Source organism: Cibotium barometz, chromosome 44 (genome assembly GCF_041138505.1).
Source record: "Cibotium barometz isolate CiBa-2024 chromosome 44, ASM4113850v1, whole genome shotgun sequence".
NCBI lineage: Eukaryota > Viridiplantae > Streptophyta > Polypodiopsida > Cyatheales > Cibotiaceae > Cibotium > Cibotium barometz.
The window spans coordinates 34,325,620-34,469,798 of NC_141089.1; positions in this window are offsets into that span (position 1 = coordinate 34,325,620).

Below are 144,179 nucleotides of genomic sequence, written 5' to 3' on the forward strand. Positions count from 1 at the left end.
CTATTATTAGTAGGAAAACTTGAGTAAAGCTGAGCGTTCATCCCACAGTTTGAGCATCATGGAAATGCTATCTCAAACTAAGTTTCCACCCACTTATTCACGCCCTCTGTTTGACCTTTGATCTCAGGATGGTAGCGATGCTTGGCGTCAACTTGGTTTGCATGATCTCAAACAAATTGTTTGCAAAATGAACTCATCATGCATTTGGCATTCTTGATCACTTACAATATGTTGTGGTACACCCTGTACCTTCAAGGTAGGATCCCGAAACTGCCTCGCAAAAACGATAGATGTCGTATCCTTGACCTTTGTAGAGATGAAATGTGCCACCCTTGTCAACCTATCCACCACAACATGTAAGCTATCGCAACCTTTCTTTGTGTGTGTGGAAGACCCATATAGTGAAATCCATAGAAATACGAATCCACTGCATACATACATCTTGTGGGACAGAAGCATGTAAGTTCCTCACGTTCCTCTCAATTAGAAGCTCTTATCTTATCAAAGGTGTTGAAATTCCCAACTGCCCCATCGTTGTGCTAAAGAATGCATTTCTCAGATCAGCCTTTGCTTGTAATTTTTGATGATGCCTATAGGCACCATGTAGACTCTATAGATCTTTGTAGCCAGAAGCGAGGCAACTCTTTTCTAAGAACCGTGTTGTAATTCCTGCACCATTCGTGTCACCTCCTTATTTAACGGATATTCCTCTTGAATTTCCAGAACTCAATCTTTGTGTACTTTGGAAATAGTCGATAGTGAACATTTAAGCATCGGCCCCACCACATTATTCTTGCTCTTTATATAGGCAATCTCAAAATCATAATTTTGCAAGGCTGCCACACCCACGTTCTTTGCTTAGGAGATAGACTCGGTTCGGAGAGGAATTACTTCAATGCACATGGATCACTTCTAAAATAAAATGACTACCATTAAGCTCTAATACATTGCAATGTAAGAAAGGGATCAATGGCTTTAAGTAGAGCTCTGATACCAACAATGCAAGAAAGGGATCTAGTGAGAGATCAAGAAAATGCACTCATTATACATGGAGTATACTTATCATAGAGAGTACTAGTAGTCCGCTCAAACATGGAAAGTCTGCCATGACACCGTAAGTAAGACTTCAACTTACAAATACCCTTTCTTCCAAGGGAAAAGGACAATGTCATGTAATCATTTGTACAACAATTTGATGGTGGAACCACATTCTTTGATTACCAAGTCTTTCCTTTTTTTATGCTCTTAAAATCCCACTGCCTTGCAGCCATATTGTCATATACTTGAACTTTCTAGAGATGAAATGTTCCACCCTTGTCAACCTATTCAGAGACACACATGCCCTTTCCTAATGTTTCTTTGTGTGTGGAAGACCCATAGTGAAATCCATAGAAATACAAATCCAATTCCCTTCGAGAGTAGGCAAGTTGAAGTAGCCCATCGGACTTATATGTATTGGGTTCTTATTAAGTTGAGAAGGCGTACATCTTGTGAGAAAAGCATGGAAGTCCTTCCACATCCCTTTCTAATAGAAGCCCTTTTCGTTATCCTATCAACGGTCTTGAATACTCTTGATTGCCACACCGTTGGTAAAGGCAACGGTCTTGATTATTCCTGACTGTCCCACACCATTGGTGAAGAATGTATTTGTTCGATCGGCCTTTGCTTGTAACTTTTGATGTAGGCACCATGTAGACTCTATCTTTGCAGTAAAAATGAGACCATTTCATAGCTAGAAAGAAGGCAACTCTTTATGAGAACCATATCATAATCTCAGCCAGAGGCCGCCACATTATCCTATTGTTGATTATACACGCGATCTCAAAATCATAATTTTGCAAGGTTGCCAACCACCTTCTTCGCTTAGGAGACGGATTCTGTCACAGGATAGAATTACTTCAATGCACGGTACGGTGATCACTTCTCACATAAAAATCATACAAATCTCCTTTTGTTGGTAGAATCTTCAGAATTTAAAGCATATGATGAAACTCATAGTTCAGCCATGTCCCTTCGCTTTGATTCTTAATTTCCTTCTTGGAGTTCCGAATTCTCCTATGGGCATCGGCATAATGCTTCATTGAGATTAGTTTCATGTTTGCCTTGCATTTTTGGAGAAGAGCATTCACGATCTCCACTTTCACTTTTGCATTTGGATTCACTCCCTTTTGCTCGACAGCTATCATGGGTACAGTTGCCTTCTAACCATACGCGATGCCTCAAAAGGTGGCATTCACCATCTAAGCATACACAGTGCCTCAAAAGGTGGCGCGACGGCATGCATTCACCTTTTCTAACTATACACAATGCCTTAGAAAGCGGCATGCCAATACTCTCACGAGATGAGGTACTATTGTAGGAAAAATGGGCTAAAGCCGACCATTCGTCCCACACACTTTTTAAGTGTAAACTTATTCGTCGTGATCTCTATTTGACCTTAAATCTCGGGAAGGTAGTGATGCTTGGCAGTCGCTTGGTTTGCATGATATCAAATAAAGTAATCTAAAATTAACTCATGAATTTATCTAAAATGAACTCATGAATTTGACATCCTGGTCACTCTCAATACGTTGTAGTACACCATGTAACCTGAATACATGGACCACCAATTGTCTTGCAACCACGGATGTCGTATACTTGACCTTTGTAGAGATGAAATGTGCCACCACAAGCCACATATAAGCTATCTCAACCTCTCATTGTGTGTGGAAGACCCATAGTGAGACCCATAGAAATATGGATCCACTTCCCCATCGAAAATTGATAGGCAAGTTGAAGAAACCCACCGGGCTTACCTTATCAGGTTGAAAAGGGATACATCTTGTGTGACAAGAGCATGTAAGTCCTTCCACATCCCTTTCCTCTAGAAGCTCTTTCTTATCTTATCAAAGGACTTGAATATTCCCAATTGCCCCACCATTGATGAAGAATGCATTTTTTATGTAGGTACCACATGTAGACTCTATCTCTGTAGTAAAAAATGAGACCATTATGGGAACCATGTTGTAATTTTCGACATAGGCACCATGTAGACTCTATCTTTGTAGTAAAAATGAGACCATTACGTAGCCAAAAAACGAGGCAACTCTTTATGAGAACCAGGTGGCAATTTTAGCACCATTTCTGATGCCCCCTTATTTAAGAGATCTTCCTTTTGAAATTCCATGACCCAATGTTTGTATACTTTAGGTATAACTGATAGAGTATCAACCAATACATTATCCTTGCCCTTTTATATAGCTCATCTCAAAATCATAATTTTGTGAGGTTTCTTCTTTACGTAGGAGATAGATTCGGTTGGGAGAGGAATTACTTCAACACACAATGATCACTTCTCACATTAAAATGACTACCATAAAGGTAATGATGCCACTTCTTGACGGCACGAAAGATAGCACTCATGTCTTGATCATACACATGCATATACATCTCTTTTTGTTGGTAGATTCTTTGGAATTTAAAACATATCATGAAACTCATCCAATAGTTCAGCCATGCCCTCATGCATTTGTTTCTTATTCTCAACCATATCATACCATCCTCTCTGCTAGGCTATAAAACACATACACAGCCCATTTGCTTTGGCTCCCTCGAGTATTTGTAGCTCCTAATAAACATTTAATCTCCTTCTTGAAGCTCCAAAAGGTGGAGTCCTATGGGCTTCGACATAATTCTTGATTCTTACTTGAGCTCGCTTTCATGTTTGCCTTACATTGTTGGAGAAGAGCATGCACTACCTCACTTCCTCTTTCTCATTTGGATTCACTCCTTCTTACTTGACAACTATCATAGGTGCGCACTATTCACTTTCTAACCATACACGATGCCTCAGAAAGGTGGCGTGCCAATACTCTCATGATGATGAGAGCAGTACTATTAATAGTAGGAAAACTTGAGTAAAGCTGAGCGTTCATCCCACACACTTTGAGCATCATGGAAATGCTATCTCAAACACTTCTGACATAAAATGACTACCATAAAGCTCTAATACATTGCAATGTAAGAAAGGGATCAATGGCTTTAAGTAGAGCTCTGATACCAACAATGCAAGAAAGGGATCTAGTGAGAGATCAAGAAAATGCACTCATTATACATGGAGTATACTTATCATAGAGAGTACTAGTAGTCCACCCAAACATGGAAAGTCTGCCATGACACCGTAAGTAAGACTTCAACTTACAAATACCCTTTCTTCCAAGGGAAAAGGACAACATCATGTAATCATTTGTACAACAATTTGATGGTGGAACCACATTCTTTAATTACCAAGTCTTTCCTTTTTTTATGCTCTTAAAATCCCACTGCCTTGCAGCCATAGTGTCATATACTCGAACTATCTAGAGATGAAATGTTCCACCCTTGTCAACCTATTCAGAGACACACATGCCCTATCCCAATGTTTCTTTGTGTGTGGAAGACCCATAGTGAAATCCATAGAAATACGAATCCAATTCCCTTCGCGAGAGTAGGGAAGTTGAAGTAGCCCATCGAACTTATATGTATTGGATTCTTATTAAGTTGAGAAGGCGTACATCTTGTGAGAAAAGCATGGAAGTCCTTCCACATCCCTTTCTAATAGAAGCCCTTTTCCTTATCCTATCAACGGTCCTGAATACTCTTGATTGCCACACCGTTGGTGAAGGCAACGGTCTTGAATATTCCTGACTGCCCCACACCATTGTTGGTGAAGAATGTATTTGTTCGATCGGCCTTTGCTTGTAACTTTTGATGTAGGCACCATGTAAACTCTATCTTTGCAGTAAAAATGAGACCATTTCATAGCTAGAAAGAAGGCAACTCTTTATGAGAACCATATCATAATCTCATCCGGGTCGCCTTATTATCCTGTTGTTGATTATACACGCGATCTCAAAATCATAATTTTGCAAGGTTGCCAAACAACCACCTTCTTCGCTTAGGAGACGGATTCGGCCACAGGAGAGAATTACTTCAATGCACGATACGGTGATCACTTCTCAGATAAAAATCACTCATATCGTAAAGGTAATGATGCCACCTCTTGATGGCATAATGCAAAATAGCCATCATCTCTTGATCATACAAATCTCCTTTTGTTGGTAGAATCTTCATAATTTAAAGCATATGATGAAACTCATAGTTCAGCCATGCCCTCATGCATTTGTTTTTGTTCTCAACCACCATATCATCCTCTTTGCAATGCTATAAAACAATCACACAGTCCATTAGCTTTGATTCCCAATCTCCTTCTTGGAGTTCCGAATTCTCCTATGGGCATCGGCATAATGCTTCATTGAGATTACTTTCATGTTTGCCTCGCATTTTTGGGGAGAAGAGCATTCACTATCTCCACTTTCTCTTTTGCATTTGGATTCACTCCCTTTTGCTCGACAGCTATCATGGGTGCAGTTGCCTTCTAACCATACGCGATGCCTCAAAAGGTGGCATTCACCATCTAAGCATACACAGTGCCTCAAAAGGTGGCGCGACGGCATGCATTCACCTTTTCTAACTATACACAATGCCTTAGAAAGCGGCATGCCAATACTCTCACGAGATGAGGTACTATTGTAGGAAAAATGGGCTAAAGCCGACCATTCGTCCCACACACTTTTTAAGTGTAAACTTATTCGTCGTGATCTCTATTTGACCTTAAATCTCGGGAAAGTAGCGATGCTTGGCAGTCGCTTGGTTTGCATGATATCAAATAAAGTAATCTGAAATGAACTCATGAATTTATCTAAAATGTACTCATGAATTTGACATCCTGGTCACTCTCAATACGTTGTAGTACACCATGTAACCTGAATACATGGACCACCAATTGCCTTGCAACCACGGATGTCGTATACTTGACCTTTGTAGAGATGAAATGTGCCACCACAAGCCACATATAAGCTATCTCAACCTTTCTTTGTGTATGGAAGACCCATAGTGAGATCCATAGAAATATGGATCCACTTTCCCATCGAAAATTGATAGGCAAGTTGAAGAAACCCACTGGGCTTACCTTATCAGGTTGAAAAGGCATACATCTTGTGTGACAAGAGCATGTAAGTCCTTCCACATCCCTTTCCTCTAGAAGCTCTTTCTTATCTTATCAAAGGACTTGAATATTCCCGATTGCCCCACCATTGATGAAGAATGCATTTTTTATGTAGGTACCACATGTAGACTCTATCTTTGTAGTAAAAAATGAGACCATTATGGGAACTATGTTGTAATTTTTAACATAGACACCATGTAGACTCTATCTTTGTTAGTAAAAATGAGACCATTATGTAGCCAAAAACGAGGCAACTCTTTATGAGAACCAGGTCGTAATTTTAGCACCATTTGTGACACCCCCTTGTTTAAGAGATCTTCCTTTTGAAATTCCATGACCCAATGTTTGTATACTTTAGGTATAGCTGATAGAGCATCAGCCACTACATTATCCTTAGCGCTCATCTCTTGACCATACACATGCATATACATCTCTTTTTGTTGGTAGATTCTTTGGAATTTAAAACATATCATGAAACTCATCCAATAGTTCAACCATGCCCTCTGCATTTGTTTCTTGTTCTCAACCATATCATACCATCCTCTCTGCTAGGCTATAAAACAAATACACAGCCCATTTGCTTCGGTTCCCTTGAGTATTTGTAGCTTCTAAAAAACATTTAATCTCCTTCTTGAAGCTCCCCAGAGGCGGTCCTATGGGCTTCGATATAATTCTTGATTCTCACTTGAGCTCGCTTTCATGTTTGCCTTGCATTGTTGGAGAAGAGCATGCACTACCTCACTTCCTCTTTCTCATTTGGATTCACTCCTTCTTACTTGAAAACTATCATAGTAGGTGCGCACCATTCACTTTCTAACCATACACGATGCCTCAGAAAGGTGGCGTGCCAATACTCTCATGATGATGAGCAGTACTATTATTAGTAGGAAAACTTGAGTAAAGCTGAGCGTTCATCCCACAGTTTGAGCATCATGGAAATGCTATCTCAAACTAAGTTTCCACCCACTTATTCACGCCCTCTGTTTGACCTTTGATCTCAGGATGGTAGCGATGCTTGGCGTCAACTTGGTTTTCATGATCTCAAACAAATTGTTTGCAAAATGAACTCATCATGCATTTGGCATTCTTGATCACTTACAATATGTTGTGGTACACCCTGTACCTTCAAGGTAGGATCCCGAAACTGCCTCGCAAAAACGATAGATGTCGTATCCTTGACCTTTGTAGAGATGAAATGTGCCACCCTTGTCAACCTATCCACCACAACATGTAAGCTATCGCAACCTTTCTTTGTGTGTGTGGAAGACCCATATAGTGAAATCCATAGAAATACGAATCCACTGCATACATACATCTTGTGGGACAGAAGCATGTAAGTTCCTCACGTTCCTCTCAATTAGAAGCTCTTATCTTATCAAAGGTGTTGAAATTCCCAACTGCCCCATCGTTGTGCTAAAGAATGCATTTCTCAGATCAGCCTTTGCTTGTAATTTTTGATGATGCCTATAGGCACCATGTAGACTCTATAGATCTTTGTAGCCAGAAGCGAGGCAACTCTTTTCTAAGAACCGTGTTGTAATTCCTGCACCATTCGTGTCACCTCCTTATTTAACGGATATTCCTCTTGAATTTCCAGAACTCAATCTTTGTGTACTTTGGAAATAGTCGATAGTGAACATTTAAGCATCGGCCCCACCACATTATTCTTGCTCTTTATATAGGCAATCTCAAAATCATAATTTTGCAAGGCTGCCACACCCACGTTCTTTGCTTAGGAGATAGACTCGGTTCGGAGAGGAATTACTTCAATGCACATGGATCACTTCTAAAATAAAATGACTACCATTAAGCTCTAATACATTGCAATGTAAGAAAGGGATCAATGGCTTTAAGTAGAGCTCTGATACCAACAATGCAAGAAAGGGATCTAGTGAGAGATCAAGAAAATGCACTCATTATACATGGAGTATACTTATCATAGAGAGTACTAGTAGTCCGCTCAAACATGGAAAGTCTGCCATGACACCGTAAGTAAGACTTCAACTTACAAATACCCTTTCTTCCAAGGGAAAAGGACAATGTCATGTAATCATTTGTACAACAATTTGATGGTGGAACCACATTCTTTGATTACCAAGTCTTTCCTTTTTTTATGCTCTTAAAATCCCACTGCCTTGCAGCCATATTGTCATATACTTGAACTTTCTAGAGATGAAATGTTCCACCCTTGTCAACCTATTCAGAGACACACATGCCCTTTCCTAATGTTTCTTTGTGTGTGGAAGACCCATAGTGAAATCCATAGAAATACAAATCCAATTCCCTTCGAGAATAGGCAAGTTGAAGTAGCCCATCGGACTTATATGTATTGGGTTCTTATTAAGTTGAGAAGGCGTACATCTTGTGAGAAAAGCATGGAAGTCCTTCCACATCCCTTTCTAATAGAAGCCCTTTTCGTTATCCTATCAACGGTCTTGAATACTCTTGATTGCCACACCGTTGGTAAAGGCAACGGTCTTGATTATTCCTGACTGTCCCACACCATTGGTGAAGAATGTATTTGTTCGATCGGCCTTTGCTTGTAACTTTTGATGTAGGCACCATGTAGACTCTATCTTTGCAGTAAAAATGAGACCATTTCATAGCTAGAAAGAAGGCAACTCTTTATGAGAACCATATCATAATCTCAGCCAGAGGCCGCCACATTATCCTATTGTTGATTATACACGCGATCTCAAAATCATAATTTTGCAAGGTTGCCAACCACCTTCTTCGCTTAGGAGACGGATTCTGTCACAGGATAGAATTACTTCAATGCACGGTACGGTGATCACTTCTCACATAAAAATCATACAAATCTCCTTTTGTTGGTAGAATCTTCAGAATTTAAAGCATATGATGAAACTCATAGTTCAGCCATGTCCCTTAGCTTTGATTCTTAATTTCCTTCTTGGAGTTCCGAATTCTCCTATGGGCATCGGCATAATGCTTCATTGAGATTAGTTTCATGTTTGCCTTGCATTTTTGGAGAAGAGCATTCACGATCTCCACTTTCACTTTTGCATTTGGATTCACTCCCTTTTGCTCGACAGCTATCATGGGTACAGTTGCCTTCTAACCATACGCGATGCCTCAAAAGGTGGCATTCACCATCTAAGCATACACAGTGCCTCAAAAGGTGGCGCGACGGCATGCATTCACCTTTTCTAACTATACACAATGCCTTAGAAAGCGGCATGCCAATACTCTCACGAGATGAGGTACTATTGTAGGAAAAATGGGCTAAAGCCGACCATTCGTCCCACACACTTTTTAAGTGTAAACTTATTCGTCGTGATCTCTATTTGACCTTAAATCTCGGGAAGGTAGTGATGCTTGGCAGTCGCTTGGTTTGCATGATATCAAATAAAGTAATCTAAAATTAACTCATGAATTTATCTAAAATGAACTCATGAATTTGACATCCTGGTCACTCTCAATACGTTGTAGTACACCATGTAACCTGAATACATGGACCACCAATTGTCTTGCAACCACGGATGTCGTATACTTGACCTTTGTAGAGATGAAATGTGCCACCACAAGCCACATATAAGCTATCTCAACCTCTCATTGTGTGTGGAAGACCCATAGTGAGACCCATAGAAATATGGATCCACTTCCCCATCGAAAATTGATAGGCAAGTTGAAGAAACCCACCGGGCTTACCTTATCAGGTTGAAAAGGGATACATCTTGTGTGACAAGGGCATGTAAGTCCTTCCACATCCCTTTCCTCTAGAAGCTCTTTCTTATCTTATCAAAGGACTTGAATATTCCCAATTGCCCCACCATTGATGAAGAATGCATTTTTTATGTAGGTACCACATGTAGACTCTATCTCTGTAGTAAAAAATGAGACCATTATGGGAACCATGTTGTAATTTTCGACATAGGCACCATGTAGACTCTATCTTTGTAGTAAAAATGAGACCATTACGTAGCCAAAAAACGAGGCAACTCTTTATGAGAACCAGGTTGCAATTTTAGCACCATTTCTGATGCCCCCTTATTTAAGAGATCTTCCTTTTGAAATTCCATGACCCAATGTTTGTATACTTTAGGTATAACTGATAGAGTATCAACCAATACATTATCCTTGCCCTTTTATATAGCTCATCTCAAAATCATAATTTTGTGAGGTTTCTTCTTTACGTAGGAGATAGATTCGGTTGGGAGAGGAATTACTTCAACACACAATGATCACTTCTCACATTAAAATGACTACCATAAAGGTAATGATGCCACTTCTTGACGGCACGAAAGATAGCACTCATGTCTTGATCATACACATGCATATACATCTCTTTTTGTTGGTAGATTCTTTGGAATTTAAAACATATCATGAAACTCATCCAATAGTTCAGCCATGCCCTCATGCATTTGTTTCTTATTCTCAACCATATCATACCATCCTCTCTGCTAGGCTATAAAACAAATACACAGCCCATTTGCTTTGGCTCCCTCGAGTATTTGTAGCTCCTAATAAACATTTAATCTCCTTCTTGAAGCTCCAAAAGGTGGAGTCCTATGGGCTTCGACATAATTCTTGATTCTTACTTGAGCTCGCTTTCATGTTTGCCTTACATTGTTGGAGAAGAGCATGCACTACCTCACTTCCTCTTTCTCATTTGGATTCACTCCTTCTTACTTGACAACTATCATAGGTGCGCACTATTCACTTTCTAACCATACACGATGCCTCAGAAAGGTGGCGTGCCAATACTCTCATGATGATGAGAGCAGTACTATTAATAGTAGGAAAACTTGAGTAAAGCTGAGCGTTCATCCCACACACTTTGAGCATCATGGAAATGCTATCTCAAACACTTCTGACATAAAATGACTACCATAAAGCTCTAATACATTGCAATGTAAGAAAGGGATCAATGGCTTTAAGTAGAGCTCTGATACCAACAATGCAAGAAAGGGATCTAGTGAGAGATCAAGAAAATGCACTCATTATACATGGAGTATACTTATCATAGAGAGTACTAGTAGTCCACCCAAACATGGAAAGTCTGCCATGACACCGTAAGTAAGACTTCAACTTACAAATACCCTTTCTTCCAAGGGAAAAGGACAACATCATGTAATCATTTGTACAACAATTTGATGGTGGAACCACATTCTTTAATTACCAAGTCTTTCCTTTTTTTATGCTCTTAAAATCCCACTGCCTTGCAGCCATAGTGTCATATACTCGAACTATCTAGAGATGAAATGTTCCACCCTTGTCAACCTATTCAGAGACACACATGCCCTATCCCAATGTTTCTTTGTGTGTGGAAGACCCATAGTGAAATCCATAGAAATACGAATCCAATTCCCTTCGCGAGAGTAGGGAAGTTGAAGTAGCCCATCGAACTTATATGTATTGGATTCTTATTAAGTTGAGAAGGCGTACATCTTGTGAGAAAAGCATGGAAGTCCTTCCACATCCCTTTCTAATAGAAGCCCTTTTCCTTATCCTATCAACGGTCCTGAATACTCTTGATTGCCACACCGTTGGTGAAGGCAACGGTCTTGAATATTCCTGACTGCCCCACACCATTGTTGGTGAAGAATGTATTTGTTTGATCGGCCTTTGCTTGTAACTTTTGATGTAGGCACCATGTAAACTCTATCTTTGCAGTAAAAATGAGACCATTTCATAGCTAGAAAGAAGGCAACTCTTTATGAGAACCATATCATAATCTCAGCCGGGCCGCCTTATTATCCTGTTGTTGATTATACACGCGATCTCAAAATCATAATTTTGCAAGGTTGCCAAACAACCACCTTCTTCGCTTAGGAGACGGATTCGGCCACAGGAGAGAATTACTTCAATGCACGATACGGTGATCACTTCTCAGATAAAAATCACTCATGTCGTAAAGGTAATGATGCCACCTCTTGATGGCATAATGCAAAATAGCCATCATCTCTTGATCATACAAATCTCCTTTTGTTGGTAGAATCTTCATAATTTAAAGCATATGATGAAACTCATAGTTCAGCCATGCCCTCATGCATTTGTTTTTGTTCTCAACCACCATATCATCCTCTTTGCAATGCTATAAAACAATCACACAGTCCATTAGCTTTGATTCCCAATCTCCTTCTTGGAGTTCCGAATTCTCCTATGGGCATCGGCATAATGCTTCATTGAGATTACTTTCATGTTTGCCTCGCATTTTTGGGGAGAAGAGCATTCACTATCTCCACTTTCTCTTTTCCATTTGGATTCACTCCCTTTTGCTCGACAGCTATCATGGGTGCAGTTGCCTTCTAACCATACGCGATGCCTCAAAAGGTGGCATTCACCATCTAAGCATACACAGTGCCTCAAAAGGTGGCGCGACGGCATGCATTCACCTTTTCTAACTATACACAATGCCTTAGAAAGCGGCATGCCAATACTCTCACGAGATGAGGTACTATTGTAGGAAAAATGGGCTAAAGCCGACCATTCGTCCCACACACTTTTTAAGTGTAAACTTATTCGTCGTGATCTCTATTTGACCTTAAATCTCGGGAAAGTAGCGATGCTTGGCAGTCGCTTGGTTTGCATGATATCAAATAAAGTAATCTGAAATGAACTCATGAATTTATCTAAAATGTACTCATGAATTTGACATCCTGGTCACTCTCAATACGTTGTAGTACACCATGTAACCTGAATACATGGACCACCAATTGCCTTGCAACCACGGATGTCGTATACTTGACCTTTGTAGAGATGAAATGTGCCACCACAAGCCACATATAAGCTATCTCAACCTTTCTTTGTGTATGGAAGACCCATAGTGAGATCCATAGAAATATGGATCCACTTTCCCATCGAAAATTGATAGGCAAGTTGAAGAAACCCACTGGGCTTACCTTATCAGGTTGAAAAGGCATACATCTTGTGTGACAAGAGCATGTAAGTCCTTCCACATCCCTTTCCTCTAGAAGCTCTTTCTTATCTTATCAAAGGACTTGAATATTCCCGATTGCCCCACCATTGATGAAGAATGCATTTTTTATGTAGGTACCACATGTAGACTCTATCTTTGTAGTAAAAAATGAGACCATTATGGGAACTATGTTGTAATTTTTAACATAGACACCATGTAGACTCTATCTTTGTTAGTAAAAATGAGACCATTATGTAGCCAAAAACGAGGCAACTCTTTATGAGAACCAGGTCGTAATTTTAGCACCATTTGTGACACCCCCTTGTTTAAGAGATCTTCCTTTTGAAATTCCATGACCCAATGTTTGTATACTTTAGGTATAGCTGATAGAGCATCAGCCACTACATTATCCTTAGCGCTCATCTCTTGACCATACACATGCATATACATCTCTTTTTGTTGGTAGATTCTTTGGAATTTAAAACATATCATGAAACTCATCCAATAGTTCAACCATGCCCTCTGCATTTGTTTCTTGTTCTCAACCATATCATACCATCCTCTCTGCTAGGCTATAAAACAAATACACAGCCCATTTGCTTCGGTTCCCTTGAGTATTTGTAGCTTCTAAAAAACATTTAATCTCCTTCTTGAAGCTCCCCAGAGGCGGTCCTATGGGCTTCGATATAATTCTTGATTCTCACTTGAGCTCGCTTTCATGTTTGCCTTGCATTGTTGGAGAAGAGCATGCACTACCTCACTTCCTCTTTCTCATTTGGATTCACTCCTTCTTACTTGAAAACTATCATAGTAGGTGCGCACCATTCACTTTCTAACCATACACGATGCCTCAGAAAGGTGGCGTGCCAATACTCTCATGATGATGAGCAGTACTATTATTAGTAGGAAAACTTGAGTAAAGCTGAGCGTTCATCCCACAGTTTGAGCATCATGGAAATGCTATCTCAAACTAAGTTTCCACCCACTTATTCACGCCCTCTGTTTGACCTTTGATCTCAGGATGGTAGCGATGCTTGGCGTCAACTTGGTTTGCATGATCTCAAACAAATTGTTTGCAAAATGAACTCATCATGCATTTGGCATTCTTGATCACTTACAATATGTTGTGGTACACCCTGTACCTTCAAGGTAGGATCCCGAAACTGCCTCGCAAAAACGATAGATGTCGTATCCTTGACCTTTGTAGAGATGAAATGTGCCACCCTTGTCAACCTATCCACCACAACATGTAAGCTATCGCAACCTTTCTTTGTGTGTGTGGAAGACCCATATAGTGAAATCCATAGAAATACGAATCCACTGCATACATACATCTTGTGGGACAGAAGCATGTAAGTTCCTCACGTTCCTCTCAATTAGAAGCTCTTATCTTATCAAAGGTGTTGAAATTCCCAACTGCCCCATCGTTGTGCTAAAGAATGCATTTCTCAGATCAGCCTTTGCTTGTAATTTTTGATGATGCCTATAGGCACCATGTAGACTCTATAGATCTTTGTAGCCAGAAGCGAGGCAACTCTTTTCTAAGAACCGTGTTGTAATTCCTGCACCATTCGTGTCACCTCCTTATTTAACGGATATTCCTCTTGAATTTCCAGAACTCAATCTTTGTGTACTTTGGAAATAGTCGATAGTGAACATTTAAGCATCGGCCCCACCACATTATTCTTGCTCTTTATATAGGCAATCTCAAAATCATAATTTTGCAAGGCTGCCACACCCACGTTCTTTGCTTAGGAGATAGACTCGGTTCGGAGAGGAATTACTTCAATGCACATGGATCACTTCTAAAATAAAATGACTACCATTAAGCTCTAATACATTGCAATGTAAGAAAGGGATCAATGGCTTTAAGTAGAGCTCTGATACCAACAATGCAAGAAAGGGATCTAGTGAGAGATCAAGAAAATGCACTCATTATACATGGAGTATACTTATCATAGAGAGTACTAGTAGTCCGCTCAAACATGGAAAGTCTGCCATGACACCGTAAGTAAGACTTCAACTTACAAATACCCTTTCTTCCAAGGGAAAAGGACAATGTCATGTAATCATTTGTACAACAATTTGATGGTGGAACCACATTCTTTGATTACCAAGTCTTTCCTTTTTTTATGCTCTTAAAATCCCACTGCCTTGCAGCCATATTGTCATATACTTGAACTTTCTAGAGATGAAATGTTCCACCCTTGTCAACCTATTCAGAGACACACATGCCCTTTCCTAATGTTTCTTTGTGTGTGGAAGACCCATAGTGAAATCCATAGAAATACAAATCCAATTCCCTTCGAGAATAGGCAAGTTGAAGTAGCCCATCGGACTTATATGTATTGGGTTCTTATTAAGTTGAGAAGGCGTACATCTTGTGAGAAAAGCATGGAAGTCCTTCCACATCCCTTTCTAATAGAAGCCCTTTTCGTTATCCTATCAACGGTCTTGAATACTCTTGATTGCCACACCGTTGGTAAAGGCAATGGTCTTGATTATTCCTGACTGTCCCACACCATTGGTGAAGAATGTATTTGTTCGATCGGCCTTTGCTTGTAACTTTTGATGTAGGCACCATGTAGACTCTATCTTTGCAGTAAAAATGAGACCATTTCATAGCTAGAAAGAAGGCAACTCTTTATGAGAACCATATCATAATCTCAGCCAGAGGCCGCCACATTATCCTATTGTTGATTATACACGCGATCTCAAAATCATAATTTTGCAAGGTTGCCAACCACCTTCTTCGCTTAGGAGACGGATTCGGTCACAGGAGAGAATTACTTCAATGCACGGTACGGTGATCACTTCTCACATAAAAATCATACAAATCTCCTTTTGTTGGTAGAATCTTCAGAATTTAAAGCATATGATGAAACTCATAGTTCAGCCATGTCCCTTCGCTTTGATTCTTAATTTCCTTCTTGGAGTTCCGAATTCTCCTATGGGCATCGGCATAATGCTTCATTGAGATTAGTTTCATGTTTGCCTTGCATTTTTGGAGAAGAGCATTCACGATCTCCACTTTCACTTTTGCATTTGGATTCACTCCCTTTTGCTCGACAGCTATCATGGGTACAGTTGCCTTCTAACCATACGCGATGCCTCAAAAGGTGGCATTCACCATCTAAGCATACACAGTGCCTCAAAAGGTGGCGCGACGGCATGCATTCACCTTTTCTAACTATACACAATGCCTTAGAAAGCGGCATGCCAATACTCTCACGAGATGAGGTACTATTGTAGGAAAAATGGGCTAAAGCCGACCATTCGTCCCACACACTTTTTAAGTGTAAACTTATTCGTCGTGATCTCTATTTGACCTTAAATCTCGGGAAGGTAGTGATGCTTGGCAGTCGCTTGGTTTGCATGATATCAAATAAAGTAATCTAAAATTAACTCATGAATTTATCTAAAATGAACTCATGAATTTGACATCCTGGTCACTCTCAATACGTTGTAGTACACCATGTAACCTGAATACATGGACCACCAATTGTCTTGCAACCACGGATGTCGTATACTTGACCTTTGTAGAGATGAAATGTGCCACCACAAGCCACATATAAGCTATCTCAACCTCTCATTGTGTGTGGAAGACCCATAGTGAGACCCATAGAAATATGGATCCACTTCCCCATCGAAAATTGATAGGCAAGTTGAAGAAACCCACTGGGCTTACCTTATCAGGTTGAAAAGGGATACATCTTGTGTGACAAGAGCATGTAAGTCCTTCCACATCCCTTTCCTCTAGAAGCTCTTTCTTATCTTATCAAAGGACTTGAATATTCCCAATTGCCCCACCATTGATGAAGAATGCATTTTTTATGTAGGTACCACATGTAGACTCTATCTCTGTAGTAAAAAATGAGACCATTATGGGAACCATGTTGTAATTTTCGACATAGGCACCATGTAGACTCTATCTTTGTAGTAAAAATGAGACCATTACGTAGCCAAAAAACGAGGCAACTCTTTATGAGAACCAGGTCGCAATTTTAGCACCATTTCTGATGCCCCCTTATTTAAGAGATCTTCCTTTTGAAATTCCATGACCCAATGTTTGTATACTTTAGGTATAACTGATAGAGTATCAACCAATACATTATCCTTGCCCTTTTATATAGCTCATCTCAAAATCATAATTTTGTGAGGTTTCTTCTTTACGTAGGAGATAGATTCGGTTGGGAGAGGAATTACTTCAACACACAATGATCACTTCTCACATTAAAATGACTACCATAAAGGTAATGATGCCACTTCTTGACGGCACGAAAGATAGCACTCATGTCTTGATCATACACATGCATATACATCTCTTTTTGTTGGTAGATTCTTTGGAATTTAAAACATATCATGAAACTCATCCAATAGTTCAGCCATGCCCTCATGCATTTGTTTCTTATTCTCAACCATATCATACCATCCTCTCTGCTAGGCTATAAAACAAATACACAGCCCATTTGCTTTGGCTCCCTCGAGTATTTGTAGCTCCTAATAAACATTTAATCTCCTTCTTGAAGCTCCAAAAGGTGGAGTCCTATGGGCTTCGACATAATTCTTGATTCTTACTTGAGCTCGCTTTCATGTTTGCCTTACATTGTTGGAGAAGAGCATGCACTACCTCACTTCCTCTTTCTCATTTGGATTCACTCCTTCTTACTTGACAACTATCATAGGTGCGCACTATTCACTTTCTAACCATACACGATGCCTCAGAAAGGTGGCGTGCCAATACTCTCATGATGATGAGAGCAGTACTATTAATAGTAGGAAAACTTGAGTAAAGCTGAGCGTTCATCCCACACACTTTGAGCATCATGGAAATGCTATCTCAAACACTTCTGACATAAAATGACTACCATAAAGCTCTAATACATTGCAATGTAAGAAAGGGATCAATGGCTTTAAGTAGAGCTCTGATACCAACAATGCAAGAAAGGGATCTAGTGAGAGATCAAGAAAATGCACTCATTATACATGGAGTATACTTATCATAGAGAGTACTAGTAGTCCACCCAAACATGGAAAGTCTGCCATGACACCGTAAGTAAGACTTCAACTTACAAATACCCTTTCTTCCAAGGAAAAAGGACAACATCATGTAATCATTTGTACAACAATTTGATGGTGGAACCACATTCTTTAATTACCAAGTCTTTCCTTTTTTTATGCTCTTAAAATCCCACTGCCTTGCAGCCATAGTGTCATATACTCGAACTATCTAGAGATGAAATGTTCCACCCTTGTCAACCTATTCAGAGACACACATGCCCTATCCCAATGTTTCTTTGTGTGTGGAAGACCCATAGTGAAATCCATAGAAATACGAATCCAATTCCCTTCGCGAGAGTAGGGAAGTTGAAGTAGCCCATCGAACTTATATGTATTGGATTCTTATTAAGTTGAGAAGGCGTACATCTTGTGAGAAAAGCATGGAAGTCCTTCCACATCCCTTTCTAATAGAAGCCCTTTTCCTTATCCTATCAACGGTCCTGAATACTCTTGATTGCCACACCGTTGGTGAAGGCAACGGTCTTGAATATTCCTGACTGCCCCACACCATTGTTGGTGAAGAATGTATTTGTTCGATCGGCCTTTGCTTGTAACTTTTGATGTAGGCACCATGTAAACTCTATCTTTGCAGTAAAAATGAGACCATTTCATAGCTAGAAAGAAGGCAACTCTTTATGAGAACCATATCATAATCTCAGCCGGGCCGCCTTATTATCCTGTTGTTGATTATACACGCGATCTCAAAATCATAATTTTGCAAGGTTGCCAAACAACCACCTTCTTCGCTTAGGAGACGGATTCGGCCACAGGAGAGAATTACTTCAATGCACGATACGGTGATCACTTCTCAGATAAAAATCACTCATATCGTAAAGGTAATGATGCCACCTCTTGCTGGCATAATGCAAAATAGCCATCATCTCTTGATCATACAAATCTCCTTTTGTTGGTAGAATCTTCATAATTTAAAGCATATGATGAAACTCATAGTTCAGCCATGCCCTCATGCATTTGTTTTTGTTCTCAACCACCATATCATCCTCTTTGCAATGCTATAAAACAATCACACAGTCCATTAGCTTTGATTCCCAATCTCCTTCTTGGAGTTCCGAATTCTCCTATGGGCATCGGCATAATGCTTCATTGAGATTACTTTCATGTTTGCCTCGCATTTTTGGGGAGAAGAGCATTCACTATCTCCACTTTCTCTTTTGCATTTGGATTCACTCCCTTTTGCTCGACAGCTATCATGGGTGCAGTTGCCTTCTAACCATACGCGATGCCTCAAAAGGTGGCATTCACCATCTAAGCATACACAGTGCCTCAAAAGGTGGCGCGACGGCATGCATTCACCTTTTCTAACTATACACAATGCCTTAGAAAGCGGCATGCCAATACTCTCACGAGATGAGGTACTATTGTAGGAAAAATGGGCTAAAGCCGACCATTCGTCCCACACACTTTTTAAGTGTAAACTTATTCGTCGTGATCTCTATTTGACCTTAAATCTCGGGAAAGTAGCGATGCTTGGCAGTCGCTTGGTTTGCATGATATCAAATAAAGTAATCTGAAATGAACTCATGAATTTATCTAAAATGTACTCATGAATTTGACATCCTGGTCACTCTCAATACGTTGTAGTACACCATGTAACCTGAATACATGGACCACCAATTGCCTTGCAACCACGGATGTCGTATACTTGACCTTTGTAGAGATGAAATGTGCCACCACAAGCCACATATAAGCTATCTCAACCTTTCTTTGTGTATGGAAGACCCATAGTGAGATCCATAGAAATATGGATCCACTTTTCCATCGAAAATTGATAGGCAAGTTGAAGAAACCCACTGGGCTTACCTTATCAGGTTGAAAAGGCATACATCTTGTGTGACAAGAGCATGTAAGTCCTTCCACATCCCTTTCCTCTAGAAGCTCTTTCTTATCTTATCAAAGGACTTGAATATTCCCGATTGCCCCACCATTGATGAAAAATGCATTTTTTATGTAGGTACCACATGTAGACTCTATCTTTGTAGTAAAAAATGAGACCATTATGGGAACTATGTTGTAATTTTTAACATAGACACCATGTAGACTCTATCTTTGTTAGTAAAAATGAGACCATTATGTAGCCAAAAACGAGGCAACTCTTTATGAGAACCAGGTCGTAATTTTAGCACCATTTGTGACACCCCCTTGTTTAAGAGATCTTCCTTTTGAAATTCCATGACCCAATGTTTGTATACTTTAGGTATAGCTGATAGAGCATCAGCCACTACATTATCCTTAGCGCTCATCTCTTGACCATACACATGCATATACATCTCTTTTTGTTGGTAGATTCTTTGGAATTTAAAACATATCATGAAACTCATCCAATAGTTCAACCATGCCCTCTGCATTTGTTTCTTGTTCTCAACCATATCATACCATCCTCTCTGCTAGGCTATAAAACAAATACACAGCCCATTTGCTTCGGTTCCCTTGAGTATTTGTAGCTTCTAAAAAACATTTAATCTCCTTCTTGAAGCTCCCCAGAGGCGGTCCTATGGGCTTCGATATAATTCTTGATTCTCACTTGAGCTCGCTTTCATGTTTGCCTTGCATTGTTGGAGAAGAGCATGCACTACCTCACTTCCTCTTTCTCATTTGGATTCACTCCTTCTTACTTGAAAACTATCATAGTAGGTGCGCACCATTCACTTTCTAACCATACACGATGCCTCAGAAAGGTGGCGTGCCAATACTCTCATGATGATGAGCAGTACTATTATTAGTAGGAAAACTTGAGTAAAGCTGAGCGTTCATCCCACAGTTTGAGCATCATGGAAATGCTATCTCAAACTAAGTTTCCACCCACTTATTCACGCCCTCTGTTTGACCTTTGATCTCAGGATGGTAGCGATGCTTGGCGTCAACTTGGTTTGCATGATCTCAAACAAATTGTTTGCAAAATGAACTCATCATGCATTTGGCATTCTTGATCACTTACAATATGTTGTGGTACACCCTGTACCTTCAAGGTAGGATCCCGAAACTGCCTCGCAAAAACGATAGATGTCGTATCCTTGACCTTTGTAGAGATGAAATGTGCCACCCTTGTCAACCTATCCACCACAACATGTAAGCTATCGCAACCTTTCTTTGTGTGTGTGGAAGACCCATATAGTGAAATCCATAGAAATACGAATCCACTGCATACATACATCTTGTGGGACAGAAGCATGTAAGTTCCTCACGTTCCTCTCAATTAGAAGCTCTTATCTTATCAAAGGTGTTGAAATTCCCAACTGCCCCATCGTTGTGCTAAAGAATGCATTTCTCAGATCAGCCTTTGCTTGTAATTTTTGATGATGCCTATAGGCACCATGTAGACTCTATAGATCTTTGTAGCCAGAAGCGAGGCAACTCTTTTCTAAGAACCGTGTTGTAATTCCTGCACCATTCGTGTCACCTCCTTATTTAACGGATATTCCTCTTGAATTTCCAGAACTCAATCTTTGTGTACTTTGGAAATAGTCGATAGTGAACATTTAAGCATCGGCCCCACCACATTATTCTTGCTCTTTATATAGGCAATCTCAAAATCATAATTTTGCAAGGCTGCCACACCCACGTTCTTTGCTTAGGAGATAGACTCGGTTCGGAGAGGAATTACTTCAATGCACATGGATCACTTCTAAAATAAAATGACTACCATTAAGCTCTAATACATTGCAATGTAAGAAAGGGATCAATGGCTTTAAGTAGAGCTCTGATACCAACAATGCAAGAAAGGGATCTAGTGAGAGATCAAGAAAATGCACTCATTATACATGGAGTATACTTATCATAGAGAGTACTAGTAGTCCGCTCAAACATGGAAAGTCTGCCATGACACCGTAAGTAAGACTTCAACTTACAAATACCCTTTCTTCCAAGGGAAAAGGACAATGTCATGTAATCATTTGTACAACAATTTGATGGTGGAACCACATTCTTTGATTACCAAGTCTTTCCTTTTTTTATGCTCTTAAAATCCCACTGCCTTGCAGCCATATTGTCATATACTTGAACTTTCTAGAGATGAAATGTTCCACCCTTGTCAACCTATTCAGAGACACACATGCCCTTTCCTAATGTTTCTTTGTGTGTGGAAGACCCATAGTGAAATCCATAGAAATACAAATCCAATTCCCTTCGAGAATAGGCAAGTTGAAGTAGCCCATCGGACTTATATGTATTGGGTTCTTATTAAGTTGAGAAGGCGTACATCTTGTGAGAAAAGCATGGAAGTCCTTCCACATCCCTTTCTAATAGAAGCCCTTTTCGTTATCCTATCAACGGTCTTGAATACTCTTGATTGCCACACCGTTGGTAAAGGCAACGGTCTTGATTATTCCTGACTGTCCCACACCATTGGTGAAGAATGTATTTGTTCGATCGGCCTTTGCTTGTAACTTTTGATGTAGGCACCATGTAGACTCTATCTTTGCAGTAAAAATGAGACCATTTCATAGCTAGAAAGAAGGCAACTCTTTATGAGAACCATATCATAATCTCAGCCAGAGGCCGCCACATTATCCTATTGTTGATTATACACGCGATCTCAAAATCATAATTTTGCAAGGTTGCCAACCACCTTCTTCGCTTAGGAGACGGATTCTGTCACAGGATAGAATTACTTCAATGCACGGTACGGTGATCACTTCTCACATAAAAATCATACAAATCTCCTTTTGTTGGTAGAATCTTCAGAATTTAAAGCATATGATGAAACTCATAGTTCAGCCATGTCCCTTAGCTTTGATTCTTAATTTCCTTCTTGGAGTTCCGAATTCTCCTATGGGCATCGGCATAATGCTTCATTGAGATTAGTTTCATGTTTGCCTTGCATTTTTGGAGAAGAGCATTCACGATCTCCACTTTCACTTTTGCATTTGGATTCACTCCCTTTTGCTCGACAGCTATCATGGGTACAGTTGCCTTCTAACCATACGCGATGCCTCAAAAGGTGGCATTCACCATCTAAGCATACACAGTGCCTCAAAAGGTGGCGCGACGGCATGCATTCACCTTTTCTAACTATACACAATGCCTTAGAAAGCGGCATGCCAATACTCTCACGAGATGAGGTACTATTGTAGGAAAAATGGGCTAAAGCCGACCATTCGTCCCACACACTTTTTAAGTGTAAACTTATTCGTCGTGATCTCTATTTGACCTTAAATCTCGGGAAGGTATTGATGCTTGGCAGTCGCTTGGTTTGCATGATATCAAATAAAGTAATCTAAAATTAACTCATGAATTTATCTAAAATGAACTCATGAATTTGACATCCTGGTCACTCTCAATACGTTGTAGTACACCATGTAACCTGAATACATGGACCACCAATTGTCTTGCAACCACGGATGTCGTATACTTGACCTTTGTAGAGATGAAATGTGCCACCACAAGCCACATATAAGCTATCTCAACCTCTCATTGTGTGTGGAAGACCCATAGTGAGACCCATAGAAATATGGATCCACTTCCCCATCGAAAATTGATAGGCAAGTTGAAGAAACCCACCGGGCTTACCTTATCAGGTTGAAAAGGGATACATCTTGTGTGACAAGAGCATGTAAGTCCTTCCACATCCCTTTCCTCTAGAAGCTCTTTCTTATCTTATCAAAGGACTTGAATATTCCCAATTGCCCCACCATTGATGAAGAATGCATTTTTTATGTAGGTACCACATGTAGACTCTATCTCTGTAGTAAAAAATGAGACCATTATGGGAACCATGTTGTAATTTTCGACATAGGCACCATGTAGACTCTATCTTTGTAGTAAAAATGAGACCATTACGTAGCCAAAAAACGAGGCAACTCTTTATGAGAACCAGGTCGCAATTTTAGCACCATTTCTGATGCCCCCTTATTTAAGAGATCTTCCTTTTGAAATTCCATGACCCAATGTTTGTATACTTTAGGTATAACTGATAGAGTATCAACCAATACATTATCCTTGCCCTTTTATATAGCTCATCTCAAAATCATAATTTTGTGAGGTTTCTTCTTTACGTAGGAGATAGATTCGGTTGGGAGAGGAATTACTTCAACACACAATGATCACTTCTCACATTAAAATGACTACCATAAAGGTAATGATGCCACTTCTTGACGGCACGAAAGATAGCACTCATGTCTTGATCATACACATGCATATACATCTCTTTTTGTTGGTAGATTCTTTGGAATTTAAAACATATCATGAAACTCATCCAATAGTTCAGCCATGCCCTCATGCATTTGTTTCTTATTCTCAACCATATCATACCATCCTCTCTGCTAGGCTATAAAACAAATACACAGCCCATTTGCTTTGGCTCCCTCGAGTATTTGTAGCTCCTAATAAACATTTAATCTCCTTCTTGAAGCTCCAAAAGGTGGAGTCCTATGGGCTTCGACATAATTCTTGATTCTTACTTGAGCTCGCTTTCATGTTTGCCTTACATTGTTGGAGAAGAGCATGCACTACCTCACTTCCTCTTTCTCATTTGGATTCACTCCTTCTTACTTGACAACTATCATAGGTGTGCACTATTCACTTTCTAACCATACACGATGCCTCAGAAAGGTGGCGTGCCAATACTCTCATGATGATGAGAGCAGTACTATTAATAGTAGGAAAACTTGAGTAAAGCTGAGCGTTCATCCCACACACTTTGAGCATCATGGAAATGCTATCTCAAACACTTCTGACATAAAATGACTACCATAAAGCTCTAATACATTGCAATGTAAGAAAGGGATCAATGGCTTTAAGTAGAGCTCTGATACCAACAATGCAAGAAAGGGATCTAGTGAGAGATCAAGAAAATGCACTCATTATACATGGAGTATACTTATCATAGAGAGTACTAGTAGTCCACCCAAACATGGAAAGTCTGCCATGACACCGTAAGTAAGACTTCAACTTACAAATACCCTTTCTTCCAAGGGAAAAGGACAACATCATGTAATCATTTGTACAACAATTTGATGGTGGAACCACATTCTTTAATTACCAAGTCTTTCCTTTTTTTATGCTCTTAAAATCCCACTGCCTTGCAGCCATAGTGTCATATACTCGAACTATCTAGAGATGAAATGTTCCACCCTTGTCAACCTATTCAGAGACACACATGCCCTATCCCAATGTTTCTTTGTGTGTGGAAGACCCATAGTGAAATCCATAGAAATACGAATCCAATTCCCTTCGCGAGAGTAGGGAAGTTGAAGTAGCCCATCGAACTTATATGTATTGGATTCTTATTAAGTTGAGAAGGCGTACATCTTGTGAGAAAAGCATGGAAGTCCTTCCACATCCCTTTCTAATAGAAGCCCTTTTCCTTATCCTATCAACGGTCCTGAATACTCTTGATTGCCACACCGTTGGTGAAGGCAACGGTCTTGAATATTCCTGACTGCCCCACACCATTGTTGGTGAAGAATGTATTTGTTCGATCGGCCTTTGCTTGTAACTTTTGATGTAGGCACCATGTAAACTCTATCTTTGCAGTAAAAATGAGACCATTTCATAGCTAGAAAGAAGGCAACTCTTTATGAGAACCATATCATAATCTCAGCCGGGCCGCCTTATTATCCTGTTGTTGATTATACACGCGATCTCAAAATCATAATTTTGCAAGGTTGCCAAACAACCACCTTCTTCGCTTAGGAGACGGATTCGGCCACAGGAGAGAATTACTTCAATGCACGATACGGTGATCACTTCTCAGATAAAAATCACTCATATCGTAAAGGTAATGATGCCACCTCTTGATGGCATAATGCAAAATAGCCATCATCTCTTGATCATACAAATCTCCTTTTGTTGGTAGAATCTTCATAATTTAAAGCATATGATGAAACTCATAGTTCAGCCATGCCCTCATGCATTTGTTTTTGTTCTCAACCACCATATCATCCTCTTTGCAATGCTATAAAACAATCACACAGTCCATTAGCTTTGATTCCCAATCTCCTTCTTGGAGTTCCGAATTCTCCTATGGGCATCGGCATAATGCTTCATTGAGATTACTTTCATGTTTGCCTCGCATTTTTGGGGAGAAGAGCATTCACTATCTCCACTTTCTCTTTTGCATTTGGATTCACTCCCTTTTGCTCGACAGCTATCATGGGTGCAGTTGCCTTCTAACCATACGCGATGCCTCAAAAGGTGGCATTCACCATCTAAGCATACACAGTGCCTCAAAAGGTGGCGCGACGGCATGCATTCACCTTTTCTAACTATACACAATGCCTTAGAAAGCGGCATGCCAATACTCTCACGAGATGAGGTACTATTGTAGGAAAAATGGGCTAAAGCCGACCATTCGTCCCACACACTTTTTAAGTGTAAACTTATTCGTCGTGATCTCTATTTGACCTTAAATCTCGGGAAAGTAGCGATGCTTGGCAGTCGCTTGGTTTGCATGATATCAAATAAAGTAATCTGAAATGAACTCATGAATTTATCTAAAATGTACTCATGAATTTGACATCCTGGTCACTCTCAATACGTTGTAGTACACCATGTAACCTGAATACATGGACCACCAATTGCCTTGCAACCACGGATGTCGTATACGTGACCTTTGTAGAGATGAAATGTGCCACCACAAGCCACATATAAGCTATCTCAACCTTTCTTTGTGTATGGAAGACCCATAGTGAGATCCATAGAAATATGGATCCACTTTCCCATCGAAAATTGATAGGCAAGTTGAAGAAACCCACTGGGCTTACCTTATCAGGTTGAAAAGGCATACATCTTGTGTGACAAGAGCATGTAAGTCCTTCCACATCCCTTTCCTCTAGAAGCTCTTTCTTATCTTATCAAAGGACTTGAATATTCCCGATTGCCCCACCATTGATGAAGAATGCATTTTTTATGTAGGTACCACATGTAGACTCTATCTTTGTAGTAAAAAATGAGACCATTATGGGAACTATGTTGTAATTTTTAACATAGACACCATGTAGACTCTATCTTTGTTAGTAAAAATGAGACCATTATGTAGCCAAAAACGAGGCAACTCTTTATGAGAACCAGGTCGTAATTTTAGCACCATTTGTGACACCCCCTTGTTTAAGAGATCTTCCTTTTGAAATTCCATGACCCAATGTTTGTATACTTTAGGTATAGCTGATAGAGCATCAGCCACTACATTATCCTTAGCGCTCATCTCTTGACCATACACATGCATATACATCTCTTTTTGTTGGTAGATTCTTTGGAATTTAAAACATATCATGAAACTCATCCAATAGTTCAACCATGCCCTCTGCATTTGTTTCTTGTTCTCAACCATATCATACCATCCTCTCTGCTAGGCTATAAAACAAATACACAGCCCATTTGCTTCGGTTCCCTTGAGTATTTGTAGCTTCTAAAAAACATTTAATCTCCTTCTTGAAGCTCCCCAGAGGCGGTCCTATGGGCTTCGATATAATTCTTGATTCTCACTTGAGCTCGCTTTCATGTTTGCCTTGCATTGTTGGAGAAGAGCATGCACTACCTCACTTCCTCTTTCTCATTTGGATTCACTCCTTCTTACTTGAAAACTATCATAGTAGGTGCGCACCATTCACTTTCTAACCATACACGATGCCTCAGAAAGGTGGCGTGCCAATACTCTCATGATGATGAGCAGTACTATTATTAGTAGGAAAACTTGAGTAAAGCTGAGCGTTCATCCCACAGTTTGAGCATCATGGAAATGCTATCTCAAACTAAGTTTCCACCCACTTATTCACGCCCTCTGTTTGACCTTTGATCTCAGGATGGTAGCGATGCTTGGCGTCAACTTGGTTTGCATGATCTCAAACAAATTGTTTGCAAAATGAACTCATCATGCATTTGGCATTCTTGATCACTTACAATATGTTGTGGTACACCCTGTACCTTCAAGGTAGGATCCCGAAACTGCCTCGCAAAAACGATAGATGTCGTATCCTTGACCTTTGTAGAGATGAAATGTGCCACCCTTGTCAACCTATCCACCACAACATGTAAGCTATCGCAACCTTTCTTTGTGTGTGTGGAAGACCCATATAGTGAAATCCATAGAAATACGAATCCACTGCATACATACATCTTGTGGGACAGAAGCATGTAAGTTCCTCACGTTCCTCTCAATTAGAAGCTCTTATCTTATCAAAGGTGTTGAAATTCCCAACTGCCCCATCGTTGATGAAGAATGTAAGTCCTTCCACATCCCTTTCCTCTAGAAGCTCTTTCTTATCTTATCAAAGGACTTGAATATTCCCAATTGCCCCACCATTGATGAAGAATGCATTTTTTATGTAGGTACCACATGTAGACTCTATCTCTGTAGTAAAAAATGAGACCATTATGGGAACCATGTTGTAATTTTCGACGTAGGCACCATGTAGACTCTATCTTTGTAGTAAAAATGAGACCATTACGTAGCCAAAAAACGAGGCAACTCTTTATGAGAACCAGGTCGCAATTTTAGCACCATTTCTGATGCCCCCTTATTTAAGAGATCTTCCTTTTGAAATTCCATGACCCAATGTTTGTGTTAAAGAATGCATTTCTCAGATCAGCCTATCAACGGTCTTGAATACTCTTGATTGCCACACCGTTGGTAAAGGCAACGGTCTTGATTATTCCTGACTGTCCCACACCATTGGTGAAGAATGTATTTGTTCGATCGGCCTTTGCTTGTAACTTTTGATGTAGGCACCATGTAGACTCTATCTTTGCAGTAAAAATGAGACCATTTCATAGCTAGAAAGAAGGCAACTCTTTATGAGAACCATATCATAATCTCAGCCAGAGGCCGCCACATTATCCTATTGTTGATTATACACGCGATCTCAAAATCATAATTTTGCAAGGTTGCCAACCACCTTCTTCGCTTAGGAGACGGATTCTGTCACAGGATAGAATTACTTCAATGCACGGTACGGTGATCACTTCTCACATAAAAATCATACAAATCTCCTTTTGTTGGTAGAATCTTCAGAATTTAAAGCATATGATGAAACTCATAGTTCAGCCATGTCCCTTAGCTTTGATTCTTAATTTCCTTCTTGGAGTTCCGAATTCTCCTATGGGCATCGGCATAATGCTTCATTGAGATTAGTTTCATGTTTGCCTTGCATTTTTGGAGAAGAGCATTCACGATCTCCACTTTCACTTTTGCATTTGGATTCACTCCCTTTTGCTCGACAGCTATCATGGGTACAGTTGCCTTCTAACCATACGCGATGCCTCAAAAGGTGGCATTCACCATCTAAGCATACACAGTGCCTCAAAAGGTGTCGCGACGGCATGCATTCACCTTTTCTAACTATACACAATGCCTTAGAAAGCGGCATGCCAATACTCTCACGAGATGAGGTACTATTGTAGGAAAAATGGGCTAAAGCCGACCATTCGTCCCACACACTTTTTAAGTGTAAACTTATTCGTCGTGATCTCTATTTGACCTTAAATCTCGGGAAGGTAGTGATGCTTGGCAGTTGCTTGGTTTGCATGATATCAAATAAAGTAATCTAAAATTAACTCATGAATTTATCTAAAATGAACTCATGAATTTGACATCCTGGTCAATACGTTGTAGTACACCATGTAACCTGAATACATGGACCACCAATTGTCTTGCAACCACGGATGTCGTATACTTGACCTTTGTAGAGATGAAATGTGCCACCACAAGCCACATATAAGCTATCTCAACCTCTCATTGTGTGTGGAAGAACCATAGTGAGACCCATAGAAATATGGATCCACTTCCCCATCGAAAATTGATAGGCAAGTTGAAGAAACCCACCGGGCTTACCTTATCAGGTTGAAAAGGGATACATCTTGTGTGACAAGAGCATGTAAGTCCTTCCACATCCCTTTCCTCTAGAAGCTCTTTCTTATCTTATCAAAGGACTTGAATATTCCCAATTGCCCCACCATTGATGAAGAATGCATTTTTTATGTAGGTACCACATGTAGACTCTATCTCTGTAGTAAAAAATGAGACCATTATGGGAACCATGTTGTAATTTTCGACGTAGGCACCATGTAGACTCTATCTTTGTAGTAAAAATGAGACCATTACGTAGCCAAAAAACGAGGCAACTCTTTATGAGAACCAGGTCGCAATTTTAGCACCATTTCTGATGCCCCCTTATTTAAGAGATCTTCCTTTTGAAATTCCATGACCCAATGTTTGTGCTAAAGAATGCATTTCTCAGATCAGCCTTTGCTTGTAATTTTTGATGATGCCTATAGGCACCATGTAGACTCTATAGATCTTTGTAGCCAGAAGCGAGGCAACTCTTTTCTAAGAACCGTGTTGTAATTCCTGCACCATTCGTGTCACCTCCTTATTTAACGGATATTCCTCTTGAATTTCCAGAACTCAATCTTTGTGTACTTTGGAAATAGTCGATAGTGAACATTTAAGCATCGGCCCCACCACATTATTCTTGCTCTTTATATAGGCAATCTCAAAATCATAATTTTGCAAGGCTGCCACACCCACGTTCTTTGCTTAGGAGATAGACTCGGTTCGGAGAGGAATTACTTCAATGCACATGGATCACTTCTAAAATAAAATGACTACCATTAAGCTCTAATACATTGCAATGTAAGAAAGGGATCAATGGCTTTAAGTAGAGCTCTGATACCAACAATGCAAGAAAGGGATCTAGTGAGAGATCAAGAAAATGCACTCATTATACATGGAGTATACTTATCATAGAGAGTACTAGTAGTCCGCTCAAACATGGAAAGTCTGCCATGACACCGTAAGTAAGACTTCAACTTACAAATACCCTTTCTTCCAAGGGAAAAGGACAATGTCATGTAATCATTTGTACAACAATTTGATGGTGGAACCACATTCTTTGATTACCAAGTCTTTCCTTTTTTTATGCTCTTAAAATCCCACTGCCTTGCAGCCTTATTGTCATATACTTGAACTTTCTAGAGATGAAATGTTCCACCCTTGTCAACCTATTCAGAGACACACATGCCCTTTCCTAATGTTTCTTTGTGTGTGGAAGACCCATAGTGAAATCCATAGAAATACAAATCCAATTCCCTTCGAGAGTAGGCAAGTTGAAGTAGCCCATCGGACTTATATGTATTGGGTTCTTATTAAGTTGAGAAGGCGTACATCTTGTGAGAAAAGCATGGAAGTCCTTCCACATCCCTTTCTAATAGAAGCCCTTTTCGTTATCCTATCAACGGTCCTGAATACTCTTGATTGCCACACCGTTGGTAAAGGCAACGGTCTTGATTATTCCTGACTGTCCCACACCATTGGTGAAGAATGTATTTGTTCGATCGGCCTTTGCTTGTAACTTTTGATGTAGGCACCATGTAGACTCTATCTTTGCAGTAAAAATGAGACCATTTCATAGCTAGAAAGAAGGCAACTCTTTATGAGAACCATATCATAATCTCAGCCAGAGGCCGCCACATTATCCTATTGTTGATTATACACGCGATCTCAAAATCATAATTTTGCAAGGTTGCCAACCACCTTCTTCGCTTAGGAGACGGATTCTGTCACAGGATAGAATTACTTCAATGCACGGTACGGTGATCACTTCTCACATAAAAATCATACAAATCTCCTTTTGTTGGTAGAATCTTCAGAATTTAAAGCATATGATGAAACTCATAGTTCAGCCATGTCCATTAGCTTTGATTCTTAATTTCCTTCTTGGAGTTCCGAATTCTCCTATGGGCATCGGCATAATGCTTCATTGAGATTAGTTTCATGTTTGCCTTGCATTTTTGGAGAAGAGCATTCACGATCTCCACTTTCACTTTTGCATTTGGATTCACTCCCTTTTGCTCGACAGCTATCATGGGTACAGTTGCCTTCTAACCATACGCGATGCCTCAAAAGGTGGCATTCACCATCTAAGCATACACAGTGCCTCAAAAGGTGTCGCGACGGCATGCATTCACCTTTTCTAACTATACACAATGCCTTAGAAAGCGGCATGCCAATACTCTCACGAGATGAGGTACTATTGTAGGAAAAATGGGCTAAAGCCGACCATTCGTCCCACACACTTTTTAAGTGTAAACTTATTCGTCGTGATCTCTATTTGACCTTAAATCTCGGGAAGGTAGTGATGCTTGGCAGTCGCTTGGTTTGCATGATATCAAATAAAGTAATCTAAAATTAACTCATGAATTTATCTAAAATGAACTCATGAATTTGACATCCTGGTCACTCTCAATACGTTGTTGTACACCATGTAACCTGAATACATGGACCACCAATTGTCTTGCAACCACGGATGTCGTATACTTGACCTTTGTAGAGATGAAATGTGCCACCACAAGCCACATATAAGCTATCTCAACCTCTCATTGTGTGTGGAAGACCCATAGTGAGACCCATAGAAATATGGATCCACTTCCCCATCGAAAATTGATAGGCAAGTTGAAGAAACCCACCGGGCTTACCTTATCAGGTTGAAAAGGGATACATCTTGTGTGACAAGAGCATGTAAGTCCTTCCACATCCCTTTCCTCTAGAAGCTCTTTCTTATCTTATCAAAGGACTTGAATATTCCCAATTGCCCCACCATTGATGAAGAATGCATTTTTTATGTAGGTACCACATGTAGACTCTATCTCTGTAGTAAAAAATGAGACCATTATGGGAACCATGTTGTAATTTTCGACATAGGCACCATGTAGACTCTATCTTTGTAGTAAAAATGAGACTATTACGTAGCCAAAAAACGAGGCAACTCTTTATGAGAACCAGGTTGCAATTTTAGCACCATTTCTGATGCCCCCTTATTTAAGAGATCTTCCTTTTGAAATTCCATGACCCAATGTTTGTATACTTTAGGTATAAGTGATAGAGTATCAACCAATACATTATCCTTGCCCTTTTATATAGCTCATCTCAAAATCATAATTTTGCGAGGTTTCTTCTTTGCGTAGGAGATAGATTCGGTTGGGAGAGGAATTACTTCAACACACAATGATCACTTCTCACATTAAAATGACTACCATAAAGGTAATGATGCCACTTCTTGACGGCACGAAAGATAGCACTCATGTCTTGATCATACACATGCATATACATCTCTTTTTGTTGGTAGATTCTTTGGAATTTAAAACATATCATGAAACTCATCCAATAGTTCAGCCATGCCCTCATGCATTTGTTTCTTATTCTCAACCATATCATACCATCCTCTCTGCTAGGCTATAAAACAAATACACAGCCCATTTGCTTTGGCTCCCTCGAGTATTTGTAGCTCCTAATAAACATTTAATCTCCTTCTTGAAGCTCCAAAAGGTGGAGTCCTATGGGCTTCGACATAATTCTTGATTCTTACTTGAGCTCGCTTTCATGTTTGCCTTACATTGTTGGAGAAGAGCATGCACTACCTCACTTCCTCTTTCTCATTTGGATTCACTCCTTCTTACTTGACAACTATCATAGGTGCGCACTATTCACTTTCTAACCATACACGATGCCTCAGAAAGGTGGCGTGCCAATACTCTCATGATGATGAGAGCAGTACTATTAATAGTAGGAAAACTTGAGTAAAGCTGAGCGTTCATCCCACACACTTTGAGCATCATGGAAATGCTATCTCAAACACTTCTGACATAAAATGACTACCATAAAGCTCTAATACATTGCAATGTAAGAAAGGGATCAATGGCTTTAAGTAGAGCTCTGATACCAACAATGCAAGAAAGGGATCTAGTGAGAGATCAAGAAAATGCACTCATTATACATGGAGTATACTTATCATAGAGAGTACTAGTAGTCCACCCAAACATGGAAAGTCTGCCATGACACCGTAAGTAAGACTTCAACTTACAAATACCCTTTCTTCCAAGGGAAAAGGACAACATCATGTAATCATTTGTACAACAATTTGATGGTGGAACCACATTCTTTAATTACCAAGTCTTTCCTTTTTTTATGCTCTTAAAATCCCACTGCCTTGCAGCCATAGTGTCATATACTCGAACTATCTAGAGATGAAATGTTCCACCCTTGTCAACCTATTCAGAGACACACATGCCCTATCCCAATGTTTCTTTGTGTGTGGAAGACCCATAGTGAAATCCATAGAAATACGAATCCAATTCCCTTCGCGAGAGTAGGGAAGTTGAAGTAGCCCATCGAACTTATATGTATTGGATTCTTATTAAGTTGAGAAGGCGTACATCTTGTGAGAAAAGCATGGAAGTCCTTCCACATCCCTTTCTAATAGAAGCCCTTTTCCTTATCCTATCAACGGTCCTGAATACTCTTGATTGCCACACCGTTGGTGAAGGCAACGGTCTTGAATATTCCTGACTGCCCCACACCATTGTTGGTGAAGAATGTATTTGTTCGATCGGCCTTTGCTTGTAACTTTTGATGTAGGCACCATGTAAACTCTATCTTTGCAGTAAAAATGAGACCATTTCATAGCTAGAAAGAAGGCAACTCTTTATGAGAACCATATCATAATCTCAGCCAGGCCGCCTTATTATCCTGTTGTTGATTATACACGCGATCTCAAAATCATAATTTTGCAAGGTTGCCAAACAACCACCTTCTTTGCTTAGGAGACGGATTCGGCCACAGGAGAGAATTACTTCAATGCACGATACGGTGATCACTTCTCAGATAAAAATCACTCATATCGTAAAGGTAATGATGCCACCTCTTGCTGGCATAATGCAAAATAGCCATCATCTCTTGATCATACAAATCTCCTTTTGTTGGTAGAATCTTCATAATTTAAAGCATATGATGAAACTCATAGTTCAGCCATGCCCTCATGCATTTGTTTTTGTTCTCAACCACCATATCATCCTCTTTGCAATGCTATAAAACAATCACACAGTCCATTAGCTTTGATTCCCAATCTCCTTCTTGGAGTTCCGAATTCTCCTATGGGCATCGGCATAATGCTTCATTGAGATTACTTTCATGTTTGCCTCGCATTTTTGGGGAGAAGAGCATTCACTATCTCCACTTTCTCTTTTGCATTTGGATTCACTCCCTTTTGCTCGACAGCTATCATGGGTGCAGTTGCCTTCTAACCATACGCGATGCCTCAAAAGGTGGCATTCACCATCTAAGCATACACAGTGCCTCAAAAGGTGGCGCGACGGCATGCATTCACCTTTTCTAACTATACACAATGCCTTAGAAAGCGGCATGCCAATACTCTCACGAGATGAGGTACTGTTGTAGGAAAAATGGGCTAAAGCCGACCATTCGTCCCACACACTTTTTAAGTGTAAACTTATTCGTCGTGATCTCTATTTGACCTTAAATCTCGGGAAAGTAGCGATGCTTGGCAGTCGCTTGGTTTGCATGATATCAAATAAAGTAATCTGAAATGAACTCATGAATTTATCTAAAATGTACTCATGAATTTGACATCCTGGTCACTCTCAATACGTTGTAGTACACCATGTAACCTGAATACATGGACCACCAATTGCCTTGCAACCACGGATGTCGTATACTTGACCTTTGTAGAGATGAAATGTGCCACCACAAGCCACATATAAGCTATCTCAACCTTTCTTTGTGTATGGAAGACCCATAGTGAGATCCATAGAAATATGGATCCACTTTCCCATCGAAAATTGATAGGCAAGTTGAAGAAACCCACTGGGCTTACCTTATCAGGTTGAAAAGGCATACATCTTGTGTGACAAGAGCATGTAAGTCCTTCCACATCCCTTTCCTCTAGAAGCTCTTTCTTATCTTATCAAAGGACTTGAATATTCCCGATTGCCCCACCATTGATGAAGAATGCATTTTTTATGTAGGTACCACATGTAGACTCTATCTTTGTAGTAAAAAATGAGACCATTATGGGAACTATGTTGTAATTTTTAACATAGACACCATGTAGACTCTATCTTTGTTAGTAAAAATGAGACCATTATGTAGCCAAAAACGAGGCAACTCTTTATGAGAACCAGGTCGTAATTTTAGCACCATTTGTGACACCCCCTTGTTTAAGAGATCTTCCTTTTGAAATTCCATGACCCAATGTTTGTATACTTTAGGTATAGCTGATAGAGCATCAGCCACTACATTATCCTTAGCGCTCATCTCTTGACCATACACATGCATATACATCTCTTTTTGTTGGTAGATTCTTTGGAATTTAAAACATATCATGAAACTCATCCAATAGTTCAACCATGCCCTCTGCATTTGTTTCTTGTTCTCAACCATATCATACCATCCTCTCTGCTAGGCTATAAAACAAATACACAGCCCATTTGCTTCGGTTCCCTTGAGTATTTGTAGCTTCTAAAAAACATTTAATCTCCTTCTTGAAGCTCCCCAGAGGCGGTCCTATGGGCTTCGATATAATTCTTGATTCTCACTTGAGCTCGCTTTCATGTTTGCCTTGCATTGTTGGAGAAGAGCATGCACTACCTCACTTCCTCTTTCTCATTTGGATTCACTCCTTCTTACTTGAAAACTATCATAGTAGGTGCGCACCATTCACTTTCTAACCATACACGATGCCTCAGAAAGGTGGCGTGCCAATACTCTCATGATGATGAGCAGTACTATTATTAGTAGGAAAACTTGAGTAAAGCTGAGCGTTCATCCCACAGTTTGAGCATCATGGAAATGCTATCTCAAACTAAGTTTCCACCCACTTATTCACGCCCTCTGTTTGACCTTTGATCTCAGGATGGTAGCGATGCTTGGCGTCAACTTGGTTTGCATGATCTCAAACAAATTGTTTGCAAAATGAACTCATCATGCATTTGGCATTCTTGATCACTTACAATATGTTGTGGTACACCCTGTACCTTCAAGGTAGGATCCCGAAACTGCCTCGCAAAAACGATAGATGTCGTATCCTTGACCTTTGTAGAGATGAAATGTGCCACCCTTGTCAACCTATCCACCACAACATGTAAGCTATCGCAACCTTTCTTTGTGTGTGTGGAAGACCCATATAGTGAAATCCATAGAAATACGAATCCACTGCATACATACATCTTGTGGGACAGAAGCATGTAAGTTCCTCACGTTCCTCTCAATTAGAAGCTCTTATCTTATCAAAGGTGTTGAAATTCCCAACTGCCCCATCGTTGTGCTAAAGAATGCATTTCTCAGATCAGCCTTTGCTTGTAATTTTTGATGATGCCTATAGGCACCATGTAGACTCTATAGATCTTTGTAGCCAGAAGCGAGGCAACTCTTTTCTAAGAACCGTCTTGTAATTCCTGCACCATTCGTGTCACCTCCTTATTTAACGGATATTCCTCTTGAATTTCCAGAACTCAATCTTTGTGTACTTTGGAAATAGTCGATAGTGAACATTTAAGCATCGGCCCCACCACATTATTCTTGCTCTTTATATAGGCAATCTCAAAATCATAATTTTGCAAGGCTGCCACACCCACGTTCTTTGCTTAGGAGATAGACTCGGTTCGGAGAGGAATTACTTCAATGCACATGGATCACTTCTAAAATAAAATGACTACCATTAAGCTCTAATACATTGCAATGTAAGAAAGGGATCAATGGCTTTAAGTAGAGCTCTGATACCAACAATGCAAGAAAGGGATCTAGTGAGAGATCAAGAAAATGCACTCATTATACATGGAGTATACTTATCATAGAGAGTACTAGTAGTCCGCTCAAACATGGAAAGTCTGCCATGACACCGTAAGTAAGACTTCAACTTACAAATACCCTTTCTTCCAAGGGAAAAGGACAATGTCATGTAATCATTTGTACAACAATTTGATGGTGGAACCACATTCTTTGATTACCAAGTCTTTCCTTTTTTTATGCTCTTAAAATCCCACTGCCTTGCAGCCATATTGTCATATACTTGAACTTTCTAGAGATGAAATGTTCCACCCTTGTCAACCTATTCAGAGACACACATGCCCTTTCCTAATGTTTCTTTGTGTGTGGAAGACCCATAGTGAAATCCATAGAAATACAAATCCAATTCCCTTCGAGAGTAGGCAAGTTGAAGTAGCCCATCGGACTTATATGTATTGGGTTCTTATTAAGTTGAGAAGGCGTACATCTTGTGAGAAAAGCATGGAAGTCCTTCCACATCCCTTTCTAATAGAAGCCCTTTTCGTTATCCTATCAACGGTCCTGAATACTCTTGATTGCCACACCGTTGGTAAAGGCAACGGTCTTGATTATTCCTGACTGTCCCACACCATTGGTGAAGAATGTATTTGTTCGATCGGCCTTTGCTTGTAACTTTTGATGTAGGCACCATGTAGACTCTATCTTTGCAGTAAAAATGAGACCATTTCATAGCTAGAAAGAAGGCAACTCTTTATGAGAACCATATCATAATCTCAGCCAGAGGCCGCCACATTATCCTATTGTTGATTATACACGCGATCTCAAAATCATAATTTTGCAAGGTTGCCAACCACCTTCTTCGCTTAGGAGACGGATTCGGTCACAGGAGAGAATTACTTCAATGCACGGTACGGTGATCACTTCTCACATAAAAATCATACAAATCTCCTTTTGTTGGTAGAATCTTCAGAATTTAAAGCATATGATGAAACTCATAGTTCAGCCATGTCCATTAGCTTTGATTCTTAATTTCCTTCTTGGAGTTCTGAATTCTCCTATGGGCATCGGCATAATGCTTCATTGAGATTAGTTTCATGTTTGCCTTGCATTTTTGGAGAAGAGCATTCACGATCTCCACTTTCACTTTTGCATTTGGATTCACTCCCTTTTGCTCGACAGCTATCATGGGTACAGTTGCCTTCTAACCATATGCGATGCCTCAAAAGGTGGCATTCACCATCTAAGCATACACAGTGCCTCAAAAGGTGTCGCGACGGCATGCATTCACCTTTTCTAACTATACACAATGCCTTAGAAAGCGGCATGCCAATACTCTCACGAGATGAGGTACTATTGTAGGAAAAATGGGCTAAAGCCGACCATTCGTCCCACACACTTTTTAAGTGTAAACTTATTCGTCGTGATCTCTATTTGACCTTAAATCTCGGGAAGGTAGTGATGCTTGGCAGTCGCTTGGTTTGCATGATATCAAATAAAGTAATCTAAAATTAACTCATGAATTTATCTAAAATGAACTCATGAATTTGACATCCTGGTCACTCTCAATACGTTGTTGTACACCATGTAACCTGAATACATGGACCACCAATTGTCTTGCAACCACGGATGTCGTATACTTGACCTTTGTAGAGATGAAATGTGCCACCACAAGCCACATATAAGCTATCTCAACCTCTCATTGTGTGTGGAAGACCCATAGTGAGACCCATAGAAATATGGATCCACTTCCCCATCGAAAATTGATAGGCAAGTTGAAGAAACCCACCGGGCTTAACTTATCAGGTTGAAAAGGGATACATCTTGTGTGACAAGAGCATGTAAGTCCTTCCACATCCCTTTCCTCTAGAAGCTCTTTCTTATCTTATCAAAGGACTTGAATATTCCCAATTGCCCCACCATTGATGAAGAATGCATTTTTTATGTAGGTACCATATGTAGACTCTATCTCTGTAGTAAAAAATGAGACCATTATGGGAACCATGTTGTAATTTTCGACATAGGCACCATGTAGACTCTATCTTTGTAGTAAAAATGAGACCATTACGTAGCCAAAAAACGAGGCAACTCTTTATGAGAACCAGGTTGCAATTTTAGCACCATTTCTGATGCCCCCTTATTTAAGAGATCTTCCTTTTGAAATTCCATGACCCAATGTTTGTATACTTTAGGTATAACTGATAGAGTATCAACCAATACATTATCCTTGCCCTTTTATATAGCTCATCTCAAAATCATAATTTTGTGAGGTTTCTTCTTTACGTAGGAGATAGATTCGGTTGGGAGAGGAATTACTTCAACACACAATGATCACTTCTCACATTAAAATGACTACCATAAAGGTAATGATGCCACTTCTTGACGGCACGAAAGATAGCACTCATGTCTTGATCATACACATGCATATACATCTCTTTTTGTTGGTAGATTCTTTGGAATTTAAAACATATCATGAAACTCATCCAATAGTTCAGCCATGCCCTCATGCATTTGTTTCTTATTCTCAACCATATCATACCATCCTCTCTGCTAGGCTATAAAACAAATACACAGCCCATTTGCTTTGGCTCCCTCGAGTATTTGTAGCTCCTAATAAACATTTAATCTCCTTCTTGAAGCTCCAAAAGGTGGAGTCCTATGGGCTTCGACATAATTCTTGATTCTTACTTGAGCTCGCTTTCATGTTTGCCTTACATTGTTGGAGAAGAGCATGCACTACCTCACTTCCTCTTTCTCATTTGGATTCACTCCTTCTTACTTGACAACTATCATAGGTGCGCACTATTCACTTTCTAACCATACACGATGCCTCAGAAAGGTGGCGTGCCAATACTCTCATGATGATGAGAGCAGTACTATTAATAGTAGGAAAACTTGAGTAAAGCTGAGCGTTCATCCCACACACTTTGAGCATCATGGAAATGCTATCTCAAACACTTCTGACATAAAATGACTACCATAAAGCTCTAATACATTGCAATGTAAGAAAGGGATCAATGGCTTTAAGTAGAGCTCTGATACCAACAATGCAAGAAAGGGATCTAGTGAGAGATCAAGAAAATGCACTCATTATACATGGAGTATACTTATCCTAGAGAGTACTAGTAGTCCACCCGAACATGGAAAGTCTGCCATGACACCGTAAGTAAGACTTCAACTTACAAATACCCTTTCTTCCAAGGGAAAAGGACAACATCATGTAATCATTTGTACAACAATTTGATGGTGGAACCACATTCTTTAATTACCAAGTCTTTCCTTTTTTTATGCTCTTAAAATCCCACTGCCTTGCAGCCATAGTGTCATATACTCGAACTATCTAGAGATGAAATGTTCCACCCTTGTCAACCTATTCAGAGACACACATGCCCTATCCCAATGTTTCTTTGTGTGTGGAAGACCCATAGTGAAATCCATAGAAATACGAATCCAATTCCCTTCGCGAGAGTAGGGAAGTTGAAGTAGCCCATCGAACTTATATGTATTGGATTCTTATTAAGTTGAGAAGGCGTACATCTTGTGAGAAAAGCATGGAAGTCCTTCCACATCCCTTTCTAATAGAAGCCCTTTTCCTTATCCTATCAACGGTCCTGAATACTCTTGATTGCCACACCGTTGGTGAAGGCAACAGTCTTGAATATTCCTGACTGCCCCACACCATTGTTGGTGAAGAATGTATTTGTTCGATCGGCCTTTGCTTGTAACTTTTGATGTAGGCACCATGTAAACTCTATCTTTGCAGTAAAAATGAGACCATTTCATAGCTAGAAAGAAGGCAACTCTTTATGAGAACCATATCATAATCTCAGCCAGGCCGCCACATTATCCTATTGTTGATTATACACGCGATCTCAAAATCATAATTTTGCAAGGTTGCCAAACAACCACCTTCTTCGCTTAGGAGACGGATTCGGCCACAGGAGAGAATTACTTCAATGCACGATACGGTGATCACTTCTCAGATAAGAATCACTCATATCGTAAAGGTAATGATGCCATCTCTTGATGGCATAATGCAAAATAGCCATCATCTCTTGATCATACAAATCTCCTTTTGTTGGTAGAATCTTCATAATTTAGCATATAATAAAACTCATAGTTCAGCCATGCCCTCATGCATTTGTTTCTTGTTCTTAACCACCATATCATCCTCTTTTGCAATGCTATAAAACAATCACACAGTCCATTAGCTTTGATTCTTAATCTCCTTCTTGGAGTTCCGAATTCTCCTATGGGCATCGGCATAATGCTTCATTGAGATTACTTTCATGTTTGCCTTGCATTTTTGGAGAAGAGCATTCACTATCTCCACTTTCTCTTTTGCATTTGGATTCGCTTCCTTTTGCTCGACAGCTATCATGGGTACAGTTGCCTTCTAACCATACGCGATGCCTCAAAAGGTGGCATTCACCATCTAAGCATACACAGTGCCTCAAAAGGTGGCGCGGCAGCATGCATTTACCTTTTCTAACTATACACAATACCTTAGAAAGTGCCATGCCAATACTCTCACGAGATGAGGTACTATTGTAAGAAAAATGGGCTAAAGCCGACCATTCGTCCCACACACTTTTCAAGTGTAAACTTATTCATCGCGTGATCTCTATTTGACCTTAAATCTTGGGAAGGTAGCGATGCTTGGCAGTTGCTTGGTTTGCATGATATCAAATAAAGTTATCTAAAATGAACTCATGAATTTACCTAAAATGTACTCATGAATTTGACATCCTGGTCACTCTCAATACGTTGTAGTACACCATGTAACCTGAATACATGGACCACTAATTGCCTTGCAACCACGGATGTCGTATACTTGACCTTTGTAGAGATGAAATGTGCCACCACAAGCCACATATAAGCTATCTCAACCTTTCTTTGTGTGTGGAAGACCCATAGTGAGATCCATAGAAATATGGATCCACTTCCCCATCGAAAATTGATAGGCAAGTTGAAGAAACCCACCGGGCTTACCTTATCAGGTTGAAAAGGGATACATCTTGTGTGACAAGAGCATGTAAGTCCTTCCACATCCCTTTCCTCTAGAAGCTCTTTCTTATCTTATCAAAGGACTTGAATATTCCCAATTGCCCCACCATTGATGAAGAATGCATTTTTTATGTAGGTACCACATGTAGACTCTATCTCTGTAGTAAAAAATGAGACCATTATGGGAACCATGTTGTAATTTTGACTTAGGCACCATGTAGACTCTATCTTTGTTAGTAAAAATGAGACCATTATGTAGCCAAAAAATGAGGCAACTCTTTATGAGAACGAGGTTGCCACACCCACCTTCTTTGCTTAGGAGATAGACTCGGTTCGGAGAGGAATTACTTCAATGCACATGGATCACTTCTGACATAAAATGACTACCATAAAGGCTCTAATACATTGCAATGTAAGAAAGGGATCAATGGCTTTAAGTAGAGCTCTGATACCAACAATGCAAGAAAGGGATCTAGTGAGAGATCAAGAAAATGCACTCATTATACATGGAGTATACTTTTCATAGAGAGTACTAGTAGTCCACCCAAACATGGAAAGTCTGCCATGACACCGTAAGTAAGACTTCAACTTACAAATACCCTTTCTTCCAAGGGAAAAGGACAATATCATGTAATCATTTGTACAACAGTTTGATGGTGGAACCACATTCTTTGATTACCAAGTCTTTCCTCTTTTTATGCTCTTAAAATCCCATTGCCTTGCAGCCATAGTGTCATATACTCCAACTTTCTAGAGATGAAATGTTCCACCCTTGTCAACCTATTCAGAGACACACATGCCCTATCCCAATGTTTCTTTGTGTGTGGAAGACCCATAGTGAAATCCATAGAAATACGAATCCACTTCCCTTCGAGAGTAGGCAAGTTGAAGTAGCCCATTGGACTTATATGTATTGGGTTCTTATTAAGTTGAGAAGGCGTACATCTTATGTGAGTAGAGCATGGAAGTCCTTCCACATCCGTTTCTAATAGAAGCCCTTTTCCTTATCCTATCAACGATCCTGAATACTCTTGATTGCCACACCGTTGGTGAAGGCAACGGTCTTGAATATTCCTGACTGCCCCACACCCTTGGTGAAGAATGTATTTGTTCGATCGGCCTTTGCTTGTAACTTTTGATGTAGGCACCATGTAGACTCTAGCTTTGTAGTAAAAATGAGACCATTTCATAGCTAGAAAGAAGGCAGCTCTTTATGAGAACCATATCATAATCTCATCCGGGTCGCCTTATTATCCTGTTGTTGATTATACACGCGATCTCAAAATCATAATTTTGCAAGGTTGCCAAACAACCACCTTCTTCGCTTAGGAGACGGATTCGGCCACAGGAGAGAATTACTTCAATGCACGATACGGTGATCACTTCTCAGATAAAAATCACTCATATCGTAAAGGTAATGATGCCACCTCTTGATGGCATAATGCAAAATAGCCATCATCTCTTGATCATACAAATCTCCTTTTGTTGGTAGAATCTTCATAATTTAAAGCATATGATGAAACTCATAGTTCAGCCATGCCCTCATGCATTTGTTTTTGTTCTCAACCACCATATCATCCTCTTTGCAATGCTATAAAACAATCACACAGTCCATTAGCTTTGATTCCCAATCTCCTTCTTGGAGTTCCGAATTCTCCTATGGGCATCGGCATAATGCTTCATTGAGATTACTTTCATGTTTGCCTCGCATTTTTGGGGAGAAGAGCATTCACTATCTCCACTTTCTCTTTTGCATTTGGATTCACTCCCTTTTGCTCGACAGCTATCATGGGTGCAGTTGCCTTCTAACCATACGCGATGCCTCAAAAGGTGGCATTCACCATCTAAGCATACACAGTGCCTCAAAAGGTGGCGCGACGGCATGCATTCACCTTTTCTAACTATACACAATGCCTTAGAAAGCGGCATGCCAATACTCTCACGAGATAAGGTACTATTGTAGGAAAAATGGGCTAAAACCGACCATTCGTCCCACACACTTTTTAAGTGTAAACTTATTCGTCGTGATCTCTATTTGACCTTAAATCTCGGGAAAGTAGCGATGCTTGGCAGTCGCTTGGTTTGCATGATATCAAATAAAGTAATCTGAAATGAACTCATGAATTTATCTAAAATGTACTCATGAATTTGACATCCTGGTCACTCTCAATACGTTGTAGTACACCATGTAACCTGAATACATGGACCACCAATTGCCTTGCAACCATGGATGTCGTATACTTGACCTTTGTAGAGATGAAATGTGCCACCACAAGCCACATATAAGCTATCTCAACCTTTCTTTGTGTATGGAAGACCCATAGTGAGATCCATAGAAATATGGATCCACTTTCCCATCGAAAATTGATAGGCAAGTTGAAGAAACCCACTGGGCTTACCTTATCAGGTTGAAAAGGCATACATCTTGTGTGACAAGAGCATGTAAGTCCTTCCACATCCCTTTCCTCTAGAAGCTCTTTCTTATCTTATCAAAGGACTTGAATATTCCCAATTGCCCCACCATTGATGAAGAATGCATTTTTTATGTAGGTACCACATGTAGACTCTATCTTTGTAGTAAAAAATGAGACCATTATGGGAACTATGTTGTAATTTTTAACATAGACACCATGTAGACTCTATCTTTGTTAGTAAAAATGAGACCATTATGTAGCCAAAAACGAGGCAACTCTTTATGAGAACCAGGTCGTAATTTTAGCACCATTTGTGACACCCCCTTGTTTAAGAGATCTTCCTTTTGAAATTCCATGACCCAATGTTTGTATACTTTAGGTATAGCTGATAGAGCATCAGCCACTACATTATCCTTAGCGCTCATCTCTTGATCATACACATGCATATACATCTCTTTTTGTTGGTAGATTCTTTGGAATTTAAAACATATCATGAAACTCATCCAATAGTTCAGCCATGCCCTCTGCATTTGTTTCTTGTTCTCAACCATATCATACCATCCTCTCTGCTAGGCTATAAAACAAATACACAGCCCATTTGCTTCGGTTCCCTTGAGTATTTGTAGCTTCTAAAAAACATTTAATCTCCTTCTTGAAGCTCCCCAGAGGTGGTCCTATGGGCTTCGATATAATTCTTGATTCTCACTTGAGCTTGCTTTCATGTTTGCCTTGCATTGTTGGAGAAGAGCATGCACTACCTCACTTCCTCTTTCTCATTTGGATTCACTCCTTCTTACTTGAAAACTATCATAGTAGGTGCGCACCATTCACTTTCTAACCATACACGATGCCTCAGAAAGGTGGCGTGCCAATACTCTCATGATGATGAGCAGTACTATTAATAGTAGGAAAACTTGAGTAAAGCTGAGCGTTCATCCCACAGTTTGAGCATCATGGAAATGCTATCTCAAAATAAGTTTCCACCCACTTATTCACGCCCTCTGTTTGACCTTTGATCTCAGGATGGTAGCGATGCTTGGCATCAACTTGGTTTGCATGATCTCAAACAAATTGTTTGCAAAATGAACTCATCATGCATTTGGCATTCTTGATCACTTACAATATGTTGTGGTACACCCTGTACCTTCAAGGTAGGATCCTGAAATTGCCTCGCAAAAACGATAGATGTCGTATCCTTGACCTTTGTAGAGATGAAATGTGCCACCCTTGTCAACCTATCCACCACCACATGTAAGCTATCGCAACCTTTCTTTGTGTGTGTGGAAGACCCATATAGTGAAATCCATAGAAATACGAATCCACTGCATACATACATCTTGTGGGACAGAAGCATGTAAGTTCCTCACGTTCCTCTCAATTAGAAGCTCTTATCTTTTCAAAGGTGTTGAAATTCCCAACTGCCCCATTGTTGTGCTAAAGAATGCATTTCTCAGATCAGCCTTTGCTTGTAATTTTTTATGATGCCTATAGGCACCATGTAGACTCTATAGATCTTTGTAGCCAGAAGCGAGGCAACTCTTTTCTAAGAACCGTGTTGTAATTCCTGCACCATTCGTGTCACCTCCTTATTTAACGGATATTCCTCTTGAATTTCCAGAACTCAATCTTTGTGTACTTTGGAAATAGTCGATAGTGAACATTTAAGCATCGGCCCCACCACATTATTCTTGCTCTTTATATAGGCAATCTCAAAATCATAATTTTGCAAGGCTGCCACACCCACGTTCTTTGCTTAGGAGATAGACTCGGTTCGGAGAGGAATTACTTCAATGCACATGGATCACTTCTAAAATAAAATGACTACCATTAAGCTCTAATACATTGCAATGTAAGAAAGGGATCAATGGCTTTAAGTAGAGCTCTGATACCAACAATGCAAGAAAGGGATCTAGTGAGAGATCAAGAAAATGCACTCATTATACATGGAGTATACTTATCATAGAGAGTACTAGTAGTCCGCTCAAACATGGAAAGTCTGCCATGACACCGTAAGTAAGACTTCAACTTACAAATACCCTTTCTTCCAAGGAAAAAGGACAATGTCATGTAATCATTTGTACAACAATTTGATGGTGGAACCACATTCTTTGATTACCAAGTCTTTCCTTTTTTTATGCTCTTAAAATCCCACTGCCTTGCAGCCATATTGTCATATACTTGAACTTTCTAGAGATGAAATGTTCCACCCTTGTCAACCTATTCAGAGACACACATGCCCTTTCCTAATGTTTCTTTGTGTGTGGAAGACCCATAGTGAAATCCATAGAAATACAAATCCAATTCCCTTCGAGAGTAGGCAAGTTGAAGTAGCCCATCGGACTTATATGTATTGGGTTCTTATTAAGTTGAGAAGGCGTACATCTTGTGAGAAAAGCATGGAAGTCCTTCCACATCCCTTTCTAATAGAAGCCCTTTTCCTTATCCTATCAACGGTCCTGAATACTCTTGATTGCCACACCGTTGGTAAAGGCAACGGTCTTGATTATTCCTGACTGTCCCACACCATTGGTGATGAATGTATTTGTTCGATCGGCCTTTGCTTGTAACTTTTGATGTAGGCACCATGTAGACTCTATCTTTGCAGTAAAAATGAGACCATTTCATAGCTAGAAAGAAGGCAACTCTTTATGAGAACCATATCATAATCTCAGCCAGAGGCCGCCACATTATCCTATTGTTGATTATACACGCGATCTCAAAATCATAATTTTGCAAGGTTGCCAACCACCTTCTTCGCTTAGGAGACGGATTCGGTCACAGGAGAGAATTACTTCAATGCACGGTACGGTGATCACTTCTCACATAAAAATCATACAAATCTCCTTTTGTTGGTAGAATCTTCAGAATTTAAAGCATATGATGAAACTCATAGTTCAGCCATGTCCATTAGCTTTGATTCTTAATTTCCTTCTTGGAGTTCCGAATTCTCCTATGGGCATCGGCATAATGCTTCATTGAGATTAGTTTCATGTTTGCCTTGCATTTTTGGAGAAGAGCATTCACTATCTCCACTTTCACTTTTGCATTTGGATTCACTCCCTTTTGCTCGACAGCTATCATGGGTACAGTTGCCTTCTAACCATACGCGATGCCTCAAAAGGTGGCATTCACCATCTAAGCATACACAATGCGTCAAAAGGTGTCGCGACGGCATGCATTCACCTTTTCTAACTATACACTGCCTTAGAAAGCGGCATGCCAATACTCTCACGAGATGAGGTACTATTGTAGGAAAAATGGGCTAAAGCCGACCATTCGTCCCACACACTTTTTAAGTGTAAACTTATTCGTCGTGATCTCTATTTGACCTTAAATCTCGGGAAGGTAGTGATGCTTGGCAGTCGCTTGGTTTGCATGATATCAAATAAAGTAATCTAAAATTAACTCATGAATTTATCTAAAATGAACTCATGAATTTGACATCCTGGTCACTCTCAATACGTTGTTGTACACCATGTAACCTGAATACATGGACCACCAATTGTCTTGCAACCACGGATGTCGTATACTTGACCTTTGTAGAGATGAAATGTGCCACCACAAGCCACATATAAGCTATCTCAACCTCTCATTGTGTGTGGAAGACCCATAGTGAGACCCATAGAAATATGGATCCACTTCCCCATCGAAAATTGATAGGCAAGTTGAAGAAACCCACCGGGCTTACCTTATCAGGTTGAAAAGGGATACATCTTGTGTGACAAGAGCATGTAAGTCCTTCCACATCCCTTTCCTCTAGAAGCTCTTTCTTATCTTATCAAAGGACTTGAATATTCCCAATTGTCCCACCATTGATGAAGAATGCATTTTTTATGTAGGTACCACATGTAGACTCTATCTCTGTAGTAAAAAATGAGACCATTATGGGAACCATGTTGTAATTTTCGACATAGGCACCATGTAGACTCTATCTTTGTAGTAAAAATGAGACCATTACGTAGCCAAAAAATGAGGCAACTCTTTATGAGAACCAGGTTGCAATTTTAGCACCATTTCTGATGCCCCCTTATTTAAGAGATCTTCCTTTTGAAATTCCATGACCCAATGTTTGTATACTTTAGGTATAACTGATAGAGTATCAACCAATACATTATCCTTGCCCTTTTATATAGCTCATCTCAAAATCATAATTTTGCGAGGTTTCTTCTTTGCGTAGGAGATAGATTCGGTTGGGAGAGGAATTACTTCAACACACAATGATCACTTCTCACATTAAAATGACTACCATAAAGGTAATGATGCCACTTCTTGACGGCACGAAAGATAGCACTCATGTCTTGATCATACACATGCATATACATCTCTTTTTGTTGGTAGATTCTTTGGAATTTAAAACATATCATGAAACTCATCCAATAGTTCAGCCATGCCCTCATGCATTTGTTTCTTATTCTCAACCATATCATACCATCCTCTCTGCTAGGCTATAAAACAAATACACAGCCCATTTGCTTTGGCTCCCTCGAGTATTTGTAGCTCCTAATAAACATTTAATCTCCTTCTTGAAGCTCCAAAAGGTGGAGTCCTATGGGCTTCGACATAATTCTTGATTCTTACTTGAGCTCGCTTTCATGTTTGCCTTACATTGTTGGAGAAGAGCATGCACTACCTCACTTCCTCTTTCTCATTTGGATTCACTCCTTCTTACTTGACAACTATCATAGGTGCGCACTATTCACTTTCTAACCATACACGATGCCTCAGAAAGGTGGCGTGCCAATACTCTCATGATGATGAGAGCAGTACTATTAATAGTAGGAAAACTTGAGTAAAGCTGAGCGTTCATCCCACACACTTTGAGCATCATGGAAATGCTATCTCAAACACTTCTGACATAAAATGACTACCATAAAGCTCTAATACATTGCAATGTAAGAAAGGGATCAATGGCTTTAAGTAGAGCTCTGATACCAACAATGCAAGAAAGGGATCTAGTGAGAGATCAAGAAAATGCACTCATTATACATGGAGTATACTTATCCTAGAGAGTACTAGTAGTCCACCCAAACATGGAAAGTCTGCCATGACACCGTAAGTAAGACTTCAACTTACAAATACCCTTTCTTCCAAGGGAAAAGGACAACATCATGTAATCATTTGTACAACAATTTGATGGTGGAACCACATTCTTTAATTACCAAGTCTTTCCTTTTTTTATGCTCTTAAAATCCCACTGCCTTGCAGCCATAGTGTCATATACTCGAACTATCTAGAGATGAAATGTTCCACCCTTGTCAACCTATTCAGAGACACACATGCCCTATCCCAATGTTTCTTTGTGTGTGGAAGACCCATAGTGAAATCCATAGAAATACGAATCCAATTCCCTTCGCGAGAGTAGGGAAGTTGAAGTAGCCCATCGAACTTATATGTATTGGATTCTTATTAAGTTGAGAAGGCGTACATCTTGTGAGAAAAGCATGGAAGTCCTTCCACATCCCTTTCTAATAGAAGCCCTTTTCCTTATCCTATCAACGGTCCTGAATACTCTTGATTGCCACACCGTTGGTGAAGGCAACGGTCTTGAATATTTCTGACTGCCCCACACCATTGTTGGTGAAGAATGTATTTGTTCGATCGGCCTTTGCTTGTAACTTTTGATGTAGGCACCATGTAAACTCTATCTTTGCAGTAAAAATGAGACCATTTCATAGCTAGAAAGAAGGCAACTCTTTATGAGAACCATATCATAATCTCAGCCAGGCCGCCTTATTATCCTGTTGTTGATTATACACGCGATCTCAAAATCATAATTTTGCAAGGTTGCCAAACAACCACCTTCTTCGCTTAGGAGACGGATTCGGCCACAGGAGAGAATTACTTCAATGCACGATACGGTGATCACTTCTCAGATAAAAATCACTCATATCGTAAAGGTAATGATGCCACCTCTTGATGGCATAATGCAAAATAGCCATCATCTCTTGATCATACAAATCTCCTTTTGTTGGTAGAATCTTCATAATTTAAAGCATATGATGAAACTCATAGTTCAGCCATGCCCTCATGCATTTGTTTTTGTTCTCAACCACCATATCATCGTCTTTGCAATGCTATAAAACAATCACACAGTCCATTAGCTTTGATTCCCAATCTCCTTCTTGGAGTTCCGAATTCTCCTATGGGCATCGGCATAATGCTTCATTGAGATTACTTTCATGTTTGCCTCGCATTTTTGGGGAGAAGAGCATTCACTATCTCCACTTTCTCTTTTGCATTTGGATTCACTCCCTTTTGCTCGACAGCTATCATGGGTGCAGTTGCCTTCTAACCATACGCGATGCCTCAAAAGGTGGCATTCACCATCTAAGCATACACAGTGCCTCAAAAGGTGGCGCGACGGCATGCATTCACCTTTTCTAACTATACACAATGCCTTAGAAAGCGGCATGCCAATACTCTCACGAGATGAGGTACTATTGTAGGAAAAATGGGCTAAAGCCGACCATTCGTCCCACACACTTTTTAAGTGTAAACTTATTCGTCGTGATCTCTATTTGACCTTAAATCTCGGGAAAGTAGCGATGCTTGGCAGTCGCTTGGTTTGCATGATATCAAATAAAGTAATCTGAAATGAACTCATGAATTTATCTAAAATGTACTCATGAATTTGACATCCTGGTCACTCTCAATACGTTGTAGTACACCATGTAACCTGAATACATGGACCACCAATTGCCTTGCAACCACGGATGTCGTATACTTGACCTTTGTAGAGATGAAATGTGCCACCACAAGCCACATATAAGCTATCTCAACCTTTCTTTGTGTATGGAAGACCCATAGTGAGATCCATAGAAATATGGATCCACTTTCCCATCGAAAATTGATAGGCAAGTTGAAGAAACCCACTGGGCTTACCTTATCAGGTTGAAAAGGCATACATCTTGTGTGACAAGAGCATGTAAGTCCTTCCACATCCCTTTCCTCTAGAAGCTCTTTCTTATCTTATCAAAGGACTTGAATATTCCCGATTGCCCCACCATTGATGAAGAATGCATTTTTTATGTAGGTACCACATGTAGACTCTATCTTTGTAGTAAAAAATGAGACCATTATGGGAACTATGTTGTAATTTTTAACATAGACACCATGTAGACTCTATCTTTGTTAGTAAAAATGAGACCATTATGTAGCCAAAAACGAGGCAACTCTTTATGAGAACCAGGTCGTAATTTTAGCACCATTTGTGGCACCCCCTTGTTTAAGAGATCTTCCTTTTGAAATTCCATGACCCAATGTTTGTATACTTTAGGTATAGCTGATAGAGCATCAGCCACTACATTATCCTTAGCGCTCATCTCTTGATCATACACATGCATATACATCTCTTTTTGTTGGTAGATTCTTTGGAATTTAAAACATATCATGAAACTCATCCAATAGTTCAACCATGCCCTCTGCATTTGTTTCTTGTTCTCAACCATATCATACCATCCTCTCTGCTAGGCTATAAAACAAATACACAGCCCATTTGCTTCGGTTCCCTTGAGTATTTGTAGCTTCTAAAAAACATTTAATCTCCTTCTTGAAGCTCCCCAGAGGCGGTCCTATGGGCTTCGATATAATTCTTGATTCTCACTTGAGCTCGCTTTCATGTTTGCCTTGCATTGTTGGAGAAGAGCATGCACTACCTCACTTCCTCTTTCTCATTTGGATTCACTCCTTCTTACTTGAAAACTATCATAGTAGGTGCGCACCATTCACTTTCTAACCATACACGATGCCTCAGAAAGGTGGCGTGCCAATACTCTCATGATGATGAGCAGTACTATTATTAGTAGGAAAACTTGAGTAAAGCTGAGCGTTCATCCCACAGTTTGAGCATCATGGAAATGCTATCTCAAACTAAGTTTCCACCCACTTATTCACGCCCTCTGTTTGACCTTTGATCTCAGGATGGTAGCGATGCTTGGCGTCAACTTGGTTTGCATGATCTCAAACAAATTGTTTGCAAAATGAACTCATCATGCATTTGGCATTCTTGATCACTTACAATATGTTGTGGTACACCCTGTACCTTCAAGGTAGGATCCCGAAACTGCCTCGCAAAAACGATAGATGTCGTATCCTTGACCTTTGTAGAGATGAAATGTGCCACCCTTGTCAACCTATCCACCACAACATGTAAGCTATCGCAACCTTTCTTTGTGTGTGTGGAAGACCCATATAGTGAAATCCATAGAAATACGAATCCACTGCATACATACATCTTGTGGGACAGAAGCATGTAAGTTCCTCACGTTCCTCTCAATTAGAAGCTCTTATCTTATCAAAGGTGTTGAAATTCCCAACTGCCCCATCGTTGTGCTAAAGAATGCATTTCTCAGATCAGCCTTTGCTTGTAATTTTTGATGATGCCTATAGGCACCATGTAGACTCTATAGATCTTTGTAGCCAGAAGCGAGGCAACTCTTTTCTAAGAACCGTGTTGTAATTCTTGCACCATTCGTGTCACCTCCTTATTTAACGGATATTCCTCTTGAATTTCCAGAACTCAATCTTTGTGTACTTTGGAAATAGTCGATAGTGAACATTTAAGCATCGGCCCCACCACATTATTCTTGCTCTTTATATAGGCAATCTCAAAATCATAATTTTGCAAGGCTGCCACACCCACGTTCTTTGCTTAGGAGATAGACTCGGTTCGGAGAGGAATTACTTCAATGCACATGGATCACTTCTAAAATAAAATGACTACCATTAAGCTCTAATACATTGCAATGTAAGAAAGGGATCAATGGCTTTAAGTAGAGCTCTGATACCAACAATGCAAGAAAGGGATCTAGTGAGAGATCAAGAAAATGCACTCATTATACATGGAGTATACTTATCATAGAGAGTACTAGTAGTCCGCTCAAACATGGAAAGTCTTCCATGACACCGTAAGTAAGACTTCAACTTACAAATACCCTTTCTTCCAAGGGAAAAGGACAATGTCATGTAATCATTTGTACAACAATTTGATGGTGGAACCACATTCTTTGATTACCAAGTCTTTCCTTTTTTTATGCTCTTAAAATCCCACTGCCTTGCAGCCATATTGTCATATACTTGAACTTTCTAGAGATGAAATGTTCCACCCTTGTCAACCTATTCAGAGACACACATGCCCTTTCCTAATGTTTCTTTGTGTGTGGAAGACCCATAGTGAAATCCATAGAAATACAAATCCAATTCCCTTCGAGAGTAGGCAAGTTGAAGTAGCCCATCGGACTTATATGTATTGGGTTCTTATTAAGTTGAGAAGGCGTACATCTTGTGAGAAAAGCATGGAAGTCCTTCCACATCCCTTTCTAATAGAAGCCCTTTTCCTTATCCTATCAACGGTCTTGAATACTCTTGATTGCCACACCGTTGGTAAAGGCAACGGTCTTGATTATTCCTGACTGTCCCACACCATTGGTGAAGAATGTATTTGTTCGATCGGCCTTTGCTTGTAACTTTTGATGTAGGCACCATGTAGACTCTATCTTTGCAGTAAAAATGAGACCATTTCATAGCTAGAAAGAAGGCAACTCTTTATGAGAACCATATCATAATCTCAGCCAGAGGCCGCCACATTATCCTATTGTTGATTATACACGCGATCTCAAAATCATAATTTTGCAAGGTTGCCAACCACCTTCTTCGCTTAGGAGACGGATTCGGTCACAGGAGAGAATTACTTCAATGCACGGTACGGTGATCACTTCTCACATAAAAATCATACAAATCTCCTTTTGTTGGTAGAATCTTCAGAATTTAAAGCATATAATGAAACTCATAGTTCAGCCATGTCCATTAGCTTTGATTCTTAATTTCCTTCTTGGAGTTTCGAATTCTCCTATGGGCATCGGCATAATGCTTCATTGAGATTAGTTTCATGTTTGCCTTGCATTTTTGGAGAAGAGCATTCACGATCTCCACTTTCACTTTTGCATTTGGATTCACTCCCTTTTGCTCGACAGCTATCATGGGTACAGTTGCCTTCTAACCATACGCGATGCCTCAAAAGGTGGCATTCACCATCTAAGCATACACAGTGCCTCAAGAGGTGTCGCGACGGCATGCATTCACCTTTTCTAACTATACACAATTCCTTAGAAAGCGGCATGCCAATACTCTCACGAGATGAGGTACTATTGTAGGAAAAATGGGCTAAAGCCGACCATTCGTCCCACACACTTTTTAAGTGTAAACTTATTCATCGTGATCTCTATTTGACCTTAAATCTCGGGAAGGTAGTGATGTTTGGCAGTCGCTTGGTTTCCATGACATCAAATAAAGTAATCTAAAATTAACTCATGAATTTATCTAAAATGAACTCATGAATTTGACATCCTGGTCACTCTCAATACGTTGTTGTACACCATGTAACCTGAATACATGGACCACCAATTGTCTTGCAACCACGGATGTCGTATACTTGACCTTTGTAGAGATGAAATGTGCCACCACAAGCCACATATAAGCTATCTCAACCTCTCATTGTGTGTGGAAGACCCATAGTGAGACCCATAGAAATATGGATCCACTTCCCCATCGAAAATTGATAGGCAAGTTGAAGAAACCCACCGGGCTTACCTTATCAGGTTGAAAAGGGATACATCTTGTGTGACAAGAGCATGTAAGTCCTTCCACATCCCTTTCCTCTAGAAGCTCTTTCTTATCTTATCAAAGGACTTGAATATTCCCAATTGCCCCACCATTGATGAAGAATGCATTTTTTATGTAGGTACCACATGTAGACTCTATCTCTGTAGTAAAAAATGAGACCATTATGGGAACCATGTTGTAATTTTCGACATAGGCACCATGTAGACTCTATCTTTGTAGTAAAAATGAGACCATTACGTAGCCAAAAAATGAGGCAACTCTTTATGAGAACCAGGTTGCAATTTTAGCACCATTTCTGATGCCCCCTTATTTAAGAGATCTTCCTTTTGAAATTCCATGACCCAATGTTTGTATACTTTAGGTATAACTGATAGAGTATCAACCAATACATTATCCTTGCCCTTTTATATAGCTCATCTCAAAATCATAATTTTGCGAGGTTTCTTCTTTGCGTAGGAGATAGATTCGGTTGGGAGAGGAATTACTTCAACACACAATGATCACTTCTCACATTAAAATGACTACCATAAAGGTAATGATGCCACTTCTTGACGGCACGAAAGATAGCACTCATGTCTTGATCATACACATGCATATACATCTCTTTTTGTTGGTAGATTCTTTGGAATTTAAAACATATCATGAAACTCATCCAATAGTTCAGCCATGCCCTCATGCATTTGTTTCTTATTCTCAACCATATCATACCATCCTCTCTGCTAGGCTATAAAACAAATACACAGCCCATTTGCTTTGGCTCCCTCGAGTATTTGTAGCTCCTAATAAACATTTAATCTCCTTCTTGAAGCTCCAAAAGGTGGAGTCCTATGGGCTTCGACATAATTCTTGATTCTTACTTGAGCTCGCTTTCATGTTTGCCTTACATTGTTGGAAAAGAGCATGCACTACCTCACTTCCTCTTTCTCATTTGGATTCACTCCTTCTTACTTGACAACTATCATAGGTGCGCACTATTCACTTTCTAACCATACACGATGCCTCAGAAAGGTGGCGTGCCAATACTCTCATGATGATGAGAGCAGTACTATTAATAGTAGGAAAACTTGAGTAAAGCTGAGCGTTCATCCCACACACTTTGAGCATCATGGAAATGCTATCTCAAACACTTCTGACATAAAATGACTACCATAAAGCTCTAATACATTGCAATGTAAGAAAGGGATCAATGGCTTTAAGTAGAGCTCTGATACCAACAATGCAAGAAAGGGATCTAGTGAGAGATCAAGAAAATGCACTCATTATACATGGAGTATACTTATCCTAGAGAGTACTAGTAGTCCACCCAAACATGGAAAGTCTGCCATGACACCGTAAGTAAGACTTCAACTTACAAATACCCTTTCTTCCAAGGGAAAAGGACAACATCATGTAATCATTTGTACAACAATTTGATGGTGGAACCACATTCTTTAATTACCAAGTCTTTCCTTTTTTTATGCTCTTAAAATCCCACTGCCTTGCAGCCATAGTGTCATATACTCGAACTATCTAGAGATGAAATGTTCCACCCTTGTCAACCTATTCAGAGACACACATGCCCTATCCCAATGTTTCTTTGTGTGTGGAAGACCCATAGTGAAATCCATAGAAATACGAATCCAATTCCCTTCGCGAGAGTAGGGAAGTTGAAGTAGCCCATCGAACTTATATGTATTGGATTCTTATTAAGTTGAGAAGGCGTACATCTTGTGAGAAAAGCATGGAAGTCCTTCCACATCCCTTTCTAATAGAAGCCCTTTTCCTTATCCTATCAACGGTCCTGAATACTCTTGATTGCCACACCGTTGGTGAAGGCAACGGTCTTGAATATTCCTGACTGCCCCACACCATTGTTGGTGAAGAATGTATTTGTTCGATCGGCCTTTGCTTGTAACTTTTGATGTAGGCACCATGTAAACTCTATCTTTGCAGTAAAAATGAGACCATTTCATAGCTAGAAAGAAGGCAACTCTTTATGAGAACCATATCATAATCTCAGCCAGGCCGCCACATTATCCTATTGTTGATTATACACGCGATCTCAAAATCATAATTTTGCAAGGTTGCCAAACAACCACCTTCTTCGCTTAGGAGACGGATTCGGCCACAGGAGAGAATTACTTCAATGCACGATACGGTGATCACTTCTCAGATAAAAATCACTCATATCGTAAAGGTAATGATGCCACCTCTTGATGGCATAATGCAAAATAGCCATCATCTCTTGATCATACAAATCTCCTTTTGTTGGTAGAATCTTCATAATTTAGCATATAATAAAACTCATAGTTCAGCCATGCCCTCATGCATTTGTTTCTTGTTCTTAACCACCATATCATCCTCTTTTGCAATGCTATAAAACAATCACACAGTCCATTAGCTTTGATTCTTAATCTCCCTCTTGGAGTTCCGAATTCTCCTATGGGCATCGGCATAATGCTTCATTGAGATTACTTTCATGTTTGCCTTGCATTTTTGGAGAAGAGCATTCACTATCTCCACTTTCTCTTTTGCATTTGGATTCGCTTCCTTTTGCTCGACAGCTATCATGGGTACAGTTGCCTTCTAACCATACGCGATGCCTCAAAAGGTGGCATTCACCATCTAAGCATACACAGTGCCTCAAAAGGTGGCGCGACAGCATGCATTTACCTTTTCTAACTATACACAATACCTTAGAAAGCGCCATGCCAATACTCTCACGAGATGAGGTACTATTGTAAGAAAAATGGGCTAAAGCCGACCATTCGTCCCACACACTTTTCAAGTGTAAACTTATTCATCGCGTGATCTCTATTTGACCTTAAATCTTGGGAAGGTAGCGATGCTTGGCAGTTGCTTGGTTTGCATGATATCAAATAAAGTTATCTAAAATGAACTCATGAATTTACCTAAAATGTACTCATGAATTTGACATCCTGGTCACTCTCAATACGTTGTAGTACACCATGTAACCTGAATACATGGACCACTAATTGCCTTGCAACCACGGATGTCGTATACTTGACCTTTGTAGAGATGAAATGTGCCACCACAAGCCACATATAAGCTATCTCAACCTTTCTTTGTGTGTGGAAGACCCATAGTGAGATCCATAGAAATATGGATCCACTTCCCCATCGAAAATTGATAGGCAAGTTGAAGAAACCCACCGGGCTTACCTTATCAGGTTGAAAAGGGATACATCTTGTGTGACAAGAGCATGTAAGTCCTTCCACATCCCTTTCCTCTAGAAGCTCTTTCTTATCTTATCAAAGGACTTGAATATTCCCAATTGCCCCACCATTGATGAAGAATGTATTTTTTATGTAGGTACCACATGTAGACTCTATCTCTGTAGTAAAAAATGAGACCATTATGGGAACCATGTTGTAATTTTGACTTAGGCACCATGTAGACTCTATCTTTGTTAGTAAAAATGAGACCATTATGTAGCCAAAAAATGAGGCAACTCTTTATGAGAACGAGGTTGCCACACCCACCTTCTTTGCTTAGGAGATAGACTCGGTTCGGAGAGGAATTACTTCAATGCACATGGATCACTTCTGACATAAAATGACTACCATAAAGGCTCTAATACATTGCAATGTAAGAAAGGGATCAATGGCTTTAAGTAGAGCTCTGATACCAACAATGCAAGAAAGGGATCTAGTGAGAGATCAAGAAAATGCACTCATTATACATGGAGTATACTTATCATAGAGAGTACTAGTAGTCCACCCAAACATGGAAAGTCTGCCATGACACCGTAAGTAAGACTTCAACTTACAAATACCCTTTCTTCCAAGGGAAAAGGACAATGTCATGTAATCATTTGTACAACAGTTTGATGGTGGAACCACATTCTTTGATTACCAAGTCTTTCCTTTTTTTATGCTCTTAAAATCCCATTGCCTTGCAGCCATAGTGTCATATACTCCAACTTTCTAGAGATAAAATGTTCCACCCTTGTCAACCTATTCAGAGACACACATGCCCTATCCCAATGTTTCTTTGTGTGTGGAAGACCCATAGTGAAATCCATAGAAATACGAATCCACTTCCCTTCGAGAGTAGGCAAGTTGAAGTAGCCCATTGGACTTATATGTATTGGGTTCTTATTAAGTTGAGAAGGCGTACATCTTATGTGAGAAAAGCATGGAAGTCCTTTCACATCCGTTTCTAATAGAAGCCCTTTTCCTTATCCTATCAACGATCCTGAATACTCTTGATTGCCACACCGTTGGTGAAGGCAACGGTCTTGAATATTCCTGACTGCCCCACACCCTTGGTGAAGAATGTATTTGTTCGATCGGCCTTTGCTTGTAACTTTTGATGTAGGCACCATGTAGACTCTAGCTTTGTAGTAAAAATGAGACCATTTCATAGCTAGAAAGAAGGCAGCTCTTTATGAGAACCATATCATAATCTCATCCGGGTCGCCTTATTATCCTGTTGTTGATTATACACGCGATCTCAAAATCATAATTTTGCAAGGTTGCCAAACAACCACCTTCTTCGCTTAGGAGACGGATTCGGCCACAGGAGAGAATTACTTCAATGCACGATACGGTGATCACTTCTCAGATAAAAATCACTCATATCGTAAAGGTAATGATGCCACCTCTTGATGGCATAATGAAAAATAGCCATCATCTCTTGATCATACAAATCTCCTTTTGTTGGTAGAATCTTCATAATTTAAAGCATATGATGAAACTCATAGTTCAGCCATGCCCTCATGCATTTGTTTTTGTTCTCAACCACCATATCATCCTCTTTGCAATGCTATAAAACAATCACACAGTCCATTAGCTTTGATTCCCAATCTCCTTCTTGGAGTTCCGAATTCTCCTATGGGCATCGGCATAATGCTTCATTGAGATTACTTTCATGTTTGCCTCGCATTTTTGGGGAGAAGAGCATTCACTATCTCCACTTTCTCTTTTGCATTTGGATTCACTCCCTTTTGCTCGACAGCTATCATGGGTGCAGTTGCCTTCTAACCATACGCGATGCCTCAAAAGGTGGCATTCACCATCTAAGCATACACAGTGCCTCAAAAGGTGGCGCGACGGCATGCATTCACCTTTTCTAACTATACACAATGCCTTAGAAAGCGGCATGCCAATACTCTCACGAGATGAGGTACTATTGTAGGAAAAATGGGCTAAAGCCGACCATTCATCCCACACACTTTTTAAGTGTAAACTTATTCGTCGTGATCTCTATTTGACCTTAAATCTCGGGAAAGTAGCGATGCTTGGCAGTCGCTTGGTTTGCATGATATCAAATAAAGTAATCTGAAATGAACTCATGAATTTATCTAAAATGTACTCATGAATTTGACATCCTGGTCACTCTCACAATACGTTGTAGTACACCATGTAACCTGAATACATGGACCACCAATTGCCTTGCAACCATGGATGTCGTATACTTGACCTTTGTAGAGATGAAATGTGCCACCACAAGCCACATATAAGCTATCTCAACCTTTCTTTGTGTATGGAAGACCCATAGTGAGATCCATAGAAATATGGATCCACTTTCCCATCGAAAATTGATAGGCAAGTTGAAGAAACCCACTGGGCTTACCTTATCAGGTTGAAAAGGCATACATCTTGTGTGACAAGAGCATGTAAGTCCTTCCACATCCCTTTCCTCTAGAAGCTCTTTCTTATCTTATCAAAGGACTTGAATATTCCCAATTGCCCCACCATTGATGAAGAATGCATTTTTTATGTAGGTACCACATGTAGACTCTATCTTTGTAGTAAAAAATGAGACCATTATGGGAACTATGTTGTAATTTTTAACATAGACACCATGTAGACTCTATCTTTGTTAGTAAAAATGAGACCATTATGTAGCCAAAAACGAGGCAACTCTTTATGAGAACCAGGTCGTAATTTTAGCACCATTTGTGACACCCCCTTGTTTAAGAGATCTTCCTTTTGAAATTCCATGACCCAATGTTTGTATACTTTAGGTATAGCTGATAGAGCATCAGCCACTACATTATCCTTAGCGCTCATCTCTTGATCATACACATGCATATACATCTCTTTTTGTTGGTAGATTCTTTGGAATTTAAAACATATCATGAAACTCATCCAATAGTTCAGCCATGCCCTCTGCATTTGTTTCTTGTTCTCAACCATATCATACCATCCTCTCTGCTAGGCTATAAAACAAATACACAGCCCATTTGCTTCGGTTCCCTTGAGTATTTGTAGCTTCTAAAAAACATTTAATCTCCTTCTTGAAGCTCCCCAGAGGTGGTCCTATGGGCTTCGATATAATTCTTGATTCTCACTTGAGCTTGCTTTCATGTTTGCCTTGCATTGTTGGAGAAGAGCATGCACTACCTCACTTCCTCTTTCTCATTTGGATTCACTCCTTCTTACTTGAAAACTATCATAGTAGGTGCGCACCATTCACTTTCTAACCATACACGATGCCTCAGAAAGGTGGCGTGCCAATACTCTCATGATGATGAGCAGTACTATTAATAGTAGGAAAACTTGAGTAAAGCTGAGCGTTCATCCCACAGTTTGAGCATCATGGAAATGCTATCTCAAACTAAGTTTCCACCCACTTATTCACGCCCTCTGTTTGACCTTTGATCTCAGGATGGTAGCGATGCTTGGCGTCAACTTGGTTTACATGATCTCAAACAAATTGTTTGCAAAATGAACTCATCATGCATTTGGCATTCTTGATCACTTACAATATGTTGTGGTACACCCTGTACCTTCAAGGTAGGATCCCGAAATTGCCTCGCAAAAACGATAGATGTCGTATCCTTGACCTTTGTAGAGATGAAATGTGCCACCCTTGTCAACCTATCCACCACCACATGTAAGCTATCGCAACCTTTCTTTGTGTGTGTGGAAGACCCATATAGTGAAATCCATAGAAATACGAATCCACTGCATACATACATCTTGTGGGACAGAAGCATGTAAGTTCCTCACGTTCCTCTCAATTAGAAGCTCTTATCTTATCAAAGGTGTTGAAATTCCCAACTGCCCCATTGTTGTGCTAAAGAATGCATTTCTCAGATCAGCCTTTGCTTGTAATTTTTTATGATGCCTATAGGCACCATGTAGACTCTATAGATCTTTGTAGCCAGAAGCGAGGCAACTCTTTTCTAAGAACCGTGTTGTAATTCCTGCACCATTCGTGTCACCTCCTTATTTAACGGATATTCCTCTTGAATTTCCAGAACTCAATCTTTGTGTACTTTGGAAATAGTCGATAGTGAACATTTAAGCATCGGCCCCACCACATTATTCTTGCTCTTTATATAGGCAATCTCAAAATCATAATTTTGCAAGGCTGCCACACCCACGTTCTTTGCTTAGGAGATAGACTCGGTTCGGAGAGGAATTACTTCAATGCACATGGATCACTTCTAAAATAAAATGACTACCATTAAGCTCTAATACATTGCAATGTAAGAAAGGGATCAATGGCTTTAAGTAGAGCTCTGATACCAACAATGCAAGAAAGGGATCTAGTGAGAGATCAAGAAAATGCACTCATTATACATGGAGTATACTTATCATAGAGAGTACTAGTAGTCCGCTCAAACATGGAAAGTCTGCCATGACACCGTAAGTAAGACTTCAACTTACAAATACCCTTTCTTCCAAGGAAAAAGGACAATGTCATGTAATCATTTGTACAACAATTTGATGGTGGAACCACATTCTTTGATTACCAAGTCTTTCCTTTTTTTATGCTCTTAAAATCCCACTGCCTTGCAGCCATATTGTCATATACTTGAACTTTCTAGAGATGAAATGTTCCACCCTTGTCAACCTATTCAGAGACACACATGCCCTTTCCTAATGTTTCTTTGTGTGTGGAAGACCCATAGTGAAATCCATAGAAATACAAATCCAATTCCCTTCGAGAGTAGGCAAGTTGAAGTAGCCCATCGGACTTATATGTATTGGGTTCTTATTAAGTTGAGAAGGCGTACATCTTGTGAGAAAAGCATGGAAGTCCTTCCACATCCCTTTCTAATAGAAGCCCTTTTCCTTATCCTATCAACGGTCCTGAATACTCTTGATTGCCACACCGTTGGTAAAGGCAACGGTCTTGATTATTCCTGACTGTCCCACACCATTGGTGAAGAATGTATTTGTTCGATCGGCCTTTGCTTGTAACTTTTGATGTAGGCACCATGTAGACTCTATCTTTGCAGTAAAAATGAGACCATTTCATAGCTAGAAAGAAGGCAACTCTTTATGAGAACCATATCATAATCTCAGCCAGAGGCCGCCACATTATCCTATTGTTGATTATACACGCGATCTCAAAATCATAATTTTGCAAGGTTGCCAACCACCTTCTTCGCTTAGGAGACGGATTCGGTCACAGGAGAGAATTACTTCAATGCACGGTACGGTGATCACTTCTCACATAAAAATCATACAAATCTCCTTTTGTTGGTAGAATCTTCAGAATTTAAAGCATATGATGAAACTCATAGTTCAGCCATGTCCATTAGCTTTGATTCTTAATTTCCTTCTTGGAGTTCCGAATTCTCCTATGGGCATCGGCATAATGCTTCATTGAGATTAGTTTCATGTTTGCCTTGCATTTTTGGAGAAGAGCATTCACTATCTCCACTTTCACTTTTGCATTTGGATTCACTCCCTTTTGCTCGACAGCTATCATGGGTACAGTTGCCTTCTAACCATACGCGATGCCTCAAAAGGTGGCATTCACCATCTAAGCATACACAGTGCCTCAAAAGGTGTCGCGACGGCATGCATTCACCTTTTCTAACTATACACAATGCCTTAGAAAGCGGCATGCCAATACTCTCACGAGATGAGGTACTATTGTAGGAAAAATGGGCTAAAGCCGACCATTCGTCCCACACACTTTTTAAGTGTAAACTTATTCGTCGTCATCTCTATTTGATGCTTGGTAGTCGCTTGGTTTGCATGATATCAAATAAAGTAATCTAAAATTAACTCATGAATTTATCTAAAATGAACTCATGAATTTGACATCCTGGTCACTCTCAATACGTTGTAGTACACCATGTAACCTGAATACATGGACCACCAATTGTCTTGCAACCACGGATGTCGTATACTTGACCTTTGTAGAGATGAAATGTGCCACCACAAGCCACATATAAGCTATCTCAACCTCTCATTGTGTGTGGAAGACCCATAGTGAGACCCATAGAAATATGGATCCACTTCCCCATCGAAAATTGATAGGCAAGTTGAAGAAACCCACCGGGCTTACCTTATTAGGTTGAAAAGGGATACATCTTGTGTGACAAGAGCATGTAAGTCCTTCCACATCCCTTTCCTCTAGAAGCTCTTTCTTATCTTATCAAAGGACTTGAATATTCCCAATTGCCCCACCATTGATGAAGAATGCATTTTTTATGTAGGTACCACATGTAGACTCTATCTCTGTAGTAAAAAATGAGACCATTATGGGAACCATGTTGTAATTTTCGACATAGGCACCATGTAGACTCTATCTTTGTAGTAAAAATGAGACCATTACGTAGCCAAAAAATGAGGCAACTCTTTATGAGAACCAGGTTGTAATTTTAGCACCATTTCTGACGCCCCCTTATTTAAGAGATCTTCCTTTTGAAATTCCATGACCCAATGTTTGTATACTTTAGGTATAACTGATAGAGTATCAGCCACTACATTATCCTTGCGCTTTTATATAGCTCATCTCAAAATCATAATTTTGCGAGGTTTCTTCTTTGCGTAGGAGATAGATTCGGTTGGGAGAGGAATTACTTCAACACACAATGATCACTTCTCACATTAAAATGACTACCATAAAGGTAATGATGCCACTTCTTGACGGCACGAAAGATAGCACTCATGTCTTGATCATACACATGCATATACATCTCTTTTTGTTGGTAGATTCTTTGGAATTTAAAACATATCATGAAACTCATCCAATAGTTCAGCCATGCCCTCATGCATTTGTTTCTTATTCTCAACCATATCATACCATCCTCTCTGCTAGGCTATAAAACAAATACACAGCCCATTTGCTTTGGCTCCCCCTAGTATTTGTAGCTCCTAATAAACATTTAATCTCCTTCTTGAAGCTCCAAAAGGTGGAGTCCTATGGGCTTCGACATAATTCTTGATTCTTACTTGAGCTCGCTTTCATGTTTGCCTTACATTGTTGGAGAAGAGCATGCACTACCTCACTTCCTCTTTCTCATTTGGATTCACTCCTTCTTACTTGACAACTATCATAGGTGCGCACTATTCACTTTCTAACCATACACGATGCCTCAGAAAGGTGGCGTGCCAATACTCTCATGATGATGAGAGCAGTACTATTAATAGTAGGAAAACTTGAGTAAAGCTGAGCGTTCATCCCACACACTTTGAGCATCATGGAAATATCTCAAACACTTCTGACATAAAATGACTACCATAAAGCTCTAATACATTGCAATGTAAGAAAGGGATCAATGGCTTTAAGTAGAGCTCTGATACCAACAATGCAAGAAAGGGATCTAGTGAGAGATCAAGAAAATGCACTCATTATACATGGAGTATACTTATCATAGAGGGTACTAGTAGTCCACCCAAACATGGAAAGTCTGCCATGACACCGTAAGTAAGACTTCAACTTACAAATATCCTTTCTTCCAAGGAAAAAGGACAACATCATGTAATCATTTGTACAACAATTTGATGGTGGAACCACATTCTTTAATTACCAAGTCTTTCCTTTTTTTATGCTCTTAAAATCCCACTGCCTTGCAGCCATAGTGTCATATACTCGAACTATCTAGAGATGAAATGTTCCACCCTTGTCAACCTATTCAGAGACACACATGCCCTATCCCAATGTTTCTTTGTGTGTGGAAGACCCATAGTGAAATCCATAGAAATACGAATCCAATTCCCTTCGCGAGAGTAGGGAAGTTGAAGTAGCCCATCGAACTTATATGTATTGGATTCTTATTAAGTTGAGAAGGCGTACATCTTGTGAGAAAGGCATGGAAGTCCTTCCACATCCCTTTCTAATAGAAGCCCTTTTCCTTATCCTATCAACGGTCCTGAATACTCTTGATTGCCACACCGTTGGTGAAGGCAACGGTCTTGAATATTCCTGACTGCCCCACACCATTGGTGAAGAATGTATTTGTTCGATCGGCCTTTGCTTGTAACTTTTGATGTAGGCACCATGTAAACTCTATCTTTGCAGTAAAAATGAGACCATTTCATAGCTAGAAAGAAGGCAACTCTTTATGAGAACCATATCATAATCTCAGCCAGGCCGCCACATTATCCTATTGTTGATTATACACGCGATCTCATAATCATAATTTTGCAAGGTTGCCGACCACCTTCTTCGCTTAGGAGACGGATTCGGTCATAGGAGAGAATTACTTCAATGCACGGTACGATGATCACTTCTGACATAAAAATCACTCATATTGTAAAGGCAATGATGCCACTTCTTGATGGCATGCAAAATAGCCATCATCTCTTGATCATACAAATCTCCTTTTGTTGGTAGAATCTTCATAATTTAGCATATAATAAAACTCATAGTTCAGCCATGCCCTCATGCATTTGTTTCTTGTTCTTAACCACCATATCATCCTCTTTTGCAATGCTATAAAACAATCACACAGTCCATTAGCTTTGATTCTTAATCTCCTTCTTGGAGTTCCGAATTCTCCTATGGGCATCGGCATAATGCTTCATTGAGATTACTTTCATGTTTGCCTTGCATTTTTGGAGAAGAGCATTCACTATCTCCACTTTCTCTTTTGCATTTGGATTCGCTTCCTTTTGCTCGACAGCTATCATGGGTACAGTTGCCTTCTAACCATACGCGATGCCTCAAAAGGTGGCATTCACCATCTAAGCATACACAGTGCCTCAAAAGGTGGCGCGGCAGCATGCATTTACCTTTTCTAACTATACACAATACCTTAGAAAGCGCCATGCCAATACTCTCACGAGATGAGGTACTATTGTAGGAAAAATGGGCTAAAGCCGACCATTCGTCCCACACACTTTTCAAGTGTAAACTTATTCATCGCGTGATCTCTATTTGACCTTAAATCTTGGGAAGGTAGCGATGCTTGGCAGTCGCTTGGTTTGCATGATATCAAATAAAGTTATCTAAAATGAACTCATGAATTTATCTAAAATGTACTCATGAATTTGACATCCTGGTCACTCTCAATACGTTGTAGTACACCATGTAACCTGAATACATGGACCACTAATTGCCTTGCAACCACGGATGTCGTATACTTGACCTTTGTAGAGATGAAATGTGCCACCACAAGCCACATATAAGCTATCTCAACCTTTCTTTGTGTGTGGAAGACCCATAGTGAGATCCATAGAAATATGGATCCCACTTCCCCATCGACGAAAATTGATAGGCAAGTTGAAGAAACCCACCGGGCTTACCTTATCAGGTTAAAAAGGCATACATCTTGTGTGATAAGAGCATGTAAGTCCTTCCACATCCCTTTCCTCTAAAAGATCTTTCTTGTCTTATCAAAGGACTTGAATATTCCCAGTTGCCCCACTATTGATGAAGAATGCATTTTTTATGTAGGTACCACATGTAGACTCTATCTCTGTAGTAAAAAATGAGACCATTATGGGAACCATGTTGTAATTTTGACTTAGGCACCATGTAGACTCTATCTTTGTTAGTAAAAATGAGACCATTATGTAGCCAAAAAATGGGGCAACTCTTTATGAGAACGAGGTTGCCACACCCACCTTCTTTGCTTAGGAGATAGACTCGGTTCGGAGAGGAATTACTTCAATGCACATGGATCACTTCTGACATAAAATGACTACCATAAAGGCTCTAATACATTGCAATGTAAGAAAGGGATCAATGGCTTTAAGTAGAGCTCTGATACCAACAATGCAAGAAAGGGATCTAGAACATATCATGAAACTCATCCAATAGTTCAGCCATGCCCTCATGCATTTGTTTCTTATTCTCAACCATATTATACCATCCTCTCTGCTAGGCTATACAACAAATACACAGCCCATTTGCTTTGGCTCCCTCTAGTATTTGTAGCTCCTAATAAACATTTAATCTCCTTCTTGAAGCTCCAAAAGGTGGAGTCCTATGGGCTTCGACATAATTCTTGATTCTTACTTGAGCTCGCTTTCATGTTTGCCTTACATTGTTGGAGAAGAGCATGCACTACCTCACTTCCTCTTTCTCATTTGGATTCACTCCTTCTTACTTGACAACTATCATAGGTGCGCACTATTCACTTTCTAACCATACACGATGCCTCAGAAAGGTGGCGTGCCAATACTCTCATGATGATGAGAGCAGTACTATTAATAGTAGGAAAACTTGAGTAAAGCTGAGCGTTCATCCCACACACTTTGAGCATCATGGAAATGCTATCTCAAACACTTCTGACATAAAATGACTACCATAAAGCTCTAATACATTGCAATGTAAGAAAGGGATCAATGGCTTTAAGTAGAGCTCTGATACCAACAATGCAAGAAAGGGATCTAGTGAGAGATCAAGAAAATGCACTCATTATACATGGAGTATACTTATCATAGAGAGTACTAGTAGTCCACCCAAACATGGAAAGTCTGCCATGACACCGTAAGTAAGACTTCAACTTACAAATACCCTTTCTTCCAAGGGAAAAGGGCAATGTCATGTAATCATTTGTACAACAATTTGATGGTGGAACCACATTCTTTGATTACCAAGTCTTTCCTTTTTTTATGCTCTTAAAATCCCATTGCCTTGCAGCCATAGTGTCATATACTCCAACTTTCTAGAGATGAAATGTTCCACCCTTGTCAACCTATTCAGAGACACACATGCCCTATCCCAATGTTTCTTTGTGTGTGGAAGACCCATAGTGAAATCCATAGAAATACGAATCCACTTCCCTTCGAGAGTAGGCAAGTTGAAGTAGCCCATTGGACTTATATGTATTGGGTTCTTATTAAGTTGAGAAGGCGTACATCTTATGTGAGAAAAGCATGGAAGTCCTTCCACATCCGTTTCTAATAGAAGCCCTTTTCCTTATCCTATCAACGATCCTGAATACTCTTGATTGCCACACCGTTGGTGAAGGCAACGGTCTTGAATATTCCTGACTGCCCCACACCCTTGGTGAAGAATGTATTTGTTCGATTGGCCTTTGCTTGTAACTTTTGATGTAGGCACCATGTAGACTCTAGCTTTGTAGTAAAAATGAGACCATTTCATAGCTAGAAAGAAGGCAGCTCTTTATGAGAACCATATCATAATCTCATCCGGGTCGCCTTATTATCCTGTTGTTGATTATACACGCGATCTCAAAATCATAATTTTGCAAGGTTGCCAAACAACCACCTTCTTCGCTTAGGAGACGGATTCGGCCACAGGAGAGAATTACTTCAATGCACGATACGGTGATCACTTCTCAGATAAAAATCACTCATATCGTAAAGGTAATGATGCCACCTCTTGATGGCATAATGCAAAATAGCCATCATCTCTTGATCATACAAATCTCCTTTTGTTGGTAGAATCTTCATAATTTAAAGCATATGATGAAACTCATAGTTCAGCCATGCCCTCATGCATTTGTTTTTGTTCTCAACCACCATATCATCCTCTTTGCAATGCTATAAAACAATCACACAGTCCATTAGCTTTGATTCCCAATCTCCTTCTTGGAGTTCCGAATTCTCCTATGGGCATCGGCATAATGCTTCATCGGCATAATTCTCCTATGGGCATCGGCATAATGCTTCTTGGAGTTCCGAATTCTCCTATGGGCATCGGCATTCACCATCTAAGCATACACAGTGCCTCAAAAGGTGGCGCGACGGCATGCATTCACCTTTTCTAACTATACACAATGCCTTAGAAAGCGGCATGCCAATACTCTCACGAGATGAGGTACTATTGTAGGAAAAATGGGCTAAAGCCGACCATTCATCCCACACACTTTTTAAGTGTAAACTTATTCGTCGTGATCTCTATTTGACCTTAAATCTCGGGAAAGTAGCGATGCTTGGCAGTCGCTTGGTTTGCATGATATCAAATAAAGTAATCTGAAATGAACTCATGAATTTATCTAAAATGTACTCATGAATTTGACATCCTGGTCACTCTCACAATACGTTGTAGTACACCATGTAACCTGAATACATGGACCACCAATTGCCTTGCAACCATGGATGTCGTATACTTGACCTTTGTAGAGATGAAATGTGCCACCACAAGCCACATATAAGCTATCTCAACCTTTCTTTGTGTATGGAAGACCCATAGTGAGATCCATAGAAATATGGATCCACTTTCCCATCGAAAATTGATAGGCAAGTTGAAGAAACCCACTGGGCTTACCTTATCAGGTTGAAAAGGCATACATCTTGTGTGACAAGAGCATGTAAGTCCTTCCACATCCCTTTCCTCTAGAAGCTCTTTCTTATCTTATCAAAGGACTTGAATATTCCCAATTGCCCCACCATTGATGAAGAATGCATTTTTTATGTAGGTACCACATGTAGACTCTATCTTTGTAGTAAAAAATGAGACCATTATGGGAACTATGTTGTAATTTTTAACATAGACACCATGTAGACTCTATCTTTGTTAGTAAAAATGAGACCATTATGTAGCCAAAAACGAGGCAACTCTTTATGAGAACCAGGTCGTAATTTTAGCACCATTTGTGACACCCCCTTGTTTAAGAGATCTTCCTTTTGAAATTCCATGACCCAATGTTTGTATACTTTAGGTATAGCTGATAGAGCATCAGCCACTACATTATCCTTAGCGCTCATCTCTTGATCATACACATGCATATACATCTCTTTTTGTTGGTAGATTCTTTGGAATTTAAAACATATCATGAAACTCATCCAATAGTTCAGCCATGCCCTCTGCATTTGTTTCTTGTTCTCAACCATATCATACCATCCTCTCTGCTAGGCTATAAAACAAATACACAGCCCATTTGCTTCGGTTCCCTTGAGTATTTGTAGCTTCTAAAAAACATTTAATCTCCTTCTTGAAGCTCCCCAGAGGTGGTCCTATGGGCTTCGATATAATTCTTGATTCTCACTTGAGCTTGCTTTCATGTTTGCCTTGCATTGTTGGAGAAGAGCATGCACTACCTCACTTCCTCTTTCTCATTTGGATTCACTCCTTCTTACTTGAAAACTATCATAGTAGGTGCGCACCATTCACTTTCTAACCATACACGATGCCTCAGAAAGGTGGCGTGCCAATACTCTCATGATGATGAGCAGTACTATTAATAGTAGGAAAACTTGAGTAAAGCTGAGCGTTCATCCCACAGTTTGAGCATCATGGAAATGCTATCTCAAACTAAGTTTCCACCCACTTATTCACGCCCTCTGTTTGACCTTTGATCTCAGGATGGTAGCGATGCTTGGCGTCAACTTGGTTTGCATGATCTCAAACAAATTGTTTGCAAAATGAACTCATCATGCATTTGGCATTCTTGATCACTTACAATATGTTGTGGTACACCCTGTACCTTCAAGGTAGGATCCCGAAATTGCCTCGCAAAAACGATAGATGTCGTATCCTTGACCTTTGTAGAGATGAAATGTGCCACCCTTGTCAACCTATCCACCACCACATGTAAGCTATCGCAACCTTTCTTTGTGTGTGTGGAAGACCCATATAGTGAAATCCATAGAAATACGAATCCACTGCATACATACATCTTGTGGGACAGAAGCATGTAAGTTCCTCACGTTCCTCTCAATTAGAAGCTCTTATCTTATCAAAGGTGTTGAAATTCCCAACTGCCCCATTGTTGTGCTAAAGAATGCATTTCTCAGATCAGCCTTTGCTTGTAATTTTTTATGATGCCTATAGGCACCATGTAGACTCTATAGATCTTTGTAGCCAGAAGCGAGGCAACTCTTTTCTAAGAACCGTGTTGTAATTCCTGCACCATTCGTGTCACCTCCTTATTTAACGGATATTCCTCTTGAATTTCCAGAACTCAATCTTTGTGTACTTTGGAAATAGTCGATAGTGAACATTTAAGCATCGGCCCCACCACATTATTCTTGCTCTTTATATAGGCAATCTCAAAATCATAATTTTGCAAGGCTGCCACACCCACGTTCTTTGCTTAGGAGATAGACTCGGTTCGGAGAGGAATTACTTCAATGCACATGGATCACTTCTAAAATAAAATGACTACCATTAAGCTCTAATACATTGCAATGTAAGAAAGGGATCAATGGCTTTAAGTAGAGCTCTGATACCAACAATGCAAGAAAGGGATCTAGTGAGAGATCAAGAAAATGCACTCATTATACATGGAGTATACTTATCATAGAGAGTACTAGTAGTCCGCTCAAACATGGAAAGTCTGCCATGACACCGTAAGTAAGACTTCAACTTACAAATACCCTTTCTTCCAAGGAAAAAGGACAATGTCATGTAATCATTTGTACAACAATTTGATGGTGGAACCACATTCTTTGATTACCAAGTCTTTCCTTTTTTTATGCTCTTAAAATCCCACTGCCTTGCAGCCATATTGTCATATACTTGAACTTTCTAGAGATGAAATGTTCCACCCTTGTCAACCTATTCAGAGACACACATGCCCTTTCCTAATGTTTCTTTGTGTGTGGAAGACCCATAGTGAAATCCATAGAAATACAAATCCAATTCCCTTCGAGAGTAGGCAAGTTGAAGTAGCCCATCGGACTTATATGTATTGGGTTCTTATTAAGTTGAGAAGGCGTACATCTTGTGAGAAAAGCATGGAAGTCCTTCCACATCCCTTTCTAATAGAAGCCCTTTTCCTTATCCTATCAACGGTCCTGAATACTCTTGATTGCCACACCGTTGGTAAAGGCAACGGTCTTGATTATTCCTGACTGTCCCACACCATTGGTGAAGAATGTATTTGTTCGATCGGCCTTTGCTTGTAACTTTTGATGTAGGCACCATGTAGACTCTATCTTTGCAGTAAAAATGAGACCATTTCATAGCTAGAAAGAAGGCAACTCTTTATGAGAACCATATCATAATCTCAGCCAGAGGCCGCCACATTATCCTATTGTTGATTATACACGCGATCTCAAAATCATAATTTTGCAAGGTTGCCAACCACCTTCTTCGCTTAGGAGACGGATTCGGTCACAGGAGAGAATTACTTCAATGCACGGTACGGTGATCACTTCTCACATAAAAATCATACAAATCTCCTTTTGTTGGTAGAATCTTCAGAATTTAAAGCATATGATGAAACTCATAGTTCAGCCATGTCCATTAGCTTTGATTCTTAATTTCCTTCTTGGAGTTCCGAATTCTCCTATGGGCATCGGCATAATGCTTCATTGAGATTAGTTTCATGTTTGCCTTGCATTTTTGGAGAAGAGCATTCACTATCTCCACTTTCACTTTTGCATTTGGATTCACTCCCTTTTGCTCGACAGCTATCATGGGTACAGTTGCCTTCTAACCATACGCGATGCCTCAAAAGGTGGCATTCACCATCTAAGCATACACAGTGCCTCAAAAGGTGTCGCGACGGCATGCATTCACCTTTTCTAACTATACACAATGCCTTAGAAAGCGGCATGCCAATACTCTCACGAGATGAGGTACTATTGTAGGAAAAATGGGCTAAAGCCGACCATTCGTCCCACACACTTTTTAAGTGTAAACTTATTCGTCGTCATCTCTATTTGATGCTTGGTAGTCGCTTGGTTTGCATGATATCAAATAAAGTAATCTAAAATTAACTCATGAATTTATCTAAAATGAACTCATGAATTTGACATCCTGGTCACTCTCAATACGTTGTAGTACACCATGTAACCTGAATACATGGACCACCAATTGTCTTGCAACCACGGATGTCGTATACTTGACCTTTGTAGAGATGAAATGTGCCACCACAAGCCACATATAAGCTATCTCAACCTCTCATTGTGTGTGGAAGACCCATAGTGAGACCCATAGAAATATGGATCCACTTCCCCATCGAAAATTGATAGGCAAGTTGAAGAAACCCACCGGGCTTACCTTATTAGGTTGAAAAGGGATACATCTTGTGTGACAAGAGCATGTAAGTCCTTCCACATCCCTTTCCTCTAGAAGCTCTTTCTTATCTTATCAAAGGACTTGAATATTCCCAATTGCCCCACCATTGATGAAGAATGCATTTTTTATGTAGGTACCACATGTAGACTCTATCTCTGTAGTAAAAAATGAGACCATTATGGGAACCATGTTGTAATTTTCGACATAGGCACCATGTAGACTCTATCTTTGTAGTAAAAATGAGACCATTACGTAGCCAAAAAATGAGGCAACTCTTTATGAGAACTAGGTTGTAATTTTAGCACCATTTCTGACGCCCCCTTATTTAAGAGATCTTCCTTTTGAAATTCCATGACCCAATGTTTGTATACTTTAGGTATAACTGATAGAGTATCAGCCACTACATTATCCTTGCGCTTTTATATAGCTCATCTCAAAATCATAATTTTGCGAGGTTTCTTCTTTGCGTAGGAGATAGATTCGGTTGGGAGAGGAATTACTTCAACACACAATGATCACTTCTCACATTAAAATGACTACCATAAAGGTAATGATGCCACTTCTTGACGGCACGAAAGATAGCACTCATGTCTTGATCATACACATGCATATACATCTCTTTTTGTTGGTAGATTCTTTGGAATTTAAAACATATCATGAAACTCATCCAATAGTTCAGCCATGCCCTCATGCATTTGTTTCTTATTCTCAACCATATCATACCATCCTCTCTGCTAGGCTATAAAACAAATACACAGCCCATTTGCTTTGGCTCCCCCTAGTATTTGCTCCTAATAAACATTTAATCTCCTTCTTGAAGCTCCAAAAGGTGGAGTCCTATGGGCTTCGACATAATTCTTGATTCTTACTTGAGCTCGCTTTCATGTTTGCCTTACATTGTTGGAGAAGAGCATGCACTACCTCACTTCCTCTTTCTCATTTGGATTCACTCCTTCTTACTTGACAACTATCATAGGTGCGCACTATTCACTTTCTAACCATACACGATGCCTCAGAAAGGTGGCGTGCCAATACTCTCATGATGATGAGAGCAGTACTATTAATAGTAGGAAAACTTGAGTAAAGCTGAGCGTTCATCCCACACACTTTGAGCATCATGGAAATGCTATCTCAAACACTTCTGACATAAAATGACTACCATAAAGCTCTAATACATTGCAATGTAAGAAAGGGATCAATGGCTTTAAGTAGAGCTCTGATACCAACAATGCAAGAAAGGGATCTAGTGAGAGATCAAGAAAATGCACTCATTATACATGGAGTATACTTATCATAGAGGGTACTAGTAGTCCACCCAAACATGGAAAGTCTGCCATGACACCGTAAGTAAGACTTCAACTTACAAATACCCTTTCTTCCAAGGAAAAAGGACAACATCATGTAATCATTTGTACAACAATTTGATGGTGGAACCACATTCTTTAATTACCAAGTCTGTAAGGTTCCCCCCTTCCACAAATGGGGGAAATGCTTAAGATAGTCCGCTAAGTCTTATCTTAGAGAAAATTTCCTACTCATCGACACCTTGACCATACAGAGATTCAAGGATATGATTCATAGGTAAGACCTAGTTCTATCCCGCAGGGGGAGCGTGGTCTTCTAAAATCAAATCACCCATAGGGTAATTGATCACATAAATTGGGTAACTACTAGTCTTGATTCCTAGAGACAACGCTTTTTTCCTCATCCATGCAAGGCACAGCCGTTGGCCTAGTCTTCTAGAATAGAATTGCTCGAGAACCTATTTATCTAACGTAGGGCTTTCACTTAGTATGTTGGAAAGCTACCCGACTAATCGGGTCCACCCGTCCGTAGGATGGTGCCGTCGGGGCATTCCATCCTCCCACTTTCCACCCTACTCACGCGTCAATTTGTTTTCTAATTAATCCTACCACACTGTTTGACATAAACAAACATGTTCCTTAATTAAGGCCCTTTCACAAGGTTTATTAAAACAGCCTTTGCCTTTTTCCACAATACAATAATGCCAAAGATAAGATTTATAAAAACAAAGTTTAAACATGAATCAATTTCATACAAGCCAAACTGGCTCTCTTATTCTTTTCCTTTATACCGCCGATGATCTAGAATTCGGCCTTCCAGCCTCCACATGCTGGGCAAAACCCTACGGGACCATACACCTCATCGTCGGCCGCTGGCGAGGACTCAAGCCGGCCTGTCGCCCTCTCAGGCTCCATCGCTCGATCCTCCCGCCCCTCAGAGGGATGTCTGCGCACTAGGGTGGGCTAATTCACCGCACTAGCCTGGGCCCTCAGAACTAGGCAGCATCATCACAATCACTTGCCTCAATCGGCAAACCTCATTCTCCCAATGGTATGAGGGATACCATGGGCCAACTCCGGGCCTTAGTAACGTCTCCGCCGTCCGGCTACACAAGCACAAGAACGGGGCAGCGTCAAGGCAGGGAGAAGTTGTACCTGTACCTTAATTTAACCAAGATAACAATCTATTTACTCACTAAACCAGATGACTAGGATCCATGTTACCTTTTTTAAGAAAACAATCTTTTTCACAAAGATTTTAGCATTTCAACTTAAGATTGCGATAAGACATTCTTTATTAAGGCATATGCTATTGCTTAAAACTTTAAATGGTAAATCAATCAAATAGATCACTGTAACAATCAATAGAGAAGCCGGGGCCATACCTCAACCCCTAAGAATGATATATAATTGAAAAACAAAATATGTGTATACCTTATAGAAATTTGTCGTTTATCGTTGCCTTTGCTTGTTAACAAGAGCTTTAGAACTTGACATATGAGAATAGAGTCTTCTAATACCTTGTCTTATGATTGAAATCATCCAATCATCTCCAAGCTTTATCTCCTCTTACTCATACTGTGACTCTTCTCTCTTTCTAAGATCTTGAGACTACTTGCTGTCTTCTCACAGTTTTCTCTATGTAGAGACCCTGACAGAAACAGCAAACTGTTTCGGCCATAACTCTCTGATAAAAACTCAGAATATGGTCATGTAGCCAGTCAAAAGAACGGGAAGGCATGTGGTCTACAAGCTAGCGCGGGCAGAATAGGCAAAAACGTCTGTATATAGCCGCAAACGCACCATCTTTAGAAACGCGTTGTTTTTCCACATTTTTAGTATGCATGGACTCTAAATGTATAAAAGTACTCTAAATATGACCTCTTATCATCTAAAATCGAAATTCTATTTTTGGGGATACTTATCTCTTAATAGAACTATTCTTATGTTCTTATTTCTTTTAGGATTTTTGGAGCTAATATTTTTATTCTAATACTTTTCTAATGTTTCTAGCCTTATTGTCTCACTCTTTCTAATTACACTCTCTTTTTTTATTGAAATCTATATTAAAAGAGACACATACATACATGGCTTGGGAGGGACATTACAATCTCCCCCACTTAAAAGATTCGAGATGTCCTCATCTCGCGATCTAGGGTAGTATCTAAGTAAATCCTCCTGTCTCTTTCAAATTGGTGTCCCCACCACTAGGTAAAAATCTTCTTTTATCTAAACATTGTTCTTAAAGAGTCTTTTATTTCATGTGTTTGTCTTGTTTTGTTGTGCCTCCAAAATGTCTGTCATTCTAAAGTTAATAGGCCTTATTATCCTAAATTCATGCATCCATATACCTCTCATATGATATGAACCTTCGAAATCCTTATTCTATACCTCCATGTAATATGGTACTTAATAAATTGTCATGGAAAAATATAAGAGAATCAATCCTTTACGTAATCTAATCTATGATAGCAATCTCATAATCTTAGTATCGTCTTGTAGAATACCTCTATTCATCATGCACATTACTTCACATGAATCTTGCACCAATCCTCTTCTATTTACTCACAGAAATACTTGTTGAATTCGGTTAACTTTAACCCTACTATCCCTATTTCTTGACCTAATTTTTGCTCTAGCTCATGATTCCTTGTAGCCAAGGGTGGGCTTGACGTTCCTCTTGAATTAGGGGACCTCTTCTTTATTAACATGGAAGGACTCATGTCCTTCTTGACACTTTCTATATATATAAAAAAACTTTATCACAGTCTCTGGCTATAATTATGGCTTCTGAAATAGAGGATGGTTTTACATTCTTGATGAGGTTATTCAAAGGTAGATTAAGCTTCCAAATGAATCGATGGAGAAGAGTTACCTCATCCATCTCTAGAGCAATTCGGAGAAGTTTAACAAAAGTTTGGTGATATTCTTTTAGGGTCTTCCCTTCTTGGGTTAGCTCCAAAAATTCATTAAGTTTTATCCTCTTGAATTCCTGGAGGACAAAATCTTTCACGAAGGTGTACTTTCATGGCATCTCATAATTGATTCTAGCTCCAGTGGTTAGATTGATAACAATGCTTCTAACTTTTTAGCTCCAATGGTGGGATTGACAACAATGCTTCCAACTAATTTGGCATTTCTTATGATTTTCAGACACGAGCAAGGGTGAGCTTGCTTCTTTCATTGTATCCATTAAAAGTTCAAAACTATCAAATACTTATCATAGCACCACATTTGAAGGCAGTCAGGATTAATACATTTGAGATCTTCATTTTTTTGAGAATTACACATCTGGTATCTTGGGATTAACACATCTAAGAGCATGATCCTTTGGGAATTACACATCCAAGACCCATGTTTGTCTGAGATGGTTTAAAGACCTTGGATGATCGTCCTAGTGTACAGTATCGAATGGATGGCATTCACACGTCAACTATTCAAATCTTAATGGAGTTACAATCTTAATAATTTATAATATGCAAGTTAATGAGATATATCCTGAAAATTTCTCTAAACAAGTTTCGGTCTATCCTTCAAGTCTCTCACTAGTTTCTTAATTTGATCACCCTATGTTTTTTCCTCACAAAAGGTTTTCTCCCCAGTCTAATTTCTCAAATTTATTGTACACATATCTTGCGTGTGCACCCCCAAGATACAAGCACAATTTCATAAGATGATTGTCTCAACATGTGAGGATATTCAAATCACTTCTATGGCCAGTAGAGATGATTGATTCGTCCTCATATGATAACCAATCACTTGTTTTAATCCCTTGACCTTTGAAAAACAAATCCTAGGAACTAAGATCGGCTCTGATACCACTTGTAAGGTTCCCCCCTTCCACAAATGGGGGAAATGCTTAAGATAGTCCGCTAAGTCTTATCTTAGAGAAAATTTCCTACTCATCGACACCTTGACCATACAGAGATTCAAGGATATGATTCATAGGTAAGACCTAGTTCTATCCCGCAGGGGGAGCGTGGTCTTCTAAAATCAAATCACCCATAGGGTAATTGATCACATAAATTGGGTAACTACTAGTCTTGATTCCTAGAGACAACGCTTTTTTCCTCATCCATGCAAGGCACAGCCGTTGGCCTAGTCTTCTAGAATAGAATTGCTCGAGAACCTATTTATCTAACGTAGGGCTTTCACTTAGTATGTTGGAAAGCTACCCGACTAATCGGGTCCACCCGTCCGTAGGATGGTGCCGTCGGGGCATTCCATCCTCCCACTTTCCACCCTACTCACGCGTCAATTTGTTTTCTAATTAATCCTACCACACTGTTTGACATAAACAAACATGTTCCTTAATTAAGGCCCTTTCACAAGGTTTATTAAAACAGCCTTTGCCTTTTTCCACAATACAATAATGCCAAAGATAAGATTTATAAAAACAAAGTTTAAACATGAATCAATTTCATACAAGCCAAACTGGCTCTCTTATTCTTTTCCTTTATACCGCCGATGATCTAGAATTCGGCCTTCCAGCCTCCACATGCTGGGCAAAACCCTACGGGACCATACACCTCATCGTCGGCCGCTGGCGAGGACTCAAGCCGGCCTGTCGCCCTCTCAGGCTCCATCGCTCGATCCTCCCGCCCCTCAGAGGGATGTCTGCGCACTAGGGTGGGCTAATTCACCGCACTAGCCTGGGCCCTCAGAACTAGGCAGCATCATCACAATCACTTGCCTCAATCGGCAAACCTCATTCTCCCAATGGTATGAGGGATACCATGGGCCAACTCCGGGCCTTACTAACGTCTCCGCCGTCCGGCTACACAAGCACAAGAACGGGGCAGCGTCAAGGCAGGGAGAAGTTGTACCTGTACCTTAATTTAACCAAGATAACAATCTATTTACTCACTAAACCAGATGACTAGGATCCATGTTACCTTTTTTAAGAAAACAATCTTTTTCACAAAGATTTTAGCATTTCAACTTAAGATTGCGATAAGACATTCTTTATTAAGGCATATGCTATTGCTTAAAACTTTAAATGGTAAATCAATCAAATAGATCACTGTAACAATCAATAGAGAAGCCGGGGCCATACCTCAACCCCTAAGAATGATATATAATTGAAAAACAAAATATGTGTATACCTTATAGAAATTTGTCGTTTATCGTTGCCTTTGCTTGTTAACAAGAGCTTTAGAACTTGACATATGAGAATAGAGTCTTCTAATACCTTGTCTTATGATTGAAATCATCCAATCATCTCCAAGCTTTATCTCCTCTTACTCATACTGTGACTCTTCTCTCTTTCTAAGATCTTGAGACTACTTGCTGTCTTCTCACAGTTTTCTCTATGTAGAGACCCTGACAGAAACAGCAAACTGTTTCGGCCATAACTCTCTGATAAAAACTCAGAATATGGTCATGTAGCCAGTCAAAAGAACGGGAAGGCATGTGGTCTACAAGCTAACGCGGGCAGAATAGGCAAAAACGTCTGTATATAGCCGCAAACGCACCATCTTTAGAAACGCGTTGTTTTTCCACATTTTTAGTATGCATGGACTCTAAATGTATAAAAGTACTCTAAATATGACCTCTTATCATCTAAAATCGAAATTCTATTTTTGGGGATACTTATCTCTTAATAGAACTATTCTTATGTTCTTATTTCTTTTAGGATTTTTGGAGCTAATATTTTTATTCTAATACTTTTCTAATGTTTCTAGCCTTATTGTCTCACTCTTTCTAATTACACTCTCTTTTTTTATTGAAATCTATATTAAAAGAGACACATACATACATGGCTTGGGAGGGACATTACAAAGTCTTTCCTTTTTTTATGCTCTTAAAATCCCACTGCCTTGCAGCCATAGTGTCATATACTCGAACTATCTAGAGATGAAATGTTCCACCCTTGTCAACCTATTCAGAGACACACATGCCCTATCCCAATGTTTCTTTGTGTGTGGAAGACCCATAGTGAAATCCATAGAAATACGAATCCAATTCCCTTCGCGAGAGTAGGGAAGTTGAAGTAGCCCATCGAACTTATATGTATTGGATTCTTATTAAGTTGAGAAGGCGTACATCTTGTGAGAAAGGCATGGAAGTCCTTCCACATCCCTTTCTAATAGAAGCCCTTTTCCTTATCCTATCAACGGTCCTGAATACTCTTGATTGCCACACCGTTGGTGAAGGCAACGGTCTTGAATATTCCTGACTGCCCCACACCATTGGTGAAGAATGTATTTGTTCGATCGGCCTTTGCTTGTAACTTTTGATGTAGGCACCATGTAAACTCTATCTTTGCAGTAAAAATGAGACCATTTCATAGCTAGAAAGAAGGCAACTCTTTATGAGAACCATATCATAATCTCAGCCAGGCCGCCACATTATCCTATTGTTGATTATACACGCGATCTCATAATCATAATTTTGCAAGGTTGCCGACCACCTTCTTCGCTTAGGAGACGGATTCGGTCACAGGAGAGAATTACTTCAATGCACGGTACGGTGATCACTTCTGACATAAAAATCACTCATATTGTAAAGGCAATGATGCCACTTCTTGATGGCATGCAAAATAGCCATCATCTCTTGATCATACAAATCTCCTTTTGTTGGTAGAATCTTCATAATTTAGCATATAATAAAACTCATAGTTCAGCCATGCCCTCATGCATTTGTTTCTTGTTCTTAACCACCATATCATCCTCTTTTGCAATGCTATAAAACAATCACACAGTCCATTAGCTTTGATTCTTAATCTCCTTCTTGGAGTTCCGAATTCTCCTATGGGCATCGGCATAATGCTTCATTGAGATTACTTTCATGTTTGCCTTGCATTTTTGGAGAAGAGCATTCACTATCTCCACTTTCTCTTTTGCATTTGGATTCGCTTCCTTTTGCTCGACAGCTATCATGGGTACAGTTGCCTTCTAACCATACGCGATGCCTCAAAAGGTGGCATTCACCATCTAAGCATACACAGTGCCTCAAAAGGTGGCGCGGCAGCATGCATTTACCTTTTCTAACTATACACAATACCTTAGAAAGCGCCATGCCAATACTCTCACGAGATGAGGTACTATTGTAGGAAAAATGGGCTAAAGCCGACCATTCGTCCCACACACTTTTCAAGTGTAAACTTATTCATCGCGTGATCTCTATTTGACCTTAAATCTTGGGAAGGTAGCGATGCTTGGCAGTCGCTTGGTTTGCATGATATCAAATAAAGTTATCTAAAATGAACTCATGAATTTATCTAAAATGTACTCATGAATTTGACATCCTGGTCACTCTCAATACGTTGTAGTACACCATGTAACCTGAATACATGGACCACTAATTGCCTTGCAACCACGGATGTCGTATACTTGACCTTTGTAGAGATGAAATGTGCCACCACAAGCCACATATAAGCTATCTCAACCTTTCTTTGTGTGTGGAAGACCCATAGTGAGATCCATAGAAATATGGATCCCACTTCCCCATCGACGAAAATTGATAGGCAAGTTGAAGAGACCCACCGGGCTTACCTTATCAGGTTAAAAAGGCATACATCTTGTGTGATAAGAGCATGTAAGTCCTTCCACATCCCTTTCCTCTAAAAGATCTTTCTTGTCTTATCAAAGGACTTGAATATTCCCAGTTGCCCCACTATTGATGAAGAATGCATTTTTTATGTAGGTACCACATGTAGACTCTATCTCTGTAGTAAAAAATGAGACCATTATGGGAACCATGTTGTAATTTTGACTTAGGCACCATGTAGACTCTATCTTTGTTAGTAAAAATGAGACCATTATGTAGCCAAAAAATGGGGCAACTCTTTATGAGAACGAGGTTGCCACACCCACCTTCTTTGCTTAGGAGATAGACTCGGTTCGGAGAGGAATTACTTCAATGCACATGGATCACTTCTGACATAAAATGACTACCATAAAGGCTCTAATACATTGCAATGTAAGAAAGGGATCAATGGCTTTAAGTAGAGCTCTGATACCAACAATGCAAGAAAGGGATCTAGAACATATCATGAAACTCATCCAATAGTTCAGCCATGCCCTCATGCATTTGTTTCTTATTCTCAACCATATCATACCATCCTCTCTGCTAGGCTATACAACAAATACACAGCCCATTTGCTTTGGCTCCCTCTAGTATTTGTAGCTCCTAATAAACATTTAATCTCCTTCTTGAAGCTCCAAAAGGTGGAGTCCTATGGGCTTCGACATAATTCTTGATTCTTACTTGAGCTCGCTTTCATGTTTGCCTTACATTGTTGGAGAAGAGAATGCACTACCTCACTTCCTCTTTCTCATTTGGATTCACTCCTTCTTACTTGACAACTATCATAGGTGCGCACTATTCACTTTCTAACCATACACGATGCCTCAGAAAGGTGGCGTGCCAATACTCTCATGATGATGAGAGCAGTACTATTAATAGTAGGAAAACTTGAGTAAAGCTGAGCGTTCATCCCACACACTTTGAGCATCATGGAAATGCTATCTCAAACACTTCTGACATAAAATGACTACCATAAAGCTCTAATACATTGCAATGTAAGAAAGGGATCAATGGCTTTAAGTAGAGCTCTGATACCAACAATGCAAGAAAGGGATCTAGTGAGAGATCAAGAAAATGCACTCATTATACATGGAGTATACTTATCATAGAGAGTACTAGTAGTCCACCCAAACATGGAAAGTCTGCCATGACACCGTAAGTAAGACTTCAACTTACAAATACCCTTTCTTCCAAGGGAAAAGGGCAATGTCATGTAATCATTTGTACAACAATTTGATGGTGGAACCACATTCTTTGATTACCAAGTCTTTCCTTTTTTTATGCTCTTAAAATCCCATTGCCTTGCAGCCATAGTGTCATATACTCCAACTTTCTAGAGATGAAATGTTCCACCCTTGTCAACCTATTCAGAGACACACATGCCCTATCCCAATGTTTCTTTGTGTGTGGAAGACCCATAGTGAAATCCATAGAAATACGAATCCACTTCCCTTCGAGAGTAGGCAAGTTGAAGTAGCCCATTGGACTTATATGTATTGGGTTCTTATTAAGTTGAGAAGGCGTACATCTTATGTGAGAAAAGCATGGAAGTCCTTCCACATCCGTTTCTAATAGAAGCCCTTTTCCTTATCCTATCAACGATCCTGAATACTCTTGATTGCCACACCGTTGGTGAAGGCAACGGTCTTGAATATTCCTGACTGCCCCACACCCTTGGTGAAGAATGTATTTGTTCGATCGGCCTTTGCTTGTAACTTTTGATGTAGGCACCATGTAGACTCTAGCTTTGTAGTAAAAATGAGACCATTTCATAGCTAGAAAGAAGGCAGCTCTTTATGAGAACCATATCATAATCTCATCCGGGTCGCCTTATTATCCTGTTGTTGATTATACACGCGATCTCAAAATCATAATTTTGCAAGGTTGCCAAACAACCACCTTCTTCGCTTAGGAGACGGATTCGGCCACAGGAGAGAATTACTTCAATGCACGATACGGTGATCACTTCTCAGATAAAAATCACTCATATCGTAAAGGTAATGATGCCACCTCTTGATGGCATAATGCAAAATAGCCATCATCTCTTGATCATACAAATCTCCTTTTGTTGGTAGAATCTTCATAATTTAAAGCATATGATGAAACTCATAGTTCAGCCATGCCCTCATGCATTTGTTTTTGTTCTCAACCACCATATCATCCTCTTTGCAATGCTATAAAACAATCACACAGTCCATTAGCTTTGATTCCCAATCTCCTTCTTGGAGTTCCGAATTCTCCTATGGGCATCGGCATAATGCTTCATTGAGATTACTTTCATGTTTGCCTCGCATTTTTGGGGAGAAGAGCATTCACTATCTCCACTTTCTCTTTTGCATTTGGATTCACTCCCTTTTGCTCGACAGCTATCATGGGTGCAGTTGCCTTCTAACCATACGTGATGCCTCAAAAGGTGGCATTCACCATCTAAGCATACACAGTGCCTCAAAAGGTGGCGCGACGGCATGCATTCACCTTTTCTAACTATACACAATGCCTTAGAAAGCGGCATGCCAATACTCTCACGAGATGAGGTACTATTGTAGGAAAAATGGGCTAAAGCCGACCATTCATCCCACACACTTTTTAAGTGTAAACTTATTCGTCGTGATCTCTATTTGACCTTAAATCTCGGGAAAGTAGCGATGCTTGGCAGTCGCTTGGTTTGCATGATATCAAATAAAGTAATCTGAAATGAACTCATGAATTTATCTAAAATGTACTCATGAATTTGACATCCTGGTCACTCTCACAATACGTTGTAGTACACCATGTAACCTGAATACATGGACCACCAATTGCCTTGCAACCATGGATGTCGTATACTTGACCTTTGTAGAGATGAAATGTGCCACCACAAGCCACATATAAGCTATCTCAACCTTTCTTTGTGTATGGAAGACCCATAGTGAGATCCATAGAAATATGGATCCACTTTCCCATCGAAAATTGATAGGCAAGTTGAAGAAACCCACTGGGCTTACCTTATCAGGTTGAAAAGGCATACATCTTGTGTGACAAGAGCATGTAAGTCCTTCCACATCCCTTTCCTCTAGAAGCTCTTTCTTATCTTATCAAAGGACTTGAATATTCCCAATTGCCCCACCATTGATGAAGAATGCATTTTTTATGTAGGTACCACATGTAGACTCTATCTTTGTAGTAAAAAATGAGACCATTATGGGAACTATGTTGTAATTTTTAACATAGACACCATGTAGACTCTATCTTTGTTAGTAAAAATGAGACCATTATGTAGCCAAAAACGAGGCAACTCTTTATGAGAACCAGGTCGTAATTTTAGCACCATTTGTGACACCCCCTTGTTTAAGAGATCTTCCTTTTGAAATTCCATGACCCAATGTTTGTATACTTTAGGTATAGCTGATAGAGCATCAGCCACTACATTATCCTTAGCGCTCATCTCTTGATCATACACATGCATATACATCTCTTTTTGTTGGTAGATTCTTTGGAATTTAAAACATATCATGAAACTCATCCAATAGTTCAGCCATGCCCTCTGCATTTGTTTCTTGTTCTCAACCATATCATACCATCCTCTCTGCTAGGCTATAAAACAAATACACAGCCCATTTGCTTCGGTTCCCTTGAGTATTTGTAGCTTCTAAAAAACATTTAATCTCCTTCTTGAAGCTCCCCAGAGGTGGTCCTATGGGCTTCGATATAATTCTTGATTCTCACTTGAGCTTGCTTTCATGTTTGCCTTGCATTGTTGGAGAAGAGCATGCACTACCTCACTTCCTCTTTCTCATTTGGATTCACTCCTTCTTACTTGAAAACTATCATAGTAGGTGCGCACCATTCACTTTCTAACCATACACGATGCCTCAGAAAGGTGGCGTGCCAATACTCTCATGATGATGAGCAGTACTATTAATAGTAGGAAAACTTGAGTAAAGCTGAGCGTTCATCCCACAGTTTGAGCATCATGGAAATGCTATCTCAAACTAAGTTTCCACCCACTTATTCACGCCCTCTGTTTGACCTTTGATCTCAGGATGGTAGCGATGCTTGGCGTCAACTTGGTTTGCATGATCTCAAACAAATTGTTTGCAAAATGAACTCATCATGCATTTGGCATTCTTGATCACTTACAATATGTTGTGGTACACCCTGTACCTTCAAGGTAGGATCCCGAAATTGCCTCGCAAAAACGATAGATGTCGTATCCTTGACCTTTGTAGAGATGAAATGTGCCACCCTTGTCAACCTATCCACCACCACATGTAAGCTATCGCAACCTTTCTTTGTGTGTGTGGAAGACCCATATAGTGAAATCCATAGAAATACGAATCCACTGCATACATACATCTTGTGGGACAGAAGCATGTAAGTTCCTCACGTTCCTCTCAATTAGAAGCTCTTATCTTATCAAAGGTGTTGAAATTCCCAACTGCCCCATTGTTGTGCTAAAGAATGCATTTCTCAGATCAGCCTTTGCTTGTAATTTTTTATGATGCCTATAGGCACCATGTAGACTCTATAGATCTTTGTAGCCAGAAGCGAGGCAACTCTTTTCTAAGAACCGTGTTGTAATTCCTGCACCATTCGTGTCACCTCCTTATTTAACGGATATTCCTCTTGAATTTCCAGAACTCAATCTTTGTGTACTTTGGAAATAGTCGATAGTGAACATTTAAGCATCGGCCCCACCACATTATTCTTGCTCTTTATATAGGCAATCTCAAAATCATAATTTTGCAAGGCTGCCACACCCACGTTCTTTGCTTAGGAGATAGACTCGGTTCGGAGAGGAATTACTTCAATGCACATGGATCACTTCTAAAATAAAATGACTACCATTAAGCTCTAATACATTGCAATGTAAGAAAGGGATCAATGGCTTTAAGTAGAGCTCTGATACCAACAATGCAAGAAAGGGATCTAGTGAGAGATCAAGAAAATGCACTCATTATACATGGAGTATACTTATCATAGAGAGTACTAGTAGTCCGCTCAAACATGGAAAGTCTGCCATGACACCGTAAGTAAGACTTCAACTTACAAATACCCTTTCTTCCAAGGGAAAAGGACAATGTCATGTAATCATTTGTACAACAATTTGATGGTGGAACCACATTCTTTGATTACCAAGTCTTTCCTTTTTTTATGCTCTTAAAATCCCACTGCCTTGCAGCCATATTGTCATATACTTGAACTTTCTAGAGATGAAATGTTCCACCCTTGTCAACCTATTCAGAGACACACATGCCCTTTCCTAATGTTTCTTTGTGTGTGGAAGACCCATAGTGAAATCCATAGAAATACAAATCCAATTCCCTTCGAGAGTAGGCAAGTTGAAGTAGCCCATCGGACTTATATGTATTGGGTTCTTATTAAGTTGAGAAGGCGTACATCTTGTGAGAAAAGCATGGAAGTCCTTCCACATCCCTTTCTAATAGAAGCCCTTTTCCTTATCCTATCAACGGTCCTGAATACTCTTGATTGCCACACCGTTGGTAAAGGCAACGGTCTTGATTATTCCTGACTGTCCCACACCATTGGTGAAGAATGTATTTGTTCGATCGGCCTTTGCTTGTAACTTTTGATGTAGGCACCATGTAGACTCTATCTTTGCAGTAAAAATGAGACCATTTCATAGCTAGAAAGAAGGCAACTCTTTATGAGAACCATATCATAATCTCAGCTAGAGGCCGCCACATTATCCTATTGTTGATTATACACGCGATCTCAAAATCATAATTTTGCAAGGTTGCCAACCACCTTCTTCGCTTAGGAGACGGATTCGGTCACAGGAGAGAATTACTTCAATGCACGGTACGGTGATCACTTCTCACATAAAAATCATACAAATCTCCTTTTGTTGGTAGAATCTTCAGAATTTAAAGCATATGATGAAACTCATAGTTCAGCCATGTCCATTAGCTTTGATTCTTAATTTCCTTCTTGGAGTTCCGAATTCTCCTATGGGCATCGGCATAATGCTTCATTGAGATTAGTTTCATGTTTGCCTTGCATTTTTGGAGAAGAGCATTCACTATCTCCACTTTCACTTTTGCATTTGGATTCACTCCCTTTTGCTCGACAGCTATCATGGGTACAGTTGCCTTCTAACCATACGCGATGCCTCAAAAGGTGGCATTCACCATCTAAGCATACACAGTGCCTCAAAAGGTGTCGCGACGGCATGCATTCACCTTTTCTAACTATACACAATGCCTTAGAAAGCGGCATGCCAATACTCTCACGAGATGAGGTACTATTGTAGGAAAAATGGGCTAAAGCCGACCATTCGTCCCACACACTTTTTAAGTGTAAACTTATTCGTCGTCATCTCTATTTGATGCTTGGTAGTCGCTTGGTTTGCATGATATCAAATAAAGTAATCTAAAATTAACTCATGAATTTATCTAAAATGAACTCATGAATTTGACATCCTGGTCACTCTCAATACGTTGTAGTACACCATGTAACCTGAATACATGGACCACCAATTGTCTTGCAACCACGGATGTCGTATACTTGACCTTTGTAGAGATGAAATGTGCCACCACAAGCCACATATAAGCTATCTCAACCTCTCATTGTGTGTGGAAGACCCATAGTGAGACCCATAGAAATATGGATCCACTTCCCCATCGAAAATTGATAGGCAAGTTGAAGAAACCCACCGGGCTTACCTTATTAGGTTGAAAAGGGATACATCTTGTGTGACAAGAGCATGTAAGTCCTTCCACATCCCTTTCCTCTAGAAGCTCTTTCTTATCTTATCAAAGGACTTGAATATTCCCTATTGCCCCACCATTGATGAAGAATGCATTTTTTATGTAGGTACCACATGTAGACTCTATCTCTGTAGTAAAAAATGAGACCATTATGGGAACCATGTTGTAATTTTCGACATAGGCACCATGTAGACTCTATCTTTGTAGTAAAAATGAGACCATTACGTAGCCAAAAAATGAGGCAACTCTTTATGAGAACCAGGTTGTAATTTTAGCACCATTTCTGACGCCCCCTTATTTAAGAGATCTTCCTTTTGAAATTCCATGACCCAATGTTTGTATACTTTAGGTATAACTGATAGAGTATCAGCCACTACATTATCCTTGCGCTTTTATATAGCTCATCTCAAAATCATAATTTTGCGAGGTTTCTTCTTTGCGTAGGAGATAGATTCGGTTGGGAGAGGAATTACTTCAACACACAATGATCACTTCTCACATTAAAATGACTACCATAAAGGTAATGATGCCACTTCTTGACGGCACGAAAGATAGCACTCATGTCTTGATCATACACATGCATATACATCTCTTTTTGTTGGTAGATTCTTTGGAATTTAAAACATATCATGAAACTCATCCAATAGTTCAGCCATGCCCTCATGCATTTGTTTCTTATTCTCAACCATATCATACCATCCTCTCTGCTAGGCTATAAAACAAATACACAGCCCATTTGCTTTGGCTCCCCCTAGTATTTGTAGCTCCTAATAAACATTTAATCTCCTTCTTGAAGCTCCAAAAGGTGGAGTCCTATGGGCTTCGACATAATTCTTGATTCTTACTTGAGCTCGCTTTCATGTTTGCCTTACATTGTTGGAGAAGAGCATGCACTACCTCACTTCCTCTTTCTCATTTGGATTCACTCCTTCTTACTTGACAACTATCATAGGTGCGCACTATTCACTTTCTAACCATACATGATGCCTCAGAAAGGTGGCGTGCCAATACTCTCATGATGATGAGAGCAGTACTATTAATAGTAGGAAAACTTGAGTAAAGCTGAGCGTTCATCCCACACACTTTGAGCATCATGGAAATGCTATCTCAAACACTTCTGACATAAAATGACTACCATAAAGCTCTAATACATTGCAATGTAAGAAAGGGATCAATGGCTTTAAGTAGAGCTCTGATACCAACAATGCAAGAAAGGGATCTAGTGAGAGATCAAGAAAATGCACTCATTATACATGGAGTATACTTATCATAGAGGGTACTAGTAGTCCACCCAAACATGGAAAGTCTGCCATGACACCGTAAGTAAGACTTCAACTTACAAATACCCTTTCTTCCAAGGAAAAAGGACAACATCATGTAATCATTTGTACAACAATTTGATGGTGGAACCACATTCTTTAATTACCAAGTCTTTCCTTTTTTTATGCTCTTAAAATCCCACTGCCTTGCAGCCATAGTGTCATATACTCGAACTATCTAGAGATGAAATGTTCCACCCTTGTCAACCTATTCAGAGACACACATGCCCTATCCCAATGTTTCTTTGTGTGTGGAAGACCCATAGTGAAATCCATAGAAATACGAATCCAATTCCCTTCGCGAGAGTAGGGAAGTTGAAGTAGCCCATCGAACTTATATGTATTGGATTCTTATTAAGTTGAGAAGGCGTACATCTTGTGAGAAAGGCATGGAAGTCCTTCCACATCCCTTTCTAATAGAAGCCCTTTTCCTTATCCTATCAACGGTCCTGAATACTCTTGATTGCCACACCGTTGGTGAAGGCAACGGTCTTGAATATTCCTGACTGCCCCACACCATTGGTGAAGAATGTATTTGTTCGATCGGCCTTTGCTTGTAACTTTTGATGTAGGCACCATGTAAACTCTATCTTTGCAGTAAAAATGAGACCATTTCATAGCTAGAAAGAAGGCAACTCTTTATGAGAACCATATCATAATCTCAGCCAGGCCGCCACATTATCCTATTGTTGATTATACACGCGATCTCATAATCATAATTTTGCAAGGTTGCCGACCACCTTCTTCGCTTAGGAGACGGATTCGGTCACAGGAGAGAATTACTTCAATGCACGGTACGGTGATCACTTCTGACATAAAAATCACTCATATTGTAAAGGCAATGATGCCACTTCTTGATGGCATGCAAAATAGCCATCATCTCTTGATCATACAAATCTCCTTTTGTTGGTAGAATCTTCATAATTTAGCATATAATAAAACTCATAGTTCAGCCATGCCCTCATGCATTTGTTTCTTGTTCTTAACCACCATATCATCCTCTTTTGCAATGCTATAAAACAATCACACAGTCCATTAGCTTTGATTCTTAATCTCCTTCTTGGAGTTCCGAATTCTCCTATGGGCATCGGCATAATGCTTCATTGAGATTACTTTCATGTTTGCCTTGCATTTTTGGAGAAGAGCATTCACTATCTCCACTTTCTCTTTTGCATTTGGATTCGCTTCCTTTTGCTCGACAGCTATCATGGGTACAGTTGCCTTCTAACCATACGCGATGCCTCAAAAGGTGGCATTCACCATCTAAGCATACACAGTGCCTCAAAAGGTGGCGCGGCAGCATGCATTTACCTTTTCTAACTATACACAATACCTTAGAAAGCGCCATGCCAATACTCTCACGAGATGAGGTACTATTGTAGGAAAAATGGGCTAAAGCCGACCATTCGTCCCACACACTTTTCAAGTGTAAACTTATTCATCGCGTGATCTCTATTTGACCTTAAATCTTGGGAAGGTAGCGATGCTTGGCAGTCGCTTGGTTTGCATGATATCAAATAAAGTTATCTAAAATGAACTCATGAATTTATCTAAAATGTACTCATGAATTTGACATCCTGGTCACTCTCAATACGTTGTAGTACACCATGTAACCTGAATACATGGACCACTAATTGCCTTGCAACCACGGATGTCGTATACTTGACCTTTGTAGAGATGAAATGTGCCACCACAAGCCACATATAAGCTATCTCAACCTTTCTTTGTGTGTGGAAGACCCATAGTGAGATCCATAGAAATATGGATCCCACTTCCCCATCGACGAAAATTGATAGGCAAGTTGAAGAAACCCACCGGGCTTACCTTATCAGGTTAAAAAGGCATACATCTTGTGTGATAAGAGCATGTAAGTCCTTCCACATCCCTTTCCTCTAAAAGATCTTTCTTGTCTTATCAAAGGACTTGAATATTCCCAGTTGCCCCACTATTGATGAAGAATGCATTTTTTATGTAGGTACCACATGTAGACTCTATCTCTGTAGTAAAAAATGAGACCATTATGGGAACCATGTTGTAATTTTGACTTAGGCACCATGTAGACTCTATCTTTGTTAGTAAAAATGAGACCATTATGTAGCCAAAAAATGGGGCAACTCTTTATGAGAACGAGGTTGCCACACCCACCTTCTTTGCTTAGGAGATAGACTCGGTTCGGAGAGGAATTACTTCAATGCACATGGATCACTTCTGACATAAAATGACTACCATAAAGGCTCTAATACATTGCAATGTAAGAAAGGGATCAATGGCTTTAAGTAGAGCTCTGATACCAACAATGCAAGAAAGGGATCTAGAACATATCATGAAACTCATCCAATAGTTCAGCCATGCCCTCATGCATTTGTTTCTTATTCTCAACCATATCATACCATCCTCTCTGCTAGGCTATACAACAAATACACAGCCCATTTGCTTTGGCTCCCTCTAGTATTTGTAGCTCCTAATAAACATTTAATCTCCTTCTTGAAGCTCCAAAAGGTGGAGTCCTATGGGCTTCGACATAATTCTTGATTCTTACTTGAGCTCGCTTTCATGTTTGCCTTACATTGTTGGAGAAGAGCATGCACTACCTCACTTCCTCTTTCTCATTTGGATTCACTCCTTCTTACTTGACAACTATCATAGGTGCGCACTATTCACTTTCTAACCATACACGATGCCTCAGAAAGGTGGCGTGCCAATACTCTCATGATGATGAGAGCAGTACTATTAATAGTAGGAAAACTTGAGTAAAGCTGAGCGTTCATCCCACACACTTTGAGCATCATGGAAATGCTATCTCAAACACTTCTGACATAAAATGACTACCATAAAGCTCTAATACATTGCAATGTAAGAAAGGGATCAATGGCTTTAAGTAGAGCTCTGATACCAACAATGCAAGAAAGGGATCTAGTGAGAGATCAAGAAAATGCACTCATTATACATGGAGTATACTTATCATAGAGAGTACTAGTAGTCCACCCAAACATGGAAAGTCTGCCATGACACCGTAAGTAAGACTTCAACTTACAAATACCCTTTCTTCCAAGGAAAAAGGGCAATGTCATGTAATCATTTGTACAACAATTTGATGGTGGAACCACATTCTTTGATTACCAAGTCTTTCCTTTTTTTATGCTCTTAAAATCCCATTGCCTTGCAGCCATAGTGTCATATACTCCAACTTTCTAGAGATGAAATGTTCCACCCTTGTCAACCTATTCAGAGACACACATGCCCTATCCCAATGTTTCTTTGTGTGTGGAAGACCCATAGTGAAATCCATAGAAATACGAATCCACTTCCCTTCGAGAGTAGGCAAGTTGAAGTAGCCCATTGGACTTATATGTATTGGGTTCTTATTAAGTTGAGAAGGCGTACATCTTATGTGAGAAAAGCATGGAAGTCCTTCCACATCCGTTTCTAATAGAAGCCCTTTTCCTTATCCTATCAACGATCCTGAATACTCTTGATTGCCACACCGTTGGTGAAGGCAACGGTCTTGAATATTCCTGACTGCCCCACACCCTTGGTGAAGAATGTATTTGTTCGATCGGCCTTTGCTTGTAACTTTTGATGTAGGCACCATGTAGACTCTAGCTTTGTAGTAAAAATGAGACCATTTCATAGCTAGAAAGAAGGCAGCTCTTTATGAGAACCATATCATAATCTCATCCGGGTCGCCTTATTATCCTGTTGTTGATTATACACGCGATCTCAAAATCATAATTTTGCAAGGTTGCCAAACAACCACCTTCTTCGCTTAGGAGACGGATTCGGCCACAGGAGAGAATTACTTCAATGCACGATACGGTGATCACTTCTCAGATAAAAATCACTCATATCGTAAAGGTAATGATGCCACCTCTTGATGGCATAATGCAAAATAGCCATCATCTCTTGATCATACAAATCTCCTTTTGTTGGTAGAATCTTCATAATTTAAAGCATATGATGAAACTCATAGTTCAGCCATGCCCTCATGCATTTGTTTTTGTTCTCAACCACCATATCATCCTCTTTGCAATGCTATAAAACAATCACACAGTCCATTAGCTTTGATTCCCAATCTCCTTCTTGGAGTTCCGAATTCTCCTATGGGCATCGGCATAATGCTTCATTGAGATTACTTTCATGTTTGCCTCGCATTTTTGGGGAGAAGAGCATTCACTATCTCCACTTTCTCTTTTGCATTTGGATTCACTCCCTTTTGCTCGACAGCTATCATGGGTGCAGTTGCCTTCTAACCATACGCGATGCCTCAAAAGGTGGCATTCACCATCTAAGCATACACAGTGCCTCAAAAGGTGGTGCGATGGCATGCATTCACCTTTTCTAACTATACACAATGCCTTAGAAAGCGGCATGCCAATACTCTCACGAGATGAGGTACTATTGTAGGAAAAATGGGCTAAAGCCGACCATTCGTCCCACACACTTTTTAAGTGTAAACTTATTCCTCGTGATCTCTATTTGACCTTAAATCTCGAGAAAGTAGCGATGCTTGGCAGTCGCTTGGTTTGCATGATATCAAATAAAGTTATCTGAAATGAACTCATGAATTTATCTAAAATGTACTCATGAATTTGACATCCTGGTCACTCTCAATACGTTGTAGTACACCATGTAACCTGAATACATGGACCACCAATTGCCTTGCAACCACGGATGTCGTATACTTGACCTTTGTAGAGATGAAATGTGCCACCACAAGCCACATATAAGCTATCTCAACCTTTCTTTGTGTATGGAAGACCCATAGTGAGATCCATAGAAATATGGATCCACTTTTCCATCGAAAATTGATAGGCAAGTTGAAGAAACCCACTGGGCTTACCTTATCAGGTTGAAAAGGCATACATCTTGTGTGACAAGAGCATGTAAGTCCTTCCACATCCCTTTCCTCTAGAAGCTCTTTCTTATCTTATCAAAGGACTTGAATATTCCCAATTGCCCCACCATTGATGAAGAATGCATTTTTTATGTAGGTACCACATGTAGACTCTATCTTTGTAGTAAAAAATGAGACCATTATGGGAACTATGTTGTAATTTTTAACATAGACACCATGTAGACTCTATCTTTGTTAGTAAAAATGAGACCATTATGTAGCCAAAAACGAGGCAACTCTTTATGAGAACCAGGTCATAATTTTAGCACCATTTGCGACACCCCCTTATTTAGGAGATCTTCCTTTTGAAATTCCATGACCCAATGTTTGTATACTTTAGGTATAGCTGATAGAGCATCAGCCACTACATTATCCTTAGCGCTCATCTCTTGATCATACACATGCATATACATCTCTTTTTGTTGGTAGATTCTTTGGAATTTAAAACATATCATGAAACTCATCCAATAGTTCAGCCATGCCCTCTGCATTTGTTTCTTGTTCTCAACCATATCATACCATCCTCTCTGCTAGGCTATAAAACAAATACACAGCCCATTTGCTTCGGTTCCCTTGAGTATTTGTAGCTTCTAAAAAACATTTAATCTCCTTCTTGAAGCTCCCCAGAGGTGGTCCTATGGGCTTCGATATAATTCTTGATTCTCACTTGAGCTCGCTTTCATGTTTGCCTTGCATTGTTGGAGAAGAGCATGCAGTACCTCACTTCCTTTTTCTCATTTGGATTCACTCCTTCTTACTTGAAAACTATCATAGTAGGTGCGCACCATTCACTTTCTAACCATACACGATGCCTCAGAAAGGTGGCGTGCCAATACTCTCATGATGATGAGCAGTACTATTAATAGTAGGAAAACTTGAGTAAAGCTGAGCGTTCATCCCACAGTTTGAGCATCATGGAAATGCTATCTCAAACTAAGTTTCCACCCACTTATTCACGCCCTCTGTTTGACCTTTGATCTCAGGATGGTAGCGATGCTTGGCGTCAACTTGGTTTGCATGATCTCAAACAAATTGTTTGCAAAATGAACTCATCATGCATTTGGCATTCTTGATCACTTACAATATGTTGTGGTACACCCTGTACCTTCAAGGTAGGATCCCGAAATTGCCTCGCAAAAACGATAGATGTCGTATCCTTGACCTTTGTAGAGATGAAATGTGCCACCCTTGTCAACCTATCCACCACCACATGTAAGCTATCGCAACCTTTCTTTGTGTGTGTGGAAGACCCATATAGTGAAATCCATAGAAATACGAATCCACTGCATACATACATCTTGTGGGACAGAAGCATGTAAGTTCCTCACGTTCCTCTCAATTAGAAGCTCTTATCTTATCAAAGGTGTTGAAATTCCCAACTGCCCCATTGTTGTGCTAAAGAATGTATTTCTCAGATCAGCCTTTGCTTGTAATTTTTTATGATGCCTATAGGCACCATGTAGACTCTATAGATCTTTGTAGCCAGAAGCGAGGCAACTCTTTTCTAAGAACCGTGTTGTAATTCCTGCACCATTCGTGTCACCTCCTTATTTAACGGATATTCCTCTTGAATTTCCAGAACTCAATCTTTGTGTACTTTGGAAATAGTCGATAGTGAACATTTAAGCATCGGCCCCACCACATTATTCTTGCTCTTTATATAGGCAATCTCAAAATCATAATTTTGCAAGGCTGCCACACCCACGTTCTTTGCTTAGGAGATAGACTCGGTTCGGAGAGGAATTACTTCAATGCACATGGATCACTTCTAAAATAAAATGACTACCATTAAGCTCTAATACATTGCAATGTAAGAAAGGGATCAATGGCTTTAAGTAGAGCTCTGATACCAACAATGCAAGAAAGGGATCTAGTGAGAGATCAAGAAAATGCACTCATTATACATGGAGTATACTTATCATAGAGAGTACTAGTAGTCCGCTCAAACATGGAAAGTCTGCCATGACACCGTAAGTAAGACTTCAACTTACAAATACCCTTTCTTCCAAAGAAAAAGGACAATGTCATGTAATCATTTGTACAACAATTTGATGGTGGAACCACATTCTTTGATTACCAAGTCTTTCCTTTTTTTATGCTCTTAAAATCCCACTGCCTTGCAGCCATATTGTCATATACTTGAACTTTCTAGAGATGAAATGTTCCACCCTTGTCAACCTATTCAGAGACACACATGCCCTTTCCTAATGTTTCTTTGTGTGTGGAAGACCCATAGTGAAATCCATAGAAATACAAATCCAATTCCCTTCGAGAGTAGGCAAGTTGAAGTAGCCCATCGGACTTATATGTATTGGGTTCTTATTAAGTTGAGAAGGCGTACATCTTGTGAGAAAAGCATGGAAGTCCTTCCACATCCCTTTCTAATAGAAGCCCTTTTCCTTATCCTATCAACGGTCCTGAATACTCTTGATTGCCACACCGTTGGTAAAGGCAACGGTCTTGATTATTCCTGACTGTCCCACACCATTGGTGAAGAATGTATTTGTTCGATCGGCCTTTGCTTGTAACTTTTGATGTAGGCACCATGTAGACTCTATCTTTGCAGTAAAAATGAGACCATTTCATAGCTAGAAAGAAGGCAACTCTTTATGAGAACCATATCATAATCTCAGCCAGAGGCCGCCACATTATCCTATTGTTGATTATACACGCGATCTCAAAATCATAATTTTGCAAGGTTGCCAACCACCTTCTTCGCTTAGGAGACGGATTCGGTCACAGGAGAGAATTACTTCAATGCACGGTACGGTGATCACTTCTCACATAAAAATCATACAAATCTCCTTTTGTTGGTAGAATCTTCAGAATTTAAAGCATATGATGAAACTCATAGTTCAGCCATGTCCATTAGCTTTGATTCTTAATTTCCTTCTTGGAGTTCCGAATTCTCCTATGGGCATCGGCATAATGCTTCATTGAGATTAGTTTCATGTTTGCCTTGCATTTTTGGAGAAGAGCATTCACTATCTCCACTTTCACTTTTGCATTTGGATTCACTCCCTTTTGCTCGACAGCTATCATGGGTACAGTTGCCTTCTAACCATACGCGATGCCTCAAAAGGTGGCATTCACCATCTAAGCATACACAGTGCCTCAAAAGGTGTCGCGACGGCATGCATTCACCTTTTCTAACTATACACAATGCCTTAGAAAGCGGCATGCCAATACTCTCACGAGATGAGGTACTATTGTAGGAAAAATGGGCTAAAGCCGACCATTCGTCCCACACACTTTTTAAGTGTAAACTTATTCGTCGTCATCTCTATTTGATGCTTGGTAGTCGCTTGGTTTGCATGATATCAAATAAAGTAATCTAAAATTAACTCATGAATTTATCTAAAATGAACTCATGAATTTGACATCCTGGTCACTCTCAATACGTTGTAGTACACCATGTAACCTGAATACATGGACCACCAATTGTCTTGCAACCACGGATGTCGTATACTTGACCTTTGTAGAGATGAAATGTGCCACCACAAGCCACATATAAGCTATCTCAACCTCTCATCGTGTGTGGAAGACCCATAGTGAGACCCATAGAAATATGGATCCACTTCCCCATCGAAAATTGATAGGCAAGTTGAAGAAACCCACCGGGCTTACCTTATTAGGTTGAAAAGGGATACATCTTGTGTGACAAGAGCATGTAAGTCCTTCCACATCCCTTTCCTCTAGAAGCTCTTTCTTATCTTATCAAAGGACTTGAATATTCCCAATTGCCCCACCATTGATGAAGAATGCATTTTTTATGTAGGTACCACATGTAGACTCTATCTCTGTAGTAAAAAATGAGACCATTATGGGAACCATGTTGTAATTTTCGACATAGGCACCATGTAGACTCTATCTTTGTAGTAAAAATGAGACCATTACGTAGCCAAAAAATGAGGCAACTCTTTATGAGAACCAGGTTGTAATTTTAGCACCATTTCTGACGCCCCCTTATTTAAGAGATCTTCCTTTTGAAATTCCATGCCCCAATGTTTGTATACTTTAGGTATAACTGATAGAGTATCAGCCACTACATTATCCTTGCGCTTTTATATAGCTCATCTCAAAATCATAATTTTGCGAGGTTTCTTCTTTGCGTAGGAGATAGATTCGGTTGGGAGAGGAATTACTTCAACACACAATGATCACTTCTCACATTAAAATGACTACCATAAAGGTAATGATGCCACTTCTTGACGGCACGAAAGATAGCACTCATGTCTTGATCATACACATGCATATACATCTCTTTTTGTTGGTAGATTCTTTGGAATTTAAAACATATCATGAAACTCATCCAATAGTTCAGCCATGCCCTCATGCATTTGTTTCTTATTCTCAACCATATCATACCATCCTCTCTGCTAGGCTATAAAACAAATACACAGCCCATTTGCTTTGGCTCCCTCTAGTATTTGTAGCTCCTAATAAACATTTAATCTCCTTCTTGAAGCTCCAAAAGGTGGAGTCCTATGGGCTTCGACATAATTCTTGATTCTTACTTGAGCTCGCTTTCATGTTTGCCTTACATTGTTGGAGAAGAGCATGCACTACCTCACTTCCTCTTTCTCATTTGGATTCACTCCTTCTTACTTGACAACTATCATAGGTGCGCACTATTCACTTTCTAACCATACACGATGCCTCAGAAAGGTGGCGTGCCAATACTCTCATGATGATGAGAGCAGTACTATTAATAGTAGGAAAACTTGAGTAAAGCTGAGCGTTCATCCCACACACTTTGAGCATCATGGAAATGCTATCTCAAACACTTCTGACATAAAATGACTACCATAAAGCTCTAATACATTGCAATGTAAGAAAGGGATCAATGGCTTTAAGTAGAGCTCTGATACCAACAATGCAAGAAAGGGATCTAGTGAGAGATCAAGAAAATGCACTCATTATACATGGAGTATACTTATCATAGAGGGTACTAGTAGTCCACCCAAACATGGAAAGTCTGCCATGACACCGTAAGTAAGACTTCAACTTACAAATACCCTTTCTTCCAAGGGAAAAGGGCAATGTCATGTAATCATTTGTACAACAATTTGATGGTGGAACCACATTCTTTGATTACCAAGTCTTTCCTTTTTTTATGCTCTTAAAATCCCATTGCCTTGCAGCCATAGTGTCATATACTCCAACTTTCTAGAGATGAAATGTTCCACCCTTGTCAACCTATTCAGAGACACACATGCCCTATCCCAATGTTTCTTTGTGTGTGGAAGACCCATAGTGAAATCCATAGAAATACGAATCCACTTCCCTTCGAGAGTAGGCAAGTTGAAGTAGCCCATTGGACTTATATGTATTGGGTTCTTATTAAGTTGAGAAGGCGTACATCTTATGTGAGAAAAGCATGGAAGTCCTTCCACATCCGTTTCTAATAGAAGCCCTTTTCCTTATCCTATCAACGATCCTGAATACTCTTGATTGCCACACCGTTGGTGAAGGCAACGGTCTTGAATATTCCTGACTGCCCCACACCCTTGGTGAAGAATGTATTTGTTCGATCGGCCTTTGCTTGTAACTTTTGATGTAGGCACCATGTAGACTCTAGCTTTGTAGTAAAAATGAGACCATTTCATAGCTAGAAAGAAGGCAGCTCTTTATGAGAACCATATCATAATCTCATCCGGGTCGCCTTATTATCCTGTTGTTGATTATACACGCGATCTCAAAATCATAATTTTGCAAGGTTGCCAAACAACCACCTTCTTCGCTTAGGAGACGGATTCGGCCACAGGAGAGAATTACTTCAATGCACGATACGGTGATCACTTCTCAGATAAAAATCACTCATATCGTAAAGGTAATGATGCCACCTCTTGATGGCATAATGCAAAATAGCCATCATCTCTTGATCATACAAATCTCCTTTTGTTGGTAGAATCTTCATAATTTAAAGCATATGATGAAACTCATAGTTCAACCATGCCCTCATGCATTCGTTTTTGTTCTTAACCACCATATCATCCTCTTTGCAATGCTATAAAACAATCACACAGTCCATTAGCTTTGATTCCCAATCTCCTTCTTGGAGTTCCGAATTCTCCTATGGGCATCGGCATAATGCTTCATTGAGATTACTTTCATGTTTGCCTCGCATTTTTGGGGAGAAGAGCATTCACTATCTCCACTTTCTCTTTTGCATTTGGATTCACTCCCTTTTGCTCGACAGCTATCATGGGTGCAGTTGCCTTCTAACCATACGCGATGCCTCAAAAGGTGGCATTCACCATCTAAGCATACACAATGCCTCAAAAGGTGGCGCGACGGCATGCATTCACCTTTTCTAACTATACACAATGCCTTAGAAAGCGGCATGCCAATACTCTCACGAGATGAGGTACTATTGTAGGAAAAATGGGCTAAAGCCGACCATTCGTCCCACACACTTTTTAAGTGTAAACTTATTCGTCGTGATCTCTATTTGACCTTAAATCTCGGGAAAGTAGCGATGCTTGGCAGTCGCTTGGTTTGCATGATATCAAATAAAGTTATCTAAAATGAACTCATGAATTTATCTAAAATGTACTCATGAATTTGACATCCTGGTCACTCTCAATACGTTGTAGTACACCATGTAACCTGAATACATGGACCACCAATTGCCTTGCAACCACAGATGTCGTATACTTGACCTTTGTAGAGATGAAATGTGCCACCACAAGCCACATATAAGCTATCTCAACCTTTCTTTGTGTATGGAAGACCCATAGTGAGATCCATAGAAATATGGATCCACTTTCCCATCGAAAATTGATAGGCAAGTTGAAGAAACCCACTGGGCTTACCTTATCAGGTTGAAAAGGCATACATCTTGTGTGACAAGAGCATGTAAGTCCTTCCACATCCCTTTCCTCTAGAAGCTCTTTCTTATCTTATCAAAGGACTTGAATATTCCCAATTGCCCCACCATTGATGAAGAATGCATTTTTTATGTAGGTACCACATGTAGACTCTATCTTTGTAGTAAAAAATGAGACCATTATGGGAACTATGTTGTAATTTTAACATAGATACCATGTAGACTCTATCTTTGTTAGTAAAAATGAGACCATTATGTAGCCAAAAACGAGGCAACTCTTTATGAGAACCAGGTCGTAATTTTAGCACCATTTGCGACACCCCCTTATTTAAGAGATCTTCCTTTTGAAATTCCATGACCCAATGTTTGTATACTTTAGGTATAGCTGATAGAGCATCAGCCACTACATTATCCTTAGCGCTCATCTCTTGATCATACACATGCATATACATCTCTTTTTGTTGGTAGATTCTTTGGAATTTAAAACATATCATGAAACTCATCCAATAGTTCAGCCATGCCCTCTGCATTTGTTTCTTGTTCTCAACCATATCATACCATCCTCTCTGCTAGGCTATAAAACAAATACACAGCCCATTTGCTTCGGTTCCCTTGAGTATTTGTAGCTTCTAAAAAACATTTAATCTCCTTCTTGAAGCTCCCCAGAGGTGGTCCTATGGGCTTCGATATAATTCTTGATTCTCACTTGAGCTCGCTTTCATGTTTGCCTTGCATTGTTGGAGAAGAGCATGCACTACCTCACTTCCTCTTTCTCATTTGGATTCACTCCTTCTTACTTGAAAACTATCATAGGTGCGCACCATTCACTTTCTAACCATACACGATGCCTCAGAAAGGTGGCGTGCCAATACTCTCATGATGATGAGCAGTACTATTAATGGTAGAAAAACTTGAGTAAAGCTGAGCGTTCATCCCACAGTTTGAGCATCATGGAAATGCTATCTCAAACTAAGTTTCCACCCACTTATTCACGCCCTCTGTTTGACCTTTGATCTCAGGATGGTAGCGATGCTTGGCGTCAACTTGGTTTGCATGATCTCAAACAAATTGTTTGCAAAATGAACTCATCATGCATTTGGCATTCTTGATCACTTACAATATGTTGTGGTACACCCTGTACCTTCAAGGTAGGATCCCGAAATTGCCTCGCAAAAACGATAGATGTCGTATCCTTGACCTTTGTAGAGATGAAATGTGCCACCCTTGTCAACCTATCCACCACAACATGTAAGCTATCGCAACCTTTCTTTGTGTGTGTGGAAGACCCATATAGTGAAATCCATAGAAATACGAATCCACTGCATACATACATCTTGTGGGACAGAAGCATGTAAGTTCCTCACGTTCCTCTCAATTAGAAGCTCTTATCTTATCAAAGGTGTTGAAATTCCCAACTGCCCCATCGTTGTGCTAAAGAATGCATTTCTCAGATCAGCCTTTGCTTGTAATTTTTGATGATGCCTATAGGCACCATGTAGACTCTATAGATCTTTGTAGCCAGAAGCGAGGCAATTCTTTTCTAAGAACCGTGTTGTAATTCCTGCACCATTCGTGTCACCTCCTTATTTAACGGATATTCCTCTTGAATTTCCAGAACTCAATCTTTGTGTACTTTGGAAATAGTCGATAGTGAACATTTAAGCATCGGCCCCACCACATTATTCTTGCTCTTTATATAGGCAATCTCAAAATCATAATTTTGCAAGGCTGCCACACCCACGTTCTTTGCTTAGGAGATAGACTCGGTTCGGAGAGGAATTACTTCAATGCACATGGATCACTTCTAAAATAAAATGACTACCATTAAGCTCTAATACATTGCAATGTAAGAAAGGGATCAATGGCTTTAAGTAGAGCTCTGATACCAACAATGCAAGAAAGGGATCTAGTGAGAGATCAAGAAAATGCACTCATTATACATGGAGTATACTTATCATAGAGAGTACTAGTAGTCCGCTCAAACATGGAAAGTCTGCCATGACACCGTAAGTAAGACTTCAACTTACAAATACCCTTTCTTCCAAGGGAAAAGGACAATGTCATGTAATCATTTGTACAACAATTTGATGGTGGAACCACATTCTTTGATTACCAAGTCTTTCCTTTTTTTATGCTCTTAAAATCCCACTGCCTTGCAGCTATATTGTCATATACTTGAACTTTCTAGAGATGAAATGTTCCACCCTTGTCAACCTATTCAGAGACACACATGCCCTTTCCTAATGTTTCTTTGTGTGTGGAAGACCCATAGTGAAATCCATAGAAATACAAATCCAATTCCCTTCGAGAGTAGGCAAGTTGAAGTAGCCCATCGGACTTATATGTATTGGGTTCTTATTAAGTTGAGAAGGCGTACATCTTGTGAGAAAAGCATGGAAGTCCTTCCACATCCCTTTCTAATAGAAGCCCTTTTCCTTATCCTATCAACGGTCTTGAATACTCTTGATTGCCACACCGTTGGTAAAGGCAACGATCTTGATTATTCTTGACTGTCCCACACCATTGGTGAAGAATGTATTTGTTCGATCGGCCTTTGCTTGTAACTTTTGATGTAGGCACCATGTAGACTCTATCTTTGCAGTAAAAATGAGACCATTTCATAGCTAGAAAGAAGGCAACTCTTTATGAGAACCATATCATAATCTCAGCCAGAGGCCGCCACATTATCCTATTGTTGATTATACACGCGATCTCAAAATCATAATTTTGCAAGGTTGCCAACCACCTTCTTCGCTTAGGAGACGGATTCAGTCACAGAAGAGAATTACTTCAATGCATGGTACGGTGATCACTTCTCACATAAAAATCATACAAATCTCCTTTTGTTGGTAGAATCTTCAGAATTTAAAGCATATGATGAAACTCATAGTTCAGCCATGTCCATTAGCTTTGATTCTTAATTTCCTTCTTGGAGTTCCGAATTCTCCTATGGGCATCGGCATAATGCTTCATTGAGATTAGTTTCATGTTTGCCTTGCATTTTTGGAGAAGAGCATTCACTATCTCCACTTTCACTTTTGCATTTGGATTCACTCCCTTTTGCTCGACAGCTATCATGGGTACAGTTGCCTTCTAACCATACGCGATGCCTCAAAAGGTGGCATTCACCATCTAAGCATACACAGTGCCTCAAAAGGTGTCATGATGGCATGCATTCACCTTTTCTAACTATACACAATGCCTTAGAAAGCGGCATGCCAATACTCTCACGAGATGAGGTACTATTGTAGGAAAAATGGGCTAAAGCCAACCATTCGTCCCGCACACTTTTTAAGTGTAAACTTATTCGTCGTGATCTCTATTTGACCTTAAATCTCGGGAAGGTAGTGATGCTTGGCAGTCGCTTGGTTTGCATGATATCAAATAAAGTAATCTAAAATTGACTCATGAATTTATCTAAAATGAACTCATGAATTTGACATCCTGGTCACTCTCAATACGTTGTATTACACCATGTAACTTGAATACATGGACCACCAATTGTGTTGCAACCACGGTGTCGTATACTTGACCTTTGTAGAGATGAAATGTGCCACCACAAGCCACATATAAGCTATCTCAACCTCTCATTGTGTGTGGAAGACCCATAGTGAGACCCATAGAAATATGGATCCACTTCCCCATCGAAAATTGATAGGCAAGTTGAAGAAACCCACCGGGCTTACCTTATCAGGTTGAAAAGGCATACATCTTGTGTGACAAGAGCATGTAAGTCCTTCCACATCCCTTTCCTCTAGAAGCTCTTTCTTATCTTATCAAAGGACTTGAATATTCCCAATTGCCCCACCATTGATGAAGAATGCATTTTTTATGTAGGTACCACATGTAGACTCTATCTCTGTAGTAAAAAATGAGACCATTATGGGAACCATGTTGTAATTTTCGACATAGGCACCATGTAGACTCTATCTTTGTAGTAAAAATGAGACCAGTACGTAGCCAAAAAACGAGGCAACTCTTTATGAGAACCAGGTTGCAATTTTAGCACCATTTCTGATGCCCCCTTATTTAAGAGATCTTCCTTTTGAAATTCCATGACCCAATGTTTGTATACTTTAGGTATAACTGATAGAGTATCAACCAATACATTATCCTTGCCCTTTTATATAGCTCATCTCAAAATCATAATTTTGCGAGGTTTCTTCTTTACGTAGGAGATAGATTCGGTTGGGAGAGGAATTACTTCAACACACAATGATCACTTCTCACATTAAAATGACTACCATAAAGGTAATGATGCCACTTCTTGACGGCACGAAAGATAGCACTCATGTCTTGATCATACACATGCATATACATCTCTTTTTGTTGGTAGATTCTTTGGAATTTAAAACATATCATGAAACTCATCCAATAGTTCAGCCATGCCCTCATGCATTTGTTTCTTATTCTCAACCATATCATACCATCCTCTCTGCTAGGCTATAAAACAAATACACAGCCCATTTGCTTTGGCTCCCTCGAGTATTTGTAGCTCCTAATAAACATTTAATCTCCTTCTTGAAGCTCCAAAAGGTGGAGTCCTATGGGCTTCGACATAATTCTTGATTCTTACTTGAGCTCGCTTTCATGTTTGCCTTACATTGTTGGAGAAGAGCATGCACTACCTCACTTCCTCTTTCTCATTTGGATTCACTCCTTCTTACTTGACAACTATCATAGGTGCGCACTATTCACTTTCTAACCATACACGATGCCTCAGAAAGGTGGCGTGCCAATACTCTCATGATGATGAGAGCAGTACTATTAATAGTAGGAAAACTTGAGTAAAGCTGAGCGTTCATCCCACACACTTTGAGCATCATGGAAATGCTATCTCAAACACTTCTGACATAAAATGACTACCATAAAGCTCTAATACATTGCAATGTAAGAAAGGGATCAATGGCTTTAAGTAGAGCTCTGATACCAACAATGCAAGAAAGGGATCTAGTGAGAGATCAAGAAAATGCACTCATTATACATGGAGTATACTTATCATAGAGAGTACTAGTAGTCCACCCAAACATGGAAAGTCTGCCATGACACCGTAAGTAAGACTTCAACTTACAAATACCCTTTCTTCCAAGGGAAAAGGACAACATCATGTAATCATTTGTACAACAATTTGATGGTGGAACCACATTCTTTAATTACCAAGTCTTTCCTTTTTTTATGCTCTTAAAATCCCACTGCCTTGCAGCCATAGTGTCATATACTCGAACTATCTAGAGATGAAATGTTCCACCCTTGTCAACCTATTCAGAGACACACATGCCCTATCCCAATGTTTCTTTGTGTGTGGAAGACCCATAGTGAAATCCATAGAAATATGAATCCAATTCCCTTCGCGAGAGTAGGGAAGTTGAAGTAGCCCATCGAACTTATATGTATTGGATTCTTATTAAGTTGAGAAGGCGTACATCTTGTGAGAAAAGCATGGAAGTCCTTCCACATCCCTTTCTAATAGAAGCCCTTTTCCTTATCCTATCAATGGTCCTGAATACTCTTGATTGCCACACCGTTGGTGAAGGCCCACACCATTGGTGAAGAATGTATTTGTTCGATCGGCCTTTGCTTGTAACTTTTGATGTAGGCACCATGTAAACTCTATCTTTGCAGTAAAAATGAGACCATTTCATAGCTAGAAAGAAGGCAACTCTTTATGAGAACCATTGGTCTTGAATATTCCTGACTGCCCCACACTATTGGTGAAGAATGTATTTGTTCGATCGGCCTTTGCTTGTAACTTTTGATGTAGGCACCATGTAAACTCTATCTTTGCAGTAAAAATGAGACCATTTCATAGCTAGAAAGAAGGCAACTCTTTATGAGAACCATATCATAATCTCAGCCAGGCCGCCACATTATCCTATTGTTGATTATACACGCGATCTCATAATCATAATTTTGCAAGGTTGCCGACCACCTTCTTCGCTTAGGAGACGGATTCGGTCACAGGAGAGAATTACTTCAATGCACGGTACGGTGATCACTTCTGACATAAAAATCACTCATATTGTAAAGGCAATGATGCCACTTCTTGATGGCATGCAAAATAGCCATCATCTCTTGATCATACAAATCTCCTTTTGTTGGTAGAATCTTCATAATTTAGCATATAATAAAACTCATAGTTCAGCCATGCCCTCATGCATTTGTTTCTTGTTCTTAACCACCATAACATCCTCTTTTGCAATGCTATAAAACAATCACACAGTCCATTAGCTTTGATTCTTAATCTCCTTCTTGGAGTTCCGAATTCTCCTATGGGCATCGGCATAATGCCTCATTGAGATTACTTTCATGTTTGCCTTGCATTTTTGGAGAAGAGCATTCACTATCTCCACTTTCTCTTTTGCATTTGGATTCGCTTCCTTTTGCTCGACAGCTATCATGGGTACAGTTGCCTTCTAACCATACGCGATGCCTCAAAAGGTGGCATTCACCATCTAAGCATACACAGTGCCTCAAAAGGTGGCGCGGCAGCATGCATTTACCTTTTCTAACTATACACAATACCTTAGAAAGCGCCATGCCAATACTCTCACGAGATGAGGTACTATTGTAGGAAAAATGGGCTAAAGCCGACCATTCGTCCCACACACTTTTCAAGTGTAAACTTATTCATCGCGTGATCTCTATTTGACCTTAAATCTTGGGAAGGTAGCGATGCTTGGCAGTCGCTTGGTTTGCATGATATCAAATAAAGTTATCTAAAATGAACTCATGAATTTATCTAAAATGTACTCATGAATTTGACATCCTGGTCACTCTCAATACGTTGTAGTACACCATGTAACCTGAATACATGGACCACTAATTGCCTTGCAACCACGGATGTCGTATACTTGACCTTTGTAGAGATGAAATGTGCCACCACAAGCCACATATAAGCTATCTCAACCTTTCTTTGTGTGTGGAAGACCCATAGTGAGATCCATAGAAATATGGATCCCACTTCCCCATCGACGAAAATTGATAGGCAAGTTGAAGAAACCCACCGGGCTTACCTTATCAGGTTAAAAAGGCATACATCTTGTGTGACAAGAGCATGTAAGTCCTTCCACATCCCTTTCCTCTAAAAGATCTTTCTTGTCTTATCAAAGGACTTGAATATTCCCAATTGCCCCACTATTGATGAAGAATGCATTTTTTATGTAGGTACCACATGTAGACTCTGTCTCTGTAGTAAAAAATGAGACCATTATGGGAACCATGTTGTAATTTTGACTTAGGCACCATGTAGACTCTATCTTTGTTAGTAAAAATGAGACCATTATGTAGCCAAAAAATGGGGCAACTCTTTATGAGAACGAGGTTGCCACACCCACCTTCTTTGCTTAGGAGATAGACTCGGTTCGGAGAGGAATTACTTCAATGCACATGGATCACTTCTGACATAAAATGACTACCATAAAGGCTCTAATACATTGCAATGTAAGAAAGGGATCAATGGCTTTAAGTAGAGCTCTGATACCAACAATGCAAGAAAGGGATCTAGTGAGAGATCAAGAAAATGCACTCATTATACATGGAGTATACTTATCATAGAGAGTACTAGTAGTCCACCCAAACATGGAAAGTCTACCATGACACCGTAAGTAAGACTTCAACTTACAAATACCCTTTCTTCCAAGGGAAAAGGACAATGTCATGTAATCATTTGTACAACAATTTGATGGTGGAACCACATTCTTTGATTACCAAGTCTTTCCTTTTTTTATGCTCTTAAAATCCCATTGCCTTGCAGCCATAGTGTCATATACTCCAACTTTCTAGAGATGAAATGTTCCACCCTTGTTAACCTATTCAGAGACACACATGCCCTATCCCAATGTTTCTTTGTGTGTGGAAGACCCATAGTGAAATCCATAGAAATACGAATCCAATTCCCTTCGCGAGAGTAGGGAAGTTGAAGTAGCCCATCGAACTTATATGTATTGGATTCTTATTAAGTTGAGAAGGCGTACATCTTATGTGAGAAAAGCATGGAAGTCCTTCCACATCCGTTTCTAATAGAAGCCCTTTTCCTTATCCTATCAACGATCCTGAATACTCTTGATTGCCACACCGTTGGTGAAGGCAACGGTCTTGAATATTCCTGACTGCCCCACACCCTTGGTGAAGAATGTATTTGTTCGATCGGCCTTTGCTTGTAACTTTTGATGTAGGCACCATGTAGACTCTAGCTTTGTAGTAAAAATGAGACCATTTCATAGCTAGAAAGAAGGCAACTCTTTATGAGAACCATATCATAATCTCATCCAGGTCGCCTTATTATCCTGTTGTTGATTATACACGCGATCTCAAAATCATAATTTTGCAAGGTTGCCAAACAACCACCTTCTTCGCTTAGGAGACGGATTCGGCCACAGGAGAGAATTACTTCAATGCACGATACGGTGATCACTTCTCAGATAAAAATCACTCATATCGTAAAGGTAATGATGCCACCTCTTGATGGCATAATGCAAAATAGCCATCATCTCTTGATCATACAAATCTCCTTTTGTTGGTAGAATCTTCATAATTTAAAGCATATGATGAAACTCATAGTTCAGCCATGCCCTCATGCATTTGTTTTTGTTCTCAACCACCATATCATCCTCTTTGCAATGCTATAAAACAATCACACAGTCCATTAGCTTTGATTCCCAATCTCCTTCTTGGAGTTCCGAATTCTCCTATGGGCATCGGCATAATGCTTCATTGAGATTACTTTCATGTTTGCCTTGCATTTTTGGGGAGAAGAGCATTCACTATCTCCACTTTCTCTTTTGCATTTGGATTCACTCCCTTTTGCTCGACAGCTATCATGGGTGCAGTTGCCTTCTAACCATACGCGATGCCTCAAAAGGTGGCATTCACCATCTAAGCATACACAGTGCCTTAAAAGGTGGTGCGATGGCATGCATTCACCTTTTCTAACTATACACAATGCCTTAGAAAGCGGCATGCCAATACTCTCACGAGATGAGGTACTATTGTAGGAAAAATGGGCTAAAGCCGACCATTCGTCCCACACACTTTTTAAGTGTAAACTTATTCATCGTGATCTCTATTTGACCTTAAATCTCGAGAAAGTAGCGATGCTTGGCAGTCGCTTGGTTTGCATGATATCAAATAAAGTAATCTGAAATGAACTCATGAATTTATCTAAAATGTACTCATGAATTTGACATCCTGGTCACTCTCAATACGTTGTAGTACACCATGTAACCTGAATACATGGACCACCAATTGCCTTGCAACCACGGATGTCGTATACTTGACCTTTGTAGAGATGAAATGTGCCACCACAAGCCACATATAAGCTATCTCAACCTTTCTTTGTGTATGGAAGACCCATAGTGAGATCCATAGAAATATGGATCCACTTTTCCATCGAAAATTGATAGGCAAGTTGAAGAAACCCACTGGGCTTACCTTATCAGGTTGAAAAGGCATACATCTTGTGTGACAAGAGCATGTAAGTCCTTCCACATCCCTTTCCTCTAGAAGCTCTTTCTTATCTTATCAAAGGACTTGAATATTCCCAATTGCCCCACCATTGATGAAGAATGCATTTTTTATGTAGGTACCACATGTAGACTCTATCTTTGTAGTAAAAAATGAGACCATTATGGGAACTATGTTGTAATTTTTAACATAGACACCATGTAGACTCTATCTTTGTTAGTAAAAATGAGACCATTATGTAGCCAAAAACGAGGCAACTCTTTATGAGAACCAGGTCGTAATTTTAGCACCATTTGCGACACCCCCTTATTTAGGAGATCTTCCTTTTGAAATTCCATGACCCAATGTTTGTATACTTTAGGTATAGCTGATAGAGCATCAGCCACTACATTATCCTTAGCGCTCATCTCTTGATCATACACATGCATATACATCTCTTTTTGTTGGTAGATTCTTTGGAATTTAAAACATATCATGAAACTCATCCAATAGTTCAGCCATGCCCTCTGCATTTGTTTCTTGTTCTCAACCATATCATACCATCCTCTCTGCTAGGCTATAAAACAAATACACAGCCCATTTGCTTCGGTTCCCTTGAGTATTTGTAGCTTCTAAAAAACATTTAATCTCCTTCTTGAAGCTCCCCAGAGGTGGTCCTATGGGCTTCGATATAATTCTTGATTCTCACTTGAGCTCGCTTTCATGTTTGCCTTGCATTGTTGGAGAAGAGCATGCAGTACCTCACTTCCTCTTTCTCATTTGGATTCACTCCTTCTTACTTGAAAACTATCATAGGTGCGCACCATTCACTTTCTAACCATACACGATGCCTCAGAAAGGTGGCGTGCCAATACTCTCATGATGATGAGCAGTACTATTAATAGTAGGAAAACTTGAGTAAAGCTGAGCGTTCATCCCACAGTTTGAGCATCATGGAAATGCTATCTCAAACTAAGTTTCCACCCACTTATTCACGCCCTCTGTTTGACCTTTGATCTCAGGATGGTAGCGATGCTTGGCGTCAACTTGGTTTGCATGATCTCAAACAAATTGTTTGCAAAATAAACTCATCATGCATTTGGCATTCTTGATCACTTACAATATGTTGTGGTACACCCTGTACCTTCAAGGTAGGATCCCGAAATTGCCTCGCAAAAACGATAGATGTCGTATCCTTGACCTTTGTAGAGATGAAATGTGCCACCCTTGTCAACCTATCCACCACAACATGTAAGCTATCGCAACCTTTCTTTGTGTGTGTGGAAGACCCATATAGTGAAATCCATAGAAATACGAATCCACTGCATACATACATCTTGTGGGACAGAAGCATGTAAGTTCCTCACGTTCCTCTCAATTAGAAGCTCTTATCTTATCAAAGGTGTTGAAATTCCCAACTGCCCCATCGTTGTGCTAAAGAATGCATTTCTCAGATCAGCCTTTGCTTGTAATTTTTGATGATGCCTATAGGCACCATGTAGACTCTATAGATCTTTGTAGCCAGAAGCGAGGCAACTCTTTTCTAAGAACCGTGTTGTAATTCCTGCACCATTCGTGTCACCTCCTTATTTAACGGATATTCCTCTTGAATTTCCAGAACTCAATCTTTGTGTACTTTGGAAATAGTCGATAGTGAACATTTAAGCATCGGCCCCACCACATTATTCTTGCTCTTTATATAGGCAATCTCAAAATCATAATTTTGCAAGGCTGCCACACCCACGTTCTTTGCTTAGGAGATAGACTCGGTTCGGAGAGGAATTACTTCAATGCACATGGATCACTTCTAAAATAAAATGACTACCATTAAGCTCTAATACATTGCAATGTAAGAAAGGGATCAATGGCTTTAAGTAGAGCTCTGATACCAACAATGCAAGAAAGGGATCTAGTGAGAGATCAAGAAAATGCACTCATTATACATGGAGTATACTTATCATAGAGAGTACTAGTAGTCCGCTCAAACATGGAAAGTCTGCCATGACACCGTAAGTAAGACTTCAACTTACAAATACCCTTTCTTCCAAGGGAAAAGGGCAATGTCATGTAATCATTTGTACAACAATTTGATGGTGGAACCACATTCTTTGATTACCAAGTCTTTCCTTTTTTTATGCTCTTAAAATCCCATTGCCTTGCAGCCATAGTGTCATATACTCCAACTTTCTAGAGATGAAATGTTCCACCCTTGTCAACCTATTCAGAGACACACATGCCCTATCCCAATGTTTCTTTGTGTGTGGAAGACCCATAGTGAAATCCATAGAAATACGAATCCAATTCCCTTCGCGAGAGTAGGGAAGTTGAAGTAGCCCATCGAACTTATATGTATTGGATTCTTATTAAGTTGAGAAGGCGTACATCTTATGTGAGAAAAGCATGGAAGTCCTTCCACATCCGTTTCTAATAGAAGCCCTTTTCCTTATCCTATCAACAATCCTGAATACTCTTGATTGCCACACCGTTGGTGAAGGCAACGGTCTTGAATATTCCTGACTGCCCCACACCCTTGGTGAAGAATGTATTTGTTCGATCGGCCTTTGCTTGTAACTTTTGATGTAGGCACCATGTAGACTCTAGCTTTGTAGTAAAAATGAGACCATTTCATAGCTAGAAAGAAGGCAACTCTTTATGAGAACCATATCATAATCTCATCCGGGTCGCCTTATTATCCTGTTGTTGATTATACACGCGATCTCAAAATCATAATTTTGCAAGGTTGCCAAACAACCACCTTCTTTGCTTAGGAGACGGATTCGGCCACAGGAGAGAATTACTTCAATGCACGATACGGTGATCACTTCTCAGATAAAAATCACTCATATCGTAAAGGTAATGATGCCACCTCTTGATGGCATAATGCAAAATAGCCATCATCTCTTGATCATACAAATCTCCTTTTGTTGGTAGAATCTTCATAATTTAAAGCATATGATGAAACTCATAGTTCAGCCATGCCCTCATGCATTTGTTTTTGTTCTCAACCACCATATCATCCTCTTTGCAATGCTATAAAACAATCACACAGTCCATTAGCTTTGATTCCCAATCTCCTTCTTGGAGTTCCGAGTTCTCCTATGGGCATCGGCATAATGCTTCATTGAGATTACTTTCATGTTTGCCTCGCATTTTTGGGGAGAAGAGCATTCACTATCTCCACTTTCTCTTTTGCATTTGGATTCACTCCCTTTTGCTCGACAGTTATCATGGGTGCAGTTGCCTTCTAACCATACGCGATGCCTCAAAAGGTGGCATTAACCATCTAAGCATACACAGTGCCTCAAAAGGTGGCGCGACGGCATGCATTCACCTTTTCTAACTATACACAATGCCTTAGAAAGCGGCATGCCAATACTCTCACGAGATGAGGTACTATTGTAGGAAAAATGGGCTAAAGCCGACCATTCGTCCCACACACTTTTTAAGTGTAAACTTATTCGTCGTGATCTCTATTTGACCTTAAATCTCGGGAAAGTAGTGATGCTTGGGAGTCGCTTGGTTTGCATGATATCAAATAAAGTAATCTGAAATGAACTCATGAATTTATGGAAAATGTACTCATGAATTTGACATCCTGGTCACTCTCAATACGTTGTAGTACACCATGTAACCTGAATACATGGACCACCAATTGCCTTGCAACCACGGATGTCGTATACTTGACCTTTGTAGAGATGAAATGTGCCACCACAAGCCACATATAAGCTATCTCAACCTTTCTTTGTGTATGGAAGACCCATAGTGAGATCCATAGAAATATGGATCCATTTTCCCATCGAAAATTGATAGGCAAGTTGAAGAAACCCACTGGGCTTACCTTATCAGGTTGAAAAGGCATACATCTTGTGTGACAAGAGCATGTAAGTCCTTCCACATCCCTTTCCTCTAGAAGCTCTTTCTTATCTTATCAAAGGACTTGAATATTCCCAATTGCCCCACCATTGATGAAGAATGCATTTTTTATGTAGGTACCACATGTAGACTCTATCTTTGTAGTAAAAAATGAGACCATTATGGGAACTATGTTGTAATTTTTAACATAGACACCATGTAGACTCTATCTTTGTTAGTAAAAATGAGACCATTATGTAGCCAAAAACGAGGCAACTCTTTATGAGAACCAGGTCGTAATTTTAGCACCATTTGCGACACCCCCTTATTTAGGAGATCTTCCTTTTGAAATTCCATGACCCAATGTTTGTATACTTTAGGTATAGCTGATAGAGCATCAGCCACTACATTATCCTTAGCGCTCATCTCTTGATCATACACATGCATATACATCTCTTTTTGTTGGTAGATTCTTTGGAATTTAAAACATATCATGAAACTCATCCAATAGTTCAGCCATGCCCTCTGCATTTGTTTCTTGTTCTCAACCATATCATACCATCCTCTCTGCTAGGCTATAAAACAAATACACAGCCCATTTGCTTCGGTTCCCTTGAGTATTTGTAGCTTCTAAAAAACATTTAATCTCCTTCTTGAAGCTCCCCAGAGGTGGTCCTATGGGCTTCGATATAATTCTTGATTCTCACTTGAGCTCGCTTTCATGTTTGCCTTGCATTGTTGGAGAAGAGCATGCACTACCTCACTTCCTCTTTCTCATTTGGATTCACTCCTTCTTACTTGAGAACTATCATAGGTGCGCACCATTCACTTTCTAACCATACACGATGCCTCAGAAAGGTGGCGTGCCAATACTCTCAGGATGATGAGCAGTACTATTATTAGTAGGAAAACTTGAGTAAAGCTGAGCGTTCATCCCACAGTTTGAGCATCATGGAAATGCTATCTCAAACTAAGTTTCCACCCACTTATTCACGCCCTCTGTTTGACCTTTGATCTCAGGATGGTAGCGATGCTTGGCGTCAACTTGGTTTGCATGATCTCAAACAAATTGTTTGCAAAATGAACTCATCATGCATTTGGCATTCTTGATCACTTACAATATGTTGTGGTACACCATGTACCTTCAAGGTAGGATCCCGAAATTGCCTCGCAAAAACGATAGATGTCGTATCCTTGACCTTTGTAGAGATGAAATGTGCCACCCTTGTCAACCTATCCACCACAACATGTAAGCTATCGCAACCTTTCTTTGTGTGTGTGGAAGACCCATATAGTGAAATCCATAGAAATACGAATCCACTGCATACATACATCTTGTGGGACAGAAGCATGTAAGTTCCTCACGTTCCTCTCAATTAGAAGCTCTTATCTTATCAAAGGTGTTGAAATTCCCAACTGCCCCATCGTTGTGCTAAAGAATGCATTTCTCAGATCAGCCTTTGCTTGTAATTTTTGATGATGCCTATAGGCACCATGTAGACTCTATAGATCTTTGTAGCCAGAAGCGAGGCAAATCTTTTCTAAGAACCGTGTTGTAATTCCTGCACCATTCGTCGTGTTGTAATTCCTGCACCATTCGTGTCACCTCCTTATTTAACGGATATTCCTCTTGAATTTCCAGAACTCAATCTTTGTGTACTTTGGAAATAGTCGATAGTGAACATTTAAGCATCGGCCCCACCACATTATTCTTGCTCTTTATATAGGCAATCTCAAAATCATAATTTTGCAAGGCTGCCACACCCACGTTCTTTGCTTAGGAGATAGACTCGGTTCGGAGAGGAATTACTTCAATGCACATGGATCACTTCTAAAATAAAATGACTACCATTAAGCTCTAATACATTGCAATGTAAGAAAGGGATCAATGGCTTTAAGTAGAGCTCTGATACCAACAATGCAAGAAAGGGATCTAGTGAGAGATCAAGAAAATGCACTCATTATACATGGAGTATACTTATCATAGAGAGTACTAGTAGTCCGCTCAAACATGGAAAGTCTGCCATGACACCGTAAGTAAGACTTCAACTTACAAATACCCTTTCTTCCAAGGGAAAAGGACAATGTCATGTAATCATTTGTACAACAATTTGATGGTGGAACCACATTCTTTGATTACCAAGTCTTTCCTTTTTTTATGCTCTTAAAATCCCACTGCCTTGCAGCCATATTGTCATATACTTGAACTTTCTAGAGATGAAATGTTCCACCCTTGTCAACCTATTCAGAGACACACATGCCCTTTCCTAATGTTTCTTTGTGTGTGGAAGACCCATAGTGAAATCCATAGAAATACAAATCCAATTCCCTTCGAGAGTAGGCAAGTTGAAGTAGCCCATCGGACTTATATGTATTGGGTTCTTATTAAGTTGAGAAGGCGTACATCTTGTGAGAAAAGCATGGAAGTCCTTCCACATCCCTTTCTAATAGAAGCCCTTTTCCTTATCCTATCAACGGTCCTGAATACTCTTGATTGCCACACCGTTGGTAAAGGCAACGGTCTTGATTATTCCTGACTGTCCCACACCATTGGTGAAGAATGTATTTGTTCGATCGGCCTTTGCTTGTAACTTTTGATGTAGGCACCATGTAGACTCTATCTTTGCAGTAAAAATGAGACCATTTCATAGCTAGAAAGAAGGCAACTCTTTATGAGAACCATATCATAATCTCAGCCAGAGGCCGCCAACTTATCCTATTGTTGATTATACACGCGATCTCAAAATCATAATTTTGCAAGGTTGCCAACCACCTTCTTCGCTTAGGAGACGGATTTGGTCACAGGAGAGAATTACTTCAATGCACGGTACGGTGATCACTTCTCACATAAAAATCATACAAATCTCCTTTTGTTGGTAGAATCTTCAGAATTTAAAGCATATGATGAAACTCATAGTTCAGCCATGTCCATTAGCTTTGATTCTTAATTTCCTTCTTGGAGTTCCGAATTCTCCTATGGGCATCGGCATAATGCTTCATTGAGATTAGTTTCATGTTTGCCTTGCATTTTTGGAGAAGAGCATTCACTATCTCCACTTTAACTTTTGCATTTGGATTCACTCCCTTTTGCTCGACAGCTATCATGGGTACAGTTGCCTTCTAACCATACGCGATGCCTCAAAAGGTGGCATTAACCATCTAAGCATACACAGTGCCTCAAAAGGTGTCGCGACGGCATGCATTCACCTTTTCTAACTATACACAATGCCTTAGAAAGCGGCATGCCAATACTCTCACGAGATGAGGTACTATTGTAGGAAAAATGGGCTAAAGCCGACCATTCGTCCCACACACTTTTTAAGTGTAAACTTATTCGTCGTGATCTCTATTTGACCTTAAATCTCGGGAAGGTAGTGATGCTTGGCAGTCGCTTGGTTTGCATGATATCAAATAAAGTAATCTAAAATTAACTCATGAATTTATCTAAAATGAACTCATGAATTTGACATCCTGGTCACTCTCAATACGTTGTAGTACACCATGTAACCTGAATACATGGACCACCAATTGTCTTGCAACCACGGATGTCGTATACTTGACCTTTGTAGAGATGAAATGTGCCACCACAAGCCACATATAAGCTATCTCAACCCCTCATTGTGTGTGGAAGACCCATAGTGAGACCCATAGAAATATGGATCCACTTCCCCATCGAAAATTGATAGGCAAGTTGAAGAAACCCACCGGGCTTACCTTATCAGGTTAGAAAGGGATACATCTTGTGTGACAAGAGCATGTAAGTCCTTCCACATCCCTTTCCTCTAGAAGCTCTTTCTTATCTTATCAAAGGACTTGAATATTCCCAATTGCCCCACCATTGATGAAGAATGCATTTTTTATGTAGGTACCACATGTAGACTCTATCTCTGTAGTAAAAAATGAGACCATTATGGGAACCATGTTGTAATTTTCGACATAGGCACCATGTAGACTCTATCTTTGTAGTACAAATGAGACCATTACGTAGCCAAAAAATGAGGCAACTCTTTATGAGAACCAGGTTGTAATTTTAGCACCATTTCTGACGCCCCCTTATTTAAGAGATCTTCCTTTTGAAATTCCATGACCCACTACATTATCCTTGCCCTTTTATATAGCTCATCTCAAAATCATAATTTTGCGAGGTTTCTTCTTTGCGTAGGAGATAGATTCGGTTGGGAGAGGAATTACTTCAACACACAATGATCACTTCTCACATTAAAATGACTACCATAAAGGTAATGATGCCATTTCTTGACGGCACGAAAGATAGCACTCATGTCTTGATCATACACATGCATATACATCTCTTTTTGTTGGTAGATTCTTTGGAATTTAAAACATATCATGAAACTCATCCAATAGTTCAGCCATGCCCTCATGCATTTGTTTCTTATTCTCAACCATATCATACCATCCTCTTTGCTAGGCTATAAAACAAATACACAGCCCATTTGCTTTGGCTCCCTCGAGTATTTGTAGCTCCTAATAAACATTTAATCTCCTTCTTGAAGCTCCAAAAGGTGGAGTCCTATGGGCTTCGACATAATTCTTGATTCTTACTTAAGCTCGCTTTCATGTTTGCCTTACATTGTTGGAGAAGAGCATGCACTACCTCACTTCCTCTTTCTTATTTGGATTCACTCCTTCTTACTTGACAACTATCATAGGTGCGCACTATTCACTTTCTAACCATACACGATGTCTCAGAAAGGTGGCGTGCCAATACTCTCATGATGATGAGAGCAGTACTATTAATAGTAGGAAAACTTGAGTAAAGCTGAGCGTTTATCCCACACACTTTGAGCATCATGGAAATACTATCTCAAACACTTCTGACATAAAATGACTACCATAAAGCTCTAATACATTGCAATGTAAGAAAGGGATCAATGGCTTTAAGTAGAGCTCTGATACCAACAATGCAAGAAAGGGATCTAGTGAGAGATCAAGAAAATGCACTCATTATACATGGAGTATACTTATCATGGAGGGTACTAGTAGTCCACCCAAACATGGAAAGTCTGCCATGACACCATAAGTAAGACTTCAACTTACAAATACCCTTTCTTCCAAGGGAAAAGGACAACATCATGTAATCATTTGTACAACAATTTGATGGTGGAACCACATTCTTTAATTACCAAGTCTTTCCTTTTTTTATGCTCTTAAAATCCCACTGCCTTGCAGCCATAGTGTCATATACTCGAACTATCTAGAGATGAAATGTTCCACCCTTGTCAACCTATTCAGAGACACACATGCCCTATCCCAATGTTTCTTTGTGTGTGGAAGACCCATAGTGAAATCCATAGAAATACGAATCCAATTCCCTTCGCGAGAGTAGGGAAGTTGAAGTAGCCCATCGAACTTATATGTATTGGATTCTTATTAAGTTGAGAAGGCGTACATCTTGTGAGAAAAGCATGGAAGTCCTTCCACATCCCTTTCTAATAGAAGCCCTTTTCCTTATCCTATCAACGGTCCTGAATACTCTCGATTGCCACACCGTTGGTGAAGGCAACGGTCTTGAATATTCCTGACTGCCCCACACCATTGGTGAAGAATGTATTTGTTCGATCGGCCTTTGCTTGTAACTTTTGATGTAGGCACCATGTAAACTCTATCTTTGCAGTAAAAATGAGACCATTTCATAGCTAGAAAGAAGGCAACTCTTTATGAGAACCATATCATAATCTCAGCCAGGCCGCCACATTATCCTATTGTTGATTATACACGCGATCTCATAATCATAATTTTGCAAGGTTGCCGACCACCTTCTTCGCTTAGGAGACGGATTCGGTCACAGGAGAGAATTACTTCAATGCACGGTACGGTGATCACTTCTGACATAAAAATCACTCATATTGTAAAGGCAATGATGCCACTTCTTGATGGCATGCAAAATAGCCATCATCTCTTGATCATACAAATCTCCTTTTGTTGGTAGAATCTTCATAATTTAGCATATAATAAAACTCATAGTTCAGCCATGCCCTCATGCATTTGTTTCTTGTTCTTAACCACCATATCATCCTCTTTTGCAATGCTATAAAACAATCACACAGTCCATTAGCTTTGATTCTTAATCTCCTTCTTGGAGTTCCGAATTCTCCTATGGGCATCGGCATAATGCTTCATTGAGATTACTTTCATGTTTGCCTTGCATTTTTGGAGAAGAGCATTCACTATCTCCACTTTCTCTTTTGCATTTGGATTCGCTTCCTTTTGCTCGACAGCTATCATGGGTACAGTTGCCTTCTAACCATACGCGATGCCTCAAAAGGTGGCATTCACCATCTAAGCATACACAGTGCCTCAAAAGGTGGCGCGGCAGCATGCATTTACCTTTTCTAACTATACACAATACCTTAGAAAGCGCCATGCCAATACTCTCACGAGATGAGGTACTATTGTAGGAAAAATGGGCTAAAGCCGACCATTCGTCCCACACACTTTTCAAGTGTAAACTTATTCATCGCGTGATCTCTATTTGACCTTAAATCTTGGGAAGGTAGCGATGCTTGGCAGTCGCTTGGTTTGCATGATATCAAATAAAGTTATCTAAAATGAACTCATGAATTTATCTAAAATGTACTCATGAATTTGACATCCTGGTCACTCTCAATACGTTGTAGTACACCATGTAACCTGAATACATGGACCACTAATTGCCTTGCAACCACGGATGTCGTATACTTGACCTTTGTAGAGATGAAATGTGCCACCACAAGCCACATATAAGCTATCTCAACCTTTCTTTGTGTGTGGAAGACCCATAGTGAGATCCATAGAAATATGGATCCCACTTCCCCATCGACGAAAATTGATAGGCAAGTTGAAGAAACCCACCGGGCTTACCTTGTCAGGTTAAAAAGGCATACATCTTGTGTGACAAGAGCATGTAAGTCCTTCCACATCCCTTTCCTCTAAAAGATCTTTCTTGTCTTATCAAAGGACTTGAATATTCCCAGTTGCCCCACTATTGATGAAGAATGCATTTTTTATGTAGGTACCACATGTAGACTCTATCTCTGTAGTAAAAAATGAGACCATTATGGGAACCATGTTGTAATTTTGACTTAGGCACCATGTAGACTCTATCTTTGTTAGTAAAAATGAGACCATTATGTATCCAAAAAATGGGGCAACTCTTTATGAGAACGAGGTTGCCACACCCAACTTCTTTGCTTAGGAGATAGACTCGGTTCGGAGAGGAATTACTTCAATGCACATGGATCACTTCTGACATAAAATGACTACCATAAAGGCTCTAATACATTGCAATGTAAGAAAGGGATCAATGGCTTTAAGTAGAGCTCTGATCCCAACAATGCAAGAAAGGGATCTAGTGAGAGATCAAGAAAATGCACTCATTATACATGGAGTATACTTATCATAGAGAGTACTAGTAGTCCACCCAAACATGGAAAGTCTGCCATGACACCGTAAGTAAGACTTCAACTTACAAATACCCTTTCTTCCAAGGGAAAAGGGCAATGTCATGTAATCATTTGTACAACAATTTGGTGGTGGAACCACATTCTTTGATTACCAAGTCTTTCCTTTTTTTATGCTCTTAAAATCCCATTGCCTTGCAGCCATAGTGTCATATACTCCAACTTTCTAGAGATGAAATGTTCCACCCTTGTCAACCTATTCAGAGACACACATGCCCTATCCCAATGTTTCTTTGTGTGTGGAAGACCCATAGTGAAATCCATAGAAATACGAATCCACTTCCCTTCGAGAGTAGGCAAGTTGAAGTAGCCCATTGGACTTATATGTATTGGGTTCTTATTAAGTTGAGAAGGCGTACATCTTATGTGAGAAAAGCATGGAAGTCCTTCCACATCCGTTTCTAATAGAAGCCCTTTCCCTTATCCTATCAACGATCCTGAATACTCTTGATTGCCACACCGTTGGTGAAGGCAACAGTCTTGAATATTCCTGACTGCCCCACACCCTTGGTGAAGAATGTATTTGTTCGATCGGCCTTTGCTTGTAACTTTTGATGTAGGCACCATGTAGACTCTAGCTTTGTAGTAAAAATGAGACCATTTCATAGCTAGAAAGAAGGCAACTCTTTATGAGAACCATATCATAATCTCATCCGGGTCGCCTTATTATCCTGTTGTTGATTATACACGCGATCTCAAAATCATAATTTTGCAAGGTTGCCAAACAACCACCTTCTTCGCTTAGGAGACGGATTCGGCCACAGGAGAGAATTACTTCAATGCACGATACGGTGATCACTTCTCAGATAAAAATCACTCATATCGTAAAAGGTAATGATGCCACCTCTTGACGGCATAATGCAAAATAGCCATCATCTCTTGATCATACAAATCTCCTTTTGTTGGTAGAATCTTCATAATTTAAAGCATATGATGAAACTCATAGTTCAGCCATGCCCTCATGCATTTGTTTTTGTTCTCAACCACCATATCATCCTCTTTGCAATGCTATAAAACAATCACACAGTCCATTAGCTTTGATTCCCAATCTCCTTCTTGGAGTTCCGAATTCTCCTATGGGCATCGGCTTAATGCTTCATTGAGATTACTTTCATGTTTGCCTCGCATTTTTGGGGAGAAGAGCATTCACTATCTCCACTTTCTCTTTTGCATTTGGATTCACTCCCTTTTGCTCGACAGCTATCATGGGTGCAGTTGCCTTCTAACCATACGCGATGCCTCAAAAGGTGGCATTCACCATCTAAGCATACACAGTGCCTCAAAAGGTGGCGCGACGGCATGCATTCACCTTTTCTAACTATACACAATGCCTTAGAAAGCGGCATGCCAATACTCTCACGAGATGAGGTACTATTGTAGGAAAAATGGGCTAAAGCCGACCATTCGTCCCACACACTTTTTAAGTGTAAACTTATTCGTCGTGATCTCTATTTGACCTTAAATCTCGGGAAAGTAGCGATGCTTGGCAGTCGCTTGGTTTGCATGATATCAAATAAAGTAATCTGAAATGAACTCATGAATTTATCTAAAATGTACTCATGAATTTGACATCCTGGTCACTCTCAATACGTTGTAGTACACCATGTAACCTGAATACATGGACCACCAATTGCCTTGCAACCACGGATGTCGTATACTTGACCTTTGTAGAGATGAAATGTGCCACCACAAGCCACATATAAGCTATCTCAACCTTTCTTTGTGTATGGAAGACCCATAGTGAGATCCATAGAAATATGGATCCACTTTCCCATTGAAAATTGATAGGCAAGTTGAAGAAACCCACTGGGCTTACCTTATCAGGTTGAAAAGGCATACATCTTGTGTGACAAGAGCATGTAAGTCCTTCCACATCCCAATTGCCCCACCATTGATGAAGAATGCATTTTTTATGTAGGTACCACATGTAGACTCTATCTTTGTAGTAAAAAATGAGACCATTATGGGAACTATGTTGTAATTTTTAACATAGACACCATGTAAACTCTATCTTTGTTAGTAAAAATGAGACCATTATGTAGCCAAAAAAGAGGCAACTCTTTATGAGAACCAGGTCGTAATTTTAGCACCATTTGTGACACCCCCTTATTTAAGAGATCTTCCTTTTGAAATTCCATGACCCAATGTTTGTATACTTTAGGTATAGCTGATAGAGCATCAGCCACTACATTATCCTTAGCGCTCATCTCTTGATCATACACATGCATATACATCTCTTTTTGTTGGTAGATTCTTTGGAATTTAAAACATATCATGAAACTCATCCAATAGTTCAGCCATGCCCTCTGCATTTGTTTCTTGTTCTCAACCATATCATACCATCCTCTCTGCTAGGCTATAAAACAAATACACAGCCCATTTGCTTCGGTTTCCTTGAGTATTTGTAGCTTCTAAAAAACATTTAATCTCCTTCTTGAAGCTCCCCAGAGGTGGTCCTATGGGCTTCGATATAATTCTTGATTCTCACTTGAGCTCGCTTTCATGTTTGCCTTGCATTGTTGGAGAAGAGCATGCACTACCTCACTTCCTCTTTCTCATTTGGATTCACTCCTTCTTACTTGAGAACTATCATAGGTGCGCACCATTCACTTTCTAACCATACACGATGCCTCAGAAAGGTGGCGTGCCAATACTCTCAGGATGATGAGCAGTACTATTATTAGTAGGAAAACTTGAGTAAAGCTGAGCGTTCATCCCACAGTTTGAGCATCATGGAAATGCTATCTCAAACTAAGTTTCCACCCACTTATTCACGCCCTCTGTTTGACCTTTGATCTCAGGATGGTAGCGATGCTTGGCGTCAACTTGGTTTGCATGATCTCAAACAAATTGTTTGCAAAATGAACTCATCATGCATTTGGCATTCTTGATCGCTTACAATATGTTGTGGTACACCCTGTACCTTCAAGGTAGGATCCCGAAATTGCCTCGCAAAAACGATAGATGTCGTATCCTTGACCTTTGTAGAGATGAAATGTGCCACCCTTGTCAACCTATCCACCACAACATGTAAGCTATCGCAACCTTTCTTTGTGTGTGTGGAAGACCCATATAGTGAAATCCATAGAAATACGAATCCACTGCATACATACATCTTGTGGGACAGAAGCATGTAAGTTTCTCACGTTCCTCTCAATTAGAAGCTCTTTCTTATCTTATCAAAGGACTTGAATATTCCCAATTGCCCCACCATTGATGAAGAATGCATTTTTTATGTAGGTACCACATGTAGACTCTATCTTTGTAGTAAAAAATGAGACCATTATGGGAACTATGTTGTAATTTTTAACATAGACACCATGTAGACTCTATCTTTGTTAGTAAAAATGAGACCATTATGTAGCCAAAAACGAGGCAACTCTTTATGAGAACCAGGTCGTAATTTTAGCACCATTTGTGACACCCCCTTATTTAAGAGATCTTCCTTTTGAAATTCCATGACCCAATGTTTGTATACTTTAGGTATAGCTGATAGAGCATCAGCCACTACATTATCCTTAGCGCTCATCTTTTGATCATACACATGCATATACATCTCTTTTTGTTGGTAGATTCTTTGGAATTTAAAACATATCATGAAACTCATCCAATAGTTCAGCCATGCCCTCTGCATTTGTTTCTTGTTCTCAACCATATCATACCATCCTCTCTGCTAGGCTATAAAACAAATACACAGCCCATTTGCTTCGGTTCCCTTGAGTATTTGTAGCTTCTAAAAAACATTTAATCTCCTTCTTGAAGCTCCCCAGAGGTGGTCCTATGGGCTTCGATATAATTCTTGATTCTCACTTGAGCTCGCTTTCATGTTTGCCTTGCATTGTTGGAGAAGAGCATGCACTACCTCACTTCCTCTTTCTCATTTGGATTCACTCCTTCTTACTTGAAAACTATCATAGGTGCGCACCATTCACTTTCTAACCATACACGATGCCTCAGAAAGGTGGCGTGCCAATACTCTCATGATGATGAGCAGTACTATTAATAGTAGGAAAACTTGAGTAAAGCTGAGCGTTCATCCCACAGTTTGAGCATCATGGAAATGCTATCTCAAACTAAGTTTCCACCCACTTATTCACGCCCTCTGTTTGACCTTTGATCTCAGGATGGTAGCGATGCTTGGCGTCAACTTGGTTTGCATGATCTCAAACAAATTGTTTGCAAAATGAACTCATCATGCATTTGGCATTCTTGATCACTTAAAATATGTTGTGGTACACCCTGTACCTTCAAGGTAGGATCCCAAAATTGCCTCGCAAAAACGATAGATGTCGTATCCTTGACCTTTGTAGAGATGAAATGTGCCACCCTTGTCAACCTATCCACCACAACATGTAAGCTCTCGCAATCTTTCTTTGTGTGTGTGGAAGACCCATATAGTGAAATCCATAGAAATACGAATCCACTGCATACATACATCTTGTGGGACAGAAGCATGTAAGTTCCTCACGTTCCTCTCAATTAGAAGCTCTTATCTTATCAAAGGTGTTGAAATTCCCAACTGCCCCATCGTTGTGCTAAAGAATGCATTTCTCAGATCAGCCTTTGCTTGTAATTTTTGATGATGCCTATAGGCACCATGTAGACTCTATAGATCTTTGTAGCCAGAAGCGAGGCAACTCTTTTCTAAGAACCGTGTTGTAATTCCTGCACCATTCGTGTCACCTCCTTATTTAACGGATATTCCTCTTGAATTTCCAGAACTCAATCTTTGTGTACTTTGGAAATAGTCGATAGTGAACATTTAAGCATCGGCCCCACCACATTATTCTTGCTCTTTATATAGGCAATCTCAAAATCATAATTTTGCAAGGCTGCCACACCCACGTTCTTTGCTTAGGAGATAGACTCGGTTCGGAGAGGAATTACTTCAATGCACATGGATCACTTCTAAAATAAAATGACTACCATTAAGCTCTAATACATTGCAATGTAAGAAAGGGATCAATGGCTTTAAGTAGAGCTCTGATACCAACAATGCAAGAAAGGGATCTAGTGAGAGATCAAGAAAATGCACTCATTATACATGGAGTATACTTATCATAGAGAGTACTAGTAGTCCGCTCAAACATGGAAAGTCTGCCATGACACCGTAAGTAAGACTTCAACTTACAAATACCCTTTCTTCCAAGGAAAAAGGACAATGTCATGTAATCATTTGTACAACAATTTGATGGTGGAACCACATTCTTTGATTACCAAGTCTTTCCTTTTTTTATGCTCTTAAAATCCCACTGCCTTGCAGCCATATTGTCATATACTTGAACTTTCTAGAGATGAAATGTTCCACCCTTGTCAACCTATTCAGAGACACACATGCCCTTTCCTAATGTTTCTTTGTGTGTGGAAGACCCATAGTGAAATCCATAGAAATACAAATCCAATTCCCTTCGAGAGTAGGCAAGTTGAAGTAGACCATCGGACTTATATGTATTGGGTTCTTATTAAGTTGAGAAGGCGTACATCTTGTGAGAAAAGCATGGAAGTCCTTCCACATCCCTTTCTAATAGAAGCCCTTTTCCTTATCCTATCAACGGTCTTGAATACTCTTGATTGCCACACCGTTGGTAAAGGCAACGGTCTTGATTATTCCTGACTGTCCCACACCATTGGTGAAGAATGTATTTGTTCGATCGGCCTTTGCTTGTAACTTTTGATGTAGGCACCATGTAGACTCTATCTTTGCAGTAAAAATGAGACCATTTCATAGCTAGAAAGAAGGCAACTCTTTATGAGAACCATATCATAATCTCAACCAGAGGCCGCCACATTATCCTATTGTTGATTATACACGCGATCTCAAAATCATAATTTTGCAAGGTTGCCAGCCACCTTCTTCGCTTAGGAGACGGATTCGGTCACAGGAGAGAATTACTTCAATGCACGGTACGGTGATCACTTCTCACATAAAAATCATACTAATCTCCTTTTGTTGGTAGAATCTTCAGAATTTAAAGCATATGATGAAACTCATAGTTCAGCCATGTCCATTAGCTTTGATTCTTAATTTCCTTCTTGGAGTTCCGAATTCTCCTATGGGCGTCGGCATAATGCTTCATTGAGATTAGTTTCATGTTTGCCTTGCACTTTTGGAGAAGAGCATTCACTATCTCCACTTTCACTTTTGCATTTGGATTCACTCCCTTTTGCTCGACAGCTATCATGGGTACAGTTGCCTTCTAACCATACGCGATGCCTCAAAAGGTGGCATTCACCATCTAAGCATACACAGTGCCTCAAAAGGTGTCGCGACGGCATGCATTCACCTTTTCTAACTATACACAATGCCTTAGAAAGCGGCATGCCAATACTCTCACGACATGAGGTACTATTGTAGGAAAAATGGGCTAAAGCCGACCATTCGTCCCACACACTTTTTAAGTGTAAACTTATTCGTCGTGATCTCTATTTGACCTTAAATCTCGGGAAGGTAGTGATGCTTGGCAGTCGCTTGGTTTGCATGATATCAAATAAAGTAATCTAAAATTAACTCATGAATTTATCTAAAATGAACTCATGAATTTGACATCCTGGTCACTCTCAATACGTTGTAGTACACCATGTAACCTGAATACATGGACCACCAATTGTCTTGCAACCACGGATGTCGTATACTTGACCTTTGTAGAGATGAAATGTGCCACCACAAGCCACATATAAGCTATCTCAACCTCTCATTGTGTGTGGAAGACCCATAGTGAGACCCATAGAAATATGGATCCACTTCCCCATCGAAAATTGATAGGCAAGTTGAAGAAACCCACCGGGCTTACCTTATCAGGTTGAAAAGGGATACATCTTGTGTGACAAGAGCATGTAAGTCCTTCCACATCCCTTTCCTCTAAAAGATCTTTCTTATCTTATCAAAGGACTTGAATATTCCCAATTGCCCCACCATTGATGAAGAATGCATTTTTTATGTAGGTACCACATGTAGACTCTATCTCTGTAGTAAAAAATGAGACCATTATGGGAACCATGTTGTAATTTTCGACATAGGCACCATGTAGACTCTATCTTTGTAGTAAAAATGAGACCATTACGTAGCCAAAAAACGAGGCAACTCTTTATGAGAACCAGGTTGCAATTTTAGCACCATTTCTGACGCCCCCTTATTTAAGAGATCTTCCTTTTGAAATTCCATGACCCAATGTTTGTATACTTTAGGTATAACTGATAGAGTATCAGCCACTACATTATCCTTGCCCTTTTATATAGCTCATCTCAAAATCATAATTTTGCGAGGTTTCTTCTTTGCGTAGGAGATAGATTCGGTTGGGAGAGGAATTACTTCAACACACAATGATCACTTCTCACATTAAAATGACTACCATAAAGGTAATGATGCCACTTCTTGACGGCACGAAAGATAGCACTCATGTCTTGATCATACACATGCATATACATCTCTTTTTGTTGGTAGATTCTTTGGAATTTAAAACATATCATGAAACTCATCCAATAGTTCAGCCATGCCCTCATGCATTTGTTTCTTATTCTCAACCATATCATACCATCCTCTCTGCTAGGCTATAAAACAAATACACAGCTCATTTGCTTTGGCTCCCTCGAGTATTTGTAGCTCCTAATAAACATTTAATCTCCTTCTTGAAGCTCCAAAAGGTGGAGTCCTATGGGCTTCGACATAATTCTTGATTCTTACTTGAGCTCGCTTTCATGTTTGCCTTACATTATTGGAGAAGAGCATCATGCACTACCTCACTTCCTCTTTCTCATTTGGATTCACTCCTTCTTACTTGACAACTATCATAGGTGCGCACTATTCACTTTCTAACCATACACGATGCCTCAGAAAGGTGGCGTGCCAATACTCTCATGATGATGAGAGCAGTACTATTAATAGTAGGAAAACTTGAGTAAAGCTGAGCGTTCATCCCACACACTTTGAGCATCATGGAAATGCTATCTCAAACACTTCTGACATAAAATAACTACCATAAAGCTCTAATACATTGCAATGTAAGAAAGGGATCAATGGTTTTAAGTAGAGCTCTGATACCAACAATGCAAGAAAGGGATCTAGTGAGAGATCAAGAAAATGCACTCATTATACACGGAGTATACTCATCATAGAGAGTACTAGTAGTCCACCCAAACATGGAAAGTCTGCCATGACACCGTAAGTAAGACTTCAACTTACAAATACCCTTTCTTCCAAGGGAAAAGGACAACATCATGTAATCATTTGTACAACAATTTGATGGTGGAACCACATTCTTTAATTACCAAGTCTTTCCTTTTTTTATGCTCTTAAAATCCCACTGCCTTGCAGCCATAGTGTCATATACTCGAACTATCTAGAGATGAAATGTTCCACCCTTGTCAACCTATTCAGAGACACACATGCCCTATCCCAATGTTTCTTTGTGTGTGGAAGACCCATAGTGAAATCCATAGAAATACGAATCCAATTCCCTTCGCGAGAGTAGGGAAGTTGAAGTAGCCCATCGAACTTATATGTATTGGATTCTTATTAAGTTGAGAAGGCGTACATCTTGTGAGAAAAGCATGGAAGTCCTTCCACATCCCTTTCTAATAGAAGCCCTTTTCCTTATCCTATCAACGGTCCTGAATACTCTTGATTGCCTCACCGTTGGTGAAGGCAACGGTCTTGAATATTCCTGACTGCCCCACACCATTGGTGAAGAATGTATTTGTTCGATCGGCCTTTGCTTGTAACTTTTGATGTAGGCACCATGTAAACTCTATCTTTGCAGTAAAAATGAGACCATTTCATAGCTAGAAAGAAGGCAACTCTTTATGAGAACCATATCATAATCTCAGCCAGGCCGCCACATTATCCTATTGTTGATTATACACGCGATCTCATAATCATAATTTTGCAAGGTTGCCGACCACCTTCTTCGCTTAGGCGACGGATTCGGTCACAGGAGAGAATTACTTCAATGCACGGTACGGTGATCACTTCTGACATAAAAATCACTCATATTGTAAAGGCAATGATGCCACTTCTTGATGGCATGCAAAATAGCCATCATCTCTTGATCATACAAATCTCCTTTTATTGGTAGAATCTTCATAATTTAGCATATAATAAAACTCATAGTTCAGCCATGCCCTCATGCATTTGTTTCTTGTTCTTAACCACCATATCATCCTCTTTTGCAATGCTATAAAACAATCACACAGTCCATTAGCTTTGATTCTTAATCTCCTTCTTGGAGTTCCGAATTCTCCTATGGGCATCGGCATAATGCTTCATTGAGATTACTTTCATGTTTGCCTTGCATTTTTGGAGAAGAGCATTCACTATCTCCACTTTCTCTTTTGCATTTGGATTCGCTTCCTTTTGCTCGACAGCTATCATGGGTACAGTTGCCTTCTAACCATACGCGATGCCTCAAAAGGTGGCATTCACCATCTAAGCATGCACAGTGCCTCAAAAGGTGTCGCGACGGCATGCATTCACCTTTTCTAACTATACACAATGCCTTAGAAAGCGGCATGCCAATACTCTCACGAGATGAGGTACTATTGTAGGAAAAATGGGCTAAAGCCGACCATTCGTCCCACACACTTTTCAAGTGTAAACTTATTCATCGCGTGATCTCTATTTGACCTTAAATCTTGGGAAGGTAGCGATGCTTGGCAGTCGCTTGGTTTGCATGATATCAAATAAAGTTATCTAAAATGAACTCATGAATTTATCTAAAATGTACGACATCCTGGTCACTCTCAATACGTTGTAGTACACCATGTAACCTGAATACATGGACCACTAATTGCCTTGCAACCACGGATGTCGTATACTTGACCTTTGTAGAGATGAAATGTGCCACCACAAGCCACATATAAACTATCTCAACCTTTCTTTGTGTGTGGAAGACCCATAGTGAGATCCATAGAAATATGGATCCACTTCCCCATCGCAAATTGATAGGCAAGTTGAAGAAACCCACCGGGCTTACCTTATCAGGTTAAAAAGGCATACATCTTGTGTGACAAGAGCATGTAAGTCCTTCCACATCCCTTTCCTCTAAAAGATCTTTCTTGTCTTATCAAAGGATTTGAATATTCCCAATTGCCCCACTATTGATGAAGAATGCATTTTTTATGTAGGTACCACATGTAGACTCTATCTCTAGTAAAAAATGAGACCATTATGGGAACCATGTTGCATTTTTGACTTAGGCACCATGTAGACTCTATCTTTGTTAGTAAAAATGAGACCATTATGTAGCCAAAAAATGAGGCAACTCTTTATGAGAACGAGGTTGCCACACCCACCTTCTTTGCTTAGGAGATAGACTCGGTTCGGAGAGGAATTACTTCAATGCACATGGATCACTTCTGACATAAAATGACTACCATAAAGGCTCTAATACATTGCAATGTAAGAAAGGGATCAATGGCTTTAAGTAGAGCTCTGATACCAACAATGCAAGAAAGGGATCTAGTGAGAGATCAAGAAAATGCACTCATTATACATGGAGTATACTTATCATAGAGAGTACTAGTAGTCCACCCAAACATGGAAAGTCTGCCATGACACCGTAAGTAAGACTTCAACTTACAAATACCCTTTCTTCCAAGGGAAAAGGACAATGTCATGTAATCATTTGTACAACAATTTGATGGTGGAACCACATTCTTTGATTACCAAGTCTTTCCTTTTTTTATGCTCTTAAAATCCCATTGCCTTGCAGCCATAGTGTCATATACTCCAACTTTCTAGAGATGAAATGTTCCACCCTTGTCAACCTATTCAGAGACACACATGCCCTATCCCAATGTTTCTTTGTGTGTGGAAGACCCATAGTGAAATCCATAGAAATACGAATCCACTTCCCTTCGAGAGTAGGCAAGTTGAAGTAGCCCATTGGACTTATATGTATTGGGTTCTTATTAAGTTGAGAAGGCGTACATCTTATGTGAGAAAAGCATGGAAGTCCTTCCACATCCGTTTCTAATAGAAGCCCTTTTCCTTATCCTATCAACGATCCTGAATACTCTTGATTGCCACACCGTTGGTGAAGGCAACGGTCTTGAATATTCCTGACTGCCCCACACCCTTAGTGAAGAATGTATTTGTTCGATCGGCCTTTGCTTGTAACTTTTGATGTAGGCACCATGTAGACTCTAGCTTTGTAGTAAAAATGAGACCATTTCATAGCTAGAAAGAAGGCAACTCTTTATGAGAACCATATCATAATCTCATCCGGGTCGCCTTATTATCCTGTTGTTGATTATACACGCGATCTCAAAATCATAATTTTGCAAGGTTGCCAAACAACCACCTTCTTCGCTTAGGAGACGGATTCGGTCACAGGAGAGAATTACTTCAATGCACGATACGGTGATCACTTCTCAGATAAAAATCACTCATATCGTAAAGGTAATGATGCCACCTCTTGATGGCATAATGTAAAATAGCCATCATCTCTTGATCATACAAATCTCCTTTTGTTGGTAGAATCTTCATAATTTAAAGCATATGATGAAACTCATAGTTCAGCCATGCCCTCATGCATTTGTTTTTGTTCTCAACCACCATATCATCCTCTTTGCAATGCTATAAAACAATCACACAGTCCATTAGCTTTGATTCCCAATCTCCTTCTTGGAGTTCCGAATTCTCCTACGGGCATCGGCATAATGCTTCATTGAGATTACTTTCATGTTTGCCTCGCATTTTTGGGGAGAAGAGCATTCACTATCTCCACTTTCTCTTTTGCATTTGGATTCACTCCCTTTTGCTCGACAGCTATCATGGGTGCAGTTGCCTTCTAACCATACGCGATGCCTCAAAAGGTGGCATTCACCATCTAAGCATACACAGTGCCTCAAAAGGTGGCGCGACGGCATGCATTCACCTTTTCTAACTATACACAATGCCTTAGAAAGCGGCATGCCAATACTCTCACGAGATGAGGTACTATTGTAGGAAAAATGGGCTAAAGCCGACCATTCGTCCCACACACTTTTTCAGTGTAAACTTATTCGTCGTGATCTCTATTTGACCTTAAATCTCGGGAAAGTAGCGATGCTTGGCAGTCGCTTAATTTGCATCATATCAAATAAAGTAATCTGAAATGAACTCATGAATTTATCTAAAATGTACTCATGAATTTGACATCCTGGTCACTCTCAATACGTTGTAGTACACCATGTAACCTGAATACATGGACCACCAATTGCCTTGCAACCACGGATGTCGTATACTTGACCTTTGTAGAGATGAAATGTGCCACCACAAGCCACATATAAGCTATCTCAACCTTTCTTTGTGTATGGAAGACCCATAGTGAGATCCATAGAAATATGGATCCACTTTCCCATCGAAAATTGATAGGCAAGTTGAAGAAACCCACTGGGCTTACCTTATCAGGTTGAAAAGGCATACATCTTGTGTGACAAGAGCATGTAAGTCCTTCCACATCCCTTTCCTCTAGAAGCTCTTTCTTATCTTATCAAAGGACTTGAATATTCCCAATTGCCCCACCATTGATGAAGAATGCATTTTTTATGTAGGTACCACATGTAGACTCTATCTTTGTAGTAAAAAATGAGACCATTATGGGAACTATGTTGTAATTTTTAACATAGACACCATGTAGACTCTATCTTTGTTAGTAAAAATGAGACCATTATGTAGCCAAAAACGAGGCAACTCTTTATGAGAACCAGGTCGTAATTTTAGCACCATTTGTGACAACCCCTTATTTAAGAGATCTTCCTTTTGAAATTCCATGACCCAATGTTTGTATACTTTAGGTATAGCTGATAGAGCATCAGCCACTACATTATCCTTAGCGCTCATCTCTTGATCATACACATGCATATACATCTCTTTTTGTTGGTAGATTCTTTGGAATTTAAAACATATCATGAAACTCATCCAATAGTTCAGCCATGCCCTCTGCATTTGTTTCTTGTTCTCAACCATATCATACCATCCTCTCTGCTAGGCTATAAAACAAATACACAGCCCATTTGCTTCGGTTCCCTTGAGTATTTGTAGCTTCTAAAAAACATTTAATCTCCTTCTTGAAGCTCCCCAGAGGTGGTCCTATGGGCTTCGATATAATTCTTGATTCTCACTTGAGCTCGCTTTCATGTTTGCCTTGCATTGTTGGAGAAGAGCATGCACTACCTCACTTCCTCTTTCTCATTTGGATTCACTCCTTCTTACTTGAAAACTATCATAGGTGCACACCATTCACTTTCTAACCATACACGATGCCTCAGAAAGGTGGCGTGCCAATACTCTCATGATGATGAGCAGTACTATTAATAGTAGGAAAACTTGAGTAAAGCTGAGCGTTCATCCCACAGTTTGAGCATCATGGAAATGCTATCTCAAACTAAGTTTCCACCCACTTATTCACGCCCTCTGTTTGACCTTTGATCTCAGGATGGTAGCGATGCTTGGCGTCAACTTGGTTTGCATGATCTCAAACAAATTGTTTGCAAAATGAACTCATCATGCATTTGGCATTCTTGATCACTTACAATATGTTGTGGTACACCCTGTACCTTCAAGGTAGGATCCCAAAATTGCCTCGCAAAAACGATAGATGTCGTATCCTTGACCTTTGTAGAGATGAAATGTGCCACCCTTGTCAACCTATCCACCACAACATGTAAGCTCTCGCAATCTTTCTTTGTGTGTGTGGAAGACCCATATAGTAAAATCCATAGAAATACGAATCCACTGCATACATACATCTTGTGGGACAGAAGCATGTAAGTTCCTCACGTTCCTCTCAATTAGAAGCTCTTATCTTATCAAAGGTGTTGAAATTCCCAACTGCCCCATCGTTGTGCTAAAGAATGCATTTCTCAGATCAGCCTTTGCTTGTAATTTTTGATGATGCCTATACCGTGTTGTAATTCCTGCACCATTCGTGTCACCTCCTTATTTAACGGATATTCCTCTTGAATTTCCAGAACTCAATCTTTGTGTACTTTGGAAATAGTCGATAGTGAACATTTAAGCATCGGCCCCACCACATTATTCTTGCTCTTTATATAGGCAATCTCAAAATCATAATTTTGCAAGGCTGCCACACCCACGTTCTTTGCTTAGGAGATAGACTCGGTTCGGAGAGGAATTACTTCAATGCACATGGATCACTTCTAAAATAAAATGACTACCATTAAGCTCTAATACATTGCAATGTAAGAAAGGGATCAATGGCTTTAAGTAGAGCTCTGATACCAACAATGCAAGAAAGGGATCTAGTGAGAGATCAAGAAAATGCACTCATTATACATGGAGTATACTTATCATAGAGAGTACTAGTAGTCCGCTCAAACATGGAAAGTCTGCCATGACACCGTAAGTAAGACTTCAACTTACAAATACCCTTTCTTCCAAGGGAAAAGGACAATGTCATGTAATCATTTGTACAACAATTTGATGGTGGAACCACATTCTTTGATTACCAAGTCTTTCCTTTTTTTATGCTCTTAAAATCCCACTGCCTTGCAGCCATATTGTCATATACTTGAACTTTCTAGAGATGAAATGTTCCACCCTTGTCAACCTATTCAGAGACACACATGCCCTTTCCTAATGTTTCTTTGTGTGTGGAAGACCCATAGTGAAATCCATAGAAATACAAATCCAATTCCCTTCGAGAGTAGGCAAGTTGAAGTAGCCCATCGGACTTATATGTATTGGGTTCTTATTAAGTTGAGAAGGCGTACATCTTGTGAGAAAAGCATGGAAGTCCTTCCACATCCCTTTCTAATAGAAGCCCTTTTCCTTATCCTATCAACGGTCTTGAATACTCTTGATTGCCACACCGTTGGTAAAGGCAACGGTCTTGATTATTCCTGACTGTCCCACACCATTGGTGAAGAATGTATTTGTTCGATCGGCCTTTGCTTGTAACTTTTGATGTAGGCACCATGTAGACTCTATCTTTGCAGTAAAAATGAGACCATTTCATAGCTAGAAAGAAGGCAACTCTTTATGAGAACCATATCATAATCTCAGCCAGAGGCCGCCACATTATCCTATTGTTGATTATACACGCGATCTCAAAATCATAATTTTGCAAGGTTGCCAACCACCTTCTTCGCTTAGGAGACGGATTCGGTCACAGGAGAGAATTACTTCAATGCACGGTACGGTGATCACTTCTCACATAAAAATCATACTAATCTCCTTTTGTTGGTAGAATCTTCAGAATTTAAAGCATATGATGAAACTCATAGTTCAGCCATGTCCATTAGCTTTGATTCTTAATTTCCTTCTTGGAGTTCCGAATTCTCCTATGGGCGTCGGCATAATGCTTCATTGAGATTAGTTTCATGTTTGCCTTGCACTTTTGGAGAAGAGCATTCACTATCTCCACTTTCACTTTTGCATTTGGATTCACTCCCTTTTGCTCGACAGCTATCATGGGTACAGTTGCCTTCTAACCATACGCGATGCCTCAAAAGGTGGCATTCACCATCTAAGCATACACAGTGCCTCAAAAGGTGTCGCGACGGCATGCATTCACCTTTTCTAACTATACACAATGCCTTAGAAAGCGGCATGCCAATACTCTCACGACATGAGGTACTATTGTAGGAAAAATGGGCTAAAGCCGACCATTCGTCCCACACACTTTTTAAGTGTAAACTTATTCGTCGTGATCTCTATTTGACCTTAAATCTCGGGAAGGTAGTGATGCTTGGCAGTCGCTTGGTTTGCATGATATCAAATAAAGTAATCTAAAATTAACTCATGAATTTATCTAAAATGAACTCATGAATTTGACATCCTGGTCACTCTCAATACGTTGTAGTACACCATGTAACCTGAATACATGGACCACCAATTGTCTTGCAACCACGGATGTCGTATACTTGACCTTTGTAGAGATGAAATGTGCCACCACAAGCCACATATAAGCTATCTCAACCTCTCATTGTGTGTGGAAGACCCATAGTGAGACCCATAGAAATATGGATCCACTTCCCCATCGAAAATTGATAGGCAAGTTGAAGAAACCCACCGGGCTTACCTTATCAGGTTGAAAAGGGATACATCTTGTGTGACAAGAGCATGTAAGTCCTTCCACATCCCTTTCCTCTAAAAGATCTTTCTTATCTTATCAAAGGACTTGAATATTCCCAATTGCCCCACCATTGATGAAGAATGCATTTTTTATGTAGGTACCACATGTAGACTCTATCTCTGTAGTAAAAAATGAGACCATTATGGGAACCATGTTGTAATTTTCGACATAGGCACCATGTAGACTCTATCTTTGTAGTAAAAATGAGACCATTACGTAGCCAAAAAACGAGGCAGCTCTTTATGAGAACCAGGTTGCAATTTTAGCACCATTTCTGACGCCCCCTTATTTAAGAGATCTTCCTTTTGAAATTCCATGACCCAATGTTTGTATACTTTAGGTATAACTGATAGAGTATCAGCCACTACATTATCCTTGCCCTTTTATATAGCTCATCTCAAAATCATAATTTTGCGAGGTTTCTTCTTTGCGTAGGAGATAGATTCGGTTGGGAGAGGAATTACTTCAACACACAATGATCACTTCTCACATTAAAATGACTACCATAAAGGTAATGATGCCACTTCTTGACGGCACGAAAGATAGCACTCATGTCTTGATCATACACATGCATATACATCTCTTTTTGTTGGTAGATTCTTTGGAATTTAAAACATATCATGAAACTCATCCAATAGTTCAGCCATGCCCTCATGCATTTGTTTCTTATTCTCAACCATATCATACCATCCTCTCTGCTAGGCTATAAAACAAATACACAGCTCATTTGCTTTGGCTCCCTCGAGTATTTGTAGCTCCTAATAAACATTTAATCTCCTTCTTGAAGCTCCAAAAGGTGGAGTCCTATGGGCTTCGACATAATTCTTGATTCTTACTTGAGCTCGCTTTCATGTTTGCCTTACATTATTGGAGAAGAGCATCATGCACTACCTCACTTCCTCTTTCTCATTTGGATTCACTCCTTCTTACTTGACAACTATCATAGGTGCGCACTATTCACTTTCTAACCATACACGATGCCTCAGAAAGGTGGCGTGCCAATACTCTCATGATGATGAGAGCAGTACTATTAATAGTAGGAAAACTTGAGTAAAGCTGAGCGTTCATCCCACACACTTTGAGCATCATGGAAATGCTATCTCAAACACTTCTGACATAAAATAACTACCATAAAGCTCTAATACATTGCAATGTAAGAAAGGGATCAATGGTTTTAAGTAGAGCTCTGATACCAACAATGCAAGAAAGGGATCTAGTGAGAGATCAAGAAAATGCACTCATTATACACGGAGTATACTCATCATAGAGAGTACTAGTAGTCCACCCAAACATGGAAAGTCTGCCATGACACCGTAAGTAAGACTTCAACTTACAAATACCCTTTCTTCCAAGGGAAAAGGACAACATCATGTAATCATTTGTACAACAATTTGATGGTGGAACCACATTCTTTAATTACCAAGTCTTTCCTTTTTTTATGCTCTTAAAATCCCACTGCCTTGCAGCCATAGTGTCATATACTCGAACTATCTAGAGATGAAATGTTCCACCCTTGTCAACCTATTCAGAGACACACATGCCCTATCCCAATGTTTCTTTGTGTGTGGAAGACCCATAGTGAAATCCATAGAAATACGAATCCAATTCCCTTCGCGAGAGTAGGGAAGTTGAAGTAGCCCATCGAACTTATATGTATTGGATTCTTATTAAGTTGAGAAGGCGTACATCTTGTGAGAAAAGCATGGAAGTCCTTCCACATCCCTTTCTAATAGAAGCCCTTTTCCTTATCCTATCAACGGTCCTGAATACTCTTGATTGCCTCACCGTTGGTGAAGGCAACGGTCTTGAATATTCCTGACTGCCCCACACCATTGGTGAAGAATGTATTTGTTCGATCGGCCTTTGCTTGTAACTTTTGATGTAGGCACCATGTAAACTCTATCTTTGCAGTAAAAATGAGACCATTTCATAGCTAGAAAGAAGGCAACTCTTTATGAGAACCATATCATAATCTCAGCCAGGCCGCCACATTATCCTATTGTTGATTATACACGCGATCTCATAATCATAATTTTGCAAGGTTGCCGACCACCTTCTTCGCTTAGGCGACGGATTCGGTCACAGGAGAGAATTACTTCAATGCACGGTACGGTGATCACTTCTGACATAAAAATCACTCATATTGTAAAGGCAATGATGCCACTTCTTGATGGCATGCAAAATAGCCATCATCTCTTGATCATACAAATCTCCTTTTGTTGGTAGAATCTTCATAATTTAAAGCATATGATGAAACTCATAGTTCAGCCATGCCCTCATGCATTTGTTTTTGTTCTCAACCACCATATCATCCTCTTTGCAATGCTATAAAACAATCACACAGTCCATTAGCTTTGATTCCCAATCTCCTTCTTGGAGTTCCGAATTCTCCTACGGGCATCGGCATAATGCTTCATTGAGATTACTTTCATGTTTGCCTTGCATTTTTGGAGAAGAGCATTCACTATCTCCACTTTCTCTTTTGCATTTGGATTCGCTTCCTTTTGCTCGACAGCTATCATGGGTACAGTTGCCTTCTAACCATACGCGATGCCTCAAAAGGTGGCATTCACCATCTAAGCATGCACAGTGCCTCAAAAGGTGTCGCGACGGCATGCATTCACCTTTTCTAACTATACACAATGCCTTAGAAAGCGGCATGCCAATACTCTCACGAGATGAGGTACTATTGTAGGAAAAATGGGCTAAAGCCGACCATTCGTCCCACACACTTTTCAAGTGTAAACTTATTCATCGCGTGATCTCTATTTGACCTTAAATCTTGGGAAGGTAGCGATGCTTGGCAGTCGCTTGGTTTGCATGATATCAAATAAAGTTATCTAAAATGAACTCATGAATTTATCTAAAATGTACGACATCCTGGTCACTCTCAATACGTTGTAGTACACCATGTAACCTGAATACATGGACCACTAATTGCCTTGCAACCACGGATGTCGTATACTTGACCTTTGTAGAGATGAAATGTGCCACCACAAGCCACATATAAACTATCTCAACCTTTCTTTGTGTGTGGAAGACCCATAGTGAGATCCATAGAAATATGGATCCACTTCCCCATCGCAAATTGATAGGCAAGTTGAAGAAACCCACCGGGCTTACCTTATCAGGTTAAAAAGGCATACATCTTGTGTGACAAGAGCATGTAAGTCCTTCCACATCCCTTTCCTCTAAAAGATCTTTCTTGTCTTATCAAAGGACTTGAATATTCCCAATTGCCCCACTATTGATGAAGAATGCATTTTTTATGTAGGTACCACATGTAGACTCTATCTCTAGTAAAAAATGAGACCATTATGGGAACCATGTTGCATTTTTGACTTAGGCACCATGTAGACTCTATCTTTGTTAGTAAAAATGAGACCATTATGTAGCCAAAAAATGAGGCAACTCTTTATGAGAACGAGGTTGCCACACCCACCTTCTTTGCTTAGGAGATAGACTCGGTTCGGAGAGGAATTACTTCAATGCACATGGATCACTTCTGACATAAAATGACTACCATAAAGGCTCTAATACATTGCAATGTAAGAAAGGGATCAATGGCTTTAAGTAGAGCTCTGATACCAACAATGCAAGAAAGGGATCTAGTGAGAGATCAAGAAAATGCACTCATTATACATGGAGTATACTTATCATAGAGAGTACTAGTAGTCCACCCAAACATGGAAAGTCTGCCATGACACCGTAAGTAAGACTTCAACTTACAAATACCCTTTCTTCCAAGGGAAAAGGACAATGTCATGTAATCATTTGTACAACAATTTGATGGTGGAACCACATTCTTTGATTACCAAGTCTTTCCTTTTTTTATGCTCTTAAAATCCCATTGCCTTGCAGCCATAGTGTCATATACTCCAACTTTCTAGAGATGAAATGTTCCACCCTTGTCAACCTATTCAGAGACACACATGCCCTATCCCAATGTTTCTTTGTGTGTGGAAGACCCATAGTGAAATCCATAGAAATACGAATCCACTTCCCTTCGAGAGTAGGCAAGTTGAAGTAGCCCATTGGACTTATATGTATTGGGTTCTTATTAAGTTGAGAAGGCGTACATCTTATGTGAGAAAAGCATGGAAGTCCTTCCACATCCGTTTCTAATAGAAGCCCTTTTCCTTATCCTAT